The 117,832-nt window shown below is 48.0% G+C and overlaps 4 protein-coding genes and 2 long non-coding RNA genes across 25 annotated transcripts in view; 1 reads left to right on the top strand and 5 right to left on the bottom strand.

Annotated features, from left to right (window-relative positions):
* Positions 1–12,570: 12,570 nt before the first annotated feature.
* On the top strand, positions 12,571–21,041 carry HPCA (hippocalcin; the record flags this gene model as incomplete). Of its 4 annotated transcripts, XM_082463425.1 has the most annotated exons (4): positions 12,844–12,938; positions 15,569–15,967; positions 20,232–20,337; positions 20,469–20,704. In XM_082463425.1, the coding sequence occupies exons 1-4, from the start codon at positions 12,879–12,881 to the stop codon at positions 20,564–20,566; spliced, it is 663 nt and encodes a 220-aa protein (XP_082319551.1). In that variant the 5' UTR covers positions 12,844–12,878. The 4 variants fall into 4 exon arrangements, with proteins under 4 accessions (XP_082319549.1, XP_082319551.1, XP_082319548.1 ...); XM_082463423.1 differs by lacking the exon at positions 12,844–12,938 and adding an exon at positions 12,571–12,750 and having other exon boundaries at positions 20,232–21,041; XM_082463422.1 differs by having other exon boundaries at positions 12,847–12,938; positions 20,232–21,041.
* Positions 19,329–20,350, bottom strand: LOC309661666. The gene is made up of 2 exons (XR_014264150.1): positions 20,241–20,350; positions 19,329–20,154 (listed from the first exon to the last, which is right to left on the bottom strand). It is a non-coding gene; the product is annotated as an uncharacterized lncRNA (long non-coding RNA).
* On the bottom strand, positions 20,972–27,606 carry TMEM54 (transmembrane protein 54). 11 transcript variants are annotated; one of them, XM_082463465.1, is made up of 7 exons: positions 27,362–27,593; positions 26,441–26,515; positions 25,657–25,712; positions 22,696–22,755; positions 22,349–22,537; positions 22,085–22,219; positions 20,972–21,703 (listed from the first exon to the last, which is right to left on the bottom strand). In XM_082463465.1, exons 1-7 carry the CDS (start codon positions 27,375–27,377, stop codon positions 21,581–21,583), a joined length of 654 nt encoding a protein of 217 aa, XP_082319591.1. In that variant the 5' UTR covers positions 27,378–27,593; the 3' UTR covers positions 20,972–21,580. The 11 variants fall into 11 exon arrangements, with proteins under 11 accessions (XP_082319591.1, XP_082319583.1, XP_082319590.1 ...); XM_082463457.1 differs by lacking the exon at positions 25,657–25,712 and adding an exon at positions 24,917–25,110 and having other exon boundaries at positions 27,362–27,507; XM_082463464.1 differs by lacking the exons at positions 25,657–25,712; positions 26,441–26,515 and adding exons at positions 24,917–25,110; positions 26,313–26,434 and having other exon boundaries at positions 27,362–27,475.
* A 2,201-nt stretch (positions 27,607–29,807) lies between these two features.
* LOC309647141 lies at positions 29,808–34,823 on the bottom strand. The gene is made up of 2 exons (XR_014255835.1): positions 30,950–34,823; positions 29,808–30,435 (listed from the first exon to the last, which is right to left on the bottom strand). It is a non-coding gene; the product is annotated as an uncharacterized lncRNA (long non-coding RNA).
* Positions 34,824–43,989: 9,166 nt separating this feature from the next.
* RNF19B (ring finger protein 19B) lies at positions 43,990–74,151 on the bottom strand. 5 transcript variants are annotated; one of them, XM_082434129.1, is made up of 10 exons: positions 73,008–74,151; positions 60,212–60,417; positions 58,499–58,643; positions 56,970–57,132; positions 56,405–56,519; positions 55,264–55,404; positions 54,112–54,319; positions 51,223–51,354; positions 49,749–50,190; positions 43,990–48,378 (listed from the first exon to the last, which is right to left on the bottom strand). In XM_082434129.1, exons 1-10 carry the CDS (start codon positions 73,637–73,639, stop codon positions 48,226–48,228), a joined length of 2,337 nt encoding a protein of 778 aa, XP_082290255.1. In that variant the 5' UTR covers positions 73,640–74,151; the 3' UTR covers positions 43,990–48,225. The 5 variants fall into 5 exon arrangements, with proteins under 5 accessions (XP_082290255.1, XP_082290251.1, XP_082290252.1 ...); XM_082434125.1 differs by lacking the exon at positions 43,990–48,378 and having other exon boundaries at positions 49,373–50,190; positions 73,008–74,146; XM_082434126.1 differs by lacking the exon at positions 43,990–48,378 and having other exon boundaries at positions 49,373–50,190; positions 58,499–58,640; positions 73,008–74,142.
* A 37,474-nt stretch (positions 74,152–111,625) lies between these two features.
* The window catches only part of AK2 (adenylate kinase 2), a 20,167-nt gene continuing 13,960 nt past the window's right edge, over positions 111,626–117,832 (bottom strand). For 2 of the 3 annotated variants that reach the window (XR_014253385.1, XM_082424777.1), the window contains 3 exons: positions 115,962–116,034; positions 114,574–114,769; positions 111,626–112,525 (listed from right to left, as the gene is read on the bottom strand). Coding sequence is in view for 2 of the 3 variants with exons in the window: in XM_082424777.1 (XP_082280903.1) it covers positions 112,521–112,525; positions 114,574–114,769; positions 115,962–116,034 (274 nt within the window). In the remaining variant the exon portion in view is untranslated. Of the gene's footprint in view, positions 112,526–114,402; positions 114,770–115,961; positions 116,035–117,832 lie in introns of those variants that run through there. The other variant, XM_082424776.1, reaches the window with a different exon arrangement.

Raw genomic sequence — 117,832 nt, 5'->3', positions numbered from 1 at the left:
GCGTTTGCCGTGGGGCTGAGAAGAGAGTGCTCTGACTCACTGGAGGGCCTAGCTCTGTGACCCCAGGCCAGTCCTTCCCTTCTTGGGCCTCCATTTTTCCCTCCATAATGAGAGCAACAGCATCTGCTAGGTGCCAGCTGCGCGCTGGGGGCTTTACTTGCACCATGTCGACTGCTTCTCACTGCAACCTTGTAAGGGCCCGCTCTGTTGTCCGCATTTTGCACAGGAGGAGACTGCAGCTTGGAGAGGTTACTTGACTTCCCCAAGGACCCACAGCAGAGCCAGGATTTGAACACAGGCTGATTTGACTCCCCATCATGTGCTTGACTGGACTGTCTCCCACCTTGGGATCCCTGAGATCCTAGAGCTTGCCCGTGCCAGCTTCTCCCCAGCCAGAGAACAATCTGGAACAATCTCTTCCCAAGAGCAGGGTGAGGGAGGAATGGCTCCAGCCCCCCCGCCCCCACCCTTCTGGACTGGTTGAAGGGTGTGAGCAGTGAATGAGCTAATGACTCTGAAGGGCAGGGGACTCTGGAGACGTGGCCAGCAGCCACAGTTCAAAAAGGGCTCGGGTGACCCCTCCCTCATTACCCTGGGGACATCCATATGCCTACCACTGTCCCTACCTTGGTGCCACACACCCTGCTGCCTAATCCACTCTTTTTCTGATCTTGGAGTGGCAGGGAAATACCCTCACCCTGCGCCCACCACCCTCTCCCTAATGAGAGGACCTCTGGAGCACCAGACACCTGGGGAAGCTCCCACCCGCCACCCTGTGTCACTCTCCACCCTGAGTCCCAGTCAGGGAAACTAGGTTGAGGAGAGAGGCACAGACCAGGGCCTCAGGGCCCCTGACATGGAGGGACCGCCCATCTTTCTAAATGACTCCCTCCCCCCACTGCCTGAAATTCCACCACTAGGGGGGCATCCCTTTGGGTCTTAAAAGCCTTCTGGTCTTCAGAAGCCCCTGGAAGAACGAATTCTTTTTGAAAAAGGGACACCTTGCAAAGTTATCCCACAAAACGTCTTTAAGAGCCCCCGGCCTCTGCCTCCATTTTAGATTAAGAAACTGAGGTTCAAAGACGGGAAGAAAAAAAAAAGAGAAAAAAAGAGAGAAGAAAAAAAAAAAAAAAGACGGGAAGAGCTTGGTGCAAATTCACATATGGAGTCCAGAGCAGCAATAGAGCCTTCGTCTCCTAATGCCCACCCCTCGACTCCTTGTACTGCCCCCCAAGTCTCTATTTGGTCACCTTGGGAGGGGTGAGATGGGAGGGGGCTCAGGGGTTCTTGCTGAGCAGCAGAACCTAACCCGCTAGCCCCTCAGTACCCCTAGGCCTGCTCTGCTTGGTAGGCTGACACCCCTGGCCCCTTCTGTTTCCTCAGCCACATACCTTATCCTGGGGAGAGCCTCAGCTGGGACCTCCACCTGTTTGGGATAGGAGCCAGGGAACCAGAGCACCTCTCCCTCCCTCTCCTTCCCTTCTCTCTCTTTTTCTTTCTCTCTCTCTCTCCTTTCTCTTTCTCTCTCCCGGCAGCTGCTTTCAGCCTCACCCCGCCCAGCCCCGCCCCACCAGCTGCAGCTTGGCCCCTTGGGACCCCCCCCCCCCCCCCCCCCCCCCCCCGCCCTCACCCACCAGGCAGGAAAAGACAACCCGGGGCCTGCAGGAGCAACTGGAGTCTCCTCAGGCCTCATCGCAGGAGCCAGCAGGAAAGAGAGGGGTCAGTTAGAGGTCACAGAGTCCGCTCCTGTCCGTGCTGGGGAGAAAATGAGGGAGGGACAGGGTCCTGGTGGGGTGTGCAGTCCAGTCCAGCGCTGGGGAAAGGGGAGTCTCAGCGCCACCCGCTGGCCACGTTGGGTATAACCCCAGGTAGATGTAGGGCACTGGGTGGGCGGAGACGGCTGTGTCTGAGGCTTTGAGAGGGATGGGGAAGCGTGGCAGGAGGACGGGGCATGAAAGACAGAGAGGATTTGGAGAGTTGTGGCTGCAGGTGTGCAGCCTTCCCAGGCCCCATGATACATGGGGTGCTTGGGCATTACCTCGATTCTGGGAAAAGTCCTGATGCCTGGAGCTTGGCAACCAGTGGAAGCTGGGTCTGGGGTGGGAAGAGCTGGGAGGATTCAGAGGCCCCCTGGGTGATCTTGGGAGAGAGCTGTCAGGACCAGTTCCTTTGTGTGCACCATCTGTACACCATCTCTTAGCACAGGGCTAAGAGCAGTAGACAACAAGTGTGTGTTGAACATAAAAACTTGTTCTTCCAACATATATTTATTGAGACCTATTATGTACCAGGCTCTGTGCAACCTTCTGGAAATACAGCAGTGGAAGAATGATTAAATGCATGAACGGGGTTCTGGGTGGGGGGCGTGAGGGGTGGGCCTCTGTCCTCCAAAGATGATCTGCATTTGGAGGACTCCACAGACACCTCCTAGGGGGCTGACTGGTCACTTACACATTGGCACCTGGTGAGGTCACCAGCATTTGGATCCTCCTGAGTGTCCGGAGCTGTCCAGAGTCCCAGCCCCTAACCCAGGCTGCAGGTAAGCATTTAGAATGGGAAGGCTCCTCTTTGCCACCTAGAATGGTCATGGCCCTGTCTAGGGGGTCCCCTAGATACACAAACCCCAGATCACAGGAAGAATTAGGAGAAGGGAAGGAGATTGCTTTGAGGATCCAGTAATCAAGCACCTACCCAGACTTGGCTTTTTGTCCATGTTATTTTGAGTCTTTGGCTGATAAGTGTCATGAGCTCCTGTTACAGATCAGGAAGCTGAGGCTCAGAGAGGTGTGAGGACTCACACTGGGTCACACAGCCAGTGAATTATGGAGCCATGTCTTAAATTCAGTGATGCGGCTTCAAGTTCAGGGCTTGATCCGGTCTGCCTATATCTTCCCTTCAGCTCTGAGGGCTCCTCAGGGGTCCTGGGCCTAGGGCTCACTAGAGGATATACATTTTCCTCCCTAAAGCGCTTGAGGGGGCTGGCTGCTCACAGAGGCAGTTGCTAAGCCCAGGCCCAAGTCCATACTGGAAAAGGGACCCACCACTCACCCAACAGTTTCCACGTGCCAGAGCATTACATACACTAGAGAAGCTTCTCTTGAATCCTCACAACCCTAAGAAGTTGGGAATGTTATACTCATTTTACGGATGAGGAAACTGCGTCTTAAAGAGAGGAAGTAGCTTGCCATGGGTCATACAGCTGGGAGACACTGGTCTGGTCTAATCCCCCAAAGTCCCCATCACTGCAATGATGAGGCCAGCCCAGCTCAATGTTTCTTGAATGCCTGTGCCAGGCCAGCCTGGGACTGGGTGCCAAAGACATCGTGATGAACCAGATTGGTCCAAGTTCTTGAGGAGCTCCTTAAGGAGAGAGATATTCTTAATATACAAAGAGAGGACTGCCTTATGGACCAGGAGGGACCAAGGATCTACAGGGGCCAGGAGAGAGTATTAACTTAAAAGGAAAGCAGGGAAGGCTTCTGGGAAGAGGTGACACCTGAGTTAATTCGTATTGACAGTCAGGTGGGAATTAGTCAAATGAGGCAAAAGGGGCAGAGGGAAAAAGGAATCATTGGCCTGAGGCCTGGGAAAGCATAGTGTCTATGTGGAGGGGAAGGAAGGGAGGCAGAGTAGGGTGGCAGGGAGGGATGGGAGGGGTTGCTACAAGCTCTGGGCTGTGACAATGGGAGCAGGAAAAATAGGATTGGATTTGAAAGACTGCTCTGAGCTTGCAAAAGAAGTCAGGGCTGGGGAGGGCTTTCTGCATTCAACAAACACATATTGAGCACCTACTAACTGCCAGGTCCTATGCTAGGTCCTGGGGACACAGCTGTGGACAGGATGACAAGGTCCCTGCCCCTATGGATCTCATGTTCCAGTGGGAGAGACAGGCAAGAAACAAGGAAGCTGATGACAGTAAAATATCTTCAAAGACTCACATGGCTATGGCAAAAATGGGGGAATATGGTTGAGAATGGCTGAGTGGGAAAATGTTAGGTAGTGTGGTCTGAGGGGGCGATGTCTGAACTAAGAAGGAAAGGGGGGCAGGCACAACACACATCACAGGAAGGGTGCTCCAGCCACAGGAGCTGCAAGTGCAAAGGCCCTGGGGCAGGAGCAGGCTTGGCATGGTCAGGAAACTTAAAGAAGCCAGTGAGACTGGGACTTCATGGGGAAGAAGGAGGAAATAAAGGTGGCTAGGATCAATAGCACAGGGCCTGGAGGAGTGGAATAGAGCTTAGATTTATTCCACTTGCAGTGGAAACTTTCAAAAAGAGATGTGATATGATCTGATTTACATTTTAAAAGGGTCACTTCACCTGCTCCAGTGTGTAAGCCAGACTGCAGAAAACCAGGCTGAGTGACCTGTGAGGAAGCAAGGAGGCTGCTGCAGTCACCAGGCCAGAAAAGATGGGTCTTGGCCTGGGTAGTGGCAAGGGACAAGGAGAGAAGTTGATGGAGGATTTGGGGAAATTTTTGTAGGAGGAGCTGATGGATGAGATGCAATGAGTGAGGAGAGAGGAAGTGAAGAGGGAATAGGGGAGGGGTCAGCTCACCAAAGTCTGGATTCTAAGCCAAAACACCTGGTCGGGTGTCGCTGGGCTCTCTGAGCCTCAAATACCTCCTCTTGAAAAGAAAGATAATATCCACACCACAGAGTAGTGGAAGAGATAGTGGGGAGTGGAGAAGAGGAGGAAGAGAGAAAGAAGTGGGGGGAGGGAGGAGGAGGGGGGAAGGGGGGGAGGAGGGAAGAGGTAGAGGAGTGGTCTGAGTAAAGGCCTTTTAAATGGGTAAAAGAGATCTCCTCCAATTTCTTCAGTTCTTCAGAGTCTACAAAGGAACTGACTCCCATCTGACAGTGCTCAGAGAGGTTGAGAATCTTGCCCAATGTCACACAGCTAGTCAGTAGCATCTCCATGCCTCAAATTGCCTCAAATCATGGACCCCAGATTTGCCTTTGGAGACAGATTCTCAGCTACAAACCACAGTCACTAAGATCTCTCAGGAGCAGTGGGGCTAGAGGCTCTGTTTTAGGGGGTCCAGATGCGGGGAGGGGTTGGCAGGATGCGAAGGCTGCTGGAGTAAAACTCCTTCCCCACCAGGGAGGGGTGGAAGGACGGAAGGCTGAGAATCAGACAGTGCTTAGGTTCAAACCTTAGCTCAGACCCTGACTGGCTGGGTGACCTCAGGTACCACCATCTAAAGTGAGGGTCTAGGTTCAAGAGCCCACCCACCTTCCACATCCCAGGGTCTCCCTCAGCCTGAAAACATGGCTCTGCAGAACCAGGTCATGGCCAGCAGAGGGCGCCCACCTGGGCCATAGTGCTGCCCAGAACAGGAAAGGCTGGGGAGGGGGGCGGTGGGGGGGGGACCCAGAGCCCTAGCTGGGGAGGCCGCTCTGCCTCTCGCTTTGCTCCCTCTGCCTGGGTGCCAGGAGGCCAGATCCCAGGTGAGCAGACCACAGACTCAGCAGCCAGGCAGAGCCTGAATCTTGCTGCCGTGCCTCTCTGAGCCTCAGTTTCCTCATCCATAAACGGGCCTAAGGATAGTGCCTGCCTCACAGGGTTCTGTGAGGAGTCAATGATGATCAAGCACAAAAGGGCTGAGTACACGGGAGCTGCTATTTTTATTAGCAGTGGTGGCAGTTGTATCTTAAAGTGCCTGACACAAAGGGTATCCAATCAGTGGTGCTATGACGGCAGTGATGAGGAGAACAACGCAGCACTCAGTCACTGGTTATCCTGAATTTCCTAACCGGGGAGCATCCAGTGCCTACCAACTTGGGAGGCCTCCAGTGACAGGGAGCTCACTCCCTCCCCAGCAGCCCATTTTCACTGTCACATCAACTTTTTGCTGAAAGCTGCCTCCTGCAAGACAGCCTACCTCCCAGCTTCCTATTCAGGATGATTCAGTTGGCCCAGCCTCCAGCCTCAGGCCCCCTCATTTCCCCAAGTTCTGCCTGAGAGGCCCGAGAGGTCGAGAAGCCAGGACCCTGGCAGCTGGATTCCTGTCTCTGGAGGAAGGGCAGAGAGCTCACAAGTGAACCCAGGTGGCTTTACCAGCAGGAGATTCCCAGTGGGTCTTTCTCTGGCTGTTCAAAGCTCCTTTTCTGCTGACTGGGAGAAATCAGTGGAAGGAAAGCCTTCGCGGTCCTCTGGGCTTCCCTTCACTCCTCAGTCTCAAGAATGGCTGGAGGCCAGAGAGGGAACCCAGTGCCCAGAGCCACAAGTCCAGGAACCCTGGCATCCTAGCTGGGAGGCCTCAGCTCTTATTCCACCTGCTGCCAGGCACCCCCATCTGTGTTTGTGGATCCCAGGGTGAATGCTCTTGGGTCTGGCACCAAGGGGTCTATTGGGGAGGGCAGGAGCCAAACAGTCCTCGGCTCAAATCTTGGCTACTGTGTGACCTCAGGCAAATCACTCTACCTCTCTGAGCCTGTTTCCTCACCAGGCACCTCTTTCAGAGTGGTGTGGGGAGTATAGGAGATGTTATATGTGAAAAGGAAAATGCAGTACTGGGCACATAGTAAGTATCTATAAATGTATTATTATAAAGTGGAAGTCATTCATTTCCCCAAGACCCTCCCCGTGCCTGAGTGGGCCAGGGTGGCTGTGAGAGTGGATCATGTCAGGCAGGGTGATGTCCTGACCCATTTCTCGGCTAATGGGCACGTTGTACATATGCCTTCACGTGCAAGGGGGAGTGGGTGTGCACACACATGCACTGGGTGTGCATGCATGTGCAAGGGTGTGCGTGGGTATGTGTGCATGTACCTTAGGCTGTCCATCCCAGGGATTCCCAGGGCACATGCATACCTGCCAGTACCTGTGCAGTATCCCTGCACTGATTCAGGAGGCCCCCCTGTTCGCTGTTACTATGGAAACAAAGAGGCAATCCCCAGCTTCGGGAAGAGCCTAAGGTGCCAGAAACGAGAGCTGACCCAGTCTTCCCAGCAAGAAAGACAGATCCAGAGCATGAGGGCCTTGGGATTTGGCAACCTCAGCCTCTGGGGGTTGGGTTCTGGGACTCTGCGTCCCTCTGAACCCTCTAGGAAGTTCTCACTTCTCCAAGGCATCCCAGCCCACTGGAAAGAGCTCAGGAAACAGAGCCAGGTCCCATCTTGAATCTGGCTCTAACCCCATGCACAGGCTCAGGCAGGGAACTCGATCTCTTTGTGCTTGTTTCCTCTTCTATAAAATGGGGATAATCGCAGGTGCCAGCAGAATCCTTGAGCTGGAATGTTACCTTTCCTCTCGCTGGGGGCCCCTGCCCTCAAGGCTGTATGAGTGTACACCCCAGAGCCCTGGAGTGTCACAGAGTAGCCTCCTTCATGTGCACGACCCTCCCAGTGTCTCGTGGGCTGCTCACAGCAACTCAGGGAGGGAGGCTTTTCCCAGTAGTAGAACCGGGGCTCTAGGAGGACACAGCTGGCCAGTGGTGGGGTCAGGTCTGCTGGGAGAAGAGTCACACTGGCCACGGGTGCTGGGTGCAGCCTTCAGCCTGGGCAACCCCCTAGGGCAGAGCTGGGCTGCTGGAAGACTTCTGGGAGGCAGATCCCAGTGGAGGAAGAACCATCTTTTAAAAATCTTGACTCTTGGGACTTCCCTGGTGGTCCAGTGGTTAGGATTCCACACTTCCAAAGCAGGGGTCTTGGGTTCGATCCCTGGCTGGGGAACTGAGATTTCACATGCCATGCGGTGCAGCCAAAACTTTTTAAAAAATTAATTAATTAATTAAAAAAAGAAATCTTGACTCTTTAGATTTTGACTCAAGTCTCAAATGTCCTGCATGCAGGTTGTAATACATCCAGGCAGAACTGCTTATGAAGTCACAAGTGAACACTCAGCCTCTTGCCCTTTATTCCACTTCCAAGAGTGACCATTCTATTTGCTGTGAACCCAGCAACAAATTTCAGACCGTCAGAGATGGACCAGGAGAAGCGAACCAGCAATGGAAATGTGTGAGAAAGATCTGAATGCTTATCTGTCAGGAAAGCTGTCACAGAAGGGGTCACTTATGACTTGGGGAGGGGACAAAAGGGTGCCCTGGCAGAATGACCACAAGCAAGTGACTGTTTCTCCCTGGCTGAGCCGGAGACCCTTCCAGCTAGGAGTTGCTTTAACCAGCAGAGGGATTATTGTGCAGACAAGCGTTGGCTGGTACGTGATCCCAGCTGCCTGCTTCACTTCACCCCACCCCCAACTAGGTTAAAACCCATATGCAGCGTTATGGGGGTCAGGGAGCGGGGAGCCCCCTTTCCCCAGCCTTGACTCTAGATCTCTTCTCTTGGTGTAGGAGATCCCAACAGTCTGGTAGAGGATTGCTGGCTGGTGGGGAGTTGTTGAAGGAAGGTGGACGGGAAGAGCTGAGATGGGAAGCTAGGGTTGGGGTCTGTCATGGAGAGCCTGGAATGTCCACTTAACTTGGTAGGCAGTGGGGAGCCATGGAAGGTTATTGAGCAGGGAGGAAGGGGATTAGGTTTAGAGAAACTGAAGGCAGGAGCTGTAAAAGGGCCAGAGCCATCATACCGGGTCAACCCGATGAGGGTGTGGGGAAGGGGAGGCGTCAAGGAGACAGGAGGTCAAGGCTGACAGATGTCCCTAGTAGACACGCTGACTTGGAAAGGAAGCAGGTGTGGGGGTGAGGAGAAGGGAGGGGTCCTGGATGGTGGATCTCGGGCCTGTTTGGTGATGGAGGGGGACCCAGGCACAGGGCAAGCTGTGGTGGAAGGTGATGAATTGGATACTGACTGGCTTGAGTCTGAGGTGTCTGTGGGTTTGCGGGAACAAGTCCAGAAAGCAGCTGGAATTGCAGGTTTTGCAGAGAAGGAGCCAGAGGGTCAGAGGGGTTGTTTTTGCCAACTTTCCCAAGTCTGGGAAGGGGCCACATCAAGATCTGAGCCTGGGTCTATTTATTGCCCTCCGAAGTCTGTTCCTTCATAGAGAGGGACCGGCAAAGATGCAGCCCCTTTCTCTCTCCCTGGGGGTCCTGGATTCTGGGCTGGGCAGAGTCATCAGCTGCCTTTACTCGGGAGGGAGTTGGTGCTCTTCAGCTGCTTTTACCCAGGAGGATCCCTCTGCTGCAGAGCCCGGCAGCCTCAGGGGCTCTTGCGGCGGGATCTTCAAGCCCCGACTGCTGCTCTGGAGAGGGACACTGTCCAACCAGCCCCGGCCTTCCCAATCCTGCTACAGCAGGGAGGCCCTATTAGCAGCCTGGAGTGCTGCCTGTGTGCAGGCCCAGTGCCCTGAACTTTACAAGCTCCATCTCACTTAATCCTCACAAGCCCCTTCCAGGGAGGTGTTAATATTATAGTTTCCATTTTACAGATGGAGAAACCGACCAGACCTTCTGCAGGTGAAGGGCCTTGCCCCCCTCCACCATGGGGGTGGGTGGTGGGACAGGGTTCGGCCCTGCTCAGTGGGAGCTGAGCCCCATCTGTAAAGTGAGGCTTGCTTGAGGGACGCCAGCCCCACCGTAACACGCCCATGCCCACCACTGACTTCAGGTCTTCGTTCTCAGCTCCCAGGACTTTCCCACCCTCCCCACCCTCCCGCCTTTCTGTTCCTCTCAGCCCAGCTCCCTCGGGAACAGCCAGGCCCGCCCCCCTCCCCCTCCCGGCTGTGCTCCTGGCAGCTCTGCCGCCCTGGGCTCTGGTCCGGGGGTGGTCCCCGGCAGTGAGGGAGGTGAGCAGAAGCTGGGATCAGTTGGGCTAAGATGCTGGGCATTCAGAGACCCCCAGGTCCCCACCTCTGGGTCCATTGTGCTCCAGGCTGGGGTGGGCAGGGCCCTTTGGAAAGGGGTGGCTTGAGGTTTTAATCACTTTATCAATGTTTGTTTGTGTAATTCAGCCCTGAGATGCTTTTCCCTCCATCTGTCCCCACCATCTGCTCCCATCAGGATTTTCCAAACCATTTGGGACCTAAGAGGGAGGCTGGGAGCTGTGCCTCTGAGGGGGATGGGGAGGGGCTAGGTTCACCTACCTCACTGAGGGGTTCCAGAGAGGGACCTGGGCTCCTGAGTCACATGGAACTGGGTTCAAATTCTGGCTTTGTCACTTTCTTGCTGTATTACCTCGGACAGGTGACTTCACTTCTCTGGGCCTCAGTCTTCACATCTGTAAAATGGCAGTCACATTACTGCCTCCTCAGGATTAGTTTGGATCAAAGGAGGTGACATAGGCAAAGCACTCTGCATACAGTAGGTGCTCAAGAGATATGCAGTCCCTGCTCCACTCATCCCTTGCTTGATTCTCTCAATAACTCGCTTCTGCATTTCCCTCCCTCCTAGACACCTCAGTCTGGGTTGGGGGGGGGGGCGCTGAGTATCACCAGCAAGGGTACCCCTCACCTCCACCCCTGCAACAAGCCTTCAGAGAATCCTTCAAATCTGCAGGGTTCTGGGGCCACTGGGATCTCATCTGTGTAAAACTCATGTCGCCACACTCCCCCAGGGGCCAGTGAGGCAGTAAGTGAGGCCTGTCTTGTCTGTACTCTGGTTAGGGTTTTTGATAGGGATGTCAGAGCACGCAGGTCACCTGTCTAACCTTTCTCCTCACAAAGGGGAAGAGACTTGCTCCAGGTCATTCACAGTGAGGGACCCAGGCCTTCTGACAACTGCCCTCTGCCCCCCTTTTCTGGGCTATACCTCGTGGGCCAATGGCCTTGGGGTACAGTGTGGGGAGCCCCAAGCCTTCCCCTTTGGCTCGGGGGGGCTCCCAGTACTTCTTAGGCCCCCAGGAGAGGAGAGGTGGCTGATGGGAAGTAATCAGCAGAGCTCCCAGAGCCCAAACTCTGCCCTGTCCCCGCCATCCACCCTACTCATTTGAGGTATGGAAAGTCAAAGGGATGTGGGGTACCAAGGGTGAGGACAAGACATGGCCTTGTCTTCAGAAGCCTCATCTATTGGGGAGACAGAAATGCAGACTGGGGGTCCTGAGGGCAGGGCAGCAGAGTCACTCACACAGAGAAGAAAAACAGTGGGGTGGGGGAAGTAGGCTCCCGAGAGGCTGAACCCAGGAGTCAGCCGGAAGGAGGTGAAGCTGGGGGGAGAGGGGGGAAAGCGGGAGGAAGCAGAGTGGCTGAGCAGTCCCCAGTGAGGGAAAACTGAGACCCCACAAGGATGGAAAGGAGGATCCAGACCTGGCTGGGAAGATTCTCAGGCTGCTGGCAGGGGATAGAGGAAAGAGGAGGAGGGTGAGGAGGAGCCAGGGGCAGGTCCCTCTCCCAGCCCCAAGCTGAGCCGGCCTTCCAGACCTGGGGGGAGAGGGGAGGGAGCTTGTCACTCAAGGGGCCTGAGTGGCAAGTCTCTCCCCACCCCCAGGTCCTCTCGCAGGAGGCAGCTGGAACCACCCACACACGTCTGGTGCCTCCCCGGGGGTCCCAACACCAGAGCCAAGGTACAGAGAGGAACTAATGTTCTGGAGGGTCCAGCTGCCCTCACCCACAACGGCCTGGCTCCCCAGTTCCTCCAGTTGAGATTCCCCGCTTGTCCTCTAGCAGGAGAGACTAAGGCTAGATTTGGACCACCTGACAGGCTTGGTCTGAGAACCTGGAGGTCTGAGCCCTAGGGAGTCAGGAGGGTCCTAGCTGCTGCCAAGGAAGTGGGAGGAGCCGTCCAGTCAGATGACAAGTGCTGTCAGCTCACCTTAGGTAGGTGAGCTTAGTAGGTGACCTTAGTAGGTCCAGAAACCAGACCCATCTCTGCCACCCTGGTCATCTGTCACCCTGAGAGGGCCCCCTGATCCCATCCTGGACCCCACTCCTCAAAGTCAGTTGAGGACAGAATATCTGAGTAAGCTTCCAGTCTGCTCAAAGCCCCAAGAGCTTCCCATCTCACCTGGAATAAAATCTAAAGTCCTTGGCATGGTCCTAAGCACTGCCACTATCCCAACCTCCACACACTGATCTCAACTTTTCCCAAAACATCTAATACACTACAGAACTGACTTGTATATTATATTCATGCCTTACTGTCCACTCCTGTAACCCCACTGCCTAGAACAGTGCTGGGCACAGAACTAATGCTTGATAAACATTTGTGCAATGAATGGATGAGGACACATGGGTTCAAGTCCAAGCCCACTCGCTTGCTGTCAAGACATTGGAAAAATCATTTAACCCCTCTGAACCTCAGTTTTCTCATCTGTGAAGTGGGGACAATTAGGATCAACTCCCCCCCCCCCCCTGGAAATACAGAAAGAGCAAAATTCAAGCCCAGGAGGTCTGGATTGTTGCTGAGGCTGTGGGAAGGAGGATGCAGCCCCCATCCTGGCAGGAGAAGCTTTGATAGAGTTCAGTGACTCTGGAAAGGGGCTGTCCAGTTTGCAGGCAGGGGGCTTACACACCTCAGAACCCCCCCAGGCTGGAGATGCTCCCCAGCCCTCACTTACCGAAATCCAGTACAGGCACTGGGGAGGCTGGGGAGGGAGGGAGAGGGCTTCTTGATTGGAGTGGGGGGGAATAGGAGGAGCAATTTAGATCCACGTTGAGAGGTGGAATTCATTCTGAGAGGGGTCCTGGGCACGAGATCCGGTGTGGCGGGCGGGAAAAGGGGGTGGGGCTCTCTAAGGCAGAGGCGGGGTAGGGGGCGTGTCTGCCCCCCAAGACCTCAGGGACTGGAGGAGTGGGCGCTGCCCCCTCTCTGAAGAGCTCAGTTTGTTCCGGAGTTGAGGCGCAGGTGCAGGGAGGGTACCTATCGAGCCGCCCAGGATCCCATTTCCGCCCTCGGAGTGACTTGCGGCTCCAAGCCCAGGTAGGGATGGGGGAGGCAGGCGGGCGGAGCTGTCGGGGGTTGTCCCCGGCTTAGGAAAGAGGTGTCTGGGCACTGACTACCCCCACCGTCCACCGTATTCGGGCTACCTGAGTCGAGAGGCTGAGGAGATGGGGACCTTTGCCTTCCTCCCCCGGCGGGGTGCTCCCTCGGGAGGGGGGGCCGGAGAGGTGAGGGCGTCCCCTTCCCTCTCCCGGGCAGGGGCGGGGGCGGAGCCTAATCCTTTGCTCCACGCACTATCAGGGCTCGAGGGCAGAGAGAGGAACGGGGACCCCCGCCCCAGGGGAGGGGCACCGGGCTAACGCTGCAGGGCGTCTCCCTCGCAGTCCCGCCCCCCGCCCCCCGCCCGCCCCTCCGGCCGCCTCTGCCGCCGCGCGCTGCAGCAGCGCCGCCTTCCCTGCGCAGTCGGTGTCTCCGCGTCGCTGGGTGAGTGGGGGCTGCTCGGCCGGGGCCAGGGGGTGCGAGGAAGGGGCATCCCGGAGGTAGGGGGCCACGTCCAGGGCTCCCCAACACCGCCGCTCCCGTGCCTCCCAGGAATTTTCCCTCCGGGGACTCAGGGAGTGGGGCTCCCGCCGGGAAACGCGTGGCGCTATCCAGGGTCCTGACCGCCGAGTGGCCAGCCTGGGGAGTCGCGTTCTGGCCGCCTCCGGACGCCCCCTCCAGGAAGGGCCACGCGCCTGGCGCTTCCCGAGTGCTGAAAGGATTGAGGCGGGGGCCAGGGCGAGAGCTGGGGAGAGGACTGGAGAGGGTCTCCGAGGCGGGTTTCTCAGACCGAGCTTAGGTCCTTTCCATTTTGGGGACGGGGTCTTTGCGGAGACAGCAGAATCTTCTACCACCATCGTTTCCAAGTCTTCCAACTGAGGGGGGGGGGGGGACTCAGAGGGTGGCAGGGAGGAGGGGGCACTGGAAGATCTCTCCTGCCCAGCGCGTCTCTCTGCCTCCGCCCAGATGACCCAGTTCCTTGGACCTTGAGGAGGGGACTAAGGGACACATTCGGCCACCCCGGCCCCAGGCATTTCCTCAGTGCCCTCCCACACACTTGTTCAGTGGGTCCTCAGCCTGGGGCAAAAAAGGCTGATTTAGAAAGGAGGGGAACCAACTTACAGAAACATGCATGTGACACACTGCTGAGGACACACACAGGTCCCCCAAATGGCCACACAGGTACATGCCCCTCACACTGTAATGGGTGCATACCTAGTCACACGCACATATATGCACATGCACAGATATAAATTGAAATACACGGGGAGACAAATGCAAGGCAGAAGCCAGGGACACACACGCATACATGAGCACATGCACTTACACACGCTCACCCACATGTGCACATGCACACACAAGGAATAACCCCCTCACTCTGTCTCACAGCTGGGGGGGAGATTCACCTACACACATCCCTACATCCCTGTCCAGAACCGCCTGGCTGTCTCCTTTCCAATACCTTCCCCTCAGTCCTCCACAGTCTAACCTCCTGCACGAGGGGACCTTTCTGAACTAGATGAAAGGTAAGTGTTGGGGGAGGGTTGACTGGCTAGGGGTCTCCCTGGAAGAGGGGGCTGTCATAAGCCTGAGAAGGGCTGCAGCTCCCTCTCCTGGCACCTGACAGCACCCCGTAAAGAAAGAAAGATGGCAAGGGTGTCTGAGGGTCCCACGTGCAGCTGGCCATGTGAGAGGTGTAGGCATGGGAGCTGGCTTGTGATGGCATGTGTGAGACATGTGCGGTTGTGGGCTGGTGTGTCTCGATGCACAGGGTATGGGAGTTGTGCGTGCGTGGTGCTGTGTCAGTACATGTGAGTTGTGGAACAGAGGGAATGTTGTTGTGTGTGGAGGCACGGTGACCCTGGGTGGGTGTGTGCTGGTATGTGAGTGGCATGGGATCCATGTGTGGATTTGGTGAGCTGTGTAGCATAATATGTGTCAGTATGTATTCATTTGTTTACTGTTGGCATCTGGACACATGTAAATCTTTTTAATTTATTTAACACTTAGGTAGCACTTATATGTGCAGGCATCTTTCTAAGTGCTTCATATGTATTAACTAATTTAATCCTCACAACAATAATGAGGTAGGTACTATTACCCCCACTTTACAGATGAGGCAGAGAGAGTTTAAGGAACTTGCCCAAGGTCACATAGCTGGTAAGAAGCAGAGCTGGGATTCAAACCCATGTGATCTGGCTCTGGAGCCCAGGCTAACACCTACCTTATTCTGCCTCTTGTCAAGCACACATGGTGGGAGGGAGAACAGGGCAGTGTTTGGGTTGCAGGTGTATTTTGTGTGAGCAGGTGTATGTGAGGCAGTAAGGGGGCAGTGGGTAGGAGGGAGGAAGACCAGAGGGCCTTTCTGCACCTCCCTTGGCAACTCTGGGAGTTAGCCCTGTCACTTCATGGCTGTATGACCTGAAGCAGGTCACCTCACTTCCTTGAGCCTACCTTTTCATCTGTAAAATGGGCTAATTCCCAGGCTTCACTTTGTGAGGGTGAAATGGTATACCCTGGGAAGGCTCAGTGGCTGGCACTGAGAAGGGCCTCCGTAAAGGTGAGCCCCCTTCTCTTCCTCTGTCTCCAGGTCTGTTCCCTGGGAAAGTAGAAGGTCTGGGGAAATGGTGTGGAGCCGACACAGTGGCAGGGTGCCTGGGTATATGTAAGCTGTGTGATCTTGGGCCAGCTCCTCTCTCTCACTGGGTCAAAAGAGAGGCTGGGGTGGCTGGTGTCTGGGGGCACTCCTGGAGTGTTGTCAAGGGGCCAGGAGGGCCTGACCACTCCTCTTTGTCCCTTGACCCCCTCGGGGACCCAGGTGGGATTTGGCTTGGTGGCCATGGGCAAGCAGAACAGCAAGCTGCGGCCCGAGATGCTGCAGGACCTGCGGGAGAATACAGAGTTCTCAGAGCTGGAGCTGCAGGAGTGGTACAAGGGCTTCCTCAAGGACTGCCCCACGGGCATCCTCAACGTGGATGAGTTCAAGAAGATCTACGCCAACTTCTTCCCCTACGGTGACGCCTCCAAGTTCGCGGAGCATGTCTTCCGCACCTTTGACACCAACAGCGATGGCACCATCGACTTCCGGGAGTTCATCATCGCGCTGAGTGTGACCTCACGGGGCCGCCTGGAGCAGAAGCTCATGTGGGCCTTCAGCATGTACGACCTGGACGGCAACGGCTATATCAGCCGTGAGGAGATGCTGGAGATCGTGCAGGTGGGCCCCTGGGCCCCGCAGAATGGCAGGCACAGGGCCCAGCAGCTTGCACCTGCCAGTCCTCTTTACCCTCTCAACAGCCCTTGTGGGTAGGCAGTGGCAGGTGCTATTCTTACGGCCCATTTAAAGAAGTCTTTAATAGGAAGTAATTTCCAATTGAAAGTTGAGAAAACTTCCACATACCCTTTACCCATCTTCACCAATGAACATTTTACCACATTTGCTTTATCATCGTGTGTGTGTGTGTGTGTGTGTGTGTGTGTGTGTAATGTTTTCTTGTTCTGAACATGACCCTCTACCCCTGAATACATCAGGATAGATTTCCTACGAACAAGGACATTCTCTTACATAACCCATAATATGATTATCAAAGTCAGGACATTTAACATAGAAACAATGCTATTATCTAACTTACAGACCATATTGAATTCTGCCAACTGTCTCAATAATGTTCTTTATAGCATTTTTTGCTCTGGTCTAGGATCACACATTGCATTTAGTCATCCTATCTCTTTAGGCCACTTTAATCTGTAACAGTTCCTCAGCCTTTCTTTGTCTTTCAAGACTTGACATTTCTGCAGAGTACAGGCCAGTTATGTTTCACTGATCCTCATTTACTCATGAGGAAACGGATGCTCAGAGAGGTAAAGACACTTGCCTGAGATCACACAGACTGTGAATGGGCCACCTGGCTCTGTCGCCCACATTCCATCTGGATACCCAGCCACCTTCCAACTAATTGATTGAGAGCCCACTAAGAGCCTAGTACTGTGAGATGCTTATACCCATGAGCTCAGTGCATCCTTACAACAACCCCATAAGGCTCAGAGAGGTGAAGTGGCTTGCCCAAGGTCACACAGCATCTAAGTGGAGTCAGGTTCAACTTGGTCAACACTCAGAGCTGTCTCTTAAAAGGGGTCTGACTTTCAGTTCTGGAGTTGGCTTCAACTCTTAGGTTGCCCATCTGTAAAATGGGGATGGTGAGACTGATCTCACAGGGAGACTTAAGGACCTGATAGGAATGTCCTTTCTTAGAACAAATTTAAATATAGTACGTTAGCTTTATCTCAAAAACCTTCCAGAGTGCCCATCCCCTCAGCAGCATTGAGGTCCATCAGGGATCTGGTCCTATTTTACCTACCAGTTCCTTGTTCACTTTTTTCCTAAGCCTTTGTTTCTTCACCTATAAAGTGAGGGTGTTAACCCCTTCTTCCAAGGCTATTGTGGGTATAAAGCAGGATAAAGACTCTAGTAGATGGCCTGGCATATAACTGGCACTCAGTAAACATTAGCGATTGTCAGTTATTATTTTCTCCTCTGCACATTCTCTGCTCCAGCCAGGATGGCCTTTTCAACATCCTTGGAATGTGCCACTTTGTACAGGCTCTTGCTCCCTTTCCTTCTTCCTCTCTGAATTCTTTCCCTTCTGGTCCCTCAGCTCTGCTGTCTGCTCCCCCTCCCAACTCATCCAGCCACTGGTGGACTCTTGACTTTGGCTTCTGGGTCTGCTCTCTCCAGCTAGAGTAGAATGGGCTGCCTTAGGATGTGGTGCTCTCCCTATGTCTATCACTAGGGAAAAGACTTAATGATTATCAATGACTCCCATGGGCCAGGCCTTAACTCTCTAGTTGATGGATAGTGGGGGGTTCTGGGGGTCCTGGTGGAAGGGTTGGGGTAGCCAGGGTGGTGGAAGATCACTCAGGGATTGGGCAGCAGCTGGATACCAACTAATCTGTATGGATATTCATGTTTTACCACTTAGTGTGGTTGCCTGGTGTATACTGGTAAATGTCAGCCTTGCTGGAAGTTCCAAACCCAGGGCATTGGTCAAGCCAGTACCATTCTTTGGGCATCCTTGGGACCCCTTCCTGGCTGGCCTCTGCTATCTAGGCCCTGGGTTCCTTTACAGCAACCCAGCGGCTCCAGACGACCGGTGCAGACAGAACTCTGCAAACCCTAGTGACCGATTAATTACAAGTTGGCTCCATTGAAACAATGAGTGAGCAGTAATTCCAGACAATTAATTAGGAGGCCCAGGAGAAGGGCTGTCACAGGGGAGCAGTCACTCTCTAAGTCACTTGCTCAGTCCTTCTCAGGACGGAGCCCTGTGCCAGGTGGTGGGCACACTGGAAGGGAAGAGACCTCACCTCAGCCTCGTGGAGCTCCTACTCTGCTGGGAGAGACAAGTGTGCAGGCCACACTGACCAGCTCGGTGACAGGGGTGTAAAGGTGACATCTGGGAGTCCAGGGGACTGAAGGGCAGGGAAGACCTGAGGCTGTGGTGGTTGAGTAATGGTTATACTATGATTATGTTTACTGACCACTTACTCTAGCCAGCTATACACAGTATCTCATTTAATACTCTAGACAGTCCAAATGAGGGAGATATGATTACCCCATTTTACAGATGAGGAAACTGAGGTTAAGTACTTGTCCAAGGCTACAGAACAAGTGATTAGTGGAACCAGGCCACCTTACTTCATATACCCTGCTTTGAGGGGTCATTAGCACTCCACAAGCATCTATCCAGTGGCTAAGAGGGAGCAATTTCTAATCTGGTGTCTGCCATCAATTTCCTTTCTGAGCCTCAATTTACTATCTGGAAAATGGGGATCTCAATACCTGCTTTTCAGGGCTATTGCAAGGGTGAGAATAATGTATGTAAAGGACCTTGCACATAGTGAGTGTTTGTAAATGGTAGTTAGTATTATTGTTCCAGGCAGAGGCTGTACACTCTGGGAGACCTGAAAGGCGCAGGGGTATTTGGTTATGGCAGAATCACCTACTAGGGGAGGCCTGATGGTGGAGAGGTCAGCAGGGACCAGAGTGTGAAATGCCTTGAATGCCAAGGGCCAAATGTTTGGACTTGATAACAGAGGGCAGTGGGAGGTGCCAGCGGCTTTTAAACAGGGGAGTCCCTGTCAGATGCCAGGCACTGTGCTAAATTCTGTGGATCTGGGCACTAGCTAGATGTCCATGGTCCTTATCTGTATGCTGGGGCTGAGGAGCAATCCTACAAAGGCATAATTACTTCTGAGAGTTGTCCCCAAAGGAGGCTCTGGGGCAGCGTATGGGCCCTGACCCAGCCTGGATCAGAGAAGGCCTCCCTAAGAATGCTCCATGTAAGCTGAGCACCAAGGAGGAGTGGGAGGCAGCAGAAGGAGCGTGGGGCAGCATCCAGAAGGAGCTGGGTGCACGGCAGGCCCGGAGGGAGGCCTGTGTATGTTGGGAACGAGGGGGCGGCCCCTGGGCTGGGGACGTGGTGGTGGAGATCTGTGTTTGTAAAGAGGTCTCAGAGGCAGCGTTGGGGACAGACCCTAGAGAGGCCGGAAGAGACCACTGCGGAGGCCAAAGCCGGATCTGAGGCTAGGGAAGTTTATGGGATGGGAGAAGGAAGGCTTCTTGGAGGAGGTGTCAGTAGCAAAAAGCTGGCAGATTGAGGCGACGGGTCTGGTCCTTGAGCTCCGCGGCGCCGGGACCCAGCCCACAGGCCAAGTCCTTAGTGCTCTGTGTAGGCTTAGCGCAAAAACCCTCCTTCGAGTCGCCTCCGAAGCTCCTGCATCTGGCGGCAGCCGTCCTCGGCCCAGCACAGCCGAGGCTGTCCCCGCCCCGGGCAGGTACTCACGTGCGTTTATTTGCATAATATCCCCCGCGCCCTGTGGACCCAGCTGCCTCCCGCCCTCCAGCTCTCAGGGCGGCTCTACGCCCCCTGCCGGCCACAGTGGCATCGCAGCCCAGTGTCATCCCCTTCGCCCAGCGCCCCCTGTCGGCCATCGAGGGCGGGCCGCCCGGAGCCCCGAAGTTTCTGAGAAGCAGCTCTTTCAACCTGGGACTTAATTGGGAACCTGGGGCGTCCGGCACAAGCTCCTTGGCCGGGCGTTCCAGGCCCTTCTCCATCTGGGCCCCGATGTCCTCCAACATCTCTCCTGACCCCCTGCATTCAGCCATCCCCAAATTCTCGGCGTCCACACAGGGCTGCCCGATTTGGGGCCTCTGTACATGCAGATCCCTCTGCCAGCAATTCCTTTCCCACCGAGCGCTCCAAGGGAACTTGTTCAGGGCTCTCTCCAATAGCCCCCTCTTCTGGAAACCTTCTCAGTCACTCCTTCCAGAACTTCCCAGTTCCCCCATTCCTCCGTCACCCGCTCTCCTCCTCACCTTGGCGGGAGCGGCAATCGTCAGCGCACCTGGGGGCGTTTTTGGAAAGTTGGGGGTGGAGGGATCAGGCAGGCTCCCCCTCACTCCCTCCCCACCCGCACCTCAGGCCATTTACAAGATGGTTTCGTCCGTGATGAAGATGCCGGAGGACGAGTCGACCCCGGAAAAGAGGACTGAGAAGATCTTCCGCCAAATGGACACAAACAACGACGGTGAGGAGGCAGGGGCGGGGCGGGGCGGGGCGGGGCGGGAGCCACTCCCCCTTCCTCTCCCGCGGCTCGGCTCTGCAGCCCCTCGCTTTGCTGCTGCCTTCTCCTCCGTCACTGTTCCCCTCACCCCGCAGGCAAGCTGTCCTTGGAGGAGTTCATCCGCGGGGCCAAAAGCGACCCGTCCATCGTGCGTCTGCTGCAGTGCGACCCCAGCAGCGCCTCCCAGTTCTGAGCGAGGAGCCAGGTTTCCCCTCCCTGCCTTCACTGGCCCTCTCCCGGCTCTCAGCTTCCTCGCCCTTGTGTCTGTCCAGGCTGGGGGTCAGATTGCCACCCCCAGGGTCTGCACTCTGAGGGGCCTATGGAGAAAGGAACCCTGCAGCACCCCCAAGGCCCAAGCCCGCAAGTGGTTAGCACCCCCCATCCGGGAGGCAATATCTCCCTTTGGCAATGATAGAGACACAGGCTGTGGCTTGGTCTGCCCCTCAGAGTCAGCCCTCCCTTACCTAGCTATAAGAACTTCAGCCATTCCCCCTCCCCCACCCCCGCACACACCCAGCCACGAGGCCAGACTTCCCTCCGCCAACCACGGGGCAAGCTTCCCTGCCTCCACCCCAACCCTTGTAGATCTCAGCCTTGGTGGAGTTGGGAATCATGCCTGTCTTTTTATTTTGAGCGGAGAGAAGGATTCCAGAGGTTTGGGGGCTTGAGGAGAAACCTTCCTGGAGCCATCCTTCCCTGCAGGAGGGCCTCAACCTTGCCTGCTCCTGCCCTTGTTGGCCCGGAGGCCATGATGCAAAAGAAAAACCTCCTGCTTCCAGCCCCCCAGCTGTGAGTCCCATGAACCCCCGCCTGCGTTTCAGCATTTTGATGAACACAGACCCACTGACCCCTCTGTGTGTCTTGTCTCTCTCAGATACACACACAGGCCCACAGACAGATGGGCAGACACACCTAGAGCGCCACCCACTGTGTCCTGTGTAGGAGAGCAGCACAGGCCCCCGGCCGAGTCCCCTCCCCCGCTGCATGCATCCACGTGGAGCATCTCTGTTCTTTTTAATATCTTCAGAATAAAGTCTCGTTTCAGTGCAGTGGGCTGGGTGGCTGGAGGAGAGGGGTGAAAGACCCCCCCCGGGTCCTGGAGTGGCAGGGAGCCCTCTTGGCTGGCTGCAGGAATCCTGGCCTGATCCCAGTGCAGACTTGGCTGGAGGGCCGCAGTGGCCACAGGGCTTGGGTGAGGCAACAGCTGTTAAAGGGTCATCAGCCCAGAGCTAGTGCAGCTCGGCAGGTCATGGTCCTCCATAGGCTCTGGGCTCTCCCGCATCTGTGGAGACGTCAGAGGCTGCCAGGCCCACTGGGTCTGGGTCTCCTCCTCTAGGACATCCAGAAAGTGGGAGGAGTGGGGGGGCTGGGAGGATTTTTGGGTGAAGGGACGTCATTACTCTCCACTATGCAAGAGTCAGGCCATACCCTTGGAGTGCCCCCAATTCCAGCCCAGATACCTCTCCCCCTCCCCAAGACTCATCCTGGGCCTTGAGAGAGCCAAGTGTCAGCTGTATGACTTAGCTGGGAGATCTGAGTTCTCTGAGCCTCCAAGTCTCTCCTTTTGGTCCTGGGGAGAAAACTATTGCCCCAGTTTTCAAGGTGGGGGCCCTTTACAGAGGGGTGGGGACAGATCAGACTGAGCTCCCCAGCAGGGGCTCCCAGGAAGTATGAAGAGTCAGGGCTTGGGGGGGGGGATGGCAGGCCTTACCATGTGATGGCTGCTTTTCCCCAACCAGGGCCTCAGTTCCAGCAACTGGTGGGTGATCTGGGCACTGCGGACAGCAAACACACTCTCTGCCACGCAGAACAGTAACGAGATGCCCCAGAGACACAGGCTGGAGCTCTGTAGGGGGACAGGGGGCAGTGATGGCTGCCTGGGGTTGAGGAGTGGAGGGCTGGACTCCAAGAACCCTTCCCGCCTCTGATGAGCACCTCGCTGCCCTCCCACCCCATCCCAGGCCTAAGCACTTACGTAAATGCGAGTGGGGTCGAAGGGACAGTCGGGCGCCAGTGCCAGTAGTTCGGGGCCCCCAAAAGTACAGGCGGCCAGCAGTGCCCGGCCCTGGGTGGCAAAGGTCACAGCAATCGAGGCCAAGAGGCCGAGAGCACAGGTCAGAGAGAGAAGGGCACAGGCCACGCTCGAGCTAAACACTGTCCAGCGCTGGATGGAGGAGGCCACTGGTCAGTGGACATCAGGCTCGGCCCCATGGGCAGCTCTGGCCCCCATGGGGCCAGCCTCACCCCCTCCAAGCAGGCCAGGCCCTTGGGGGTGGCTGCTGCCCCTACCCGTACAGCCCCATCCCAGGAGGTACCACATACCAGAGGGATGCTGGGGAGGTAGCGTGATAACACGATGACTGCAATGCCTGAGGTGATGACCTGCGGAGGAGGCTCAAGTCAGCTCTGACCCCCTGCTGGAGGAGAGTGGGCAGGGGGTCAGGGCCACTCTCCAGCAAAGATTCCACCAACACCAACTCTAGCCCTCCACACCCGCACCCCCTGCTTAGCTTTGGTTTCATTACCTCCATCTGCATGGGGACACTGCCTCTTCATGGTCCAGCCCTGAAGTGACGTTTCTAAAACACAGTCACTCCCTGCCTACAACCTTCCATGACTCCCCACTGCCTACAGCTGCATTTCTCAAGCAGGGACCTGTGTATCCCAGGGCCACAGAGCCATGTCACAGGATATATATGACATGTTTCCCTGGAGTGGAAAAGATTTTGGAAGAAACTCAATAACTCAACTGGCAAGGAACTAAAAACAAAATTGTTATTTTAAAATAAACCAGGATACTTTATGGAGTAGAATTCAAAACCCCTAGGAGTATTTTTAACTATCCCAGGCTCTCAGTGACCTGGCCCCTGTCCCATCAGTATCTCAACTCCACCCTGGGCCAGGCTCTTTCCTCATCGCCCTGGATATGGACACCCACACAGAGCCTACTCTTGGTGCCACCTACACAGCGCTTTCTCAGGAACGCCCTTCCTGCTCCTCTTTACCTGCTCGGGTTCTCCCTCCTGCAGGCCTCCCTAACCACCCGTAGCCCCAGGACGCGGGCCCACCTCACTGTTAAGCCCACCAGCTGCCCTCTGGATCTTCTGGGTTCCACTCAGCTGGGCTCCCTCCTTCAGTTCCCTCACTTTATCAGGCAAGGGCTGGACCCGCGGGAGGCAGGTGAGATGAGAGGGGGCCCAGCAATGTCTGTAATTCACTGTGCAGCCACTAGTAAGTGCCTCAAACTCTCTGGGCTAAGCCTGCTCAGCAGGAATGAGCTCAGGGAAAGGACACTGGCTTTGGTGTAAGCCACAGATTGTTTCACATCCAGGTTGGCTTCTTTGTATCAGCAAGAGGTTGAGTGAATCCCTGAGTCAGTTTCCCCCTCTGTAAAGTGGGGAAAATAATGGCCCCGTGTTGCAGGGAGCTGTGGGGATTAACTGAGGAAATAAGAGCACAGCTGAAGTGGTCCAGCCCAGAGCCCATCTGTGGTGGACCTCCTAACCCCGAGCTCACTGCCTTGCCTGCCTTCCTCACAAGGTTGGTGAGACGAATAAACAACAATAATAGTAACCCCAAGGGACACTGCACATATCTGTACAGCCTAGCTCTGTCCCACTGACTGAGGCTCTCCTACTTGCCGGGGCCTGTGATCCTTGCTTTAGGGCCAGCAGGCTGTCTGAGCTTCATTTTGCAGGGGAGGGAACAGGCTTAGAGAGAGAAAGAAATCCCTCAGCCAGGAGGTGGCAGGGGTGGAACTCAGACACTGACGTGCAGATGTTCCCCAAAGGCTGTAGCCACCTCTGCTGACAGTTGGGAAAGGGCTTTACGAACTTGAGAATACCAGGCCCCTTCATTCATGTATTCATCAAACAGGTACTGACATCCAGTCATAACCATGTCTACCATTTATTGAGCACTTATAGTCCAGGCCTAATGCTAAGCTCCTGCCAGATTAGTTTTTTGTGTCTCCAGAGCAGACCTTATCCATTCCCACCTCCACACCTTTGCATTTGCCATTCTCCGTACTTGAAAGCCATCCCAGCTTCCTCTCCTACCTGCTGGCCCCAGCAGGCTTCATACCCAGGTTATGGTAATTGCAGCCTATCTTTGAACTCCTATTCATCCATCAATACCCACCTCAGGGGCCTCCACCTCTGTGAACCCTCCCAAGCTGAGCTGATGCTCCTTCCTTCTGGCCAACAGTGCCTTGACTATTTCCCTATTGTAATAATAATCCAAGCTCACAGTAGTGAGTGTTAACCATGTGCTAGGCACTGTGCTCAGCACTTTATGTGGATGATCTCATTCAATACTCATCAGGACCCTCTCAGATGGACACTGTTACCATCCCCATTTTATAGCTGAGGAAGCTGAGGCAAAGAGAGGTTGGGTGACTGGTGCCGTTGGTAAGTGGTGGAACAGGGGTTAGTACTTGGGGCTGTCTGCCTGCCCACCCCAGGCTGTGGGTGGGGACTCATCGAAGACCCTTCCAGCCCCCTCCAGCCCCCTCCTGCCAGTCACCCTCCCAGCCTGGCCATACCACGATGGCGGAAGTGACAGAGAGGATGTTGACCACACAGTACTGCAGAGCCACAGCATCATGGGGGGCTGCCACATAGCGCAGCACCGTGCCGTGGAGGAGAGCGGCTGCGATGAAGCTCACGTGGCCCAGCACCACCAGCACCAGCCCCGTCTTCATCAGCATCTTCCGGAAGTCACCCACACTCAGGCTACCTGTGAGGGACAGCCATGTCAGGGCCATGGGTAGGGCTCATCCTGCTGGGCAGAGGAGAAAACTGAGGCCCCTGCAGGAGTGATGGACATTGGGTTCTAAATCTATTTCTGGATGACTCAAGGCCAGTAACTTGTCTTCTCTGTGCCTCAGTTTCCTCATCAGGAAAAGGGGTTCACAGTGCTTTCATGAGAATCCTTGGATCTCTAAGGTTGGAAAAGCATACAGGTGGTACTTAAAAAAGGGTAGTAGTCCTTGTTAGTGTTCAAGGTCATGCGTGGCACAGTCCGGATTTGAACCCAGGTCTCTAGCTCTAGACCCATGATCCTTCCACTAAGCTTTGCATCCACTGATACTTTTCATCCATACATTTGTTACATCAATGTTCACTGAGTGCCTGCTCCATGCCAGGCCCTGAGGTACCACAGAGAGCTTGATGGTCACTGCCCAGGCCCCAAGGAGCCCCTAGTTCACCGGGCAGGGATCAGGTTCTATTCAGGATTCAGTTTGGTGTAAAGGGCCTGGCACACAGTACATACTCAACTCATAATTGCTGAACTGACTCCAGCAAAATACTCAAACTTCTGAGTCTTCATTTCCCCATCTGTAAAATGGGAAGAATAACCCTTGTTTCCCAGTGGGGAAGGAGGGTCCCATGAGGAGATGGATGGGAAAGTGGGGCATACCCGGGGGGTGCTGGGAAAGCGAGCTCTTGGTGCAGGGGCACTAGGCAGGGACATGAGCCAGGGACTCATACGCAAATCCTCTCTGAGTGTCCAAGTGGCTACTCGGCCCCTATCTGCACACCCCCAGGATCAGGAGCCCTCCTTCCGGCTGTTCCAGATCTGCTCTTTGGAATGTCCCCTTTGGGTCCTGGCTCTGCACCATGCTGGCCCCTTAGGCTCACCAGCCCCCTCACTCTAGCCAGCTCTGTGAGACTGGAAGACTGGCCTGGCCCCTAGAACTAAACAGCCTCCCCTTCTTCCTTTAGCTGCTCGTTGTGGGACCTGTGAGTCCCTTCCTAGACCTCAGTGTCCCCATCTGTGGCAGCAAGGATTGGGTCATGCTTCATACACGAGAGTTTTGCAGCCAGAGAGAAAGAGAGAGAGAAAGGAAGGAATCCCTAGACTGGATGTCCCTGGGGGCGCTGCGCCCAGAGGAAGCCCCCGGGAGCAGAGAGGGCTGGGGCTACTCAGTCACAGACCCTCTGTGCAACTTTGCACCAGCCTCTCTCCTTCTTGGGCCCCAGCTTCCCTATATGTAAAATGGGAAGGGGTTGGTCTAGCCGGTCTCTGAGATCCTTGGAGCCTTCAGGACCCTCTGGAGCTGTACCAGATCGAGGAGAAGCAGAGGGCAGACGATGGGCTGGACAGGCACCGTGGGACTGGATGGCATCATGAAGATTAACTGCTGGCCAAACCAGAAAGGGCATGGCAGCTTTGTCCCAGGGGCCTGACCCACTTCACCCCATCCACCCACCTACCTGGCCACCCAGACACCACACCCGGCTCAGGGCTGGGCTCATGAACAACAGCATCCCAGGACCAAGACTTGGTCAAACTGGAGGTACAGTGCCAGCGTGGGGCTGTGCCTGGAGCACTGGACAGAGTCTCAGGGCAGTCCCTGGCTCAGGATGGTTCTAGGAGGTGGTGCTCCCTCGCCACTTTACAGATGAGGAAACCGAGGCTCACAAGTTCTCTTGGCTAGAGAGTAGGGACTCCCCAGGTCTGTCTGATGCCCAAGAGCAGCATCATTGCGTCCAGGGAGTGAGGGGAGGGGACACATCAGTCCCACTCCTCTGTCTGGATCGTGTTTGCCAATGGCCCTTCTCACCTGGCCCGGTTTGGGGGAGTGGAGGGTATGGGAGCTGGAGCCCTTTGGGAGGCTGAGGAAGCCAAGGGCAGGCAGCCTCTGGTTCAGAACTCCCGGGCTCTGAATCCCCTCCCTGTGCTCTCCCTTCTGGGGGCAGTGGGGGTTGGCTGCTCTCCTCCCACCTGGGGGGTCCCTCCTCCGCAAGAAAGGAGGGTGGGGGGCAGTGGGGGCGGGCGAGAGGCCGTGGTGCTACCCCACATCGGAAGATACCAGAAGCCCTCCTCTCGCTCAGTGCTGAGGAAACTGAGGCCCAGAGCAGAAAGTGACCTGCACAGAAGGCGGCCTGGACCCCGGGGTTCCGGGCGCCCACGACAGTGCTCCGCCCCTGCCAGAGGATATGGGGCGGGTTCGGGCCTCCCGGGCCGTCCCCCCGCGGCTCACCCAGGCGCAGACACATCTCGGCTCCCGAGCTGGGTCTCCGCGGCGGCTTCAGCGGGGCTCCAGACGCTGCGGGCGGCCGGGCGGCCCCACTCCCATACTGGTCCGCAGCCGCCGAGCGCCCAGCAGAGCCCGCGCCGCGCCCACTTCCCGCCTCGAGCCCGGAGCACCCGGCGCCCGGCCGGCCTCCCTTCCCGTCACCCCCTGGGCGGCCCGGCCCCGGGAGGGCCCCGGCGGCTCGTTTGCATCCCGGGCCCGTCCGACCGGCTGGGCAGCCCTTCCTGGCCCTCCCGGCTGAGTCACAGCGCTGGCCCCACCCACCCGCCTCGATGCCGGCCGGCACCCGGCCAGCAACCCCCCGCAGCCCACCCCGCTCCAGTGATGCCCATTTTACAGATAGAAACTGAGGCCTAGAGGAGCTGCGATCGTCCGGGCTAGGGAGTGAGATGGGGGCCTGATGCGTGGTTGTCACGACCTGGTGGGCAGCTGGACAGGAAAGCCCCGAGGTGAGGGCTGGGAATCCACTTCTTTCTAGAGGATGGGGAAGTGCAACAGTGGGTGGTGAAAGAGCACTACCTAGGGAGCCAGGCTCTGTCCTTGACCTGCGCCGTGACCTCAGGTTTCCTCCCTGCCGTGGCCTGAGGGTCTTCGGCCGCACGCTGAGCAAGGTGCTTTACTTGTGGGGGTGGAGATGGGGGGGTCTCTGTTCCCTTCTCAGAAAATCAGGGATAATAATTCCTGTCCCCTAAAGTCATGGTGAGATACAAAAATGAGGTAAGAAAACACTTTGAAAACCCTCTAGAGTATCTTTGCAAAGTGCAGACTTCGCAGGAGCACCTAACAACAGCGTTCCTATTCCTGGCTATTGGTTACTGTGCCCCTTCAATGTGCCAGAACGACCCTTTGTTTCATCCTCAACATGTAGAAATGGACTCACACAAGAGTGTCCAGCGGAAGAGGTGGAGTAGGGGTCTCAGTGCCCTTTCTCTAATGTGGCCGTGCTGTGGCTGCCAGCCTGGGCTCTTGGCCCTCAGGCAGGCCTCTGGGAGGCACTTCCGTGGTATCTGGGCAGCATCAATTCACAGTCTGCACCCCCTACCCCACTGGTCAGTGGCCTTGAGGGTAGGGGCTGGCTTGATGCATCTAACACCAGCTGTCCACTGAATGCGTGTGCCTTGTGTGTGGGGCACACAACTTACTGATGACCAAGTCCACCTCCCAAGGGCTGCCCTGGAGAGCACGTGTGGTCACTGCAAAGCCAATGTCAAATGTCATGCATGTGCATGCATGTGGCTTCTCTATCAGTGTCAGGCTGTCCCCTTGACACTGACCCCAACTGGGGCAGTCTGGAATTAGGCTGGGGACCCAGACCTTTTAAATGTCTTTGCTTTCAGATGAATAAATGAGGGTTCTCTCTTTCTATCTTTAGAACAATACTGAGAGTTAAAGATTATTACCCCATTTTACAGATGAGAAAATTGAGGCCCAGAAAGGTAAAGAGGCTTTTCAAAGAGTACACAGCATGTATCATTGGTAGAGCTGAGACTTGACTCCAGATCTGTTTACCTGTGAAGGCTGCTCCTGAGTGTGGTGGGGGACAGGGGAGCCATAGTCTCCAGGGAGTGGGCCTACTCTCTGGGGCCTCTGAGGAGGGAACGGCCCACCTGTTTCTCTTCTGACACAGTTTCCCAGCCATGGCCCAGCCTTAGCGCCCTGAAGTTATTGCCATTTCTCTTTGCTTATTGCCAAGTGGCCAAAGTCCATTCGTCTGAGTTGTCCAGTGTCCCTTGCCTGCGCCTCACCCTTTTGCACACTGGCTAGGGTTCTGGGGTTCTGGAAAGAACCCCAGGCTACAGCACTAGCCCCTTGTGCTCCACCAACTCACTGTGACACCCTGGCAGCTCACAGCCCTTCCCCAGATCTCAGTTTCCCCATTTGTCAAATGGAGATAGTGATTGCCTTCCCAGATTTCTGAGCGATAAAAAGACTTGAGAGATATGAGACTTGGTTGAAACCTAGCCAGAGAAATACAAATAGAAATTCTCTCTCTTCCTGGAACACTTAACAGCCAGGTGTGGTTCAGTACACTTCAATTGGACTCTGGGTCTTCCAAGGGCATGGCCTCCCCGCCAGGCTGCTCAGCTGGGAAGGGGGTTCAGGCTTCCAGTCCCTGTGCAAGTCCTCTTCACCTGAGAAAGGCTTTTTCCTCCCTGATTATTAGAATACTTTCTCCCTCTAAGTAGAACAATCACACACGGACCCTACCATATTCAATTTTGTGTCTTTCCATACACATACATAAAACGAAAAGCCAAGTGATCATGCTGAGAGGAGGAGGGGGTTGAAGGGGACTTAGGCATATTTACAATGACAAATTATACATGGTGTGAATGGGGAGTTTGTTATTCTTTGTATATTTTCTTTTACATTTCTTTTTTTTTTTTAAAAAAAAGCTTATTGTAGAAAACAGAGGAAAAAAACAGCAAAGTATAGAGAAGAAATCAGAACTACTCATAATCCTCCCTATCCCCACGGATAATCAGCATTCACATTTTGGAGGGTTTTTTCCTATGTGCGTATGTAATTTTCTCCTCTGAGACTCTTGACTCCCGGCTTTACTCTGCCACCCCTTCTCATCACCTTGATCTGTTGCCCTCTCTGCCATCCCCTTCCATCTATCAAGGACTTGGGTTTCCAGATTTTGGTGAGGCAGTCATTCCAAATTGCCCTGCTTATCCACGTGAAGGACCCTCCAATACTCTTCCTTGACCTCCTCAGTGACCTTCATCATGACCCCAGCCATCCTCTCCAGGTTCATGCCTTGAACGGTCCCCTCTGAAATCCCAGCCTTGAGCACCCCACAAAGACTTCTCTGGCACCATGCTGGTCTTTTGACTCCCATGGCCTCATCCTCTGACTTCCCAGAGGCCACCAGCCCATTCTCCTTTCTTCTGTTCAGTTACCCCCTCCTGGCTTCTTTACCACCAAGCCTACATCACAAGGTTGAGCATCTGAAGGCCAGCTCACTTGTCCAGGTGAGAAATGAGAAATGTAGGGGACTTGGACCAGGATGGTGGCTATGAAGATGGAAAGAAGAAGGGAGATTTGAGATATGTGATTAGTATGCATGTTAAAATTTGGAAAGCACTGTTCTAAATCCACTCACCTTGCTCCTTCTCCCAGTCACTCCTCCAGCTCCACATGGACCACACTTCATCCCTCATCCTCTTCCTTTCTGCCAAGTCTTTCCCGTCAGCCTATAAACATACCCAAGTCTCTTCTGTCCTAAAAAAACACACCTTCCCTTGGCTCCCTTTACATTTCTACTTACTGCTTTTGTACTTCCTTTCCCTTCCCCTCCAAACTTCTGAAATGAATTATCTTTACATGCTGGTTCCATCTTCTCAACTACCACTTCCTCCACACTCCACAGCAGTGCGGTCCAGCCCTCTGCTGGAAGAGCCCTCTTATAGGTCACCAGTGACTTCTGACTACACTGAATCCAATGAAGCATTTCAGTTCCTAACTTATTATTATCAGCCACTCTCTCCGTACTCCTGTAACACATCTCCTTCCCAGTTTTCCTCCTACCTCTGGCTGTTCCTTCTCAGTCTCCATTGTAGACTTTTTGTCATCAGCTCAACCTTTAAATATTGGTATTCCTTTGTATCCTTGCTGCTTCCTTTATGGGTTCCATTGGTTAATTCATGTAGTCTCATGGCTCCCCTTTTATATGATGATTCTCCCAGACTAGACAGCTCCCCTGAGGATCAGATTTAAATATCCAATGATCTTACCTCTCCACCTGGGTGTCCAGTCACCTCAAGCTCAACATGTACCAACTTTTACCCCCTACTGCTTCTTGTGTATGTTCTATCTCAGTGGGTGGCATCACGAGGTACCCAAGCCAAAAACCTGGGATTCATTCATAACACTTTCCTCTCTTTCTACATAAAGTCAATCGTCAAGTCCTGCCGATTTACATCATAGATATTTCTGTAACTAGTGCTTCCTCTTTGTCTCTGCTACTATTGTCCTTGTTCATGCAGCATCTCTTTCCCCCAATTGTTTTTTCATACTACTGAGTAATCTTCCTAAAGTATAAATCAGATCACGTCACTCTTCTGCTTAAAATCAGTAACATAAAAGAAATTTAAGAAGACATAAATAAATGGAAAGACATCCTGCGTTCATGGATTGTAAGCCTTAGTATTGGTAGGATGGCAATTCTCCCCAAAATTCAAGCTGCCTTTTTTTTTTTTTGGCAGAAATTGACAAGCTGCTTGCAAAATTCATATGGAAATGCAAAAGACCCAGAATAAGCCAAAACAATCTTGAAAAAGAAACAGGGACTTCCCTGGTGGTACGGTGGTTAAGAATCCGCCTGCCAGTGCAAGGGACACGGGTTCGATCCCTGGTCTGGGAAGATTCCACATGCCATGGAGCAACTAAGCCCGGGCACCACAACTACTGAGCCTGCGAGCCACAACTACTGAGCCCGTGCACCGCAACTACTGAAGCCCACACGCCTAGAGCCTGTGGTACGCAAGGAGAAGCCGCTACAATGAGAAGCCCACGCTCTGCAACGAAGAGTAGCCCCCACTGGCCGCAACTAGAGAAAGCCCACGCACAGCAATGAAGACCCAACGCAGTGGGTCTTTCTGAGGCACTGTCATGTGCCAGGCTCTCAGGGCTTTACACATATTAACTCATTTAATCTTCACAATAACACAAAGAAATGGGTACCATTGTTATTCCCCATTTTACATTTGAGGAACTGAGGCGCGAAAGAATTTGCCCAAGATCACAAAGCTAGACAGGGATAGAGCTTGAATCCAGGCAACATGACCTCTGAGCTTATGTACCTACAGCTTTGCTAAGAGAGATAGCCTGTAGCCAGCAATCCAAGCTGATGCAGAGTCTGACGGTCACATGCTTTGCAAGATTGAAAAAGCTCATCTATTCATGTCAAAGCTAAAGTGAGTGGGAATAAAGGCAGGGAGGTAGGAAGCCCAACCCCTCCCAAACCCTTCCTACCTGTTCCCACTAAGAGGACAGTGACCCTATGTAAAGAGCCTTCCACTGGGATGCAGCCTAGTGGTCAGGGACAGCCAGCTGTGCCTTCCCCCCATGCCTGGTGTTCACAACTGCCTCAAGGCAGAGGTGAAGCTGGAGGCCCTGAGCTGAGGACTGGGAGGTCCTGTTGCTAAGACCCTGCATACCAAGATCAAGGTCTAGATTTAGGGACCATAATTCATCATTCTTCTGACTTGGTTATTAACTCATGGAGTTATCCAAATGTGAACAGCCAGAAAACTTACACAGCTTTTAAGGGAGTGGTTCTGTGAGAGAAACCCAATCCTGGCACGTGGAATCCTGTAATTGATCAACCCCGGGGGCAATGTCTTGGCCCCAAACAATACCAATCGGAAATCCTCAAAATTCTTCTAAGATGTGGCCACAGTTACAATGGTTAGATGAGATTCCCCCAACCTGGCAGAGCAGCCAGACTGGCCTCATTTTATCAAAGCAGGGAATCCTTGCTGTTCTCACTCTGCAGGATACAATACACACCACAGACCACTGGGTGTTTTTTCCCCTCCTCTCCTGTTCCAAATGGGATTGCTTACTTATAATTACCTTGTGTTCCATTCATCAATGCACCAAGGTATTAGGGGCTGATTAACTTTATTGTTTACCTATAGCAGTGTTTCCCAAACTTTTTGGTCTCAGGATCCCTGTACACTCTGAACAATTGAAGACCTGAAAGAGATTTTGTTTATGTGGATTACATTATTGATATTTGCAATATTATAAACTAAAATTAAGAATTAAAAATAATTATTTATTAAAAACTAATAAACCCATCAATGTTAAAGTAAATAATACCCTTTTCAATGAAAAATAATTACATTTTGCAAATCGAAAAAATGAGTGAAAAGAATGACATTGTTTGACATTTTTGCAAATCTCTTTAACGTCTGACTTAATAAAAGGCAGCTAGAATTCCCATATCTGCTTCTTTATTCAATATGTTGAGATATGTTGTTTTGGTTGAAGTACATAAAGAAAATTCAGCCTCACACAGGTATATAACTGGGAAAAGGAGGCGTATGTTAAAAGGATTTTCAGATAATTGTGGATATTCCTCTTTGATACTCTACCTAAACTTGACAAGTCATAGTTTTGTAAAATTTAGTTTCAGTGTGGAATCTGAAACCATATCTGTCAACTTTCCATTACATTAAAATACATTGGTCTATCTTGCACTTTGAATTCATCCTTAACCTGTGCATGATTTTGTACAGTCATGTGTTGGTCACTTGGAAAGTATTGATTGGTTCACTGAGTTATACAGATCTTCCAAATGTTGACACATTTCATTATACAATATAAAAATCGTATATGTTAATGTCACCACTAAAAGTCTTTAATATTGGGAAGCTGCTAAGCTCATGGCAGTGGAAACCAATTTTCCAAACATCTAATTTTCACTCAAAAGCTCGAATTTTATCTTTGGCAGCAAATATTGTCAATTTTTTTCCCTTGAATTGACAGGCTCACTTCCTTCATTTTAGAGAAAATGCCTGCAAAAAAACCTACATTTCCATAACCACAGTATGTCTTTCAATCCTTCTTTCAAGTAGAAATGGTGCTCATGAAAAAAAGCAGCTAGTTCATCTTGTAACTCAAACAATTGCACAGGTGCTTTTCCTGGAGACAACCATGGTACTTAGGCAGACAGCAGAATTCTTCCCATTTTGTCAAAATATTTAAAAGAAGTATACTCAAGGGTAGAGAGTTAATAAAGTTAATAATATTTACTTTACAAGTCATTCTTAAATAAATCTGGTATATTTATTTTTTTTGCTGTGCGTGCACAGCAGTGACGGATACAATGACTACAAGGGTATCCTGGAGTCCCTACCTTTCATAGTGCTAAGGGGACGGCTGTTTGACCCACCATTGCTTTTCCACCATCAAAACTGGAAAATAACATCTTAGAATTATGATAAAAATAGTTTTGACTTCACAGACTCCCTGATAAGGTCTTGGGGATCCTCAGAGGTTTGCAGACCACACTTGGAGAACCACTACCAATGCTTTATTCATCAGTTAACAAATATGTATCATGGGGCTTCCCTGGTGGCGCAGTGGTTGAGAGTCTGCCTGCCAATGCAGGGGACACGGGTTCGATCCCCCGTCTGGGGAGATCCCACATGCCGCGGAGCAACTGGGCCCGTGAGCCACAACTACTGAGCCTGAGCGTCTGGAGCCTGTGCTCCGTAACAAGAGAGGCCGCGATAGTGAGAGGCCCGCGCACTGCGATGAAGAGTGGCCCCCACTTGCCACAACTAGAGGAAGCCCTCGCAAAGAAACGAAGACCCAACACAGCCATAAATAAATAAATAAATAAAATTAAAAAAAAAAAAAAAGTGTTTGCAACTTCCTATACATTAAAAAAAACAAAACAAACAAAAAAAATATGTATCATGCATCTACCATGTCCCTAAATAACACCATTCCAGGCCCTGAGTTTTGAGTAGTGAGCTTTATATGAGTTACTTAATGCCTCTGCTCTCATATGGCCTACATTCTTGTAGACAGAGCAGAAAATTAATATATAAATGAACAAGGTTATTTCACCTAGAGAAAAGTACCTTGGAAAAATAAAACTCTGTACTCCTTGAACATTATATAGTAATGAATGTCAATTATTTCTCAATAAAACTTAGGGGGAAAAAGAAAAGAAAACTGGATAATTTAATAGAAGGAGGCTTTGGGGTAATTTATGTTCACGGTTCAATATGGTGTCCACTAAACCCTGTGCCTATTTAACTTTAAATTTTAATTATGTAAATTAAATAACTTAGTTTCTCAGTCATACTAGCCACATTTTAAGTGTTTGGTAACCACATGTGGCTAGTGGCCACCCTATTGGACCATGCAGGTATAGAGCATTTCCATGATTACAGAAAGTTCTACTAGACAGCACTGATTTAGACAGACAGAGAAAAGATTTGAAGATTTGAGGACAGAGTATTGAAGGCAGAGGGACCAGCAAGAGCAAAGATCTACTTTAGTGCCTTGAAAGAAAAGGAAGAAGAGCAGGTGGCTGAAGTGCAGTGATTGAGAGGAGAGTGGTAGGATGTGGTATCAGAGAGATGAGTGGGGGGACCTCGGCATGTTGGACATTGTAAGCTGTGGTGAAGCCCTACATAGGCCACTAAAGAGAGGTGTTTATTTTGTTTTGTTTTTAATTTATTTTTGGCCATGCTGCATGACTTGCAGGATCTTAGTTCCCTGCCCAGGGATTGAACCCGGGCCCTTGGCAGTGAGAGCACCACCAGGGAATTCCCAGGGAGGTGTTGATATGACCTGATTTATGTTTTTGAAAGATCACTCTCTTTGCAGTGTAGAAAATAGATTTTAGGCGTAGATGTAGAGGGGCCAGTTAGGAGGCTACTAGATGCAGGGAGTGACTGTGGAGATGGAAAGAGGCTGTTTGATTTAAGATATATTTTGGAGATAGGATGACAGGACTTGTCGATGGAGAGAATATGGAGAATGAGAAAAAGGGAGGAATTGGAAATGCGTTTTATGTTGTTGGCTTGAGCAACTAGGTAGATGATGGTGCCATTTATTGAGATGGGGAAGACTGGAGGAAGAATGAATTCAGGGGAGTGGAACTAAGGGCTCTTCTTGGGTATATTCAGTTTAGATGGCCATTAGATGACAAGGAGGCATTTGGGTACACAAGTTGGCACTTAGCGAGTGGTCAGAGATGGAGATATATATTGTTGTTACTGACATTATCATTGACATGTTGATAGTATAAAAGCCAAGAGACTGGATGAGATCACTCAGAAAGAGGGTGCAGATGGAGAAAAGACCTTTGCCCAAATTCTTAGGCATGCCATCATGAAGGGTCAAGAGAGTGGAGACTCTTAAGAAGCTGAAGAATTGAGAAGGTAATAGAGAAAGTAATCTGGAAAGATAGGAGATAGGTGTCAGGGAGTAGGGTGCTGAAACGTAAGGTCTTAGAGGTAGTATAGTTACTGAAGATGGCAAGGTCAAGGGTTTGACCTTAGAATGGGTAGTTGAAAACTACCATGTGGGGTCTTAGCAACAGGACCTCCCAGTCCTCAGCTCAGGGCCTCCAGCTTCACCTCTGCCTTGAGGCAGTTGTGAACACCAGGCATGGGGGGAAGGCACAGCTGGCTGTCCCTGACCACTAGGCTGCATCCCAGTGGAAGGCTCTTTACATAGGGTCACTGTCCTCTTAGTGGGAACAGGTAGGAAGGGTTTGGGAGGGGTTGGGCTTCCTACCTCCCTGCCTTTATTCCCACTCACTTTAGCTTTGACGTGAATAGATGAGCTTTTTCAATCTTGCAAAGCATGTGACCGTCAGACTCTGCATCAGCTTGGATTGCTGGCTACAGGCTATCTCTCTTAGCAAAGCTGTAGGTACATAAGCTCAGAGGTCATGTTGCCTGGATTCAAGCTCTATCCCTGTCTAGCTTTGTGATCTTGGGCAAATTCTTTCGCGCCTCAGTTCCTCAAATGTAAAATGGGGAATAACAATGGTACCCATTTCTTTGTGTTATTGTGAAGATTAAATGAGTTAATATGTGTAAAGCCCTGAGAGCCTGGCACATGATGAGTGCCTCAGAAATGTTAGCTTTTATTCTTCATTATTCTTTCTGCAAAATTTATCCCTTTGACTCTGAACTCAAGGCTTGGGAAAATAGCCAACGCACACAACCCCCTGACGAATTTTCATCAAGTCCCCTAAGCATCCCACCTACGTCAGGTACATGGTCTGAGCTTCAGGAGACCCTGGCCTTGAAGCCGCATCTCAGGGAATGCTGACCTCCTAGCCTCCTGGGAATGGAAAATCCCAGGATTCTCCCAACAGTTGGAAAATCCTCACTGTTCTGTACCCCACCTCAACTCAGCCATTTCCACATGTTAGGGGCATCACTGGCAACACTCCACTTCTCATAGTAGTCAGAACTTCAGTTGCAGGTGACAGAATCCTAACAGAAATGGGCTTTGGGTAGCGGGAAGGAATTTGTTGGATGACGTTCTGGGAAAGTTTGGGGGCCTTAGGCGTGGTTAGATCCTGGCATTAATGTCACATAGGGAGTTCCCTGGTGGTCTAGTGGTTAGGATTCGATGCTTTCACTGCTGTGGCCCTGGTTCAATCCCTGGTCAGGTAACTGAGATCCCGCCAGCCACGTGGCGTGGCCAAACTACAACAAGAACAATAACAAAAAAAACCCCAATGTCATCTGGTATGTTCAAAGGTGCTCTGTCTCTTGTCTTCTCTCCATTTCTCAGCTCTGCCTTCGTCTGTGCTGGTTTCAGTATCAGGTAGTCTCTGTCCATGTAGAGGAAGAGCCATGCTTACAACTTCCCAGCTTTGGAACCTCAGGAGAAAGCAGCCTCTACTCCCCTAGAATTCCAGAAAAGCTTGGGATTGTGTTTAATTTCTCCAGCTGGAGCTGTGTTCTTTAGCCTTGAAACATCCCAGAGTGACGTCACATGTGGCCTCAGGGGACTGAAACTGCACCGCCAGGGAAGGGAGGAAAGGCTTGATATTTATCCACCATCTGTTCTGTGGCAGGCATTTTATATCTTCTCATGGTGAAGATTATCCCTTTTGGGGAAGGAGACTAGATCTCATGGTGGTCTCCACCTCCCTCCAAGCTGAGAGCAGAGGGGGTCCTTCTCATGTCCACAGCCAGCCCCTCTGCCTGTGCCCTTGATCCCATCCCTCTATCTTCCTAAAGACAAAGCACCATCTAATAGCTTCCTTTCTCTTATATTGTCACTCTCTCCATTTCTACCCTATTTTCTCCTGAGCCTCCAAACATGCTTGAATCTCTTGGACTTAAAAAAAGACAAACTCCTCTTCTTAGCAGTACCTCCTTACTTTTTACTCACACCTCAACTAAACGAAATCAGTTTTCTATTGTTGCCATCTTTTGAAACTGCTGTCTCCAAAGTTACCAGTTACTTCCCCTGTGACAAATCCAGCCCTTGGCCAGCTTGACCTGTTTCACATGTCAGCTAACCCTGTTTTCCTTCCTGAAATCCTCACCCCGTCATTTCCTTCATTCCCGGTTCTCCTCTTCCCTTTCCTGGCTGCTCCGTTCCTGCACTCACTGGTTAAAGGTTTATGAAGAGAGAAGGCCAATTTCCCTTTCATTCATATCTATGATTTCAAGAAGCGTTTTTTCACTGGTGATTTTCCATCTCCAGGGCCTGGGTCTGTCTCCGGGTGTCGGTTTCTGTGCCCTGACACAGAGCCTGAACAGAGCAGCTGTCCACATATGGTGAGCAATGAGTGGATTTCCTCAAAGGCTGGTGCCTAAGGAATGACAAAGCAGTATCCAGAGCTGGAACTATATCCCAAGCCACTCACAAAGGCAGACGCACAAAAGTAAGAGGAGGGGTGGTTATCCCGCCCTTGCTGGATCCTTGTGATGACAACTCAGGCCTGATAATTCAGCCACAAAGAACCAGCAGTCTTCTCTCTTTGTCACCCTCCACTCATGAAGCCCTCTCCCTCATGTCTGCATGAGGTACAGCCATATTGGAGTGGGAAGAGCATGAATTCCAGATCTGGGTTTGCGGCCTGCTTCTTTTTCGAACAGGCTTCGATCTCCAGAAAATCAGTGGCCATGGCTGGGTACGTTCCTAGCTTCTTCAGGTGTTCAGATGACTTTCAGGAATGGGGGCCATGGTACGGACTCAGAGGACGTGAGGTATCAGGGGAAGCCATCTCAGGGGCCCCAAGCAGGTCCCTGGAGAACAGGAACAATGATCTGGCAACGTGCTCTGGATGTGCTCCTAGCACTTACGTCTCTCATACCAGACGGCCTCACACGGGCGTGTGGCCTCCATCACATCCATGTTGTTCACAGCAGCATTTGGCTTGGGCCCAAATCCTGTGTCCAATCAGCTGCAGTAAGGTTGGCAGGGCTGGCCTCATTGGATTTACGTGACCTAGATCCCGCTGATTTCATGAAGCAAGATCAGCTCAGGTCTGCTGGCCTTGGGAGATGGGAGAGGGAGGTGCAGGTCCTCAGCTTCATGGTTTTTGTGTCTTCCTCACTGTGTCTCCATTTCCTTCCTTCATTTGACAAATGAAGGGATTGGCAAAGGTGTGTCCAAATTTGACTTTCCAGGAATTTATTATTATTATAGTTTGGCTGCACCTCAGCTCTAGCAAAATGACACGTCACATCCTTGCTCGAAGTTTTCAAGGTGTGCTGTTTACTAGTCAGGGATCAGTTGCAGGAAACAGAAACCACTCTATTTTAAGCAGAAAAGGATTTGATACAGGGAATCAGAGGTTTAAACAAAATAGTTGGAAGGGCTGGAGGAGTGGGCTCCAGGAATGACTTCCAGAACAAGACCCCAGGATAGCTGCTAATTGGCACAATCATGAAGGTGATGAGTTAGGAGGCTGCTACTAGAATTCTTGCATTAAAGAAGACACCAAGTAAAAAGACAACCCACAGAATGCGAGAAAGTATTTGCAAATCATATATCTGTAAAGGGACTTATAACCAGAATATATAAGAAGTCTTTATAACTCAACCATAAAAAAGACAACCCAATTTAAAAATGAGCAAAGGATTTGACTAGATATTTCTTCAAAGAAGATATACAAATAGCCAAAGAGTACATGAAAAGATGCTCAACATCATTAGTCATTAGAGAAATGTAAATCAAAGCCACAATGAGGTACCACTTTATGCACAGTAGGATAACTATAATGAAAAAGACACAATAGCAAGTGTCAACAAGGATGTGGAGAAATTGGTACCCTTGTGTATTGCTGGTAGGTAAAATGGTATAGCCTCTATGGAAGGAGGATGGTAGTTCCTCAAAAAATTAAACATAAAATTTCCATATGATCCAGAAACCCCACTTCTGGGGTATATACCCAAAAGAACTGAAACTAGGGACTTGAAGATATCTGTATATCAATATTCATAGCAGCATTATTCACAATAGCCAAAAAGTGGAAACAATCTAAATATCTATCAACTGACAAATGGATAAACAAAATGTAGTATATCCATACAAAATCCTTACAATATTCAATGGAATATTATTCATCCAAGAAAAAAGGAATGAAGTACTGATACATGCTACAACGTGGATGAACCTTGAGAACCTTACGCCGAGTGAAAGAGGTCATATACAAAAGTCATTTTGTATGATTATACAAAATGTCCAGAATAGGCAAATTCCATAGAGAAAGTAGATTAGTGGTTGTCAGGGCTGGAGGGAGGGGGGAAATGGGACTGACTGATAATAGGTTTCTTTCGGGGGGTGATGGCAATCATCTGGAATTAGACAGTAGTGATAGTTGCACAACTTTGTGAATATATCTAAAATCTACTGAGTTGCACACTTTAAAATGGTGAATTTCAGGACTTCCCTAGCAGTCCAGTGGTTAAGACTCCGCGCTTCCACTGCATGGGGGTACAGGTTCGATCCCTGGTCAGGGAAGTAAGATCCTGCATGCCGCACGGTGCGGCCAAAAAAAAAAGTAAAATGGTGAATTTCATGTTATGTGAGTTATATCTCCATAAAGAAAGAAGATGGTTAAAACACACACACACCATGTGGCTGCAATCTAAGGACCAGGGATCAGAAATCTACCTCTGCTGCTGCCACCACTGCTTTTCAACCTCATGAAACTAGTGCTTGGACATTGGAATGCTGCTGAAGTAACTCAAGGTTGCCACAAACATGAAGCAACAACCACACAGCTGGGAGATGGCCTTTGCCTTACTTTCTCCTCCCAACTCTTATATAAATGGATGCAATTTATAGACCCTAATTTGCATGCAGAATGTTAACTGCAAGGGATTCTGGGAAGTGTAGCATTTAACTCTGGCCTTGGCACTATGAGAAAGAGATTGGAATGGATGCTGACAAGCAATTCACCACATCTACACAATTTCACCCTCCCTAAAAGGAGAGATCCAAAGTCTCATTAGTCATGTATCCAGCTCTGGGTGATATTTATTCCAGTTCAGTTACGATCCTGTCTCAACAACCTGCAACCTAATGATTAACTGATCAACTTACCAACACACCTTATGATACTAGGGAAAATGTGGGAGGGGAAGAAATGGGATGATATCTATAAATATATACATACCAGAGCAAGGGAAAAATATGAAATGCTAATATAGTTCTCATCTCTCCACCTTTCAGGAATTACTTATATTCATAAATATCTTTCTCTACTACTTATGAAGTTCATTTTCACAGCCAGTATCTCAGCCGGATGAGGCTCTTTATCTGGTGTGGTGACCCAAATCTTCATTCCTAAAGGAATTAAGCCTTCCCTGGAATAGCCTTTTAACCTTGACTCCTGCATACAGCAGTACTAGAAGTAGCCCAGAGCACCCTTTAAGTTCCAGGCACACTCATTCCTGCCCCCATTGAGTAACAACAAACCTATCTCCCTTGATAATCAGGATCAATCTCTCCATCTAACACAATTGCCCCCTTTTAGGCTATTGGTTCAGTGGATGAGGAGCCCCAAGTGGCCAAAAACTTCCAGTTCAATGGACTCATTGTTATGTGCCCTGGTGGAAGCACTTCTCCTTTGGGTATTGAGACTTCTAAACTAACAAAGACCAAAGTCACAGGGGCAAGAAGCAAAACTTTTGTGAATGGGTTATATATAGGTCACTGTTTCAGAACGTATACCTCATCCTTTAGGACAGAACTTCCACTGCATGAGATGCTGTCTTCCAATAGTGCCATTTGACTGTTGTGTGAGGCCAGCTGCTTTGGATGATCCCACGGGTCTTAGCCCATTGCCTCACTTGATGAGAGGCAGTGTTGTGTGGAATACTACAAGATGAATAGACATTCAGTAAGTTCATGGATAGTAACAATGATGATGATGATGAGCATGATAATAATAAATGAAAAGGATGACACTAGCTAATCCATATAGCTCTTACTACAGGCCAGGCACTGTCATATGTATTCATTTAATCCTCATAGTCCCAAATGAAGAAACGGAGACAGAAAGGTTAAATAATTTGCCCAAGGTCATAGCTACTTAAATAAATGGTGGAGTTAGAATTCCTACTCAGGCATTCTGGTTCTGTTGTCTGCCCTCTTAACCACTATGCTTCTCAAAGTGAACATATAGTCAAATTTAGAATAATGGGGGGATGGATGTCTTTGGCTTGATAATTGTTATTTTTCTCATTTAAAGTTTATTCTTTATGAATATTTTAGGCTTGGCATACATGGAAACAATTCATATCTTGAGTGTCTTTTCCAGTGAGGACAAATCCCTGTCTTCTCTGTGGTGGGAGGGATCTGATCTGATATTAAGTGCCCAGCTGGTCCCTCCAGAACATGGAGCAGGGCTCAGCTGTAAGCCAACATCAGCTTCTCAAAAGAATTGCCAATGCCAAAAATAGCCTGGCTTGACTCCGAAATCTGATGGCCCTGTGCTGTTTTTCTCTTATGGATGTTTGCCACAGTGTGTGTACAGTAGCCTCATTTGCCAAGGGACTTTGCACACCACTGGATCTGCTAGGTCATAAAATTCCAACTGCTTACATTGCAGCCTGTACCAACTGGTGACCATTCTCTTTCTCTGGGCCCATCAAAGCTAGTAGCCCTTGTGGGTTACTTGGAAAACGGGTCAGTGCAGCATAATCAAATGGGGTATGCTACCTTCAAAATCAAGAAATCCACCAAATGCTCAGGATTTTTCTTAGTGGTGGGGGGTGTACAGCTCATCGATCACTTTAGATAAACTGCCATCCTCCAGACTCCTGCTCTGGATCCCGAAAAATTTCATGGAGCTGAAAGTTCCTTTAAGCTTCCGCAGGGACCATCCCCTATCCTCCAGAACACCTGTGTTTTACCAAGGCATTTAGATACCTGCTATTTCTTGCTTATTATGTCCAAAAACATGCCATCACATATAGAGTGATGTTCTGGGAAATAGGAAATGACTGAAGTGCCTGCACATTAGATTTCAGCAGAGCTGGAGAGGTGATACCGCCCAGAGGTAGGACAGTAAGTGGTACTGTTGACCTCGACAGGTAAAAGTAATCTACTTTTCATGTTTTCTGCTATTTGGGTTAGAGAAAAAAAGCATATTCCAGGTCAGTAGTTGCATGGCTGCAGGTGCTGGGGCAGGTGTTGACTTGCTTCAAAGTGATTATATTTGAAATAACAGCTACATGTCAAGTCTTCTACCGGGCAAATAATTTAAATGTAGATATGATAGGGATCACCACTGTGGAATTTCTCAGTCTTGGATGGTGGCGGTAATATTTATCATGCCCTCAGGATGCACTATTTCTTCTGGCTTATGATTCTGGTGGAGGACTGTGCAAGGGGCTTTCCTCTGCTCTTCTTACCACAATAGCTTTCACTCTACCGGTCAATGTGAAGATTCTGCCAGGTGCCAAATACATCTATTACAACTGCTTACAGGAACTGGGAAATAACCACAGGATGAATATGTGAGATAGATACAGGCCAAGATTCCTTTTAAGTTACATGATCCCTGTGTATTAGTTTGCTAGGTATGCCATAACGAAGTACCACAAATTGGCTGGCTTAAGCATTACAAATTTATTGTCTCACAGTTCTGGAGACTAGAAGTCCAAGATCAACGTGTTGACAGGGTTGGTTCCTGTTGAGGGCTGTAAGGGAGAATCTGTTCCATGCCTCTCCCCTAGCTTCTGATGGTTTGCTGGCAATCTTTGGCATTCATTGGCTTCTGTTGCATCATCCCGATCTCTGCCTTCATCTTCACATGGCATTCTCCCTGTATGAGTGACTCTTTGTCCAAATTTCCCCTTTTTATATGGCACCAATCATATTGGATTAGGGGCCCACCCTACTCTGGTATAACCTCATCTTAATTACATCTGCAACAAACCAATTTCCAAATAAGGTAACATTCTGAGGTATTGGGGATTAGGACTCCAACATATGAATTTTCAACCCATAACACCCCAAAGGCTTCTATTTTTAACTAGTGGTCCACAAAGACCTTTTAGGTCCCTTGGGATTAGTACTGGCTTAGGGTCAGTTTCCAAGTATTCCCTAAAGGCCTGGGTATTTCCATTTCCCTAAGCACAGGAACATAGTTAATTGATTTAAGATTCCTTTGGGGAAGATTAGAAAATTTACAATTTAGTTATGGTAATGTTGCTGGGTGCTTTCTCCAGGGTACTCAGCATTCCTTTATTCAAGGGCTTTGGGTCTGAGAATTTAGTGAGTGCCCATAACTCTCCATTTTGGTGACTTAAAACAGACCTCTCTTTGCCAGACCTGGAGTTTTGCTTTGTGTATACAAACCAAGTATTCCTGCTCTGTTGCCTTGGTACTGCCCCTTGGCCCCTGCTACTCCAGGATCTCCATCATATCTACTGATATCAGGGATTCCATTTCAATGGCAGCACCTCTTAGCTTCACTTCCGACTATAGAGGACATACATTACAGCACTTTCAAGGTATGGTGTTCCCTTTATCTATGTACTTTCCAATTCCTTTGTGAAAGGAATGTCCTCTGAGCAATTTTAGAGGGCAAAATTAGGAGACGGGTAGGTCACACATATGATAAATCTACACCAACACTTCTATCTTCATATGTTTCTGGATTCATCTTCTAACGCTATACTAAGGAATTTCTAGCATTTCAATTTGAATGTAGACCACTGTTAAGTCCAGGTTTCATCCAACCAACCAGCTAAGAGCTACTCTTAGCTGCTAAAGTCAGTATACTGATTCCAGAATCTCTAGAATGCCCATATTAATAAGTTCAACCCAAATGAAAATAAAATTATGTTCTTTTCTTCCTGGTCTAATACCTTTAGAATCCAGTCCACATACATTCCCCAGGTTGCTGCTGATTCAAATAAGCAAAATCTCACAATTCTGTAACCTTTCTTTCTCTCAGGTCAGATTTTGTGGTTGCCTTTCTGAAGCATACTGGGATCTGACTCTAGTCACAGATTTGGTAGCAATAAGGGGTAGTGGGTGGGACATGAGAAGTACATGAGAAGGGACACAAAAGCCTTCCCTTTCAAGGCAACTACCGCAGGTAAGTTGCCCTATCAACGGGGGAAGACAGGACCAGCCCTATCAACGGGGGAAGGAGGGAGGAGGGCTGCTTCTGCTGGTAAGAGAAGCTAACTGTAGTCTGTGGGTTCAGAACACTAGGATTTACCCAAATCTACTCACATGTCCCCATTTCACATCTTACTCTTTCCTAAACAACGTCCTAATTTTCATATAAGAGACCTGGTAAGCTAAGAATTTAACCCAGAATCTCTCCTTGATTTTCATGTACATCAGCCTTGTGGCTACAAGAGACAGCTTTGAGCTGAAAATTTTAAACTCTTGAGCCTTTCATTTTCTTTCTTTAATCTCTCTAGCATAAGCCACCACCATTTAAGTCTTCATTTCTTGCACGATGGTCTGTTGTGGCAGCCACTTGGTCTATCAAAGTCTTTTATCCAAAAGACAATTCATTTAATGTGACCACAGATGTAAGTCATCTTTGCCTACTACCTTACCATTTTCAATGGCAACTAGATTCTCATTTCCTTCAAATCCAACTTAGTCATAACTAATCAAGAATCCCATCTTTGGGCTTCCCTGTGGCGCAGTGGTTAAGAACCCGCCTGCCAATGCAGGGGACACAGGTTTGAGCCCTGGTCCGGGAAGATCCCACATACCGCGGAGCAACTAAGCCCGTGCGCCACAACTACTGAGCCTGCGCTCTAGAGCCTGCGAACCACAACTACTGAGCCTGCGTGGTACACCTACTGAAGCCTGTGCGTCTAGAGCCTGCAACAAGAGAAGCCACCACAATGAGAACCCTGCGCACTGCAATGAAGGGTAGCCCCTGCTCGCCGCAACTAGAGAAAGCCCGCGCGCAGCAGCGAAGACCCAACGAAGTCAAAGATAAATTAAAAAAACAAACAAACAAAAAAAACCCCATCTTTGAGGGCCTATTGTCTATAACCAAATTTGGAACCAAATACCGTATCAGTTAGGGTTCAGTAATTGCAGGAAACAAAACCCTTCCACCTATTTTAAGTAGAAAAGAATTCAGTACATGTAAATTAGGTGCTTACAAAGGAGTTGGAAAGCTGGGCAAATGGGCTCTAGGCTGGACCGCCAGGAAAGACTCCCAGACCGGTCCACTATGGGAGCCACTACCTCTGCCACCATCAGGAAGATGAGGAAGCAGGAGGCCAGCAGAGGCTGACTACTAGAACATGTATCACGAACAGTTATTTATGGATCAGGAGTCCCTTCAACACCCACACAACTATTGATGGGTATTGGAATACCACTGGAGGGAAACCTAAGGGCTCTATACTTTTGCAGGAACAACAAAGTTGCTGAAGATGACCCCTGAATCACTTCCTCCTTCCATATCCTTGTTTGTGCATCTGGCAAAATAAATTACATTCAGAACCTTGGTTGCAAGGAAGTGTGAGACATGTAGTTTTAACTTTCCAGCCTCTAGAGTATAAGACAGTACATTAGAAAGAGGTCAGAATGAATAAGTATCCATTTAGCACGTCCACAAATTTCTTTCCATTGGCCCATCTAAGTAGGACTGGTGACCAGACATGCCCTCTCCCAGTTTTAGCCACTTTTAAAGTTGACCACAACACCCCATCTGTCTGGCTTTGAAGATTACCTCTCTTCCTGGTCTCAGAGTAACCTAAAATGTCATTGTCTTCAGAGTTGTTTTGATAATCTACACAATCTTGTCCTCAGCCACCTCTTCAACCTGATCTACTACTCTCCTCCTTGGTCCACTCTGTTCCAGCGATTTAGGCCTCTATGCTGTGTGTGTGTGTTTAAACAGACTAAGGATGCTCCACCAAAGGGCCTTCGTACTTTATTTTTCATGTCTGGTATGTTCTTGCCCTAGAAATCCACATGGCTCTCTCTCACTCCATCAAGACTCTAATAAAATGTTACCTTTATCAGAGAGGCCCATAGTACCCACCTAAAGCAGCTCTCTTTTCCACTTTCCCTGCTTTTCTTCATCGCACTTATCCTCATCCAGATTATACATCTGACCGTCTTTTCCCACTAGAGTGTGACTTTCACAGGAACAGGAATTTTGTGTTTTCCTTATTGCTGCGTCCTATACCTGAAACGTAGTAGGTATTTCAGAATGAATGAACGCTGTACAAGTAAGAAATTAAACTTTCCCCATTTTCTAAACTGAGAATCAACTTTTCCCACGCATTACTCATGTTCTCCTCCAGGTGGTGCTGACGGGCCTTTTCATCTAATGTCTAGGAGATACAACAGTGTTGCAAAGGATTAGAAGCAGCTTAGTTTTTCATAGCCTCTGGTCTAGAGCTCTGGGCTTTTTTTAGATGGCACCCATAATCTCCCTTATTTCTTCTTATTCCTGCAGGAGAAAAAAAAATATGGGCCTTTAACAAAAGCATTTTCAGTACGTCATCTCACTTAATCCTTACAACTCCATAATTAGGATTATGATCCCCACTTTGGCTAAGTGTAAACACACTCAGAGTAAGTAGCCCAACTCTCGCAGCAGTTAAGAACTGGAGCCTAGATAAAAATACAGGTTTGGCTACAAACTCCTGCCCCTCCAAAAGACTTCCTTGATTTTATCCAAGTTAATTGCTCTCTTCATGCTGCTTCAAGAGAAATACAAGTCTTGAGTTGATAATTTGCATTTCAGAGATTTCCATACAGTCTGCCCCTTTTCCCAACAAGTTCCCTTTTCCACACAAAGACACCCTCTTGGTCATTCTTCTCGAGACCACTTCAAAGGTCATTCTTCAAAGTCCACTAACAGCACCTCCTGTCCCAGGTGCAGGGCAATGTGCTAAGTCTGGTTGCAGTGCCCAAGACATAAGAATCTTCCAAGATGGCTGTTGTCCAGACTCATCATCCTCATCGTAGTAAAGCACAGGCCAGGAAGACAAAGAGCAGGTGCATCTGTGAAAGGAAACAGAAAGCCATCTGGTCCTCAGGGAAAGGATGTTTTCAATTCTTCCTCTGGGCCCAGGCCTAAAGTGACAGAGAAGTTTGGCATTGGAAGCTCCTTAAATACTGTCTGAGAGTTGGGGATATTAGCGGCATGAGAGAGTAACTGACTCACACAGTCACAGAGTAAATTACTGCCAGATTTGGAATCTCAGATCAGGTTTCATGAATCTTTTAATTTTTCTGCTATACTATGTATGAGCTTTGATTTCTAAGGCCATTATTCTAGACACAGCCAAAACCCCAAATAGCACTAACTTAGCTCAATTCTGACAAAATTATAAGATCAGATAAAATTAAATATGTTGTGATTTTGATGGCATGCCTCCTCTCTCCTTTCATTACAAATCCTAGTCAGATTCCTTAGTCCCTCTTACTTAAACTAGATTGGCAAAACTAGAGTTTTTTGGAACAGGGAATGTGTACCCGGGAGCATAATAAACACCTAGGATATTGCTTGGTGATCATGCAGAATAGGTACATTTCTTTATCCAGTAAGAATACTCTGTTCCCCAACTTATAACCATGCAACATTCACTGGGATTTCTGAAGAGTCACTGGAACTGATACCCCTTCCCTCCTCTGAAGCACGTTTCTAATAGTGACTATAATGCAGAAAGGGGTAAATAAAGCTTTAATAGGAAAACTGCACAGCTGCCTCTAGAGGGCAAACAAGGCTCATTTTAATCTCCAGCTTCTCTATCTGGCTGACTCAGCTAATTCTTCAGTCTGACTACACAGTCCAAATTAAGCTTGGCTTTGCTTCCTGTCATACTAGGAGTCATTGGTTTACAGATGACTCCACTGCAGTCTGGTTAGAATACCATCCTTCTTCCCTGGGATTAGGAAAGCTTAGATCTAGAGACTGTTAAAGATGTAGTGGTCTGTTTCAAACACTTGGCTCTGGAGAACTATCCAAGCCAAGGAAAATGAGAGGAGTTGAATTACGACAGAAATCTTTATTAAAATGTGTCCTTCAGTAATATGTTAGCATACATACAATATACACACATACATCTGTACACTCTTTGACACACCTCACAGATTGCCACCATCAGTTTAACCAATAAATTAAAACTAAAAAAGGGTGGGGGGGGGCAAAGGGGACGGGGGATGGAACTAAGGGCAAAGTTTCCACGTTTCCTCTGGTAAGAAATTGCAAATTTCTCAGAATTTCCCTGGGGAAAACCTGTGACCATAGAATCTTTGAAATAAAATACATAAATCCCTGCCCCCACAAAAAGATTCCAAAAGATGCAGTTACAAGTGTGCTTCTCAGAACAGGAGCATTTATTCCACTTCATACTCTGGCTTCTGCATCTTCCGGCTTCAAGACAGTCGTCCCCTCAGCTGGGGCAGAGAGGTTCATATGGGCACTTGGGCTTAGTGCACCTGGGGCTCTGGGTGTTGAGGGGCAGGCTGCAGCTTGGGAGTGAGGGGAGCCACACTCATCCGAGGTGATGTCTGGCACATCGTCGGACTGCGTATCAGAGCTCTCCAGGTCACTGCGGATGCTCTCGGGCTGGGCCAGGCTGATGTCCCAAGGTCTGCTGGCCTGGCAGTCTTTCTGTTCACAGCTTTGGTGTTTGCAGGGGGGATCCTCTTCATTGCTGCCACCGCCACCACCACCTTCTTCTTCATTCTCCACCATCTGTGCGTGAACATGGAGTGAGTCCTCCGTGCTGCTTCCACTCACCAGCTGATAGTGGCTTGGTTTGGCTTCAATGTCCACTTGGATTTCCATATTGTTGCATTCTCTGTGGAGACAAAATCCACTTTGCTGAATCATGCATGGGTCATGCTATACCTGTTGGTAAAAGCAGTTTGTGGGTTCAGGATTAGAAAGTCCGAAAATATAGGTAAATAGTAGAATAGAGCTCACTTTTAGAGAAAATAAAATTTAACCTAACACTCAAATAAGATGGAGAAGAACAATTAGAGCTTTTCGTTGATTTAAAATACGCACACAAACACAAACATCTCTGCCAATTTCTGTATTTCTTTATTTTTTAATTTTCATTGGAGTATAGTTGATTTACAATGTTGTATCAGTTTCTGCTGTACAGCAAAATGAATCAGTTATACATATGTATACATATATCCACTCTTTTTTAGATTCTTTTCCCATATAGGTCATTACAGAGTACTGAGAAGAGTTCCCTGTGCTATACAGTAGGTCCTTAATAGTTATTCTGCCAATTTCTTTAAACAACTAAAAATGAGCTTCCAAAATTCAACTAAGGTTCAGAGCCTCACACTATCTTACTCAAAATATGAAAGTGAAAGAAGAGTCACAGCTTTTTACTTCTCTGCCACAATTAGAAGAAACCAGAATCTCTCCAGTAGGGAGTGCTGCAGTCACACCATACCAGATACACTAGCTTCTCAAATATAAAGAGAAATAGGCTACAGGAGCCACATCAAGCAAAGAGCAACATGAGAGCAGAAACCATAGAGCCACGTACATACATCAGTGGACACCAATCTAGCTCTTCAGTTCCATGTGAATAATTACACTGTTGCAATAGCCAAGAAAAGAAAAGGAAAAAAAAAGGAAAAAGAAAAGGAAGAAAGAAACAACCTCTAAAAATCAAGTGCTAACAAGAAAAATCAATCAAGAGATGCCAAATACTCCCATACCAAGAACTTGCTTGATGAATTCACAGGGTATACACACTATGTATCACACTAGATGGTACACAGAGCCCTAACATGAGGCATTGAGCTTCTAAGGCCAAAACCCAACCAAAAAAATGCAACCTCTCCTAGGCTTCTGACTGTTCACATACCTGTCCTGTGGGTTGTAGGAACTGATTATGGAACCGGCCATAGCACGAGTGCTTGCGTTGTCACTAATTGCACCAAGACTGGCTGTGTCTTTGGGGAAAATTTCCTTTTGGACATCGGCTTGGACTTCTAACCTGTGTAAAGAGGGGACGTTTAAGTTAATGCGAGACCTGGGTATTCTGAGACAGTCTGCTTCCTGGCACATGCCTCTTCCATTATTCTCTTGCAAATTGAGTTGATCTGATCTTCTCCAAATGTCAAAGAGCTCAAACAGATGCCCACACATCTTCTCTCTTAAATTTATCTATTGAAATCGTCCCCTCCTTTCCATCCCCACTGCTACTGTTTAACTTCAGGCCCTCAACAGCTCCCGAGTGGGTAACTGCAATTGGGCTCTTTCCAGTAGCCCTAAGTCCAAGTCAAACAACTTCCAGATCAGTGCCAACGTGGACAAAAACCTGATCACTCTAACAGCCCTCTCTTGGCTCCCTCTTGCCAACAGGCATTTAAGGTCTACTGATATGCCTCCAAGCTCTCTCTCCAGTTCCATCTCTCACCATAGGTCCTAAATCATAATCACACTGAATTTTTTTCTTTCCTTACGCACCTATACACATTTTATACCTCTATGGCTTTGCATATGCTAGTCCCTCTCTCTGAAAGTTTCCTTTCTCTATGTGACAAACTCATACTCAGTCCTTAACAACAAAGGAAGTATCATCTCCCTTCATTCTTCTATCAAACCAGTCACTTCCTGCTAAGTGCTCCCACAGCACCTACCTATTTATTAAATCAATTTATGTACCTCTTTCCCACTCATCTGTGAACTCCAAAAAAGGAGAGACCACACCTCATTCACACTTTACCCTCCATGTCTTGCACATACTAGGAACTTAAACATTTAGCAATCAAATTACCCCCAGCCTATGAGCTTAAAGGACATAATAAGAGTCAACCTCCGACAAGAGCAGCAAACTTTCCCAATGGTGTCTCAGAGGACCCATAGCTTTTCCTTTCTTGACTCCAATATCATTTGGTTGCACACTTAAGTATTTCCTCATAATGGGTTTCACAGTCAAACCCATCTGACTCATTCACTTCCTATAAAAGGCTTTCACAGAACTGGAACAGCTGGACTGGCTAAGTTGCAGTTTCAGCAAGTCAGTCTCCAATTATGTCTGCTTATTTACAGGGGTGTTGGTTTTAAGAAAGCACAGCAGTGAATTCTCCAGCATGTGCAGGCGGGATCCCCTAACAAGAGACAACCAGAGTCATGAAACGCAGACAGGTCAGCAGCAGCCTGCAGCTGCACATTCAATCAACCTCCATCCTGCTGCCTGAGTCTTTGCTCTGCTGCTCCAGTCTTAGATGCCCTTCAAAAATGTGCCATGGCTCAGGAAAATGAGGCAGTGCAATGGAAAGTACATTGAGTCAGAGACCTGGGTCCTAGTTTCAGCTCTGCCATAGAATCACAGTTAGAATTGGAAGAGGCCTTTCACAAAGGCCATCTATCACCTTAGGTGGTTTACAGATGCTAGTCTGTGCAATGGCTATGCTAAAATCACCTGGGGAACCTTTTCAAAACACAGATCCCTAGGAGATTAGGAGAGAATCTGGGAGATTTTAATTTATTAATTCTGGGATAGGGTGCTGACATCTATTTTTAAAAGGCTCCCAAGTAACTGACAAGCACTCAGGTGTGGGATCCAGTCCATCTGCCATCTGTTGCTTGACTCCTTCTAATAGCTAAATGGCCCTCTGGTCTCACTTTAAACACTTCCAGGGATAGGCAGGTCAGTTATCTACTAATGTAATCCATCCCTTCTTTGGACTTTATATAGATTTTTCCTATAGTCTCTATAATGAAACAAAATTAGTTTCCCTCTAGCTTCTGCCAAATCGTCTTAATCTATCTCTTGGCATGAGGCAGAACTCTTAATCCTTTTTTCCAGTTCAAGGCCCTTCAGATATCTGAAGGCAAGCATCTCCCCTACCTCCCTACTTTGTTTTGTACCACCTTTACCCCTCCCTAGGGCTCTCTTCTCCAGTGCGTTCAAATAACTGCTTCTCATGTAACATCTGCTATGCTCCTCTGAATATGTTCTGTTTTTCCTAACTGGTAAAACGACCAACCAAGTCATAACCTTTTTAGTCATAAAGCTTTGCATATTCTCAACACAAGTTTATAGAATTGATTTACCTTATCTATCAAATGGGAATCAGAATAGGAAGGTTTTAAGGATCACAGCACCAATAAGCCAACAAGATACAGTATAAACGCTGTTCAACTAAAAGCCAGTGATAAGTCTAACGGAGGACATAGTCTTGGGAATTCTACAAAAATGCATGCTTCCCCTTCCTGATGGAGGCAGCCTAATGTAGTAGAGGGAGGATCTGAAGTCAAGATTATCCTTTATTGGGACTTCCCTAGTGGTCTAGTGGCTAAGACTCTGTGCTCCCAATGCAGGGGGCCCAGGTTCGATCCCTGGTCAGGGAACTAGATCCCACATGCATGCTGCATGCTGCAACTAAAGATCCCATGTGCTGCAGCTAAGACCTGGCGCAGCCAAAATAAATAAATAAATATTAAAAAAAAACCCAAAAAACAGAGAGAGAGATTGGCCAGGAACACAGGATTATTGTGTTGGAAAAAAAAAAATTATTCTTTATATGGAGCCACTATGGTGCAGTGGGAAGAAACACAGAACTTTTAAGTCGCTTAACCTTTCTAGCCTATTTTCTAATTGTAAAAGTTAAAACAAAACAAAAAAACACCATTGATGATTAAATCAAAATGAGATGCTATATGAGACATGCCTGGCACAGAGAAATGGCTCAATATGATATGTTACCTCTTATAATTCCAGCTGGTTCTGTCAGAAATTGCTTACCTGCTGTATTTTCCCTTGCCACTGGAAAGAATGCCACCACTCAGTGTGCCCCCTGAGAGGGCTGCAAAGCTGGCTGTTTCGCTGTATGGACCTTGCACAACACTGAGTCCATCTGTAGGGCTTCCACTGGTGCTCAATACGCTAGTTAGACCTTCAATGCTACTTTCCCCAATGCTGGGATTCTTGAGGGCTCGCCAGGCATCTGCCACTGGGGATGGAACCAAACATCTCAATTGATGATAGCACAGCATCAAAACAGAGTCTGGCATTTTCCTGCAATGACTCTTCAGAGTAGAGAATATTCATGTAGAAAAATACTCATTTATTCACTTAATGAATAGCTACTACAGGCAGCCACCACATATCCGGTGTTTTAACATATGCTCACACGTAATCTTCCCAATAACTAGGAACTAATAGCCCCAATTTTAGGTGAGGAAACGAAAGCTTAGAACTAAATGCCTTGTCTGTGGCTAGTCACACAAAACTACAATCTGATTCTAAGTCTCCTATTCTTTCCATTACACTATAGATGTCATCTAATTAAACATGAAAATTTCAAAGTACACTTAGGTTGTGTGCTGACTCTAGTAGGAAGTCTGAAAGACCTTTGGGGATCTCTGTGTCCCAGGTTAGTTAATATGGTAAAGTGGAAACAACATCAAAGTATAAGTCAGAAGACTTGCTATAGTTCCAGCTCTGCAGAAGCTCTTAAACCCATTTAACAGATGTTGAGACAAAGGCTTAAATAGGTTCCATTAATCGGGGATAATAACAGCCCTGGCCCTCTCTCTTCAGAGCTGTTGTAAAAGCCAAGTGAAAATAATAACTGTGTAAGTCTTCTGAAAATTATAAAGTACCATGCAGATATAAGACTTTATTATAATTATAATTATGTAATTTACTATTACCAGCATACTTAGAGTTACTTGGAGTCCTACTAGTTTGTACCTGCCACACAGAGGCAAGTACCAGGGGAATTAACCTAATAACTCTGGAACAAAGAAATGAAAAGCTAAAAATACTTTACCTCCTATAAAGCTCATTAGCCAACATAATCCAATGTCAATCTCCCTGTAAAATGTGCTGAATTTTACTGACTTTTATCTTGTGTTCCATAAATTCAAAGGGAAATTAAAATTCTCCTTTTACCTGTGATTGGGCCATCATCTTCATCAAACTCAATTTTCACTCCCTTTCCATTGGCCGTACTAACTCCACAGCCACCTCCACGACAGAGAGAAATGGGCACAACCCCATAAACATAAGCCAGCATAATAGGGACACCAATACCTGGGGAAGATAAGGAAACATGTCAGCAGGCCATCAGGTTGCAGCTGCCCTGAATTCTCCTTCCCAGGGCTGAACATAGACAAACCACTTTATAAAGGGCCAAGGAAAGACAGAATGATGACTGGACTTGGAATCAGAAAGGCCTGGATTAGAATCCTGTCTCCAATTCACCAGCTGTTATAACCTTGGACATATCTTCCTAGAGTTGCCAATGATCAATGTATGTACAGTGCTCAGCACAGTAAATATATGTTGCTTTCATTTCCCCCCTTCCATTCACTGCTGAAGTGCTAATCCAAGAACCAATCAATAATCAAACATTAAATAAGTGACTCCTAGGGTTTAGGATCCCCCCAGAGTGTTAATTCCAAAATCTTGCTGCTGTGGAAGGCAGAATGGCTTAGTTGTTAAAAGCCCAGACTCTGAAGTCAGACTGCCTTAATTCATGTCCCAGCTAAGCGACCTTGGGCAAATTACTGCACCTTTCTGTTACAACTGGGCTACTGTGAGGATTAAATAAATTAATACAGGCAAAACACTCAGACCTGCTCCTGGCACATGGAGAGTCTCAGAAAATATTATATTATTATTATTCTAAAACAGACCTTCATGCCTCCCAAAATACTGTGAGGCATTAAGCAAATCAAAAGTAATTTTGTTTTGTGGGTTCCGTGGCAAGTGGAGAAGGAAGAGGAAAGGTGAAAAACTAGGCCTTAAAGTAATTTTTTTTTTTTTAAAGTAATATTTTTTAATTCAATCTTTTTTAATGTGCCAGATGGCGTTCTAGGCACTAACTTACGAATGAAAGATCCCAAACTCTGATACTTTAGTGTGGCTGATAATAATAATAGTGCCTAATAAACTCCCAAGGTGGGTCTGACATAAAATGCAGGAGCATCCAGGGTGAAACATCCGGCCAGCTGGCTAAACTGCAAGGCCAGAAAGCTGATGGGAGTGGGTCGTGTAAGGGGAGGAGTCATGGTCCTGGCTAGCTTCTTACCAACACTAACTGCAGCAATAACTGGGGACGCAATGACCGACAAAGTCACTCCTCCTGTGATAGCCAAATTCCTCTTATGTTTGGAGGTTTTCCTTCCCTCATACCTGCTATGAATCTAAGAATAAGAAAGAAAATCCAGGTCAGCAGGTTAGGACATCAATCTTTTTGCTAGGGAGAAAAAGGATAAGTGAATATTCCCTTATAAGTTATCTATATTAAAACATATTCCCCCATGTCAAAGAGACATCTTTCTCACATTTTAATCTAACTTAGACCAGGATGATATAAACTAATACAGAAAAAGTTAATATAAGAAGAGACAAAGTAACTCAGGGGAGTGAAGTAAGCATTTTACCTTTAAGTCACTGAGACAAACCGGGCCCAGGATGTTAATAAGAACTTTCAGATCTCTTGGGGATTTATGAAAATCCATTTAAGAAATTATTTTTATTTAAGAACCAGCTGGTTTTCAGGCAGCTCTGAAACATAAGCTCCTCTCCATTTCCTTCAAACCTTTACCAACAAACCTGAAGATGGAACATGCACAGAGCTCAACATATCTTACCTTCCTGCCAACATAAACAGGAATGCCAATGACCATGGCAGGAATGGCAATGCCAGCAATGAGGGATATCCCCACCGGAGCGCCAATCAATGTGCCCAGCTGCCAAAGAATTTTCTTCTTACGGCTCCATGGTTTCTTGCCCCAGAATGTACAGCCAGAGGGGCTACAGAGGAAACATGCTGAAGTTAATGTCAATATTACAAATGCAGCTATTGTCATCAGAGAGCTTGATAAGAGCAAGAGCCTCCTTTTCTATAGGAGTGATTAACAGTCACAAGAGGTTACAAGAAATGAATTTATTACATAAGGGGGAGCAAAGGACAAGGCCAGACTATTAGAGTTCTGGCTCTTTACTTTTTTTTCTTTTTTCGTAAAGGCAGGCCTCCAGACTTGAAACCTCTTTTCCATTCTTTTCTGCTGCACTCTGTCCTCTCTAACCCACCAAACTGAACCTACTTCTTTGAGTGATACTACGTGGGATCCTGCATAGTCTATGCACTTGACATCTCATCCAGACATACTGTGTCCTGCAGTTAATGAACTCTCTCTGATTTGCATAGTTTTCTTGGCATATGTAGATACTGCAAACCATCTTCCTGGGATAGGATATAAAAAGACTTCATCATACCCTTTATGACAGTTTCATACTCCGAGTTTGGCTACTTTTACACTCAGCCCTTCTGAGTCCAACCACTTTTGTCCACTGCCTTTGTACTGTCTTCTCTACTAGATAGAGTAAGTAATTTTGAAAGTAGGGATCATGTCTTATGCACCCCTGTGTCCCCAATAATTGGTATACTGTAAGTAATCAAATGTTTGCTAAATTGGAAATGAAGATGTTTCATCTACACAATGAATGTTAAGTTTGTAAATATTAACTCCTTCAGGACAATATTTTAATGACTACTACATCCAAGGAACTGTAAAAAGGTAATACTGGCCTGAAGACTCTTAATATAGTTTAACAAAGTTAGACACGTAAATGAAGTAAAAGTCATGATGATGTTTATAGAACATTTAAAGAATGTCAGTAAAGAAGAATGAGGCAGAAAAAACTGGGGGAAGGCATCAGAGATGGAATGGCATTTAAAGTGGCCCTTGAAGGCTGAATAAGAACTGAACAGTTGAGATAAAAGGGGGTTGCTGGGGGGTGAAGTGATTAGAAAGCATTCTAGGTGAAGGAAAGAACATGAAGAAGTATGGAGGTAAGATAACACAGAAGAGACACAGATAATCTGGGACATAGCATTTATGAAAGCAAAATGGAAAAAGGTATATTGGGGCCAGACTGCAGAAAACCTTAAAAGCCATGCTAGGGAAACTGAACTCTATCTGGAAGGTAATGGAAAACAGTCACTGGAAGTTGCTGAGCTGGAGAAAAACATGATTGGAAGGGTGTTTCAGAGGAACTTTTTACAGCTTCCTTATGCTGTAATGAGAGGACAGACAATGATGTTTCTTTGACATCCTTTTCCCTGAATCAGTAAGAGAACAAGACTATAAAAACAATAGACACTTTCTCATCTCACCTGAGGTAATGCAAGTCTGAGATCTCCTTCATACAAAGCCAACAGAATTCACAGCCACACACTGCACAGGTCATATGATTACAGCTTCCATCATTCATCTTGATAATGTAAGCACTGCATCGTGGGCATGGCTTGATGTCATCTGCTAAGTGGGGGAGGAAGAATAGGTAGAAAAATATCCCTAGTTAAACCTCGTTTGATTTTATTATTCCTAGGAGTATGCACAAGAAATGAAGAGGCAGTCAAGAATTCTTGACTGAGGATTCCAAATTGTGCAACCCACTTCACTGGAAGGCTGGCTATGTCTAGACCTCAGGAAATTTCATAAAATGGATCCTGTCTCATACTGAGCTGCCTATCCCCCAATCTGGCATCTTACACAGCACTAGAGCCACACTCTGAGCAAGGAGACTTCCCTAGAGAGAAAGATGGTTCCAAGAAAAATGGAATTTCAGCAGCCAATAGGCTGGCAGAATTAAAAGCACAGTCCTACAGGAAGAACAGTCTGCAGCCTGCATTTGGCTTTAAGTCTTGAAAAATTTTAGTTCAGGAAACTCATTTCTCAGGTACAAGTATCACTGTGATTTGCTGTTAACATAATCCACAGTTCCTTCTCATGATACTTTAAAATTCAAATCCTATAAACAATTGAGTATGCTATGTAGCATACACCTGGTAATTTTCACAGCAAGCTAGGAACTATCCTATTACAAAGAAAATTTAGGAGATTATACTGTGCCAGGAAAAAGTGAATGGTAAAATCTTTCCTACTAGCTTCTCTCAAATGACATCAGTGAAATAAAGCACACTTATAAAAGGCAATAAACCCACTGACATTTTAAAAGAGGTTCACTCTGACATGTCAAGGTTGGAACTGAATGTGTGATATTCCTCCTTTTAAGGTTAATCATTAATCCATACTAATATTATTTCCTTTCCTTAAATCTGTACGCTATTTCCAAAACCAGTGATGTACTTAAAGCTGGTAGGAAAACAGTACAGTTCTAATACTAAACGTCTTTCTGCTCACAGTGAAAGTTCTGAAAAAGCCCCTAGCTAAAGGACCCAACTGCTCTCCAATCTGAGACATATTACTAAGAAGGTAGAAACTACAGAATTCAGTTTTGCTTTATTCCAATTTCACCTGGGTTGGACAACCTATAAATGGTCAGAGAGAGACGCTACATACCAAATACAGTGTTGAAAGTATTACCAAATAGTTTCTGCACTTGGGATTTCCCTGGTGTCGCAGTGGTTAAGAATCCGCCTGCCAGTGCAGGGGATACAGGTTCGAGCCCTGGTCCGGGAAGATCCCACATGCCGCAGAGCAACTAAGCCCGTGCGCCACAACTACTGAGCCTGCGCTCTAGAACCCATGAGCCACAACTACTGAGCCCGTGTGCCATAACTACTGAAGCCCACGTGCCTAGAGCCTGTGCTCCACAACAAGAGAAGCCACCGAAATGAGAAGGCCGTGCACTGCAACGAAGAGTAGCCCCCGCTCGCCGCAACTAGAGAAAGCCCAAGTGCAGCAACGAAGATACAATGCAGCCAAAAATAAATAATATAAATAAAAATAAATTTATAAAAACAAACAAACAAAACACAAATAGTCTCTGTTCTCTAATCCTTGAGTAAGGTAATCTCCCCCAGCTTTGGGCTCACATTATGAAATATCAATAAAGAGACAAATGAGACAATGCCAACTCATACCTGGTCCAGATTCTTGCCCATAACTGAGACCTGAAGTGTGCTTGGTCCGAACTCGCAATGTCTGCGCCCTCTGCTGACGGGCCATATCGCATGTCTGATTTGGATGCCATATTTGCTTGCAGTGGTAACAGAACTCAGTCTGGCAGCCTTCCCTCTCACAGGTCAGCTTTGGGCAGCTGGCACAGCCATAGGCAATAACAGCATACCTGGGTAAGGAAACAGGAAGAGATATAAGTAAGTTAAGACATGCATCAGTCCCAGTGGGGCAACACTGTGTGGTATCCCCACCACTTCATACGATGCAGAGGAAAGAACACACATATAACAAATAACACATGCACGAGCACACCTAACAAACTGTAAAATATTCTGTGTGAGAAAGTAAATTGTTTCTTGAGATTCTAAAAACACATATTTACCTCCTGAAAAAGTAGGGGAAAATATCATACTTAGCCTGAATTTTTTTTTTTTTTTTGGCCGCAGTGCATGGCATGCAGGATCTTAGTTCCCCGATCAGGGTTCGAACCTGTGCCCCCTGCAGTGGAAGTGTGGAGTCTTAATCACTGGACTTCCAGGGGAGTCCAGCCTGAATTTCTAGCATGTATTCAGTCATAGTTTAAGCTGCTTTAGGAGCAATTTGTCCCAGCAAGTTTCATAAATAAGGGTACAAAACTATTTCCTTTTGATGATTTGATATATTTAGAGAAATTAGAATTTGTTTAAAGGATAGAACATTTATAAAATAAAGTACAATAGCAAAAACTAAAGCAAGTATACTTTTTTAAAATTGCAGTTTAGTTGATGTACAACATTATACAAGTTTCAGGTGTACAACACAGTGATTCACAATTTTTAACGGTTATATTCCATTTATAGTTATAAAATATTGGCTATATTCCCTCTGTTGTACTATATATCCTTGTAACTTATTTGTTTTATACATAGTAGTTTGTACCTCTTAATCCCCTACCCCTATCCTGTCCCCTTACTCCTTCCCTCTCCCCACTGGTAACCACTAATTTGTACTCTATTTCTGTGTGTCTGTTTCTTTTTTATTATATTCACTAGTTTGTTTTATTTTTTAGATTCCACATATAAGTGATATCATCCAGTATTTTTTTTTCTCTGTCTGACTTATCTCACTGAGCATAATACCCTCCAGGTTCATCCATGTTGTTGCAAATGGCAAAATATCATTTTTTTTATGGCTGAGTAGTATTCCATTGTGTATATATACCATGTCTTTTTAATCCATTCATCTGTGATGGACATTTAAGGTTGTTTCCATATCTTGGCAATTGTAAATAATGCTGCCAGTGGGGTGCATGTATCTTTTCCAATTTGTGTTGGTCTTTTTTTTCTTTTTTCAGATAAATACCCAGGAATGGAATTGCTGGGTCATAGGGTAGTTCTATTTTTAATTTTTTGAGAAACCGCCATACTGTTTTTCATAATGGCTATACCAATTTACATTGCCACCAATGGTGTATGAGGGCTCCCTTTTCTCCACATCCTTGCCAACATTTGTTATTTGTGGACTTTTTGATGATAGCCATTCTGATAGGTGTGAGGTGATGTCTCACTTTGGTTTTAATTTGCATTTCTCTGATGATTAATGATGTTGAGCATCTTTTCATGTGCCTGTTGGCCATCTGTATGTCTTCTTTGGAGAAATGTCTATTCAGGTCTTCTGCCCATTTTTCAATTGGATCATTTTTAAAATTTTTTTGATGTTGATTTGTATGAGCTGCTTATATATTTTGTTTTTGTTTTATTTTTTATTTAAAAAAATTTTTAACATCTTTATTGGAGTATAATTGCTTTACAATGTTGTTAGTTTCTGCTGTATAACAAAGTAAATCAGTTATATGTATACATATATCCCCATATCTCTTCCCTCTTGCGTCTCCCTCCCACCCTCCCTATCCCACTCCTCTAGGTGGACACAAAGCACCGAGCTGATCTCCCTGTGCTATGTGGCTGCTTCCCATTAGCTATCTATTTTACATTTGGTAGTATATATAAGTCCATGCCACTCTCTCACTTCGTCCCAGCTTACCCTTCTCCCTCCCTGTGTTCTCAAGTTCATTCTCTACGTCTGCATCTTTATTCCTGTCCTTCCCCTAGGTTCTTCATAACCATTTTTTTTTTTTAGATTCCACATATATGTGTTAGCATACGGTATTTGTTTTTCTCTTTCTGACTTACTTCACTCTGTATGACAGACTCTAGGTCCATCCACCTCACTACAAATGACTCAGTTTCGTTTCTTTTTATGGCCGAGTAATATTCCATTGTATATATGTGCCACATCTTCTTTATCCACTCATCTGTCAATGGACACTTAGGTTGCTTCCATGTCCTGGCTATTGTAAATAGTGCTGCAGTGAACATTGTGGTACATGTCTCTTTTTGAATTATGGTTTTCTCAGGGTATATGTCCAGTAGTGGGATTACTAGGTCATATCGTAGCTCTATTTTTAGTTGTTTTTTTTTGTTTTTTTGGCTGCATTGGGTCGTCATTGCTGCGTGCGAGCTTTCTCTAGTTGCGGCGAGTGGGTACTACTCTTCGTTGCAGTGCGCGGGCTTACTGCGGTGGCTTCTCTTGTTGCAGAGAAGCACGTGGGCTTCAGTAGTTGTGGCATGTGGGCTCAGCAGTTGTGGCTCGCAGCCTCTAGAGCGCAGGCTCACTAGTTGTGGCGCGTGGGCTTAGTTGCTCCGCGGCATGTGGGATCTTCCTGGACCAGGGCTCGAACCCACGTCCCCTGCATTGGCAGGCGGACTCTTAACCACTGTGCCACCAGGGAAGCCCTATTTTTAGTTTTTTAAGGAAGCTCCATACTGTTCTCCATAGTGGCTGTATCAATTTACATTCCCACCAACAGTGCAAGAGGGTTCCCTTTTCTCCACACCCTCTCCCTGCTTATATATTCTGGATATTAACCCCTTATCAGTCATATCATTAGCAAATATTTTCCCTCATTCAGTAGTTTGTCTTTTTGCTTTGTCAATGGCTTCCTTTGCTGTGCAAAAGCATTTACGTTTAATTAGGTCCCATTTAGTTTTGCTTTTATTTCCTCTGCTTTAGGAGACAGATCAAAAAAATATTGCTATGATTTATGTCAAAGAGTGTTCTGCGTATGTTTTCTTTTAGGAGTTTTATGATTTCAATACTTTTTCATTTTTAAGTTTCATAGTGAAGCTGGTCTGACGACAGACTGAGAGACAATGAACATAGATGGGTTCGTGATCAACTTCTATTGAAGGCTCATTTTATCTTTCCAAAAAAATTTTTTCCCCAATTTGAATGTATACCTTGAAATCTCTTCTTTCTTGACAGGTTCCAGAATCCAAGAATACCACTCATCTATCTTATGAATTAACATAGAATATGGCCATATCTCCCCACAATCCCTTCTGACACATATTCTTAGTAAAGATGGACAATTCAGAATCTATAAGCACCAGTATCAACTGCTTCTTATAATTCATGTTTATTTACCAAGAATACTTTCCTACAAACAATCCAATATATTTACAAACTATTAGCCTTTCTGACTAATTCTAAAAATGTCAACTAAATGCACAGACTAACAAGTAGACACTTGTTTAAAATAATTCTTTTTTTAAAAAAAGTAATTTAAACAAACAAACGAAGAATGGAAGACAGCAGCTGTGAAAGTTCAAACAATTTTTAGGTCAATGATTTCAGGCTTAGGTGTTGCCATCGGGGCTTTGTCACCTATTCCATGTTCTACTCCAATAGCCAAAGACCTCAAACAGCATAAACAAAAGACTAATAACATTTTCTTAGATTTATTCTATGGTTTGTTTGCTTATTTGATTGTACATTAGATGTTCACGATAGCAACTTAAGTTCTCAGGTTCATCATAGATTCTGCAAGCTGATTTGAGAATGACACTGAAATTACCGATGACAAGGTATCATCTATGTTACATAATACAGGCTGTATTAAAACTCTTCTCAGAAAGAGCAAAGTGAGAAGAGGTCAATGTATGAATGCAAATGATTCATATCCTGTAGGAGTTCTGAGCAAATTTATCCCACCTAGTTGTAATATAACTACTAAAGATAAACAACGTTTCTCCTGAAGAAAGTGACTTGCTTGCTACTTTGTGTTAAATGAGAAAGGTACTGGATGATCTCAGAAAATTATTAAGTCAACTTCTGACAATACATATTAGACAGACTGCCAGTCAGGAAGCCTTGGGCATTTCATGATCCATTCCTACCTCACATGGTGGAAGTAAATATTTATTAACAGATTTTTCTTTTTTTTCAAAGAACATTTGATAGTATTGACAATGTCAATTTTGGGTGTGGAATTTGGTTCCAAGGAAGTAAAATAACCCCAAATACTCAAGAACCCCCAGCAACCTATTACCATGACACAGAATTACTCAGGGCACGAGACTTGGCATTCCTGTTTTTGGGTGCCTGGTCTGGGCTCCTTGCCCCTGACTCATACTGCATGACACTGAGCTAATTAAAATCTCCAAACCTTAGATTCTATCCCTAAAATGGAAGTATAGGTGCTTGCAGCCTTCGAGTTTTAAAACTAAACATGCTTTAAAACTAAACATGTTTTAAAACTAAACATGTTTTGGGACTTCCCTGGTGGCGCAGTGGTTAAGAATCCGCCTGCCAATGCAGGGGACACGGGTTTGAGCCCTGGTCCGGGAAGATCCCACATGCCGCAGAGCAACTAAGCCCGTGTGCCACAACTACTGAGCCTGTGCTCTAGAGCCCGTGAGCCACAACTACTGAGCCCAAGTGCCGCAACTACTGAAGCCCACGCGCCTAGAGCCCGTGCTCCACAGTAAGAGAAGCTACCGCTATGAGAAGCCTGTGCACTGCAACAAAGAGTAGCCGCCGCTCGCCGCAACTAGAGAAAGCCCATGCGCAGCAACGAAGACCCAATGCAGCCAAAAATAAATGAATAAAATAAATAAATAAACAAATAAATGAATAATAAATTTCTATTAAAAAAAAAAACTAAACATGTTTTAAAACTGCAGTTGAGGACTTCCCTGGTGGTGCAGTGGTTAAGAATCTGCCTGCCAGTGCAGGAGACACAGGTTCGAGCCCTGGTCTGGGAAGATCCCCCATGCCGTGGAGCAACTGAGCCCGTGCGCCACAACTACTGAGCCTGCGAGCCACAACTACTGAGCCTGCGTGCCACAACTACTGAAGCCTGCACGCCTAGAGCCTGTGCTCCACAACAAGAGAAGCCACCGCAATGAGAAGCCCACGCACTGCAACAAAGAGTATCCCCCGCTCGCTGCAGCTAGAGAGAGCCTGTGTGCAGCAACGAAGACCCAACACAGCCATAAATAAATAAATAAATAAATAAATACATTTTTTAAAAAAACAAACTGCATTTGAGATCTTGCCCCAAAAGTTATGGTATAGATAAACAGCGCGTTTTGTCCTACTTCTTGGCCTTTGCATATTCTATTCCTTTCAGCCTCGAAACGTCCTCTCCTTACTTCTTTTTTATTTATTTATTTATTTATTTTTAGCTGTGTTGGGTCTTCGTTTCTGTGCGAGGGCTTTCTCCAGTTGTGGCAAGTGGGGGGGCCACTCTTCATTGCAGTGCGCGGGCCTTTCAGTGTCACGGCCTCTCTTGTTGTGGAGCACAGGCTCCAGACGCGCAGGCTCAGCAGCTGTGGCTCACGGGCCCAGTTGCTCCGCGGCATGTGGGATCCTCCCAGCCCAGGGCTCGAACCCGTGTCCCCCGCATTGGCAGGCAGATTCTCAACCACTGCACCACCAGGGAAGCCCTCTCTCCTTACTTCTTGTCCTGGCAAATACTTATCCATTTAAGAACCAGCTCAAATGTCATCCTCTCTATAAAATCCACTTAACCTCTCCAGGCAGTTGGTTACCCACTTTGTGTCTGTGCATAATTACTTTACAATACTTAACACATTATATTGTAATTATCTGTTTATATGTATGCTTCCCCAACCAGACTAGACAAGGAAAAGTATCAACCATCTTTTAATCTCCAGGGTCTAGCACACTGATTCATGCTTAAAATACCTGTGTGGAATGAATGATAGAGACCCTCTCCTGTTTGGGTTTTTTACTTTCCCCAGGTCATTTAGCTCTTCTCCTGGGCCATTACTTTTCCCTAAAGCAATCTTTTAAACTTATCCATGTATCTATTGGCTTTCTTTATGTCAAGCAGTATAACTTAATCCTAAAATTCTGTTTAAGCCCCTTTGCGGAGCAAACTCCTAAATTCTGAATAGGGCAATCTTCTACCCCAGGCAGTCAAAAAAAACCCTTCATCCTTGAGACCCAAACTGCCTTGACTATCTTGTTCCCTCTCTTCCATGTCCTACACTGGAGCCTCTCTCCTACTCTGCCTTCTTAGCTGAACAGAGCATTCAGGTCTGCTAATTAGAAGCTAAATGGAAGGTGTAGGAAATTGCATGATGCTAAGAACACAGAAGCATCCTTTCCTCCCCCCCTTAAGTTCATACAACTTTTATTAATTTTGTTAATTTCCTATCTTGAGAAACATTATAATGTGTGACAAGCTAGACCACAGCATTACCTTACTCCAGCCCTGGGGGAAAAATTCCCAATAGTATGAATTTGATTATGCTCCAACAAACCCTGGGAGTTAAAGAAATGTGTTCCTATATTATGTCTGTACTTCACTGTTCCAGGCCATATAATCACTTACAAACAGACCCTGAGTGTATATAAGGGTGGAAAACATGGGCCAAGTTGTCACAATGAGCCATACTCTTACTATCTTCCTTTTTACTGCGCTAGTTCAAACCCATGTCATCTCTTGACCAGACAACTGCAAGAGACTGCAGTCTCTTTATTCCCTACTCCAATCCAAATTCCAGTTCCAGAAGTTTATCTATCATGATGTTACTCTTTTGCTTAAAATCCTTCAAAAAAAAAGAAAAAAGTCCTTCAAACTTACACTTCTTTGCATGGCATAGATAGACCTATAAATCTGAATCCAATCTACCTTTTCAGATGGATCTCAAGTCACTTCCCAGACCATGTTCCCCATATTGTACATCTAGAGGCTAACCAAACAAGACTCCAGACTTAGTCTTGAATTTTTATACCTCCATGCATTTGCTCATAACATTCTGGTTTAAGACACCTTTTTCTCTACCCTCATCTTTGTTTGCCTGGTATAAATTTCTACTCATATTCTTCAAGTCCTGATCAAATATCACCTCCTCCACGAAGTCTTTATTGACACCATCATGCAAAACCTTCCATCCATCTTATAAGAACACTTGTATTTTCTTTAGTATATATTACATTGCATTTATAATTATCTTCCTACTTATCTATCTGTCTCCTCTACCAGGCCAAACTCCCTGTCAAGAGGCCCATGTCTAAGTCCTTTGTGTAATACCCAGTACTCACCTAAGTTTCAACACCATATGATTCTGAAAAGTGTCTGTTTAATGATTACTTGTCTGTCCTCTTCTTGCACACCCTCCTCTTTTCTGTTTCTCCTCTCAAAACTGTCGTGTTTGTATTCTTTATCTCCCGTATCAAAAATTTAACTATTCATCCCATTCTTCTGGGACCTAATTGAAAGATTTTGTTCAGAGTTGTAGAAAAAGTTGGAATATAGATATCCTAGTCTAGAGGAGCTCTCAATTTACTCAGAGCACAAGATTTAGTGTTAAATAAGGACAGGAACAGAAGGCAGGACAGAATAACTATTCAAGGAGTTTAGAAAACTGCAAATATGGAAAGTTTCAGGTATGCTTTAAAGATGTCATCGAAACAAAACAAAACAAAACAAAACATGTTTCCTGGTGATCTCAGTTTATTGAAATTACACCAGACTGAAGATTTGCATATTAGCATTAACAAGATTTACAGTGTATATTAGTATTTTTTAAAGGGTCTAAGGAGCTCAGAAATAGAGTTGCTTTATTTTGTTCAATCCAACATTTCCCAAGCTTATTCAATCATAAAACATTTTTCTTTTCATTAGTAATGCCTATACCTTGGGAAATACTGATGTTGGTGAAAAATAGAAAATAAGATCAAAAGATGGTTGGAGGGCTTCCCTGGTGGCGCAGTGGTTGAGAATCTGCCTGCCAATGCAGGGGACACGGGTTCGAGCCCTGGTCTGGGAAGATCCCACATGCCGCGGAGCGACTGGGCCCGTGAGCCACAACTGCTGAGCCTGCGCGTCTGGAGCCTGTGCTCCGCAACGGGAGAGGCCACGACAGTGAGAGGCCCGCGCACCGCGATGAAGAGTGGCCCCCGCTTGCCGCAGCTGGAGAAAGCCCTCGTGCAGAAACGAAGACCCAACAGAGCCAAAAATAAATAAATAAATTAAAAAAAAAAAAAAAAAAAAAAGATGGTTGGAGACCATAAAGGGTCTTAAATCATAAGGATAGATCATATAAAGAATAAGTTCTTAAAAACATAAGAAGTCATCTTGTAGGTCAGGTATGAGCAGTTTTAAGCAGGGGAATGATATAAAATGTTCCACTTTAGAATGAGTACTCTGGCAAACATGAGAAAGACATATTGGGCTGTAGGATGATGTAAATGGCGAGAAGCGTTGTAGGGGGAATAAAGAGTTATGAAAATGAAGGTACAGAGCTAGATTAAGAAAAGAGGTCCAGGGGACTCCCCTGGTGGTCCAGTGGGTAAGACTCCGTGCTCCCAATGCAGGGGGCCCGGGTTTGATCCCTGGTTGGGGAACTAGATCCCGCATGCATGCCGTAACTAAGAGTTTGCATGCCACAGCTAAGAGTCTGCATGCCGCAACTAAGAAGTCCACATGTCGCAACTAAGAAGCCTGCATGCTGCAACGAAGATCCCACGTGCTGCAGCTAAGACCCGGAGCAGCCTAAATAAATAAACATTTTTTAAAAAAGCTCCCCATCTCCACCTTTAAAAAATAAATAAATTAATTATATTTTTTAAAAAAAAAGAGAGAGAGAGAAGAGGTTCAGGAAGGCTTCAGAAAGGAAAAATCCTCCCTCACTGACTGAGAAATCTGTCTTGCTCAGGGAGCTTGCTCTTCCCTCATAAAAGTGTTAAGAGACAAACAGAAGCTTCCTGTTTATGGGATAATCCAGCTCAGTTATCTAGGAAGGCCAATAAGTGATACTACCTTCTGGAGTCAGATGGGACGGGGGACTCTGCAGGAGACAGAGGCAGCAATGACAGGCTGGAGTGGTGGACCTGCACAAAGAATTTAGGTCAAGACAGCCTTATCTCCTATTCATCTGTACAGAAGATCTGCCCCCTGTATGCCAGGAAATATTCTGTCGTCTCCTTTGCTCACCCCTCAGTCTTCTAGAGATTCTGAAGGGGTTTAAAGATAGGCAACAGGGCACTTGAGAGGAAAACATTACATGTTTACATGATTTGGAGGTTTCTGAAAAGACCTTGTGCTTAAGTAGAGACTCTAAGGGGTAGCATATCAACTGTACCATTTATCATCTGTGAGACACTGGGTCCCACACTTAAACTTTTCTGAACTGGCTTCTCTTTTATAAAATGAGTTTACCACCATCTACCTGTATGGAACTAAAATGAAATTATTTCTGAATGAAGTTATAGTCTGAAGATTATAAAGGACTATAAAAATGTCAGTTATCTGTATTCTGAGTTAATTTTATCTCATTTGAAAGTATGTTTTAAAGATTACACTTGGTGGGAATTCCCTGGGAATCCAGTGATTAAGACTCGGCGCTTTCACTGCCGTGGGCCCGGGTTCCGTCCCTGGTCTGGGAACTAAGATCCCACAGTCTCGTACAGCAAAAAAAAAAAAAAATTGCACTTGGTAATATTGTACTTAATAATATTAATAATAATGTGAATGTTTTCCCATAGAAATCAGTTCCCTTATTTATGAATAAAATAGAATTGTATTTAAGTATGAAAAAAGAAAAATTCAAGATTCTTTTCTCTGTTCCACAAATATTTTATAAACAAATAATGAATTGTTTAACATATAGTGTTCTTATTATCATGAGTAATCACAGTAAAACTAATGATCAGATCACTTATATGCTCCCCTCACCCTGCCAAATACACACATATACACACAGAGAGCAAAAAAGAACTTGATAAATTTGGCTGGCAGGAACTTAATCTGCAGGCAGTAAAGATGGTCAGGTATGAGAAGAGACAACTGGGGTCTGAGGCTTCTCTTCTAGTTCTCATTCATGATTTTTACCTGACCCAGAAGAATAGAACAGTTTGATTAAAAGAAAACAAAACAAAACAAGCTATTTTTCTCATGACATTAAAAAGAGGTGGCAAAACCACTGGCCACATCCCCACTTATTTGGGAAGTGACAGAAATTTAAAGTTACTCCCTTTTTATCTAACACATTCAACTGAATTCTCAAAACACTCTGAAAATATCAATTAGGCCTCTCAAGTAAGGAAAGGATTAGGCCTATTTCAGGTAAGAAAAATAAAGTAGGTAATAGGCTGTTAACAATAAGAATCAGAAGAGAAACCAGATTCTAGCATTTTTGGCTCTCTCAACACTGTCCTTAGGCCACACTTGATGAAATGACCCAAACAGTAGCATCCCCAATAATGCTGATAAGCCTATGCTTTTTTAAAGCTTTTTATTCTTTGAGAGAAAAGAATACTGGCCTTGGTTGGAGTTAAGACCAGTGTTCCAAGCCTGATTCCACCACCCACTAGTTATATGACCCTAAACAAGTCACTCAATTCATTTAAACTTCAGTTTCCTTATCTGTAAAACAAGATGAAATCTATTTTACAATGTTGCAGGGATCAAATTAAATTATGTATGCCTGACACATAGATACTCAGATGCTAGCTTGCTTGCTTTTCCCAGACTTCACCTTCTTTAAACCCACAGATAACACATTTAAAGATTATATTAAAATTGTTACAGTTTTTTACCTAATTAAAAAAAACCTCTGGATGGTAGTAATCCAATACTTGGCTAATATAAGAAATGACCTAATTTTTTACTAACTTCCAAATCAGTAATGGTTTAGAGTTGTCATCATCAAGATTGTAAATTAATTCCTGTCCATTTTTATTGATGTGAGCAAAGACAGAGATTGACTTCAGAGAAATAAAAACAAAAAGAGAACTTTTCCAGAAATATAATCAGTGATGTCACATTTCTCAGTTAAAATTCAAGGAAATTCACATCTGAAAAAGGAGTTAATATACTATTCCAAAGTTAATCAAGCAGTGCTCTCTTAAGTAAATATTCCTTTGGTTCAGAAAATAGATCAATAGTGTCTGTAAAACGTCAATACCACGTAAATTAACCTCTTAAGGCTAGGAAGATCACCAGATCTCCAGATATAAGCAAACTTTTCCAAGAGCCTAGGAGGTTCTTTCTGATACTTATTAACTGAAAGTGAAAGTGACCTACCATAGTTAAACGCCCCAACCTTTGACCATAACACTTCAAAGTAATTTAGAAACCCCAACTCAGTGAGCTTAAATAACACATCCATCTCTAAACAAGTTTGTCAGAACAGAAAAACAGAAGAAAATAACTCATCTTACTCCCCTAGACACTCTAAGTCAGCTTCCTTTGAAGGAGACAAAAAGCAGAATCATGGAAATCTTAAAACAGCCTTGATATACAGGCTACAATTAAGAGCCTTTCTTAACTCCTTTGAAAGAAACGAACACTCAGCTTTTTACTAGGAGTCCCTAGCATCTTTTTGTCCTCAAAACATGACACACAAGAATAAAATGATCTGTCCTAGGTCGCAGAGCAGGTAATGGCACAGTCTGACGCCCCTCTTTGCTGCATGCAATCGTTCATGGGATGTACTGACAGTAACACACAATCAGATTTTAAAAGGTAAGGGTCGGGGGGGTGGGGGGTGGGGGACGGTCTCCACTGAATGCTCCAGATGGTGAAATCTGGTAGTATTATGTCTCTGCATCTACTGCCTATTTTCTCACTGACCTTAAAAAGTCAGCATACATGGTGCATCGTCAAGAACTCAAGATCAGAGGAGCTGGGAAACACATTTTCTCCTACCATGTCAACCTCTGGGCATCCTTTTCAGTGCCCCGTTGCTTCTCTGGACAAAGAAAGGGTCTGTCTATTTCGCACCCTGCCCAGACAGCACTGTAAGAACCACAGGGGGCCCCCCAATAGCTTGGCACAGAAGACACACCACAATGCCCAGGGTGCCCCCAGAGCGCTGCCTGGGAGCTGTCCTTTGCCGTTAGTGCCATTTCAGTCACCTGCATTCCAACTTTCAGCAGTGGTGGGCAGAAAGAACACCCTTTCTCCTGAAACGCTGCAAAGTATGCCCCTAGCCAAATGGACACACCCCTCCAAAGCGCTGCCCCCTCAGAATGATATTCTCATTCCACCCTTTGCCAGATATCCCCTCCCCATCCTCATTAAGACATACCCCCTACCTCTGGACAGAGGGGCATGCATCCGACCAAACACGGCCTCTCCCTGCCTCCTGACTTGATGGACAGCTCCCTTCTCTCCGACTGCTCAGCCCCCACTTCAAGCCCTCGGGCAGGGGTGGGGTGTTGGGTGCGTTTACCCTACTCTCTGGGCATGCGGATGGTTAGCGGTTACCGGGCCGCCTGGCCCTCCCTCCCCCTGGTCATCCCTCACCTCTCCCTCCACTCTGGGACACACACACACACACACACACACACAGACGGTGCGCAGAGGACCTCCCCTGGGGCCGGTCACACGCGGTGACCAGCCCCAGGCCCCAGGTCCCCTCCGCCGCGGCCACCGCCCCCGGGCCACGCCCCCGCTCTCACCCGCAGTCCGGGGCCGGGCACCAGCGGCAGTCGGGGTCCGAGGCCAGGTAGCGGCGCAGCATGAACTCCTCGTACTTGTGCATGAGCGGTGGGTCGGCGAGCAGCAGGCGGATGTCGTGCGGGTTGAGTCGCTCGCTGCACTCGGGGCAGCTGATGGGGACCCGGCTCTCGCTGATCTCCAGGCGCAGGTAGTGGCGGAGGCAGTCCCGGCACGAGCGGTGCGGACAACTGAGGAGGCGCGGGGCCCGCTCGGGCGGCAGCCGCACCAGGCACAGCGGACACTCCACCTCCTCCGGGCCCGAGCCGCCGCCCTCCGCCGCCTCCTCATCGTCTAACCCGGGCCCCGCCGTCGCCGCGGCCTCCGCCTCGGCCTCGGCGGCCGGCTCGGCAGGCAGCGCCTCAGGCGGCGGGGCCTGGGCCGCGGCAGGGGCCGGGGCGATCGGCGGCGGCGCGGCCGGGGGTGGCGGCTCGGCCTGCGGCTTGGCCCGGGCGTGGCGGCCGCGGGCCGAGGCGGAGAAGACACTGTGGAAGGTGAGGCGCCGGCGCCGGCCGCCGCTGCGGCACTTGGGGTCGGGCGCAGCCGCGTGCAGGGATGTAGACCGCGGCGACTCGGAGTCTTTCTCGGAGCCCATGGCCCCCAGAGGCCGAGGAGCGAGGGGCGCCCAGCGCCGCCACAGCTCACGCCTCAGCGCCCCCTCAGCCGGCGTCCCGACCGCTGCCGCCGCCTCAGCCGCCCTCCCAGAGATAGAAACCGAGGGTCAGCGACGAAGTGGTTATAAAGCCTCCGCCCCGCGCGCCGCTGCCCACTGCGCAGGCGCCTCTCGAAGAGACCTCACAACCCGCGCCGCCCCGCCCGGAGGGGGTCGCTGGGCGGGGCCGAGCGGGGTGGGGCGTGCTGGGCGTGCTAGAGCGGAGCTCCGCCTCCTCGGGGTCAGGTGATTCCAGGACCTCCATCTTGAGGAGACGGTAACCCGAGTGCTTTTTAGGCCTCCTCCTACAATACCTTCGCCCCGACCCTCATCATCCGCAAGGTGGAGTTTTCGGTTTGCCTTTCCTCAAGGATGGGCCGATTGCCACTTGCAGCAAAAGATACTTCAGTTACTCCATCTGTAAAAAGCAGATAAGGGTAAATCAGATGGTGACTCCGAGCTGGTCCACCTTCCAACACTTATTTTGTTGTTGTTTATTAAGCTTTAATTAATAAAGAATATATTCATTGAGCATCTGTTAAGTGGAGGCATTATTAGATAAGACAGACAGGGTCCCCCTATCTGCAAGAGAATTATAGAACAAAGTCCAAATCCCTTAATCTAACATTCAGTGGTCTCTGTGAGCTAATAAACTATTCCTAGGCCCACCTCCCATTCTTACCTCCTGGTAGCTTCATTACTTACAATTTGTGGAAGGAGGCCCAGCATTTTTTTTGCCTGAAAGTGCCTTTCTTTTGCTGGTTCCTCACTGCTTTGACCAGGGGAAGATCTGGATTCAGACTTACAAATGCGAGGCAAGCAAGCCACTTTAACAGCAATGGGAATGTATCAGTTAGGATTATACTCAGTTGCAAATAACAAAAGAAAAAAAATGACTTACGATAGAAATTTATTTCTCTCTTCGTGAAAACTAAGTCGCAAAGTAGGCAGTTCAAGGCTGCTCTGCCGTCCTCAGCACTTGGTTTCTAATCTTAAGATCACCTCATTATGGTCCACATTCCAGACAGTGGGGAGGGAAAAGGGAAGAAAGGTACACTATTTTCCTTTTAAGAAGACTGCCTGGAAAGTCTGGCACGTTTGTGCTTACATCTCATTTGCCAAAGCATCGTCACATGGCCATACTGGGACATGTAGTTTTCTGATTGGGCACAAGGTGCCCCTAGAAATAGGTGCTCTATTATTAATAAAGAATGGTGGAATGAGTACTGGAAGGTAACCAGCTGTCTTTTTCATGGGTGGTATTTAAAACCATGAGAAAAGTCCCCAGGAACAAACCCTGAGAAACTTCAGACTCATGAGGTAAAACAGTGGAAGAGGAGCCAGCAAAGGAAACTGAGAAGCAGGGGTTGTGAGACAGGAGAAAACTCAAGCCGGCGTGATGTCACAGACACCTAAATAAAATGTTTCCGTGGGGGAGTGGTCAATTGTGACAAATCCCGCTGAGAAATGAAGAAAGATAAGAACAGAGAAATGACCGCTGGATTGGGCAATATCAAAGAGTCCCATAAGGAGGAGAAATGTTTCTCCTCAAGGAGGAAGGAGATTTGATGCTGGATGGCTAAACAACAATTAATTTCTGTATATTGGTCAGAGTAGGCTAGGCTTTGCTGTGGTAACAGCTCATATCTCAATGCCTTAACACATTGATATATTTTCCCCACTCATACAAAGCCTGCTATGAGGCAAGGCAGTCTCTGGGTCACTCAGAAGTCTGGGCTCTACCACCTCAATCCAAGGCTTTCAGGATTGCTTCAATAGGGGAAAGAGAGCTGGAGGGTTGTGCACCATCAATTCAATACTTCAGCCTGGAAATGACACGTGTTACTTCCACTCACAGACTATTAGGCAGAAAATGTCATACAGGCCCAATTTAATTGCAAAGGAGGTTGGGAAATGTAGGGGGAGAGGCATGGACTATTTAGTAAGTGATGTTATCTCAGCCACAGTTCCCTATAATCACTGTTGACTTTGTTCTCGGTGCCCAATGTCCTGAGCGGTTGCAGAGCCCCCTTCGAGGAGGTGTGTGCCTGTGGTAGGGATGAAAGATGGGGGAGAAGGCTGCCTTGTTCCTTGGGTCAGGTTGTGCTGAAGGAGATGCGGACCCCTGATTCCAGGCAGACCCAGCTGGGTTTGAGATGCTTCCTCCTGTGCAGCTGACAGAAACAGCTGTCAGAATCCTAGCTTGCTGAAAACCTCAATGCACCGAATGTTTGCTTTTCTTGGCTCTGGTTCCCAAACAAACTCTGCCTCAGCTCAAAGCTGCCACCATCAGTGCTTTGGCAGAAAACTGACCTCTCATAAATGCCACTGGACTTTGCTATGGCCCCATTTCTACTGGGTTTTGTCTCCTGAATCCATCACCCGTGAATCAAGGGACTAAAGCAATTCCTCCCACTTTTTCCTCTGTGTCTCCACTTGATACAAGCTGAGCAGTGACTCAGGGAGATGACATGAGAGAGAAGGATTCTCACTTATCTATTCACTCATTCAGTAAACATTTATACTTACTTTGTGGAAGGCTCTTTGCCAGGCACTATGGTCGTAGAGATGAAGCACAGTCCAATAGGGGTTGCAGACAAGAAAGCAGGTCATTGGGATACTAAGTGATAAGGTCATGTACAAAAGGCTGTGACAGGCCAGAGGAGGGCATGGTAAGCCTTGCTGACAGTGGTGAGGGATGGCTGTCCTGAAGAAGAGCCCTTTGGATTGGGTCTCAAAGGATGAGTTAGAGTTGACAAGTTGTAAGAAAGAGAAAGGACATTCCGAACTGAGGGAGCCTGAAAGAAAGGCATAGGGGTACAAAGGCTGGATCAGCCTGAGGAAGTGTGAGCAACAGGGTGTGACAGGAATAGAGAATGTTTGAAAGCATGTGTAAGAGAAGAAAAAATGGAAAGTTTCCGTATTATGACTCCATTGGATGCAAGGAAAAGAAGCACAACATAAACTAGCCTAGGCCAAAAAAGTGATTTGGGGCTCATGTAACCCTTTGAGACAAGTACTACAGCTACTGGGCCCTTGGTCATGGGGGATGGGATGCCATGATTGAAAGTCCCCACCTGGAACATATGGTAGGACCAGGGGAAAGGGCAATTCTTATGTTTTCACAAGAAGGGAGGGGGTCAAACATGAGCAGGTAAAATATGAAATGTTCACCAGAGATAGGTTGGGGCCAGGTCACCAGGAGCCTTGAATGCCAGCCTGAGAACTTCAGCCTTTATTCTGTTAAGTAGTAGGGCACTGTGGGAACATTCTGATCAAGGAGAGCCATATGTACAATGAAGGTGGCCTGTAAAACCTGCTCTTTCTTGAGGCTCTACTTTTGAGCTTTCTCTTGCCTTTCCAGGTTGCTTTGAAAGCTAATTTTAATCAGATGTCACCTGAATACTGCTGGGCCCCAGCTCCTTCCTCTGGCCTCAGGAGTGATCTACCTGTTGTTACCCCTAATTATTCCCTCTGGATCAGGAATGGTGAATGCCACCGGCCTAGTCAGTCTGATCTGGGTGGCCTCCTATCTCCTAGGTTTCCTGGCCCTTCCCCCTCCCTACCTGCCTCAGTGAATGGCCTCCCCATCCACCTGGAAGTCCTCCTGCCTCTGACCTGTCCTCCGACCCCCATATCCAAGTCTTATTTACTCCAAAGTGCTTATGGAACCTCACCCTGGTTCAGGCCTCATCACCTCTCTTGCCTGGATTTTGGCCCCAGCTCCTCAATTAGTGTCTTTTGTGAAATCATCTGCTCATGTCAACCCCTCCTCAAAAAACTTTCTAGGGCTTCCCTGGTGGCGCAGTGGTTGAGAATCTGCCTGCTAATGCAGGGGACACGGGTTCGAGCCCTGGTCTGGGAAGATCCCACATGCCGCGGAGCAACTAGGCCCGGGAGCCACAGCTACTGAGCCTGCGCATCTGGAGCCTGTGCTCCGCAACGGGAGGGGCCGCGATAGTGAGAGGCCCGCGCACTGCCATGAAGACTGGCCCCCGCTTGCCACAACTAGAGAAAGCCCTCGCACAGAAACGAAGACCCAACACAGCCAAAAATAAATAAATAAAAATTAATTAATTAATTAATTAATTTAAAAAAAGTAACAAATGTTCAAGTACAATTGGTGTCTTAAAAAAAAAAAGAAAAAAAAAAGAAAAAACTTTCTACATTTCCCACTGCCAGCCTCATCTCCTTCCATGCATCTTGCTTCTTTGCAAATACTAGTCCCTCTGCTTATAATCCCATGCATAATTCCAGGTTCAAATTTCATGGTCACCACCTCCCTTTCTACTTTCAGACTCACCTCCCTCCCTCTCTTGTGTCCCCAGTGCATGATGTAGATAACACCAGTGTCACACCTATTACTAGGATGACCACATGATTTACTGTCCAAACCCAGGACACTTTTGAGAATGAAAGAGAATGCTATTATCAATTGCCCTGGTTCAACAGGTGTCGATCAGTCTGTTCCGGGCAAACTAGAAGGTGCAGTCATCCACCTACACCCAACATTGTCATAAAACCTAGCATGTGGTGCTTTCATATCTCTCAGCCCTTTGAGATGATATTGTTATCCCCATTTTTAAGATGAGGAGGTGAAGCCTCAGAGAGAGAAGAGACTTGTGGTCACAGCCAGAAGGCAGCAAAGCTGGCCGGGGAGGTCAATCATCAGATTTCAAATCCTGAACTCTTCTGACTCTTGAGGTTGGTATGGGCCACCACCCCTGACTCCCCAGTACCACAGCGTCTTACTGTCTAGGTTAGTCATGTGTGGTCCCCCCTCCCCAGATGTAGGGGGAAGGTAGAAATGCAGTCTTACTCATCTTGTGCACTGGTCCCCCCAGCACCTGGTGTGGAGAAGGTCTCAGGGTGGGTTTGTTGGATACATGACTTCTTGAGGCTAGAGCTGTGTTTCATCTTAAAATCTGAGCCCCTTTTCCACACCTAGTACAGTACTTGCTGTGCATCTGTTCATTCAGTTAACACTTATTAAGCACCTACTATGTGCCTGGTACAGTGCTGGTGATACAGCAATGAGCAGAATAGATAACGTCCCTGTTCTCATGGAGCTTGCTTACAGTCCAGTGGGAAAAACTGTACAAAAACCATCACAAATAAACATAGTTACAAATCAGGATAAATACTAAGGAAAAATGCTGGGGACTGAGTTTTAAGAACGATTTTGGAGGTAAATTTAATAGGTTTTTGTCATAGATTTGATGGAGGACAGTGAGACAGAGATGGCTTTTGGGCTTCTTGCCTGAAACAGAGATGAAGACAAAAAGAAGGCGCAGTTTGGAGAGAGAAAAATGTCGGTTTGGATGTGTAGGGGCTGGAAGTGTCTGTGGGATTTCTGTTTTAATCTTCGCCGCCTCCAGCCAGGTTAATTGATTTACCCCAAATTGCAACACTGCGGCCAGTAACAGAAACCTGCTTCAGCCAGCCTAAACAAAGCTGGCCTCCAGCTAGCATGGTAGTAAGAGGGGCAGACGTGGGAAGGCGGGAGAGAAGCAAAGAAGGGATGTGCTCACGGAGACAATGATCAGACCTCCCAAGATGCAGTGAGGACCGTGGCGAGCAGCCAGGCAGCAGGCTGCGCTACACCCTGCGGAGGGAGCAGCGTCCCCACCCCACCCTCCTCCGCAAGAGACCAGCGCACCCCGGAGCCCTCGAACGAGGGGAGGGGGCTGCTCCGTGCCTGGAAACCCAAGCAGCCCGGGTGGCTCCGCTGCGGGACCTGCCAATCGGACTGTGCCTAGTGGCGGCACCACGTGACCAGCCTCCCCATCTCCTCCCCTCCTCGCCTTCCGGGGGAGACTGGCATCCCCGCCATCCTGCCAGCCCCGCTCTCCCGCCCCCGCCCCTCGCGTGCCGCAGCCGCGCGGGAGTGCGCTCCGGCGAGGGGCCGGGATTCCGCCGCAGTCCGCTGCAGTGCGGGGGAGGGGCGGGGAGGCGAGTGAGCTGCAGCCGCCGCGCACGCAATGTTTTCCGCCAAGGTCAAGCATACCCACTCCGGGGCAAGGCTGCCTCCGGAATCCCTCCCAGCCTTTACCACTGCCGCTGCCACGCAGTCAGGCCACAGCATCCCTGGCCCTCCTGGACCACTGCCCCAGCCTGTCGCTGGGCTTCCTGCAGGGACAGCGGGGGACAGGAGGGTTTCAATCTAGCCTGCCTCACGAGCTTCCCAGCCACTTTTCTCTTACGGCACACCTCATGATGTGTCGCCCTGCTTTAAACCCCACACTGGCTCCCAATAGCCCTATAGGAGAGCATTAAGGCCCTTCATAACCAAGCCCCAGCTTAACCCTTTCCAGTCCCACTGCTCTCTTGCACCAGAGACCCAGTCCCTCTGGACCTCTTGCCCCTCCAGGAACGGCCATCACTTTCATACTCAAGTGACTATTCTTGCTGTACTTTTCGCCTAGGGTGCCCTTTGCGAACCTAGCACGTTCATAGACCCAACTTTATTATAATAATTCGATGGGGGGTGGGAACTGCTGCTGAAATGCTTCTTAACAAAGGTCACAAATTTGAAAGATTACGGGGGTCAAACAGGAGAAATAAATAGGGCCAGTGGGCAGGGGCATAAGAAGAACTTGGCTAGAGGGCAGGGACGCTGCTCTCCATTGAGGCCAACATGCTTCTTGCGGGGACTGTGGGTCCTATGACGCCAGATATTATGAGTGTACAGGAAAAGCTACAAATCCAGATTTTTATGTGTAATCGCTCACTTTTTAAACATTGATTTGATTTTTTAAACATCCTGTGGACCAGATGCAACTCATAGACCCTCAGTGTGTGACCTCTTCTCTTTAGGAAAGAGGATGGCTTTCACTGGGAAAATACTTTGAAAAACTGTTTAAGGTGAAGGTGTGGTCTCGAAACTCCCAGAGGCAGCTGTTGTGGAGGCAACAAAGAAGAGGAATTGGATTTGAATTTGTTCTTAAAATGACTCTAGACGTTTTAAGCTACTGAGGACTCTGAGAATCTACCAGAAACTGGAGGACTGGGTTTGGGAAATGGGTAGGAACCGAGGCGGGGGGAGGGCAGAGGCAGCAGAAAGCCAGCCAGGACACCTACCCATCAGCATCAACTGCTGTGAATGATGGCAAACATTTCCTCATTCATGGGGTCTACATGAAGGCCAGGGAGGGGCCCTGTTGTGCTTGGACTTGCAGGGGGTGAGGGAGAGCGTGAGGGGGTGACTGGAGACAGGAGGGGAAGCCAGCCCCCCAACCCCTAAGGCTTCACACAGTGGGATAATGCCTGGAAGGGAAATTGGAGAGCTCCTTAGGAAGAGAGAGTAGAGACAATAGCCAAATGGCAGATATCCATGGCCAGGAGACAGGAGCTGGCCACAGCTGAGGGGGTAGGAACAGTATAGAGGGAAGCAGAAGAGCCGCTGATGCTGTCTTGGGAACCAGTGTATTTTTTTTTTAATTAATTAATTTATTTATTTTTGGCTGCGTTGGGTCTTTGTTGCTGCCCGTGGGCTTTCTCTAGTTGCGGTGAGCGGGGGCTGCTCTTCATTGTGGTTCGCGGGCTTCTCAACGCGGTGGCTTCTCTTGTTGTGGAGCACGGGCTCTAGGCGTGCGGGCTTCAGTAGTTGTGGCACGCGGACTCTAGAGCACAGGCTCAGTAGTTGTGGCTCACAGGTCCAGTTGCTCCGTGGCATGTGGGATCTTCCCGGACCAGGGATCGAACCTGTGTCCCCTGCATTGGCAGGCAGATTCTTAACCACTGCGCCACCAGGGAAGTCCAAGAACCAGTGTATTTTTAGTTCACCCTGAGGTCTTTTGTAACTGTGATGTGGTCTCTTCCTCTGTCTCCCATTCCTGGAAATCTTCAAAAAAGTCTTCTATACTCACTGAGGCTGCCCCGACTGGGGTGTTTGTGAAAATGGCTGAAGGGGCCAAGTTTTACATTTGTTTTGGCATAGTGCTGATCAAAGACAGTACAGGCTGAATCAGGAGCTGGACCACGAGATATCAAATCTCCCAAGAATTCGCAGTAATTTTGGAGAGGGTTTTGGAATGAGTGCTTGGGCTCATCCCATGATCTCAAGGGGTCAGGAGGGCCCTGGCTGACATCTAGGTTACAGTAATAAAGAACCAGCTATAATTTACTAAGTGCTTACTTGTGCCAGACATTGTGCAAATACATACATTATCTCTGTTATCCCCACAGTGATTGTATGAGAGAGATATTATTATCATAATCCCCATTTTACAGATGAAGAAATTAAAGCCCAGAGAGGTGCAGTAACTTGCCCAAAGCCACAGAGATAGAAAATAGTGGACTGGACTCGCTCTCCAGCTGATTGCCCCCAGCAGAAGAAATAATCATCTTCTCTGGAGTTTTCCTGGACAGCACTTACTATGCAGAGTTATAATTATTGTTTTAACTTGCATGTCTGTCCTTCCCACTCATCTATAAGGGAACAGGAGCCAAGCTGCTAATTTCAAGTGCCTGGCACACAGTGGGTGCTGAGTACATGTTAAATCAATTAGTTTAAGGAAGGCCAAAAGCAGCACCTCAAGTCTCAGGTCTTTGTGCCCTTGGACAAGTCATTCACCCTCTCTAGGCCTCAGTTTTCTTGTCTGTGGAATGGGAATTATAGATCTCACAGGATTATTGTGAGATTTAAATGAGACCAGGTCATGGAATTTCTGTAAATTTCCATTCAACCAGCAGCTGTTGTTGCTGCTATAAAGATGATGATGATGATGACGACAATGACATGACGATGACTGAAAAAGGAGCAGGGGAAAGAAACCAGGATCCAGAAATTCCAGAACTGTATCAGTTCAAACAGGGAGACCCAGCCAGTGTGCAGCGTTTCCAAGACTACTGTGTCTTCATTCATTCATCATTGCTGGAACACCTACTATGTGCCACCGCTTGATCATTCAAAACTCTGCAGAACAGAAACTCAAATTATCCTCATTTTTCGAGTGAAAAAAATGAGGTAAGATATATGACGTGACTTCCTCAAGGGGAACACAGCGACAAAGTGGCAGAGGCAGGATTTGAACCTAGATCTGCGTGGTTCTAAAATCCTTGATCTTTCTGCTTTCAATTCCACAGCTTCTTCAGTCTTCACTCAATTCACCAGAACATTTATCAAGCATCAACTAAGTGCTAGGCCTTCTGCAGGGGTAGGGGATACAAGGCCCAGACTGAAAGCCATTTCTAGGTCAAGCTGGCGAGGCAGACAACTCAGCAAACATTTCCAATTCAGCGTGATAAGCTCTGTGCTGGGTGAAGTGTGGGTGATAGGAGAGTGTGCCATTGCCTTAGACTTGCCTTTCTCTTTGGTCTGTGGACCCCAGGTACATCTCAAACTTGCCAAGTGGTTCCCTTCAAGTCCACCTCTCTGGGGTGGAGGGGGTTTTGCAGTGGGGACCAAACAATAACCAACAGTCCTCTCCATAAGAAATCCCTCCCAACCAGCCTCTCCTCTCTCTTCACCTCTGTCTCTGTTTCTCTCACAGACACACACACACACTCCGTGATGACCGGAGGTGGGTGATGGGGTAATGCTGGTAGAACTGGTTTCTCCATCCTTCGGCATGCTCTGCCTGGGTGGTCCATGGTTCATGGCATTTGTTACCTCTGCCAAAACAACAGGGACATCCTGTTACACATTCATTAGAAAGAAATCAGGGAGGAAAGTCACCCAATCAATAGTGATTATCTCTGGGTGGTGAAGTTATGTGTAATCTCTATTTTCTTCTTTTTACTTATTTGCTTAAAAATTTTTTTCTAGCATGGATTTATTACTTTTGTAATCAGTAAAACTATTTTAACAGTTATTTGTGGCCTCATAGATGTGGGAGAAGGTCTATGAGAAGCAGTCTCAGAAGGGGCTTTGTCCTGAGCACAGCAGGGACTGGACAAGGCAGCACACAGGGGAGAGGTGAGGAAGTGAGAGGTCATCGAGGATTAAAAACAAGAGCCACCATTCCTGAAGGCTTGCTCTGAGCCTAGGTCCTTCCTGGCCTTGATGTGCATTTCTCGGTTAACCCTCAAAACCAGTTTAGGAGATAAGCTATTATTTCACAGCTGAAGAAACCAAGGGCCCATTTTATAGAAAAAGAAACCAAGACTCAGAGAGGGTCCATTACGTGCCTAGGAACACACAGCTAGAAAGTGATGGAGGCAGGATTTGAATCCAGATCTGTGTATTTTTTTTTAGTAGAGGGAAGGATTATTTATTTATTTATTTATTTATTTTTGGCTGTGTTGGGTCTTTGTTTCATGCGAGGGCTTTCTCTAGTTGCAGCAAGCGGGGGCCACTCTTCATCGCGGTGCGCGGGCCTTTCACTATCGTGGCCTCTCTTGTTGCGGGGCACAGGCTCCAGACGCGCAGGCTCAGTAGTTGTGGCTCCCGGGCCTAGTTGCTCCGCGGCATGTGGGATCTTCCCAGACCAGGGCTTGAACCTGTGTCCCCTGCATTGGCAGGCAGATTCTCAACCACTGCGCCACCAGGGAAGCCCAGATCTGTGTATTTTTAACTTATGGACTTAGGGGCCATTCCAAGGCCTCCCGGCTGCACAGTGCTTACGTATTCCCAGCTCCTCACACATAGTCATTGATACTAGTACAATGCAGAGGGGCAGGTGAGATAAAGATCGTTGTCCCATTTTCCGAAATGAGAAGATTAAGACCAGAGAGGAGATTTGCTCAGCATGGAGCCGAGAAGTGGTAGCACTCCTAGAATCCTCCTTTCTCTCTTCTGCTACCTTCTGCCTACTGCAGGGGCTTCCTTCGTGAAACAAATGACTCAAGGTAAATTGCTGGCTGGACTTCCCCTTTCTCAAAACACAGGAAGTCTGTGTTGTTTGCCATTGTGAGAGAATAATTTCAGGTCAGTTACAATATAGGCCACATAGAGGATTGGGTCCTGGGGTGGGGGTGGCAGGCAGGGCTCCCTGCGACCTGGGCTGTCTGGAGACACCTGTATTTTTCCTTCCTGAGGTTCATGTCAGTGTGTCTGCCCAGGCTTGAAGTCACACCCCAGATAGCTGACGGAAGTATTATGGAATTTAGAAAAATGAGCCCATGAGGAGAGAAGGGGGGACCCTTCAATAATAATAATAGTAAGAGTGATGATGATGATGGCAGCCCACATTTATGGTACAATAACCTTTGTACCAGGCACTGTGCTAAGTGGCTAACACATGTGAACTCATTTGAGCCTCATTAACAGGCCTAGGAAGAAGATGCTATAGCTTTGGAACCAAATAAAATTGAATTCTAATCACAGCCATGCTGCTTCCCAGCTGTGTGACCTCAGGGACATTATGTACATTCATTCAATGAATATTTTTGAGCACCTACTATGTGCCATACTTTGTTCAGTGAACAGAGCAAAGATCCGCGCTCACATGATGCTTACAAGGGAAAGCAGACAACTTGTAAACATAAACATAATAAGTAAGTTATGTCAGAAGGTGATAAGGGCTAAGCAGAGTAAGGAGGTCAGGGAGTGCTGATGGGGTGGAGGAGGAGGAGGAGGATGCAACGTTAAACAGTGGCGTCAGGGAAGCGAGCCTGCAGAGCATCCCTGGTGCATGCTGCCCTATCCGTGCCGTGTACTTGCATTCTGGGCTTGTTGTTTTTCGCTGTATAGCCTCTCAGCCTGATTCTCTGGCCCTTTTCTGCAAGATGACCTAGAGTGGACTTGTTTGCAATTGAGAAAGCTAACTGATCCAGTGCTGATACTGAGTGCCCACTTCTAGGCCTGGTACTTTACATTCATTTTTTCATTTGCTCCTTATCCAGACCTGAGAGGTGGAAATGATGAATCCCACTTTACAGATGAGGCAACCAACTCAGAGAGGTGGAGTGACCTAAGGTCACATAGCCAATGAGTGGCAGAGCCAGGGTTTGGGCCCAGGTGTGTCTCCAGATTACTCTCTTAAGGTGCCTCTCAGTGGTGATGAAAAGGCCCCGGCAGGCTTTTCTCCTCCGGCACTTGCTGCTGTGTGTGCTGACAGCCTACAGCTCAGCTCTGCCTAGAGAGAAGGAGTCATGTAAATCTGTCCCTAAGCTAGAAAGATAGACAAGTTTGGGCTGCCTGGGAGGACCTCTAGGACCTGGAAGGGAACTGACTGTGCCTCGCCTGGGTCAGTGCTTCAGAAGGAGAAGCCTTCCTCCCTACTGCCCCATAAGCCAGAGACTTTTCTCTCTGAGGTCTGAGCCCAGTTGTCACTGGGTGGCCTGATTCCCAGGGAAGTCTGGAGATAGAAAACATCTGGGGCTGCTGCAGTTGCCAGGCAACAACCAGCTACTCACTCACTTGACCAAGTCTTGGATCTGAGTCATTTCTTCATTTGCTCCTTATCTAGACCTGAGAGGTAGATATGATGAGCCCCATTTTACAGATGAGGGAACCAACTCAGAGAGGTGGAGTGACCTGACTAAGGTCACATAGCCTTAGAGATTCTTGGATGCTGTCAGAGATTCTTGGATCTGAGACCTGGAGACTTGAATTCTGGTTCTGATTTGCTGTGATCTTGGCCAAGTCCCTACCCCTTCCTGGGACTCAGTTTCCTATCCCTTGTATCAAGAGCAGTCAGACTGTCTAAGCTGCAATATGAATAGACACCAGGTGGTCAGAATCAAAGTGGGGCAGGGCCAGAGGCTCAGGGGCTGGTCATAGGTGAGGGAAGACTCAGTCCTCCTCCTGTCCATCCTGTTCCAGCCTGTCCTGACCCTGGTTACCAGCTGAGGGCAAAGGACATTTCCCTTCCCACCCTGAACTATTTCAGGTTACCCAGACTCCATCCCAGGCCTACTCCTGCAGCTCAGTCTGGGAATCATCTTCGTACTCACAAGTTAGTACAGCCACCGCCCACCCGTCATAACTCCCTGTGGGGAGTTTCCTCAGTTCCTGCCAAATGCAGCTACCCAGTTCTGGGTGTTTCCCTGAACACCCATCAGAAGAACTTCTGACACTGTTTGCCGAGATTGCACTGGTGGTAAACCCTGAGGGCGGTGCATTCTGCAGAATCAGCAGAGTTAACTCGTTCCATTTCACAGCCATAACAAAAAATGACCACAGCTGCAACAGCAACAAATGCTTTATGTCCCTGATCTCATTTAATCCTCGTACAATCCAGAGGGATGGGAACAAAGGCCTCATCTGTAAAACAGATGAGGAAATGGAGCCTCAGAGAGGTGAAATGACTTGCCCCAGGTCCCAGTAAACTGTGGAGTCAGGACTCCCACTCAGAGCTGGTGCCACAGTCTGGGGTTTCAAACCACTGTAGGGCGCTATTTCTCCACAGTCCCAGAGGGACTGTGTCAGGGCTGGAAGGGCTCAACCCACTTTACAGATGGACAGATCAAGGCCCAGAGAGACCTGACTTGTCCAAGGTCACACAGCAAGTTGATGTCAGAACAGATTCTAGGACCACTCCCTGCAAAGCCTCACCACACTGTTCCAGAAAACAAAACGTGCCCCAGGCATGAACAAGAAATCCCAAATCTTAAGAAATCCCCAGCATTTTCTAGGAAGTAGAACTGTGCCTAGGGTTCACAGACAAGGATCTCTTAAAGGTCTCAGGGTTAGGGCAGAGAGTCCCGGGTATCTTTGGGCAGCAAGGGGACTGTGGGTGTCACTCTCTTGGGTCTACAGAGGAGGTCTCAACTCTAGCCACTTACTGAGGTAGTTTGCATGCCTGGAATATTCTCCCGGTCAGCCGTCTTTCCTGGTTAATGTTCACCTGTCCCCCTGTCCTGCAGGTGTCAGTTCAATGTCACTTCCTCTGGGAAGACCTCTGTGGGACCCCGTGTTCTTCCAACCATAGCTTCTCATGGGTGCAGCTCTTTTCCATAATAATACTGCCCACAGTTTGCCCTGTGGATTCATATCCGAGGCATACTTAAATAATACGAACTTATCCTCCAACCACTGACCTCCAAAGATGCAGCTCCAGAATTTGTATTATCCTCATAAAAACAAACTAATCGGGCTTCCCTGGTGGCGCAGTGGTTGAGAATCTGCCTGCTAATGCAGGGGACACGGGTTCGAGCCCTGGTCTGGGAAGATCCCACATGCCGCAGAGCAACTGGGCCCGTGAGCCACAACTACTGAGCCTGCGCGTCTGGAGCCTGTGCCCCGCAACGGGAGGGGCCGCGATAGTGAAAGGGCCGCGCACCGCGATGAAGAGTGGTCCCCACTTGCCGCAACTAGAGAAAGCCCTCGCACGAAAACTAAGAGACCCAACACAGCCATAAATAAATAAATAAATAAAGTATTAAAAAAAAAAACTAATCTTTTAACATGCACTAAGATGATACATGCGTAATATAAAAGCAGACTGGAATCACCCTGCAGGTGCCAGGAGCACTCCCAAATTCTCTGCCCAACCTCGATTCATCCCTAGAGATGGGGTCTTTTTCTTAAAGGCAGAGCAGTTTCAATGTACAGATATCTCAAGACAGCCTTTCCTTTAGTTATTCCCTTCAGCCGAGTTCTCAGACCCAGGCATGCAAAAGAATTATTGTGCATTATAGGTAATTTAAGGGCTTTCAAATGTAATTTTGCATGATACACCCTTTCCTCCTGGGTGCTGACTTTAGAACTGAACCCCCTTCTGAGACACTCACACTATAATTATGAATGTGAAAGAGCAGTGAATTTCTGTGCCCCACCCCCAGACCAGAAGCCCCATGAGGATCCGTTTGGCTCATCTTTCATATCCATATCTGGCACCAAGCTGGGCCCAGAGCAGGTACTCAGTAAATGTTTATTGAGGAAATGAATCACCTTTGCTTACTTGTGGAAGTAAGCCCAGAAGTGGTCTGTGTGGGTCTAGGTGGCTCCAGGTACTCTCACTCTTTGAGGCCGGATGCCACTGAGGCCACCGTATGCACCTGCTCCCCTGCATGCACAAGGCAGAAGCAGTGTGAGTGAGAATGTGGATGTGTGCGTATTTATTGGCTTACACATTTATGGAACAACTAGAGGCAGTTTTCTATTTTTGGCACATATTCATACCAGTTTCCTATAGCTTCTGTAACAAATTACAATAAATTTAGTGGCTTAAAACAAGACAATTTTATTATCTTATAGTTGGAGGTCAGAAGTCCAAAATGGGTCTTGCGGGGCTAAAATGGGTCTTGTAGGGATTAAAATCAAGGTGTTGACAGGGCTTGCATTTCTTCTGGAGGCTTTAGGAAAGAATCTGTTTCCTTGCTTTTTCAGCTTCTAAAGCTGCATCCCTTGGCTTGTGGCCCTTCCTCCATCTTCAAAGCTAGCAGCGAAGCATCTTCCACTCTCTCTCTCTGTGCTTGCCTTCTCTCTTATAAGGACCCTTGTGACTATATTGGGCCCACCCTGATAACCCAGGATGATCTCCCCATTTTAAGTTTCTTGATGTAAACACATCTGCGAAATCCCTTTTGCCATATAAGGTAACATTCACAGGTTCTGGGGATTAGGACCTGGTATCATTGGGTGGCCATTATTCAGCCTACCCTGCTCTATCGAACAAGATGCTCAATACGTGTTTGGTCAATTGCATCCTAAGAAAGGGAGGAACGACTGCCCCAGCAGAGAGCCCCCAACGTGAGATCCTGAAGCTGTAAGAACTGAGAAATGCTGGGCAAGGTATAATCCAAAGCCCCTCCCACATGGAGGGAGGGACTGAATCATCACTCCCGCCTCCCCCGCAAGGCTTTGCTTTTTCTCCGTCTCTGGAATACTGGTAACTCCTGCCCAGCCTCTTCCAGGATCAAAATTTTTATTTCTTTAATAACTTGAAGGAAAAATTTACCGGTTTGTTACCGAATAAGAAAATCTTTTTAAAAAAATGTTATTGAAGTATAGTTGATTTACAATGTTATGTTAATTTCAAACAATAGAATCTTGATTTCTATTTATTAGTTAACTGAAAAAAAGAACTGATTGTTTTGGTTAAGTCTGAAATTTGGAGTCAGAAAAACCTGGATTCAAATCTAGGCTCTGCCACTTACTAGCTATAAACAGTAATTTTACCTCCGTGAGGAACATCGGATGTGTCTTGTTTTGTTTGTTTTTTGATCTGTAAAATGGGGCTGATAACAGAACCTCTATTGTAAGGCGGTTGTGACAAATAAATAAGATAATGTATACTGTGGTTCTCAAAGTGTGGTTTCCAGACCAGCCGCGTTTAATCACCTGTGAATTAGCCCCACCCTTGACATACTGAATCAGAAACTCTTGGGGTGGGACCCAGCAATCTGTGTGGCAAGAGGCCTTCCAGAGGATTCTAGTGTAGCTCAAATTTGAAAGTCACTGGTATATATATCACCAGGCTCTTTATGCCTAACTCTCTCTCTCTCTATATATATATATAGTTATATTATAAACATTATATTTTATATTATATAATTATATTATATAACACACCATATATAATAATTGACATAATTTATATTACATATTGTATATAATTACATGTATTACAATATATATTACATATAATGTGCTAGGCATAAAGAGCCTGGCACACAATAGGCACTCAACAAACAATTCTCATTATTGTTATCACTATTGTTTACTATTGATAGTTCCAGCATATTCCCTCTGAGATGTTGAGTTGGGGATGTATCTCTCTCCCTTCATATCTGACTAACATTGTACATATTAGGGAGGTCTCCTAATGCGATCTATCACCCACACAACTACCCTTTAATGAGGTGGTCTTCCAACCTCTCCTTGCTTGCTATTTCTCCAGACAAGTTAAGCCCCCTGGTCGCCCTGCTCATACCTGCACGCCAATTGTGTGTGTATTGTGAAGACCTCTCCCCAGGTGCCTCTTCGCCAAGGTCCCTCAACTGTGCTTAGGTCTCTCCCCAGCTGCAGGGCAGCTCTCCAGCTTGCCTGAGTCTCAGATGAGGTCTGACCAGCCCTGAGGCGCAGGGAAGGTCTCCTTCTCCAATCTGGGGCCCGAGTTTCTACTTGTCTGCCCAGTGTTTGGCAGCTACTTCACTGAGATGACTCACTCTTGTCTGAGGTCAACCAATACCCCCAAGCCTTTTTTTCAGGAAATGCCTGAGCTCTGGTGGTTCAGGTCATTGAGTCCTTGACGTGTGCAATTCATTTCTTAAAAATAGCATTTACTTTCGAATTACAAAGGTAATTCATGCTTGATGCAGTAAGTTAGGAAAACACAGAGGGAAACTAATCACTGAAAATGGTTATTATTATTATTTTTAATATTTATTTATTTATTTGGTTGCACCGGGTCTTATTTATTTATTTATTTTTATATTTATTTTTGGCTGTGTTGGGTCTTCGTTTCTCTGCGAGGGCTTTCTCCAGTTGCGGCAAGCGGGGGCCACTCTTCATCACGGTGCGCGGGCCTCTTCACTATCGCGGCCTCTCTTGCTGCGGAGCACAGGCTCCAGACGCGCAGGCTCAGCAGCTGTGGCTCACGGGCCCAGTTGCCCCGCGGCACATGGGATCCTCCCAGACCAGGGCTCGAACCCGTGTTCCCCGCATTAGCAGGCAGATTCTCAACCACTGCGCCACCAGGGAAGCCCGGTTATTTTTAAAAGGACTGATTTTCAAAAAATGATACTATATTTTTGTAATCAAGGAAGAAAAAAAACCCCCACAGTCAAGCAATTTCTTTTTCTGGGGGAAGAAAAAGAATAGGAGAAAACAAAACTAATCTGCCATAGGGAAATTTTGAATTCTAACTGAGATATCTCGTCTCATACATAATTCAAATGCATAACAATGTAAACTCATCTCCCAGAGACTACCGTTGCTAATATTTTGGGTATAGCCTCCAGGCCTTTATAGTTAACATTTGGTATTTTTAAACTTAAATCTAGGTCTAAACTTGGAGATAGACCTGGTTCAGATTCTGGCTTTTTAAAAATTTATTGGTTGTATCACTTTGGACAATTTATGTAAACTCTTGAAGCCTCAGTTTCCTCATGTGTAAAATGAAGGTGATAATATCCACTTCCCAGGATTGTAGTAAAGATGAAAAGTAATGGAAATAAAGCAGACAGTAAGAGCCTGCAAAGAGCTTATATTTGGGTTGTTACTATTATTAACTTCACCTGGCCATCTGTTGCTCCCTTCCTGATCCAGGTCAGATGCCACTCCCCTTTGTAGCCTTGCCTGGCTGCTCTCACACTTGAGGCTCCCTCCTCGTCTTGTTGCTGTCCTGTGCCCATCCTTCTGTTATAGCATCAGACACACGCTGCTGTGCCCCTTATACTCTTTTTTTTTTTTTTAATTAATTAATTTATTTTTGGCTGTCTTGGGTCTTCATGCTGCGCGAGGGCTTTCTCTAGTTGTGGACAGTGGCGCCTACTCTTCGTTGCGGTGCGCGGACTTCTCATTGCGGTGGCTTCTCTTGTTGCGGAGCACAGGCTCTAGGCAGGCGGGCCTCAGTAGTTGTGGCGCAGGGGCCCAGTTGCTCTGCGGCATGTGGGATCTTCCCGTACCAGGGATCAAACCCATGACCCCTGCATTGGCAGGTGGATTCTTAACCACTGCACCATCAGGTCCGGAGGAGTCTAGTGAGAGAATTAGAAGGTTCTGGGATAAGAATTTGCTGATGGAGTGCACGAATGAACATCAGGGAGGTTGAATGCATGAATGGATGAGTGTATGAATGAGTCAGTAGCAGCAGGCGTCGCCCACCAGCCAGACCCTCTTTCTCCTATGGGGAGCGAACCTTTCACCTCCCAAGGTGGGACTCCTCAGGTAGAGGTGCGTGGCTCCCGCCTGGCCCCGCTGGGACGAGAGGCTCCGCCCCTTACACCTGGCGCATCTCTGGGGGCGGAGCCTTTCAAGTCCTCTGGTGCTTGGGGTACAGGGGGCGGGGCTGGGGCAGGGCTGGAGGGGTCCGGGAAGCTAGAGGGGGCTGAAGGAACTGCCCGCGCCAAAGGGGGCGGGGCCAGAATCTCTGCACCCACGCAGATAAACCGGTTTCCGCAGACGCAGCTCCCATAGTCTGCGGCGCCACCGGAGGCATGAGCTCTGGAAGGGCTCCCCGCTTAGAGAGCTGAGAAGCTGAGGCCTTAGGGATGGGAGGCAGCAGCCCTGGTGTCAGGGTGCAAGCCTGTCAGGTGCTTCCCGCCGCCAAGTCTGACCCCAGCCAGTTAGTCAGTTCGCTTGCCGTGTGACCTTCCCTAAGTCAGGTCTCCTTTCCCGCTCCAGTTTCCCCAACCCCGGGGGACCCCTTCCGCTTTGGCGCATTGCGAAGCTTAACTCTTTCCCAGGCAACTTCCAAAATAACCTCCGAAAGCTAAACAGAACTCAGAACGTGATACTCGACACTACTGAGCAGACCCTTAGGAAGAGCAGATTGCTCAGTCAGAGGGAAAAGTCGTTACTCGGAGCTCTTTCCTGCTTTCAGTTTCCTTACCTGTAAAAGGGCCATTGATAATAAGTGTTCCCACCCCCACGGGCTGGCTGTGAGGATTAAGTGAGCTGTTGTGTGTGATGTGTGATGGCTTTGCAACAATGGGAGCGTGTTACTCTGAGGCCAACCCTGCACACACCCTCAGCTGTGGCAGTAGCAGAGGCAAGAGGCCTCCTGGGACATTCCTGAGCCTGGTGTGGCTACAGCTAGAGAAGCTAGTCTGGGTCCTCCATGTTGACAGCCTGGCTGGCCTCAGAGCCTGTGGCGAAGGGAGTTTTTAGAGAAGGAAATGGTTGTGGTGAGACAGGGTGATGGAGCAACTTCTCTCAGAGATCTGGGTGGAAAGCCCCTCGCTCCTGGTGTGCTTTCATGGTGGGATGTGGGGCAGGCACTGGGGCCCAGCCCATCCTCCATCACTGCCAGAAAGTACCTGGTGTTTGCCAAGTGGTGTGATAGGGCAGCAACAGGTCTTAGCTTGTGGAGCCTCAGGCCAGCCCCTTGCCATCTCCGGGCCTCAGAACCTTCCTCTCCACAGAGAGGTTTCCCATGGTCACCCAGAGGCTGGTCCCACCACCAGTCGAGCCTCTGTTCTGCCAGTCCAAAGGAAATAGTTGGAGTCAGATCCTGATTTTCTGGGTGACGTGGGAGGTTGTTTCCCCTCCCTGGATCTCAGTACAGAGGGTAAGGTTGCACCTGGCTCTGCAGTGGCATTATCTAGAATCGAAGATATAGTGGCCAAGGCAAATATTTTGTAAACTCTGGGCTTGGGGACTGTAGAAAGGCCCAGTTCTGTGGAGAGATGAAAAAATACCTAGGACAGTTGGAGGGCTTGACCACTATTTACTGAACAGCTTGGAGAAGACCCAACCTTCCTGTGTTTCTACTTCCTCATGGGCAAAATGGGGATATTCCCCTCTGGGCCTCTCGTTCTTTCTCTGTAAAGTAGGAGGGGGATGGGCTCCAAGTGATTCTCTTCCCAGCTGTGACCCTGGGCACACACTTCACCTCTCTACGTCTTAGTTTCTCATCTGCCCAATGGGCATTTACCCCTCCCCACTCTCAGGGTTGCTGAGCTCAAATGAGGTGAACGGGGAAGAAAGTGGACACTGATGTGGGCACAGCCCGGCTTCATCTCCTCCTACTCCCTGAGGAATCTGAGGGTGCTATTCCCATGGTGCTTGCTGGAAGTGCCCTTTGGAATCATCTCTCCGAGGATCTGCTTACAGACCTTCAGTGGCCCTCCACTGCCCCGAGGGAATCAAGGACTAACCTCATCCTCCATTCAAAACCGTCTACCACTCATACCTAATTCTTCCTGCTCTCCAAGACGCACCAACAGCCTTCCCCAAACAAGCCTCTTACTTTTCCTTCTCCAGACCTTTACTCATGAGTTCAAGGTCCCAACTGTTCTTGTCATCTTCCCTCTAGATCTGCACTTCTTCCAACTGTCCTTAAAATTAGAGAAGGATACCCCCATGTACCCAGAAGCTGAAGCCTGGAACCTGGGATGTATTATCCTCAACTCCTTGTCTCTTACCACCCACCTTTATAGTAGCCCCATGTAGATTCTGTTCTCTGTGTCTCTCGCAGGTACCTCAGGACCTTGTGGAACATGTAGGGACACTACTGAATAGCCCCACACCTTCTCTACGCTAGGCCCTGTACTCACACTGGAGGCCCAGAGGTGGGTCCATTGTTATTCCTTAGGGGCTCCAGGCTGGTGGGGAAAGGGTCACTTAAGCACACTCCTGGACTTGCCTATCCAATCCCTTTACCATTTAAGCCCCTACACAATGGAACACAGTGAGACCTATAAACATGGGTTGACAAGAACTGGATTCGCTGAGTGGGAAAGCCCTTTGGACCTCTGTTTTGCCATCTGCATAATGGTGTGGAATTGATTTGAAGAAGGGAAGTTTGGGGGCTTTTCCAGTTCTAGCAATCTTGAAAACAATGGCTCTCCAGGCCAGGGAGCAGGGGGAGACGGGAGACAGAGGCATAGCTGCTCAGATGCCTGACTAGGGCGGAGCAGGTCCTGCTCCTGCTGGGCAGTTTCTCTGAAGCCCCAACCCCCTTGTCCTCACCTTGCCTCCCGAGAGGGTGTAAAACCCTTTGTAAAGCCTTCCCTGAAACAGAGAGGCTGTTGTTTAGTCCTTCCTTCCCCAAGTCCTGCTGGGTTATCTGACTGGCCCACGGCCTAACCTGGCTGGTGACTGGCTGCTTCTTTCCAGCTGGCATGGGGCTGGAGACCAGGCTGGGGAAGGAGAGCCCTGGATCTCTGCCCAGAGGCTGCCGCAGCAACGGGTTCTCGAGTCAGATAGTCCTGGGATGGAACCCCAGCTCTACCACTATTTAGCTGTGAGGCTGTGATAATTCTATGTGTCAAATTGACTGCTCACAGGGTGTCCAGATAGCTTCAGACTTGGACTGGAACTAAACCATCTACTCTCCTGGGCCTCCAGTTTGCCGACTCGCCCTGCAGATCCTGGGGCTCGCTGGCCTCCATAATCGCGTAAGCCAATTTATAAAAAAATCTCTTTTATATATATGTGTGTATATATATATGTATATTTATTATACATATATGTATAATAAATCTTTTGTAGGTATAATATAAATATATATAAAATATAAATATAAGTGCATACATACATATAAGTATGGAGATATATATATCTCCTATTAGTTCTGTTTTCCTGACAAATACAGAGGCTTTGGGCAATTTGCTTGCTCACTCTGAGCCTCTATTTTGAAATTTGTAAAAAAAAACCGAGTAACTGTTTCTTGCATAAGTACCACTTGCCTGCTTTAGAAGTCCCATTATTTACTGAAAAGGACTCCAAATCTTCTTGGTAAGCACTGCAGAGCTCTTCTTTGCCCCGCCCTGGCCTGCCTTGCCAAGGCTCGTTTGCCCCATCGCTGACTGGACTCTCCTGCTCTAGCTGGACACCGTTCCCTCTCCAGGCCCCCCTGCCTTTGCACCAGCTGTTCCTGCCTTTGAAATGCATGTCTTTTGTCTACTTGGTAAACTCTCACACATCCCTCAGGGCCCATCTCCAAGGTGTCCTCCGCTCAGGGCCTTCCCCTTCTTCCTTAGGAGTTGTCCGTGCCCTCACAGTGCCCGGCACATCTCTTGGCCGGCACACTAGTCATGCCATATTGAGGTTGTGGGTCTGTGTGTCTGTCTAGCCAGACCGTGAGCCCCTCAGAGGCACGACTCCAAACCACCCATCTCTGTACGGAGCAGAGTGGTGATTTCCCCTTCTTTGTGTTGGTTCAACGTTTTTCAGTTTACGAAGCACTTTCAGATCCACGATTTCACTTAAACTCACCGCAATGCAGGGAAGGAGGCAGAGCCAGGATTAAGGTCTCCAGTTCATCCTACCTCCCCAGACAAGGCTTTTTCAGAAAGGAGAACTCAGGTGTGGAGTGGGGATTGGTTCTTTGGCTTCTAAGGCCTGCAGCTCAGCAGAGGCTGGAAAGGCAAGGCCAGCTGGGTTGGGGGAGGGTGGGCGGAGGATGGGCAGAGGGTGCAAGGGCAGATGGAGGCCACAGGAGAGGGTCAGGTCTGATTCTCGATGTGTCCCTCTCTGTGGGGATTTGGTCAGCTCTCTTTATTTCTCCATCTTCAATCTCTTTTGCTCCACAGGATGAAGCTCTTAGGGCCAATGTGGAACACATAAGATAATCAACGAATGAGTGCTCTGGGAATGAAAGGGACTGAAGCAACTCCATAGATACACAGCAAATATATACACACAAATATATTCAAACCCTCAACTGTTCCCATGTTTCTGACAAGTGATCTGTTATTGTTTGAACCCCCTCCCCAGGGTCCACAGTATCCAAAGACCCCTCATTAGAACCCCCAAAAGATATTCTCTGTAATGGCCTACAGGTCTTCGCACTGGGACCCAGAGTTCCCTGAATGGGAATGAGACCCCCCCGGGGTCCAAAGATACCCATCCCACTTCAGGGCTTGAGGGCCCAGTGCTCAAGGGCTTAGAGCTTCCTACGGTTCACAGGTCTTTCTGAGGGTGGTGCCACATCCCCTAGAGGCCTGTCCAGCCCTTGCTTACGCTCCATTTCATTCAAAAGCAGTCTGTTTGCAACATCAAGGGCAGAAAGAACCATGGTCCGAGTGTTTGCTCTGAGCTCTGGGCTACCAGTAACGGGTTCCTGGGCACCCTCTTGGGCAGCTCTCATGTCCCTCAAGGAAGTTGTTTCCCAGGAAAGTCCCTTGGGTGTCTGTCATCCCAGGGATGGTCTGGTCCAAGGCAATGCTGGGAAAGACAGCGGCGATTTTCCTCCATGATCTCACTGGGTATCTCAGAGCCCAGACATGTGGGTTCTTGTCCTAGCTCTGACTCGCTGTGTGGAAGTGGGTGAGTCATTTGGACTGCCTAGGTTTCAGTTTGCCCCTAAATGGGCAGGTGGGCCCTACCTCAGGGAGGATCCAGCAAGATCAAAGATACGGAAATTCTTTGCTGTTGACATTTGAATAATGTGAGAAAAATACTGATGGGAGGGGACTGTGAGGCAGTGGGCCTGGAATCAGATCCCCCTTGTGGCCAGATGACCTGGGACAAGTCATCTGGGACTTGGTAACATTCTTCCCCCTGATGCTTCACTGAGTAAGCCAGCAACTCTGCATCCTCAGGCTCGGACTGCAACATCACTTCCTCAGGAATGCCTTCTCTGTCTCCCAGAGAGGTCAGCTCCCTATTATAAAGTTCTCCAGCTATGTATATTTTTCTAAACAATCCAAACAACGGTAAATCATTAATTATTGGCATGCTCATCTGTTTAGCATTTGTCCTCCCAGCCAGACTGTAGGCTCCTTGCAGGCATCCCGTCTGGCCTGCTCTCCAGAGGTCAGCATGGTGACTGACCCACAGGTGCTCAGTAACTGTTTCTGCATCACCTGGCGGCTTCTTTGAGCCTCAGCTACCTCACTGGACTACTGGAGAAACCCAGAAGCTAGAGGATGAAGCGCACAAGGGTGAGGTGTTTGGGATGAATGGGCAGCTCTGTGAAGGGCTTTATCTCAGGTTGGAGGGGATGGAGTGCCCCGAACAGCAAGGCAGGATGGCCTTTGGCCTCGGGAAGGGAGGAGGTGGTATGGGCCACCTGGGACTCCAGAGGCTCCTGGCCCTCCCAGCTGCCCACGAAGCCTGTGTGTGGGCCCTGCTCTTTCTGGCCGAGGAGGCTTCAGCTGTGCCTTGGCAATTTGGTGCTCGGTGCAGCCCCTTGCTGCCTCCCACCTGCCCGTTCAGCCCCATTGCTCGAACACATACACACTGCCCTCTCCACTGCCTGCCACATGGCTCTCACTCTTTCCTCAACAGACCCAGGCTTTTCTGCCTGCAGGTCTTTGCATAGGTTGTGCCCTCAACAGGAACGCACCTCCCCCGCTTCTCCACCTGGAAGATGCAAGACACAGTCCAGCTCCGTGGACTTCCTGTTTGGAGGCCTTCCAGGTCATTGCAGGCAGAGTCAGTTGCTTCCTCCTTGGAGCCCCACAGACCCCTCCTTGGGTACCCTTCTCTCTATGCAGTGCAGTACCTACCACAGTGGGCTGTGATTGGTTTTCCCGTCTGTGCCCCAACCCCACAACTGACTGGGAACTACTTGGAGGCAGGGATCAGCTCAGCCCTGCTCTGTGGCCTAGGTACACAGCACAGGGCCTGGCACCCAGGAGAGATCCTAAATAACCTGGGGCCTGGCTTTCCTGGCAGGAGAGACGACTTTGTGGTACTCCCAGTGCCCTGCCCATCACAGGCCATATAAGGAAGGAAGGTCAAGGACAGGGGCAATCTTATTCATTCACCCTCCAGGAAACTGAGGCCCATGGAGGGGTAGGGATTTGCCCAAGATCCCATAACACATCAGTGGCCAAGCTGGGCCCAAACCCAGGGGTCCTGATGCCTGGTCCCCAGTTATGGGCTGTAGCAGCCTTGCACAGTGTCCTGGCTTTAAGCCAGGGCTCCTGGAGGCCCCTGGGGCCCAGGCCCTGCAGCTGCCCACCTCACACTGGCTCAGCCCTTCTGGCTGGGCTCTCAGCCAACTGCAGCACGAGGCTCTGGATGCCTCTGCCAAAGGTCGCTGTCAGCAATTTGGGGAGGTGGCCAGGTCCTCTGAGTGGCTCAGTCACAGCAAGGCCTGGACTATGGGCTCTGGGGATGGCCTTCCAGCTGGACAGTGTCCTCCTTGCCAACCTGATTAGAACTTGATTAAACCCGAGGTAAGAGTCCGAAGTGCACAGAGCAGAGCCTGGCACTGAATATGCACTCAACAAACACTCGTTAGCATAGCATTATTATTATTACTATGATGATAGTGAGAACGCATATAGCACAGAAACTAAAAGCACGGGCCCTGAAGTGTGCCAGCCAGGGTGCAAATCCAGGCTTCACCACTTACCAAGTAAAGCAAGGTACTTAACTTTTATGCCTCAGTTTTTCGATCTTTAAAATAGGGTCCTTGGAGAATTAAATCAGTTGACTTGTATGAGGTAATTAGAATGGGGCGCATACAGAGTGATCACTGAGTGTTAACCATTGTTATTAAGTGGCCCAAATCCCTGGACTAACAGAGCAGCCTCTCCCTGGCCTCTCTATCCCTCCTCCCCTATACATTAAAATTCAAACTGACCACATCATTCCATTCCTGTTTGAAAATCTTCAATAACTGGATCTAGGACATGTATGTGTCCAAACTCTCTGGCATGAAGGTAAGGTGTGCTGCTCCTCGGCCCCTGCCTGCTCCCCTCGCCTCATCTCTCAGCCCCCGGCCATTGCCCCCAGGCCCCAGCCATAACGAATACTTGCTGTCCCTGGAGCATGCTGTGCTTTTTCATGCCTCTGTGCCTTGTACAATTTTTTTTCTTCTTTCACCACCCAGCAAATTCCTGCTCCACTTTCAAGGCCCAGTTCCAAGTTGACTCCCACAAACCTTCCCCAGTGCACCCAAAGTTACAGGTATCCCCTGCTTTTCAAAAGTTTGCTTTACACCACTTTGCTTTTTATAAAAGACCTACATTACATTAGTACCTGTTTTTGCTAGCCAAGAGAAATCCGTAGGGGATTTTTGCTTTTACAAAACAAGGCAAAAAGCGAAAATAGCATTCAGCGTTTGTTTTGCATCCAGCTGTAGGGGCAGCGTGCATCCTGAGCAGAGCAGTGAAAGTGGCACTGCCAAGCTCCTTCCCTGGGAACTACACTCAGCACCTCAGCATCAAGCCGCCATAGCTTTGAACTGTGTCTGTGAGCATCTGTGCTTTATTTTGATTTATTTTGTGTATCCTTGTGTCCTAAGGTAATTGCTTCTTTACCTTATGCCGTTTTAGCTTATGAAAGGTTGCAGTGGAATGCTCTGCTTTCGGATAGCAGGGGAAACCTACAGTTGCTCTCACCTGTGTTCCCACCATGTCACCCAACACTATTTACCTGTTGACATGTGTTTCTCCCTGGACTGTACCCTGTGCTTCTTGTATCCTCTATGCCTTGCTCAGCACCAGCAGACCAGAGGCAGGAGCCCAGTGTATGCTGAAAAAGTGGACTTTGAACCATCCATCCAGAAATGCAGCTCTGGATCAATCCCCATGCTAGGCACTGGGGCAGCAGAGGAGACTGAGACCTACTTTTTGTCCTTGAAGAGGGCCCAGTCATTTGGGGAGGCAGGATGAGGCCATGTATTTATAAATAAAAAGGTGCCTAGGTGGCTTCTGTGCCCCATCATGTTTCCAGGAGATGAACTGGAGGTTGCCAGGTGGGTGTGGAGAGGGAGGAGACTCAGGGAGGAGAAATAGGGTGGTGCTGATTTCAGGGACCTCTAAGTGGTTCTGTTGTGCCAGAGCGTAAAATACAAGGGGAAGATGAAGGTGGACGGGCCTCCGTGTGGCAGGCTGGTGAGTCTAGACTTTGCCCTGCAGGTGATATGCCTCCCCTGCCCCTTGTGCTAGGAACTCTTGGCCTGGAGATGAGTTTCTAGGGCATTTCTTTGTTTCCCCCTGTGAGCAAGGTGGGCTGAGGTAGGAGCTAGTAGGGAAAGGCAGCCCAAATAATAAAACACATTTGACACAAAACCTGTCCCCAGTGGCTGCTTGGCAAATTTCTACTCATCTTTCAAGGTGTGACTCAGATGTCCCCTCCTCTGAGGGCTTCCCCAATCCACCTGAGCTAAGCTGGTCGCTCCCTGCTGTGTTCTTACTGCTCCCACCATGTGTCTCTGATTTTACATTTGTCTCCCCTACTAGACTGTGAGGTCCTTGAAGGCAAGCAGTCTCATTCATCTTTGTTTCTTGGTCCCCAGAGCCCAGTACAGACAAGAGTGAATTTGTCGAATCAATGAATGTGTCTATTTTGCAGATGAGGAAACTGAGGCTCATAGAATGTGAATGATACATAAAGGCTGCCTAGTAAGGGGCAGAACCAGGACCAAGCCCAGGTGTTGGGAGTCCATCTGGTGGGGACGGAAGGCATGACTTCAGACAGCCATGGTCAGAGCTTGGCAAACTTTCAAAGGAATCATGCCTTGGTTCTGATCCCTGCTGCCCTGGCAACGACACAGCTGAGAGAGGAGAAGAGAAACATATATTGAGCATCCACTGTGTGAAGACCTAGCATGGGACACTCTCACATGTGGGAATCTATTTAATTCTGAAGAAGGTATCATTATCCCCATGGTACAGGGGAGGAAGCGCACAGGAGTGAAGTGACTTGCCTACCATCCCCCAGTCAGGGAGAAGCAGAACCTGGGGGGTCAGGGGCTCATATGCGCAGGAGCAGGGGTTGGGTGGGGACTCTCAAAGGGGATTACCTGGTATGTCTTTTGGATGGGAGTGGGGGGGTCCAGCCCTGGGATTGTGCTCTCTGGCCCTGGGAGCACCTCCACCCCAGAGACAAAGGACCTCACATTCTGGGTGTCTGCCCAGTGCTGTCATTCCTATTGTTCTGCTGGTCTGGCGCAGAGCATGTGAGGGACCACACTGCTGCCGCTGCAGGCTGCGACTCTGGCCCAGCTCCAGCCCAAGCCCACCCAGCTCTGCAACTTACCCACACCTGTGCCGGCCTGAGGCCAAAGCAGCAGAGGCTCAGGGCCTGGCTTTAGTGGCCTCAGGCCAGTGGGGCAGCAAGGGGCAGGGGAGGGCTCTGACCTACAAGGGAGTCATAGTAGCCCAAGCCAGCATCCCAAGGGAGGGGGACTCTGGCCCACCCCCACCCCAAAGTCACAGCGACTTCCTTTTTGTCTCTCAGCTGCTCTGAAGGGAAGACGCGTGGACTAGGATGTGGAAGAGGAGAGAACTCCAAAGGCCCTGCTGGGTGGGGTTGGTGTCACCATGTCTCATAACTCCAATAACAAAAGCCCTCAATTCCTGCAGAGCCATCATGTGCAAGATTCTGTGCTGGAAACTCTATTAGGGCTATCTAATTTATTTCTCACAACAGCCCTGGGAGGTAGGCTCCATTACAACCCCACTACACAGCTGAGAGAAATGAAGCTCAGAGAGGTAAAGTGACCTGCCCAGGTCACACAGCCTGGGCACAGAGAAGCTGGGATTTGAGCTCAGTCTGGCTCCAGAGCTAACAATGTTCTTCAAGTCATATCATTTTGGAATCCCAGACTCCTGGGTTCTATACTCAACTGCTTCCTTGGGCAAGTCCCAACCTCTCTGGCCTGTTTGTCTTCCTATAAAGTGAGAGGATTAGATAAGGCAAATCTGAGGGCTCTATCATTCTGTGTCTATGATGTCCCTCCAGCCCTCAGAGGAGGTCACCATGGCAACTGTAAAGGGCAGTTCACTGTGTCAAGCCTCCCAAAAACAAAGATGAAGTGCAGTTTTTGTGAGGACCTCACAGAAGCCTAGTGGGAAGACAGTCTCATGCAATTCACATGGCTAGGCATTATAATGTATTATGGGGCTCAGGCCTTGAACTGGGCCATGAAGAGGTAGGATTTGAAAAGGTAGGTGGAGAAGGAATTCCAGGTAGAGGAGACAGCATGAACACAGGCTGGGAGATGAGACTCTGGAGCCTAGCTTTACACTCTTCACTACCTCTACGATGACCTTTGAGGTCAGGCCACTCCACTAGTGCACAGGGTTCTCAGGTGACTTGGTCCTTTTCACTCACTTGCTCCAGAGCCAGACAAGCTGGGTCCAAGTCCCAACTTCAACACTTACTGTGTGTCCTCTGGGCTTCAGCTTCTCATCTATAAAATGGAGATGATGAAGACACTAACCTTGCAGGTCGCTGTGGGGATTAATTGAGATAATGCCTACAGAGGGTTTAGCATGAAGTCTGGCACATGGAAATGCTCATCACATCTTCATGGGAGGTCCTTCCCTCCTCTTCACCCACCCCATTACTCCCCATTGCCTAAATCATTCATCTCAGGGTTTAGTTCCATCTCTTCTTCTCCTCTGTGAAGCCTCCCTTCTCTGGCTGCTGCACCCCTCACTCACTGCCTTCTCTTAACTTCTGCAGCCCTTGTCTATGCCACACAATTCAGCGATTGAGTCAGATTCCTGTTTGTTACCTCTCCAGGATCTAGACTGCTTTCCCTTTCTCCAAAGTCTCAATATCCACTGGGAATACACATGGTTTCAGGGAAGCTGATTCTACTCCCTCCTGCCCCTCGTTCTAAGGGTAAGGCACGTGATCTAAGCTAAGCCAATAAATAACCCCGGCCCCTAATAGCCGATTCACAAGTGGGCCAATGACCTTATTCAGTCCACAGTGAATCTTGCTGGAAATTCTGGGATACAGATTCTCTCTCTGGCTCCAAATCGTATAGAGCATAGATGTGAGGTCTGGAACTGCTGCAGCCATTTTGCTGTCATGAGAGAAGCCAGCCTGAGGATGATACTGAGAGTACAGAGCTAGGGGACTAGCAGAGAAATAGAGTCCTGATCAAATCATGCCCGTCACGCTCCACTAGACTTTTCAGGTTGCACGATACAAATTTCCTTTTTTAAAAAATTTTTTAAATTTTATTTATTTATTTATTTTTGGCTGTGTTGGGTCTTCGTTTCTGTGCGAGGGCTTTCTCTAGTTGCGGCGAGCGGGGGCCACTCTTCATCGCAGTGCACAGGCCTCTCACTATCGCGGCCTCTCTTGTTGCGGAGCACAGGTTCCAGACGTGCAGGCTCAGTAGTTGTGGCTCACAGGCCCAGTTGCTCTGCGGCATGTGGGATCTTCCCAGACCAGGGCTCGAACCCGTGTCCCCTGCATTGGCAGGCAGATTCTCAACCGCTGCGCCAGCAGGGAAGCCCCAAATTTCCTTTTTAAAGCCAGTTTTCTGTTATTTGCAACTACAATCATCCTGATTCAAACACCATCTAGTTGAACAATTTTGTTTACCAAGAGATGTATTTATTCACTTACATGTTGATTAGGCCCCTGCTACATACCAAGTGCTATGCTAGCTGTTAGGGATTTAGCAATGAACAGTACTGATGTGGACCTACCCTCCTCAAGTTTATAGTCTGGTGGAAAGAATCAAGGATTTGAATGTGTGCTTTGGGAGCTGACTCTGAAGTTGTATTTAACCTGCTTAGCATCCATCCCCGCTCCTTTGGATTGTAGAACTCTGACTTTTCTTTGGACACCATCTAAAGGGCTGATCAACTGACCTAGGCCTGGCTGATTGGCATATTCCATGCCCCTGGCCACAGCGATTCATTCAGTAATGGGCACGAGAGTCAACTCTGGGACTGCAAACTTTAAAAAAAGGTCCAGTACTTCTGCCAGGGGTCACTTAACTGGAGAAACATAAGCCTGGGATTTCCTTGAGTTGAGAGTGCTAAGACTAGTTGTGAGAGTTGGTAGCAATAAACTTCTCTGACTTTACTCATTCATTCAACCAGAATTCAGTAATTTAGTGCCTCCATCCATGCTTCAAGATGGCGAAAGGGGGATGAACAGACACGACCCCTCCTTTTGAGGTCAGTCTGAAGAGAAGGACGAATGAACAAATAATCACAACACAGCATAGCCATACTAGGAGTAATCAGAGAGGGCACCAGCTCAGCCTGAAGGCATTATTTTTTTTGTTTTTGTTAAGTATGCGATACACTAAACACAGAAAAATGAGAAGACCCAGGAAAAACTTTAGAAAAACTCCTTAGTTCCAACACTCAGCTATGATCACAGTTAAAATATTTTCATCTATAACCTTCCAGATGCTTTTTCTATGTGTATAAACTTAAAAACAAAAAACACCCTAAATGAAATGTGGTATATTGGGTTGGATCCTGAAACAGAAAAAAAAGAACACTCGTGAAAGAACTGGTGAAAACCAAATAAAGTCAGAGTCTAATAATGTACCAGTGTTAATCTCTTAGTTTTGACAAATGTATCATAGTTATGTAAGATGTTAACATTACGGGAAGCTAGGTGAAGTGTATGCAGAAACGTTCTGTACTATCTTTGGAACCTTTCTGTAAACTTAAAATTATCCCAAAATAAAATGTTTAGTTAAAAAAAATGGACCCATTCTCTATTGTTTAATAACCTTTGTTTATTCACTCAATAGTTTATCATGAAATTTTTCTGTCTTGGAATGATTTCATGATCGCATACTATTTCATCCCATGAATGAATCATAGCCTATCCCCCCTGTTGCTGGAAATTTAGGTTGTTTCCAATTCTTACCCTGTCATACAAATGCTGCACATATTTAGTCATTTCCTTAGGATGTTTAACAAAGTGGAATTGCTGAGCCAGAGCCAGCTAGGGAACAGATACTGAGCACACAGGCCATCAACGTTCTAAAGCCCCTGATATACATGAACCTGTTTAATCGTGCCAACCACAATGCAGAGGTACTGCTCTCATTCCTTTAGGGCAATTTTCAGCCCAGTCCGGCACCTCCCTGGTGCCCCTGCCTCGGAAGCACACAGATCTCTCCCATCGTGCTCTTTTTTTTTTTAACATCTTTATTGGAGTATAACTGCTTTACAATGGTGTGTTAGTTTCTGCTTTATAACAAAGTGAATCAATTATACATATACCTATGTTCCCATATCTCTTTCTTCTTGTGTCTCCCTCCCTCCCACCCTCCCTATCCCACCCCTCTAGGTGGTCACAAAGCACCGAGCTGATCCCATCGTGCTCTTTTGCACTCCCTCTCATTTTGACTTCAAGGGCAGTTCCTGCAGGCAGCCATCGAGTGGTCTGTAGAATAAGAACAGGTATGGCCAGCCCAAGAGGTGGTTTCAGCAAACACTGCAGTGAAAAGCAGCCTGTCCTGGTTTGGTGCAATAGCCAAGGGGGATGGAGGCGGCACTGGGGAATAGGAATGGGTGAAGTAGACATTCTGAAATACCTGGTAGCTATGGTAAGGTCCTTTTATCCTCAGCAAGCGGCCATGGGAAAGGAGGAAAAAAAGGGTCATTTATCGGGCAGCTGCTATTTTTCAATTCACATTGACTCTGCCCACCCACAGATGGATGCTATGATCCTCATTTTACAGATGAGTTCGTGGAGGCTTCGCAATTAAGCGTCTCCCCAAGGTACACAAGTGAGCTACAGTCAGTGCCAAGATCTAACTACAGGTCATCTTTGTCATCCCCAAACCCATGTCCACACCACTAGGCACATGACTGAACACTGAGCTGACAGTAAAACTGAGGGACTTCCCCCTCTTCAGTCCCACAGCAAAGGATCACCCAATTCATGGTCAAAGCACCAATGTGGAGAGTTTGGGAGAAGAGGGAAGAAGGATGGCATGTGGGCTAAGCTTATGGTGGGCCCTCAACCCTATGTGTACATGTCCTTGTTACCTGCTCTTCTGTGTTCTCGACATTCTTCTTCTTCTTAATATTTATTTATTTGGCTGCGCTGGGTCTTAGTTGCGGCATGCGGGATCTTCATTGCCGCGTGTAGGGTCTTTAGTTGCGGCATACGAACTCTTAGTTGCGGCATGTGGGATCTAGTTCCCTGACCAGGGATCGAACCCAGGCCCCCTGCACTGGGAGCATGGAGTCTTAGCCACTGGACCACCAGGGAAGTCCCTCGACACTACTCTTGAGCTGAAAAACTTCCCTTCTGTGGTCCCTATGCTTGGCTTGAAAAACACTGTTTCCAACCAGTTGTAGATTTCCCAAGAATTCTAGGGGCTCACTAGGTAAAAGCCGCCAGTGAGCACCAGTGGTCTCTGTACCTTCCCTCGGGCCGTGCCCTCTGCCTGGAACGCCCATCCTCCCTCCACCGAGCCACCCCGATCCACCTCCTCCACGAAGCTACCCTCTTCTCTGCAATCTGACCTCCTACGCCACATAATTAGCCCTTTCTCCACTCCCCACTTCTTTTCCAAAATAGACTCAAGGCAGTTTACAACACACATCCGAGCACAAAAACACTAAAATTACAACAGCGGAGTTCGGATGAGGTGGAGTAAGAATTTTATTAAGAAACCAGGGCAGAGGAAAGCATAGCAAGTGAACATAAGACAAGCTTCCTCACAGCCAAAGCAAAAAGGAAACAGTAGAAAATGAAGCATTTCTTACCTAGCAGAAGAATGCAGACCAGCTAAATAGGAAGCAAAAGTATCTCCTAGCTCTAAGCTCAAGAGCGACTTGTCTCAAAAGTCTTTAAGGGACACCGTACAATGTAATAATTTGCTCTACAGCGATTTTACCCCCAAAGTGCACATCTATTCAGCCTGAGTTACCGGCACAGTATGGGAGCTTAAGTCTTGTCTTGCCCTTGCCCTCTGACACCTGTCTTTCTCCTCCCTTCTGCTGTCTGCTGGGGGCACCTCATCCAGACTGGGCACCTGAAAGAGGCCATTATGCGAGAGCAGCTCACCATCACATTGCCCTGGATGACTCTAAACACAGAGCTGCCACATTCCCAAGATGTCAGGAGCGCGGCACTCCCTCTGGGGTTATGAATAACGCAATGCCATTAGCCGTCTGAAGCTGCAGCCTGAGAGGCACGACCGTGAGGCAGAGCCTCCTGTTGCCACCCTTTCCAGAACTGGGGAAGGGGGGGGGATTGACTCCTCTCTCCCACAGTAACTCGTCCTTCTGGACCAGGGGTGGTTCTAAGAGCTTTGCAAATCCAGTCCATTGGTGCTTTCATGCCCATAGCGAGGAAGCAAGAAAGAAAAATGACACAGAAAACGGCCTTACCCTGAGGCAGAACTCCTGACCCAGGCCCTTCACTGTGACAGAGCAAACCTACTCGAATTCTGCTCTGTTCATTCAGGCTGCTCCGTATCGCACGAGTGCCTTGAGAATCTTTCCCTTCTCCCAGCAAAGCGTCAAAACAATTGGTGCGGTGGCAAGAGGCTGAGGTGTGGAGCCACGGACCAGGCTCAGCCATTCACAGGTGTATAAGCCTCAAAATGCACAGACATAAGATGGAGATAATAATTGTACTTACTTCCACATGGTTATTGAGAAGAATAAATAAGATAATGTATGCAGAACCTAATTATGAGAATACAAAAACACAGAATTCTGCATACAATTTCAGAGGTCCACAGACTTCTAGGAGATCTTCAGGTTAAGAATCCTTACAACCTAAATGTCCAATGACAGACGAATGGATAAAGAAGATGTGGTATACATATGTACAATGGAATACTACTCAGCCATAAAAAAGAATGAAATAATGCCATTTGCAGCAACATGGATGCAGCTAGAGATTATCATACTAAGTGAAATAAGTCAGAAAGAGAAAGACAAATACCATATCATATCACTTATATGTGGAACCTAAAATATGGCACAGGGGACTTCCCTGGTGGCGCAGTGGTTAAGAATCCGCCTGCCAATGCAGGGGACACAGGTTCGAGCCCTGGTCCGGGAAGATCCCACATGCCGTGGAGCAACTAAGCCCGTGGGCCACAACTACTGAGCCTGCGAGCCACAACTACTGACCCCACGTGCCACAACTACTGAAGCCTGGGCGCCTAGAGCCTGGGCTCTGCAACAAGAGAAGCCACCGCAATGAGAAGCCCACACACCATAATGAAGAGTAGCCCCCGCTCGCTGCAACTAGAGAAAGCCCACGCGCAGCAACGAAGACCCAACGCAGCCAAAAATAAATAAGTAAATAAATTAATTAAAAAAAATAAATAAAATAAAATACGGCACAAATGAACCTATCTACAAAACAGAAAGACTCTCGCAGACATAGAGATCAGACTTGTGGTTGCCAAGGGGGAGGGGGAGGGGGAGGGGGAGGGGGGGAGAGGGAGAGGGATGGACTGGAAGTTTGGGGTTGGTAGATGCAAGCTACTACATTTAGAACGGATAAACAACAAGGTCCTACTGTAGAGCACAGGGAACTATATCCAATCTCCTGGGATAAACCATAATGGAAAAGAATATAAAACAAGAATGTCTCTATGTGTATAACTGAGTCACTTTGCTGTATAGCAGAGACTGGCACAACATGTAAATCAAGTACACCTAAATTAAAAAAAAAAAAAAAAAAAAAAGAATCCTTAACCTAGCCTGGTTCCTAAGTCAGGAAGACAACAGCTCTTGCCAACACCCACATTTTCTCTCTGAACTCCATCAGCATACACTGAGCACCTGCTGTGTGCCGGGCATCCTGGCCCGCGTGAATGTCTTGGTCTCCAGTGTTGTCAGCACATCTGAGGGGTGGGGATCATTCCCATTCAACTGATGAGGTGCCGTAACTTGCCAGAGGGCTGGTGGTGGAGTTGCTGCTGAAATCTGTCTTCTGACTCATTCAGCTGTCTTCCTGAGAAAAGGCTGGTGAGGCTTCCTGAGGACCAAGGCTGCTCTTCACCCTGCTCTGTCCTGTCTGCGACATTTCATGCACACGAAATCCTAAGCACACACCTTGGGTCCTCAGTCTGGCAATGATTTTCCCCAAATCAGCTCTGGTGGTGTGGGCGTCTGCGAAAAAGAACCCATCCGGAGGGGCCCTTTCTGCTGCAGCGGTGCCAAGTCACTCAGTCACTTCAGCAACAAGGTCAAGGGGAGACTCTGGTGTCAGAGACTGAGCTCCGACTCTGCTTTTTTTTTTTTTTTTTAAATTAATTAATTAATTTATGGCAGTGTTGGGTCTTCGTTTCTGTGCGAGGGCTTTCTCTAGTTGTGGCAAGCGGGGGCCACTCTTCATCACGGTGCGCGGGCCTCTCACTATCGCGGCCTCTCTTGTTGCGGAGCACAGGCTCCAGACGCGCAGGCTCAGTAATTGTGGCTCACGGGCCCAGCTACTCCACAGCATGTGGGATCTTCCCTGACCAGGGCTCGAACCCGTGTCCCCTGCACTGGCAGGCAGATTCTCAACCACTGCACCACCAGGGAAGCCCCCGACTCTGCTTCTTATGGTGCCCTCAGGAATGCGACCACCACTCCGAGGCTAGGCTTCCTCGAGTGTTGATAGAAGACACTTCCAACTGCCTAGGGTGCTTTGTGGGATTGTAGGTGTGAGGCCACTTTGCAGAAGCTGGCGTGTCAGCCCTCCCTGCATGGTGGCGACTCTTACCTCAGCCAATCTCGGTTTCCAGATGAGACCAAGCCCAAAGTGAGTGAATAACAGCTCACCCGGTCTTCTTTAAATTTATCCTTTCCAACCATACTATGTGTGCTCCCAGGCTGCTCTGACACAGATTTCCCCCAGTTTGTTGCACGATGATCATGGAAGAAAATTTTCATGGAGCATTTAAATACCTCAGGGGATGAAAAGGTCAGGGCAAATAAGTCATGCTGACACCTGAAAATGACTCTGTAGAGGTGGGGGAAGTGGTGGAGCAGAAGAGGGAGGAGTTGGAAGAGGCTGCAGGATTTCATACGCCAGGGACAGCCCTGCCCTCTCCAGAGCAAGAGCGCCTGCCTGGAGGACAGTGCTTCCAGCCCAGCTTCCTCTGTTTTCAGGACAGCTGTCATTTTTCAGAAACCTCACTAGCAAAGGCAGCCCTTCCAAAGAGCATGAGAGCTTCAGTTTGGACAAATGATTTAAGCTCATTTTTGCAGGGGAAGAAATGGATTTACAAAGCAACCAAGAATATTAAAGAGGCAGCTGAAAAGGCAGCCAAGAATCTGGCTCAGGGATTACAAGCACTGGCTTTCTAGGCTGCGGACAACTGTCTGCTCAATAATCATCCAGCCTGGCAAGAAGCAGGTATTTTTTCTGTGTACCCTCAGTTCCAACTAGCATTTATCAAGTGTCTGTTGTGTGCCAGGCACCAAGCAAAAAGCTTCTTATAAATTTCATTTATTGCCAACGAGTCTGAGAAGGTGGCATCACCAGTCTCTTATTCACATGGGAAACAGGAGCAGAGTAAATGATTGGCTGGGGTTTGTTGTACATCCCCTGAACTCCAAGCACAGTGCTGGTCTCCACTAGACCAAGCTGCCTTGTCCTTGGGCTCAAGAAAATCCTGCACATCAGCTGAAGGTCAAGAGGGTGCAGGCTCTTCTGATGAACATACACTTGGACCTTCCTGTCTTCTCACGACTTCTAGTGACCACAAGATCCAGAATTCAATGTCAGATCCAGAATTCAATGTCATTTTACTAGCCCACATCCCCTTAAAAAAACGCCACAACAGGGGATACAAACATTTAACACACTTTATTGATTTAGGGGCCAAACAAGGCAGCATTTGGACAGTTAAGAAAGGCACCTCATTGAAAATAATACATCACAGTGTTGTTGAGTGATCCCAGTCACAGGATTTGAGGATGGAAAGGACAGTCTTTGGATAAGGTTGCTTAGGACACTTGCTCATTTATTAAAAAGGGTCCTTTCACACGACATGGATGGAGGAAGGCAAGAGTGTAGGACTGTGGCATATGCTGGGTGGCTGTCGAGAGCTTACCCACGAGAGCCGGTGGGCTGGTACATCAGTGGTAGGTTGGGAAGGGAGTGAGACCAGCCTGCTCCACCTGCCCCATGACTCCAGTAAACCTGATTTGCTGAGCCACTACCCCCATGAACACACTCTATATCTCTTTCAAATGCGGAGATGACTTTTTGATCTCATGGTATGGGGAACCAGGGTTAGTAGTCAACTCCTGCCCTGTTCCAAGCTACAGGACAGACAGGACAACAGTGTGATTTCCTGCATTCCTGGGCTGGCATGAGGTTCTGATACAAGCTGAGGTCTTAGGGCACTGGCTTTAAAAAATATCGTCACCAGTCCGGAGTAAATGGCAACGTGATTCCTTAGAAATAATACTGCATCTCCCTGTTTCTATTTATACCCTCCAATCAGTGTTTTAAAAAATCAATTTTTCCCTTTGCTGATACTTTTTAGGACTCCTACTCCATGGAAAAGAAATTGCTTCACTACAACACTGCTGCTCTTCCCATTCTCCTCTTGAGTCCTCACCACTCCTCCCTCTCCATCCTTACCCTGACCACCCCTCCCCTCTGCCCAGCACCTAAGAGCAGGGATCACGCCGCAGGGTGATGAGCAGTGGTGCAGTCTCGCCTGGCCTTCTGTTACTAGGCTGAAATAGAGAGGAAACAAGAGAGAACAAAATGGGTTTTTAAAAATCAAGTAAATATCAGAGAAGCTTGGCATGCACGCCCCGGCAACCAAATGCGTTAAACACTGGACATTTCTCTGCCAGGTGAAAGCTCTCATGCCTGCTGAGGTTAAGGTTCTGGAATTAAATGAAGCAAAAATTGAATCGTACCTACCCCCAAAAGGGCATATGCACCCCCGACGATCTTCCAGTTTTCACTGATAGCCCAAAAATCACACGCACGTGTATGCACACGTGAATGCATATAGACGGATGACAAATATTTGAGTAAGGATCATGCACACTCTATCAGCAAACATTCAAGGACCTCACCTTTGAGGCCAAATGCCTGCAACTGTCCCTACTCGAAGAGGAGTCGACTCCAAGATTCATGAGGCCACCCTCACCCAGAGAAGGAGCCCAGATCCCCACAGACATAGCTGACAGTTTTGGTTTCACTCCCCTTCCTTGTCCATTCCCAGAAGTCATGTGCTTCCCAGAAACACCCCACGCCAGATTGGGTTTCCGTTAAGAATGGATGGAGTTAGTTTACAGCCAGGGAAACAACGCAGAGCAGAGTCAGCAGACACTCACTTGAAGCAGACAAAGAGGGACACGAGATGGCCACGTACCCATAGCCAGCTTCCAGATGGACAGAGGACAAAACCTCTGGTGGTCCCACAGACAGCAGAACTCAGGTCAGATGGGGACTGGGCACTTTATAGTCCACTAAACTGAGTCAGCAGATTACACTGGGCAGGTGGCATTATTTACTGGACCTGCCACTGATTTTTTTTAATGGTTTTTTCCAGAGGCTGCTGTTTTTGTGGTCCCTCACAGCAGTCTATTAATTCATCTGTTTGCCCCAAATCAAACCAGAGACCAAAAGGCACAGCATGGACCTCAGGAAATGCTTAATAGTTGGGAGCTGAGGTTAGGAATAAAAGCTGGTTACTGCCATAGGTGATCTTATTTTTGGGGTGATCCTTCCTTGGGGAGACTGGCCACCACCATCATGACGTAAGGGGTGAAGGACTGGATCTGGAAGGGAGAGGGTTTGAGTTTAAAAGGGATATGGGTTTCACATCCTGCAGAGAGACTGGGTTTGAATAAATTCTAATCAAAATGATCCCAAAATGATCCTCAAATCACTGGTTTGTTCATACTTGGAAACAGAGGCGAACATTAAAAATAAAAATAAACCTAGCCTGGTCTCTCTTTGGGGAAGTGGACTGACTGCCCTCAGATGCCCAGCCTGGATGTTCAGAAGATAGTCTAAATTCAAAAGGACCTTTCACCTGGTTTAATTCTTTGGCAACAATTCAGTATTCAACACAGGTCCCAAACGATTCCTACTTTACAGAACCATGGTGCAGTTCACAGAAATATTCCAACTTGGCCTGGCTCTTTCTATGGTGATATCCTCTCCCAGTAATTTCTGGAATCTATAATGTAAGTGCCTTTTCCTTCCTGTTTAGGGGAAAAAAATTAATGATCCCTTTCCACACACTGACTCATTTGGCTTTTCATTACGGGTGAGAAAACAAGTGGAATTTCTGGCCAACAGTCTGCCACTAGGAACTGTGGCCCTGCCTGACTTCATGTGACCCAGGACTTCTAATTAGCTGTTGAGATGGAAAAAATACTAGGGAACTGGAATGCCTGGTAGATACCTGAGTTAGTTTATTTTGGTCAAAAAATAAAATCTAGAGTATGGCTAAAGAAATAAACAGCTAGTAAAGCAATCTTGCCTATAACTTAGAAAGTAGGAGAGTGTACACATACTTATACCGACACACTCATGCGCACGCGCACGCACACACACACAGATGAGATGAGAGTTGCACACATGCCAAAGATACATGAAGCAAGTGCTTTTTTAATCAGTCCATCAAATGATACTCTTGCTGGCCTGAAGAAGCCTCCCTCTGCCTGCTCCGCCATTCCCACCCACTCCCTCAACAGGGATAGGAAGAAGAAAGAAGTTCCTTTTTGGACCCAACATTATATAAACATAACCAAGTCTTTACATGTGGCTTTGGAGAAGGCTGCTAGGATGCTTGCAAACACAACGTCAGGGGTCTGGGATGCGTCGATGGCAGAGTGGATCCCCCGTTTACTGTAGTACTCCACCAGCGGGGCAGTCTGAGTGTGATAGGCCTCCAGGCGGATTTTCAAGGCCTTCTCATTATCATCTGATCGGCGGACCAAGGGTTCCCCGGTGATCTGAGAACAGGAAGAGGGTAATGAAAGGCCAGGACTCAGCAAGTTCTCCTAATCCAATGCTGGATGCAGATCTGAGATGCTGTCTGATCCCAAAGTCCATCAGAGGGAAAGACAAGACAATCTAGACCCCCTCCAATAAAGAACTATAAAGAACTTCACTACTCCCAGCAAGTTGGTCCCAGGAGCAGACCACTTGGTCCAGAGAAATCAGGGAGCCTGAAACAGCAACTGTGAGGAAAGGGCTGAGACAGAGGGATAGACAAGGTCTTTCTCTCACGGCTTGTGCTCAGGCTGTTCAGTTTCCAAGACAAACCCTTCTAGGGTGAGAAACAAGAAAGACAGAGGCCCCTGAGACCAGGAGAATACATCAAAATCACAGATGCAGTAGCAATTAGGATCTTAGCTGCATAAGTATTCAGTGTTTTTACTGGGGTGCCGGCCATCAACATTCTGAAAGTGGCAAGCGACAGGGAACACTGAGTGATAGAACTGCCAACTCTGTGAAACGTGACTAAGTTGACAGATAGCTTAGGAACCTGTATGACCTGATGAACTTGTCTCATACGACAAAGGTAAATCCAGGAAATTCTTACTGTTGCCTGCATGTGCTAAAACAGACAAGGTGAACTATTTACGGCAAATGTTACAGTGAACATGTATGAGACCCCCCCTTTTACATCTGCAAACAATTAAAGACTGTCATAGGAACTTGGCAGTGTTAACCTGGCCAGGCTCTTCTGAATCTGTAGGGCACAGTACAGTCACTAGAGAGAGACGATATTCTTCTGAAGCAGGACTGGCCAACAAACATCTCTTCAGTACTGTCCTCCCAACCGCGGCTCTAATCCGGGGCTTTCAAGCAGCCGTCTCCTGATTAGTTCACCATTTAGGTTGCCATGATGCCAGGAAGGGGCTGCTCTGGACAAAAGACAGGTACACACTGGGCACTGGGAAGTGGCTGGCACTGGTGGCTACCTCAAGGTCAAGCAATAAACCACTTGGAGGGACACTCTAAAGACGAGCCACAGCCCATGCGATTTACGTGACAGCAATATTTCCATGGTTAAGTTCGTAATATTGGTAGGAATAAAGGGAAAATGGGAAGAACAAAGGGAAGAAAGAAAAAAGAAAAAAAGCGAAGTAAGAGAGAGGAAGGAAAGAAAAGGAAACTTCCCGTCCTGAATTTACATACATCATCTTTCATGGGCTCCTTTGGGGGGTTGAACTCCTCGTGGTAGGAACGGCCACTCTCGGGGTGAATCAGTCTGAAAGACAGCAAATGAACAGGAATCAGGCTGCCGGAACCCCAGGGGTCTCCAAGATGACAAGCACAGACAGAGAAGCTGGATGCAAGGACTTTAATCCAGCAGAGAACCCCGTTACAGGCATCTCTTGCTTAGGAAAATAACTGGGCATATGCCAGAGGGAGTAAGTTTTCTCTTTTGACCCAACATTAAAATACGTGTCTGGCTGAAGAGGCTGGTGTAACGACGGCCTAATTCGGCTGTGTGAGAGCATTCCGATTCAGGCCTTAGGCTGAATTCAGAGGCTATAGAGCAATGAGTCACGATCCCTTCTCACAAACAGTGATTAATTTAGAGGGGGAGACAAATGTGGAAATACGTAACTACAATAAATTTGATAATCCTTTAACAGAGATTTGGACAAAGTGCCATGGGGGAGAGAGGACAGAGAAACTAACCTTATTTTCTAAACTAGTTTGGTTATAAAACCAGAGGTGAAAGGTGCTATAGGAAAAACATGTGCTATGGATGCAGACACCAGCAGACAATGCTGAACACCTCTGTGACCACACAGACACAGGAAGCCCAGCCATCAGAGGGCAATATTCAAGGCATCAGGGAAAACAACATATTAAGTCATAGAATAAAGAGCTCAAGAAGCATTTACTTGGTACAGAATATGTAGCCGGCAGCTGCATCTCTGCCGTGTCCCCTTAAGCAACAAGCCCACGCTCCTGACTGGGAATGGTCACACCAGAGGACCCCTGAAACCTAAGAAGGGAAGGAGGCAGGCCAAACACTGCTCAGCAGCTGGTGCCCACAACTTCGCGTGGCTTCCCAATTCTGTGCCAACCAAGGTCTGCTTATTTAACTGATGGCTACTCTCCTCATGAAGGTCTGTTAAGCCAGAGCTTCCCAACATTTTTCACCTCTTGGCATACACAGAAAGTACTCAGGGTGCTTGCTCTCGTGGCTGAGGGGGTCAACATCTCAGCACATCAGTTGGGAAAGTCTGGGTTAGACTATCGAAGCCACACGTTTGTAAAATGTGATACTGTGTTTTAATGACAGCATATTTTGGGGGGCCAAGTGGTCCATTTATAGAATAAGGTGGTCCATTTACAGAATGGGGGACAAGCTGATAGCAGAGTGAGTAAGTTACACTGAGTGGGCCTGTGACTGCAATCATGTAACACGAGGTTGGGCCCTCCTTTACTTGAGTTGCTGGAGGGGTTCCTCTGGTGCATCCACTGGGAAATGACACCCACTAGGAGACCCAAGGAGAGGAAGAGCAGAAGTTGCGGGGCTCAGCTACAGCTTTCCTTTGGGAAGGGCTGGGGGCATGAAATGTGGACTACGTTTCTTCTTTTCTGGCCACGCTGTGCAGCATGCAGGATCTTAGCTCCCCAACCAGCATCGAACCCATGCCCTCTGCGGTGGAAGCGTGGAGTCTTAACCACCAGACCGCCAGGGAAGTCCCTGGACCTTGTTTCTTCACCTTCTGGAAAGCACAGGGCACACAGCAGCCAGGCTGCAACAAACACAATTCTCTCCTCTCCATGTCTCTACATCAGCTCTTGTACATTCCCAGATTCCCTCAGCCCTCCAGTTACATATAACACTGCTCCTTCCCCACTTCCAAATATCATTTTAAGAAGAAGGCAAGACTCATTCCCTGGAAGGGAAAAGAAACCAATCTCCAAGTTCTTAAAATGGGACTGGTCTTAAGTACCAACCAAAACAGCTCTATAAGCCACTGAGCCTGGCCTGGAGGCGGAGGTGACGATGTGGAGGGATCGGGCTGGGATGTTACAGCCAC

Source organism: Balaenoptera physalus (genome assembly GCF_965194825.1).
Source record: "Balaenoptera physalus genome assembly, chromosome: 1".
Classification (NCBI taxonomy): Eukaryota; Metazoa; Chordata; class Mammalia; order Artiodactyla; family Balaenopteridae; genus Balaenoptera; species Balaenoptera physalus.
Note: the sequence above shows the minus strand (reverse complement) of the source record. Positions and strands in the feature narration are given on the sequence as shown.

What these genes read in the sequence shown, in the direction of transcription:
- TMEM54 (XM_082463457.1), bottom strand. An exon ending in CTGTCACTTCCGCCATCGTG is followed by an intron (nt 22,756 to 24,916) that starts GTATGGCCAGGC and finishes CCTCCTCCGCAG; the next exon opens with GTCATCACCTCAGGCATTGC. An exon ending in TCGACCCCACTCGCATTTAC is followed by an intron (nt 22,220 to 22,348) that starts GTAAGTGCTTAG and finishes GTCCCCCTACAG; the next exon opens with AGCTCCAGCCTGTGTCTCTG.
- RNF19B (XM_082434129.1), bottom strand. Translation starts at nt 73,639, where the DNA reads ATGGGCTCCGAGAAAGACTCCGAGTCGCCGCGGTCTACATCCCTGCAC. An exon ending in TCAGACTTGCATTACCTCAG is followed by an intron (nt 57,133 to 58,498) that starts GTGAGATGAGAA and finishes TTTCCTCTGTAG; the next exon opens with CCCCTCTGGCTGTACATTCT. An exon ending in GGCAAGGGAAAATACAGCAG is followed by an intron (nt 51,355 to 54,111) that starts GTAAGCAATTTC and finishes CTCTTTACACAG; the next exon opens with GTTAGAAGTCCAAGCCGATG.